This window comes from Dasypus novemcinctus, chromosome 4, assembly GCF_030445035.2.
Source record: "Dasypus novemcinctus isolate mDasNov1 chromosome 4, mDasNov1.1.hap2, whole genome shotgun sequence".
NCBI classification, from domain to species: Eukaryota; Metazoa; Chordata; class Mammalia; order Cingulata; family Dasypodidae; genus Dasypus; species Dasypus novemcinctus.
This window is the reverse complement of record NC_080676.1, coordinates 52,265,086-52,409,264: the sequence shown is the minus strand read 5'-3', so window position 1 is coordinate 52,409,264 and position 144,179 is coordinate 52,265,086.

The window sequence follows — 144,179 nt, the reverse complement described above, 5'->3', positions numbered from 1 at the left end:
CTCTGTGTCTCTGTTCAGTTTTATTTTTAATCTATTTTCTCTCTCTTTTTCAGATTGGGTAATTTCTATTCATTGACCTTCAGTTTCACTGAATCTTTCCTCTATCATCTCCATTCTACCATTAAGTTCAACTAGTGAACTTTTAATTTCAAATACTGTATTCCTTGCTTCTAAAATTTCCATCTAGTTGATTTTTTAAAAATATTCTATTTTATTGGAGCTACTTCTAATTTTTTCATTCATTACAAGTGTACTTTCCTTTGCCTCACTTAGCATATTCATATTAGTTACTTTAAAGTCATTGTTTGATAATTTCCACTTCTGGTCATCTCAGGGTTGGGCTTTGCTGATTGTCTCCTTGGAAAAGGCTCATATTTCTTGATTCTTTGTATGTAACAATTTTAGGTTGCATACTGAACACTGCAAATGTGCTGGTAGACTCTAGATTCTTCTATATTCTTCAGAACAATGTTGATATTTTGCTTTTTCAGTCAATTAATTTGGTCAAATTCAAATCACAGATTTTGGCTCATCTATGGTGGATGGCATCTCAAATCTCAGTTCAGTTATTTATATTTAGATGATCAATTGGAAGTCTTTCCCTAGTGCCAGGATCAGGCAGAGATGAGGGCAGAGTTTACACACACAATTTGAGGATCCCCTTCTCTGGTTCTCTTCTTCCCAGGATTTCCTCCCACTTGCCAGCATCCTTGGTTGTTGGCTCCATTCCATGATTCTCCACAAAAGAAAGATGGTAAACTTTCTACCAGAATATCAAAATTTCAGCCACTCCTCATTTAACAAGACTATAAAAACAAGAAAAAGCATTCTGTGAGACTAGCTTTTTTTCTAATGGCAAATTCCAGAATTTGCCTACCTTGTTTTGTCTCCAGACTGCTCAAGATGATTTCTTTGTTATTTTGTCCAGAGTTTATAGTTGTTATCTGCAGATGGACTATTTGGAGCTGTTTAAAGCTTATGCTGCCATAACAGGAGCTGACCCATTTTTTTTCCCCCTATAGAATGATGAAACATCACTGTGATATGGAAGGGTCTGTGTGTGTTTGTGTTTTAACAAACTGATAGAAATCATCAATCCCTATTATTTGTTCCCTCTAAATAAGAAAGTATTCATGTTAGAGAGCTGTTCATTTATTCTGACAAATGCCATATTTTTCAACCCTTGCCTGGATCTCCTTCTTTTGGAATTGTGTAGTTAGCCTATGATAGATTTTTAATTTACAAGTTTTAATATTTATCTAAGTATTAAGTGTCATCTACTTCAAGAGGACACTTGGTATTTTTTGTATTAGCAAAAATTATTGGGGATTTAATCAAATGAACATGATGATCTAACTTTTTTATATCATGTACTGGAGGCCAAAATGCTGTAAGTATATAAAGCAATGAAAAAAGAATAAATTTGGGGAAGGTAAGAAAGAAGTGAAAATAGTTTTGTACAATGACAACATCGAGTCAGCAGAGTCAGCAGACTATCCTGATGCAGCAGTCTCCATGGTGATAATCTGTGGCGCTCTGGGGAAGAAACAGCTTCATGTTGTATAGTTAGATCTTATAGAATATTTATCGTTTTAGTAACACTTTGTTAGATTATTCAAATTGATACACTTCAAATTTGATTTAGACATCAGGATGGTCAAAAATTAGTTTGTATCTTTTCCAATTTCAGCTTTCTACCAGCTTTCAACATGTGTGAGTTTCAAGCAGATATTTATTACCATGTTTAGGAACCCTTTGACCTTAGGGTGAAAAGATATTATTCATTTAGCTTAAATCTGCAGGACTGTCATGAAACCACAAGAGAAGTTACTTATAGAGCTTAACAGAGATAAGAAAATAATCACTCATTACTCTGCCATCTAGCAGCTGTGACCTCAGTAGTGACTGTGTGTGTGTGTTTAAATTTGCTAAAGGAATGGAACAGTAAATCACCAACAATAACAGGGAGATCAATACTCTCCCTCACCTCTTTTGTGAGATCTGGAGCATGGCCTGGATCTGTCAGACTGAATTAAAGGGCTCAGGGTCTCAGAGACGATGCCAACAAATAGACCTGCCACGCTCTCTGTTAACGAAATTCCCAGATCCCTGCCACAGCCATTGTTATCTCCATAAAAGGGAGACATTTAGGGCCTGCCACCTTTTAAACGAAAGGTGGTCTGGTCATTTACAGCACAGATAACTTGCATTTCTACCCAATAAGCGTACACTAATTCAGTGATAACATTGAACAAACTCTGGGGAAAGGAGGACTCGTTGTGTTTTCCCATGACATAGGAAATGACATTTGATCAAAAAACAGATAAAGGAGGTTACGGTGAGACCAAGGAACACAGCCCACGGCATGCTTGAAAGTTTCCATCATGTGCATAATCCTTCCTTTGGCAAAGGCTAATACCTGAGGCTTTCTGGGTTCTTTTGTCTTTGCACAACAACAGCATCATGTCACGCATCTGGACAATTGTGCAGTGGGCTATCACCGGGAGGTGTTCCATCCCAGCACCAGCTGGTGATGATTTTATGGCTACCAGCATGAGGATTGATAGCTTCCATAAATTCACAACCAGCTCGGGTACCCACAGATGCCATTCTTATTCTTATCTTGAAACTTTACTAAATTTTAGCCTGAGAAATATCCTGCAGCAGTGAATTCTGAAAGCTGATTATGCACCACATAAAAAAGTTCTTTTTATCCATTTTCAAGCTGCTGGTTTTGAATTCCATCCAGTTTCTGCTCGTTCTCAAATTAAGGTGAACGGGAGTATGGTATGTAATTAGGCCAAGCTATACTACTCATTACCTTATTCACCTTAATCTTATTATCTCTGCAGACATGCTAGGTCAATTTTAGCAATATTTGAACAGAAGAAGTGGTTAATTTTAAATGAACTGAATACAACTAATAATACATTTAATTGAGGGGCAAATTCTTAATTGAAAGAAACTGTCATAGAAACTTTATTCTGTTATTAGCACTGGCAGGAGGGAAGCAGGCATTTTATAGGCACAGGGCTGGTGGGGGGTGGGGTGTCTCTGTATTTGTGAAAAGCTGTGTAGACATGGGAAAATACCCAAAGATCCTCCAGTCACTTAACTTTACTTGTAGGTAAACATGATTATAAATTTTTAGGTGTGTCATTGCGAGTAGCCCATAGGATGAGCCCATAGCAGACATCTGTAACAGATCAAATGTATGCTGTCAGCAAGTTCTAATATTTGGTGTTCTTAGAATGAAATATTAGCAAGGAAATAAATGGAAATGTTTTAGAGAACTGTAGTCTGACAGTATAACGAATGCCTATATATTTCCATAATAGAAATAGAATAGACTATGTGTTGTTCTTCTGAATATGAAAGCAATATTTTATACATAATAAGCATTGGATTTACTACATGTATTAAATACATCTAATCTAAGGTTTAATATAATTCTTCTTTTGCCTATAATACCATTTTCCATCACATGCCTGTGAATAAGCTACACTGCAAATTATCTGTGGCTTCCCAGTGTCCTAGTTTCTGCACTGGCTTGTTTCTCTATCAAGCAAGCTTCAGGGTTCCTGTAAACAGATCCTCTCTTTCTTTCTCATTCTCTTTCTCTCTCTCTCAACATTCTTTTCTGGTGTCTGTGACATAAGAGACTACAGAAATCCATGCCCCATCATTGCCCTTTGATTTTCAGGTTTGCTGATTTATCTGTTTTCTTCTATGAAATCTAACTGGTCAAATACTGGGACAGACTTCTCTCCTAGCACAGAGCCCAAATGAAGCTTCTTGTCTGGGAAACTCACCCATTAAGTCCCCTAGACCTCAGTAATGTCATCTTTTTCTTTCCTGGTTCCTGACTGTCTACTTATATATCTGACTACCTATCTTATTTTGCTCTTCAGTACCTCTGTTTGTCTGATTTCTCTCTGCTAATATACCTCTGGTCAGTGCCTGCCAGTTTTTCTGATTTCCCAAATCACAAGAGTCTTGACTCTTAGGTTGTTTCTTGGGAATGCCTAGACTTTTGACTCCCTATCTAGTCTCTGACCCACTTACTTTCCATCCATGCTGCATTACTTCAGTTGCAACCCATAGTCTTGTTTTTTCCAGGAATTATCTTTCCTTTTTCTATCTTTCGTCTTCTTTTAATGATAAAATATAGGTGCTCCTTGTGAAATATTTGGGAATTATTCATAAATGAAGAGACTCAGAACAAAAAAAAGCAAAATAATAATTCCACAAGCCAGAGACAATATTGATATTTTGACATTTTCTTTCCAAGTTTTTATGCTTTTAAGGTAATTCAAACGATGTTAAGAAGGGTTTTTTTTTTTAAATTACTATTTGCCCTTTACTTTAAAAAAAAAAAGAGGTAATGGGGATTGAACCCAGGTCCCCATACATGGGAAGCAGGTGCAACAACTGAAAGTTATTTTTTAATTCAAACATTATACCATCATAAAAACATTATACCATCATAAAAACTTTGTCACAATTTTAATGGCTGTATTGTTTCATTTTATAAATCTTCTACAGGTCACTCAATTAGCCCTATACTTATAGCATTCATGTTGTTTCTAAAAATTTTGTGTAAGTAAAATTGCAATGAATAACTTTGCATGCAAATATTTTTGGTATTTCAGACATTTTTCTTAGGCTTAATTACTCTAATTGAAATTATTGTGTCAAGAATATAAATGCTTTAAAGGTTTTTCAAACATATGAATACATAAATAGAACAGAATTAACACTGGAGCACTACTCCCACTAGATAGGTGAATGTGCTTGTATGTTTGGGGAAGGGGAGGATTGTAGATGGAGGTCATGCGGTTTTTCAGAGAAGGCCATAATACGCGGGAAACAAAGTTTATGCAAGTTCACCTCAAGACTTGATCCTGTGATAACTTATGCACCATTTTCTACTCTGTTCTTACAACTGTTTTCTGTATTCTGTACAGAATCTACAGTTATTTACATGAGCCTGGTCTGATAAGATCTGCTGAGTCATTACCTAAAGAGGAACCTAGGCTATGTTTTCTGATAAAACAAAAAACCCCAAAACAAATTTGTGCATGTCTGATTCTCCTTCATTTGTAAGTGAGGTGTAAGGTGGGTATTCTACAGGTAGAAAACCACCAATCTTGGGAGGTAATAACTGCTTTGAGGAGCCAGATTTATGAATCATCAAGGAAGAACACTCCTAGAGCGGTTGGGCATTTCCACTTATAGTGGAAACCAACTGCTGGAGAGGGACTTCTCATCCTTGCCCATGGTTCTCCCAGGGACATTCAGAATGTGTCAAGAGGTTGCCGTTAGAATTTAAAAATAAGTTCAGGCCCCTTGTGTATGCATATGGGTGGATTATGTGGTGTCATGGGGGCGGGGGGAGGATGGCGAGAGTGACACATTGAAGAACTATGTCAAAATCGTCAGGACTATTTGTTAAAAAGGGAGATTTTTAGCCACCCCTAGCTTGGTGAATAATAAACTCTGCAGATGGCTGCATTCATATGCCAGGTAATGCTTACACTCATTAATGTTTGTGAACTACTGTTCTGCATCAGTGGTTCTGATGCCTGGTTGTGCATTAGAATCACATGGGAAAGTTTTAAATCTTATGGATTCCAGACCCATCCTCTGAGATTTTCTTTTAATTGGTCTTGGTTTGGGACCCAGGCATTGGTATTTTTTAAAACTGACTGAGTGATTCTAATGTGTTGTCCGGGTTGCAATCCATTGCTCTAAGTGAATAAGCAGATTGCTTTCTAGAGGGCCATTATAGTGACTTCTTCCAGGACTTGGAGGACAGTGAAAGGAAAGATAACACTAACTAATAACTCTTCCAAGATGTCTGGGCAGAAAATACGTCCTTACATATGACACTAACTTCCATATGCTCTTCTGAGATATCTAGGGAGATAAGAAAATGCTATGAAGTCATTCAAGAATGACATTTCTGATTTGTAAATCCTAAGACAAGATTGAATATGTTTCTTTATTACAGGAGTTTGCAGAGCTCAAGTTGTAAATATCCTAGAGAAGTGGCATGCCACATTTCTCAAAACTCATTTAATTTATGTAACCTTTTTTATTCATGTAGTATCTACTAATGTCTTGCAATAACAAATCTGGAAAGCATTTGTTCTAGGAGATGTTCATATTGAGCAAATACACTGATTAATCAGAACTTGAACATTAATATTTGTGATACAATTAATCATTTTTAATATCTTTCTTTTCTTTGCATACTGATATGAAATATGAGGTTGCTGGATTATAGAAATGCAAATGTTTTACTTACATTGCAATCTTAGCATCAGAATCCCTTCCCCTACATTGGGTTGATGCAATGAGTGTAAATGTCACCTGCATGTACAAAAGAGTGTTTTGGCTCAATGGATAGATCATCTGCCTACCACATAGGAGGTCCAGGGTTCAAACCCAGGGACTCCTGACCCGTGTGATGAGCTGGCCCACGCGCAGTGCTGATGCATGCAAGGAGTGCCCTGCCACGCAGGGGTGTCCCCCACATAGAGGAGCCCCATGCACAAGGAGTGCGCCCCATAAGGAGAGTCACCCAGCACGAAAAAAGTGCAGTTTCTGCCCAGGAGTGGTGCCGCACACACAGAGAGCTGATGCAGCAAGATGATGCAACAAAAAGAGACACAAATTCTCGGTGCCACTGACAAGAATATAAGCAGACACAGAAGAACACACGGTGAATGGACAAAGAGAGCAGACAACAGGGGGTGGGAGCGGGGAAGGGGAGAGAAATAAAATAAAATAAAATCTTTTTAAAAAACCAAAAAACTAAATCTCAGAGCCTATATAAGAACTATTACACAGATGCCCCTCTCAACTCAATGAGAGAAGGGGAAAACTTTAATGGAAAAATAAATCCTTTCTGGGAAGAGATGGGAAAGGTCCTTAGGTGGTTACAACCCTTTGGAATGTAAGCATATGGTTCAGGGAAATAATTCTTTATGTTTCTTCAGATATTTCTATTTAAGGATTGCAATTCAGTCATCTACACTTAGAAAGTCCTGACCAGGCAAAAACATGAAAATAGTCACTTTTTGTAAATAACATCATTTACTATCAACTTGGAACACCCTTAATCATTCCAAATATGTTTCTCATTCAACAGTATTTTCTAGTATCAATCCTAGTAAAGTTCTCCCTCTGTGAAATGGCCATGCAGAATAACTCCAGGACATGCAGACAGGCTTGCAAAGCACCTTTTGGCATGAAAATACATAAGGAACAATAGATTGTCAACTGCCATGCAAATTATGTTTCCGTTGAGCTACACTTATACCCAGCCCTTTTCAAAGACTGCCTTTCAACATAGGAAATGGAATTGCCACAATTGTCTTTATGAAATCATCTACAATATTGACTACTTATTAAATTAAGAAAACCCACCCTTTAACCTTGTCTCTTACTGATTAAGTCCAGTGCAGTTTTCCTTGGTACCTCCCTCATGGCTTTTCAAACAAGGCTTTTCACTACATGTAGCACAATAACACCATCCACTCCCTGGACATGAAAAGGAATCCCAATTATACATCAGAATTATCTTATAATCATGTCACTTCTGTGGACCCTATCTTCAATTGTCTTGGTGAATAGAAGTGGAATTATATAATATATGTGAAAAATAGACAACCACTTCAATTTCCTCAAAACATTGGAAGCTTTCTGAGATTCTGTCATTAGATATTTTCACATTCTACTCAATCTAGATATGGATAACTACATACTCATAAATCTGAACTACTCAGGCTCTCTAGAATCTAATTTCTTGAGCAGATAGGAGAAAAATAGTTATGCTAATAATCCATTGATATTCCTGAAAAATGGTAAGTTGCAGTTGTCTTAGTTTCCTAGTGCTGCCATAACAAAGCCACCAACTGTATGACAATAGAAATTTATTTTCTCACAGCTCCAAAGGCTAGAAATCCAAAATCAAGGTGCCATAAGGGCCGTACTCCTTCTGAGGTCTCTAGGGAGGAATCTATTTCATGCCAATTTCCTGACTTCTGGCAGTGGCCAGCAATTCTTGGCATTCCTTGGCTGTGGCATAATTCTCTGATGTCACATGGCAGTCTTTCTGTGTCTGTCTGATTCTATTCTCCCCTTCTTATAAAGACAGGAGTCATATGGGATTAAGGACCCACCATACTCTGGTGTAACCTCATTTTAACTTAACTAGTTCCTTTTACAATGACTGTATTTCCAAATAAGATACCACTCACATATATCAGCACTTAGGACCTCAATGTATAGTTTGGGAGACACAATTCATAAGAATAATGATAACTTACCAATTGCCCTAATAGCATCATGATTTTTTTTTCCTTAAAGTTTTTCAGTTCTCAAGAAGATTTCATATGACATGATGCACAGTGTGAGCTTTGGACCTAAGCTACATGACTTCAAATTTTAGTTCTACCATTCTCTAGCAATGCAACATTAATAAGTATATTATTTTATCTCTTTGTCCCTAAGTTTCCTCATTAGTAAATGATGATATTATCACTTATGTTAAAGGATTGTTGTAAGAAAGAAATGAATTAAAATATATAAAGGGCTTAAAACAAAGTTAGTACTCAATAAATATTAACCATTATAAAATAGATACTGTAAGTCTAGATCATTAATTTCATTTATGATTTTACCTTTATTTGATCTGGTATCTGCAGAACTTCTTCTATAGTGTAAGATGGCATAAAACAGGGGCATAGTTTAGGGGTTTGAAATATAAATGGAAACTTGGAAAATTGGGTATCGGGCTCAATTCATTGTGTGAGAGTTAGGTAAGAGAGGGGGTAGTAAATGAATGCACGTCAGACTAGCCAAGCAGCAAGTCAGCAATAGATTTTTCTGGGAAAAGAAATGAACAGCATTTAAACAATTTTAGTTATACATCTCAAGTCAGGGCAAAGAGTTAAGCTGGCATGAGAAAGGAATCAGATACGTCAGAGGATATTAAACAAGGGAAAGTGCTGATAAATGTTGATAATGAAGAGTACTGCTGCTTCTTTTGGCTCTTATTGTCCAAATAGCACAGTTGACACTTTTTCCCCTAAATTTTCTCACAGGCATTTCAAGGATCTGGAATCTCTTCTAAGAGAATTTGGTACAGAGATCCTTTCTAATCTTATCTCCTGTAAGAAGGAAAGAATTTCCATGCCTGATCTATTTGTTCCCACTTTACTAAGTACCAATGCACTGTGATCATGAAGGCAAGCTCCACACCTGCTCTGTAGCCAATAGTTTCCCTTTACTTAATTAAAAAAAAATGTTTTTAACTGTTATGAGTTCATTCTGGAATAATTCTCAATTTTATTTTATGAGTTTGTTTATTTCTGTTTTGATATCTAGTTTGCCTTTGATCTGGCACAATTTAGGGTCCTTCTTCTCAATGATTAAGAACTCCTGTGTTTTAAAGATTTTTTTCTCTATGATGGCTTTATTTATTTTTATTAATAAGCCATGTGGGGCTGATTTATTTTTGTATTTACGTTTATTTATGGATGCCATTTCTTTCGAAATGGTGTTTTCAATTCTTGTGCCACATATATTCTGAGCATCCAATACAAATGTCTGGAAATAATCTCCAAGTTTTCTGTGTATTCTTCACTTTCTACATTACATCCTTTTAAGTAATGGAGCACACCAATTTTAAACTATTGTTCAGTTGAATAATTTAATCAGTTCAGTTTTCTCAAGTAAGAAGCTCACTATACACATAATGAAATTTATTGGCTTTGAAAAAGTGTTTAAAATGCACTAGATAATCTATTTAGTAGCTACTGTAAGCTATCTTTAGGCTTTGTATGTAAATAGCTAATGATATAAATTAGAGTTTAGAAAGTACTTAAAAATTGTATTCTGGGCTGTGGTAAGAAGAGTGTTCATTAACTTGATTTAGTTCTGATAAGGGGTGATCCATACCTGCTATACAAATGGCCAAAGGCATGGCCAGATTCTTCAGATCACTGTGACCCAGAAAACCCAGAGAGCTATGCATTGATGAAAGGACTGCAGCTGCTACCTTAAAGATAAAGTTGAGAAAGGCTCTCATCTCTGATGTAGACCACAGACACATGCTGTGCATATTTCCACAGACCAGCCACCATTCCAGCTGGTTTCTAAGTGGTGTTAAATTTAAATTGCATACTGATTAGCAACAGTATGTGTAGGAATACATGCTCTGTGTGTGAGCGCACGTGTGAGTGTGCTTGTGGGCATGTGTGAGACTCAGGGGAAAAAGGGATGGAAGAAATTACAGTACAGCTGGCCAAAGAAGTTGTATTTTCCATGACTGCTCTCATTTGAGGGATGGGATTTTACAACCACACCCACTAATGGATCTGGCCGGGCAATTTGTCGGATGCAGTTTTTCCATATCAGTTTAAACTTTGTATCTCAAAACATTTGTGCTTGCATCCTCTGGCTCTAAATAAACCTCCTATTTTCATACCTCCACCACAGCAGTTGGCCAACTGATACTTCAGAATAGCATTAGATGGCCAAATAAGTAGCACCATCTGCTGCAATTTAGAGGAATCCTCAGCAGTGCTGTGACAGCTGTCTGGTTCTGAGTCTTGAACACCAGAATTCATTTGTCAGAGAGGGGACACATATCCAGTGTCAGAATGGTCATTTTCTATAAAAGGATTGGATTTTCTAGCACTGAAATGCTCTATTTAAATGGAAGTCAGACTTCTAGAAACGATTGTCTATGCTTCAAAATACAGTCCCAAATATAAATATTGACAAAATAGTCCTTTTGAGGAATTGGATTTAAGTTCCAAACTTTCAAGTCATGCTTCGATGTATGAAAAGTCATCACACCCTTCCAAAGTGCCTACTTACATTTATTTAATATACAGTCCTTAATAAGCTTGATTATCTGGTTTGTGAGCATAGAGTATCATAGAAGCTGCAGGCTAGAATTAGGTATGGTAGGGTTAAAGGTGATTCAAACTCAAAGTTAGAAGTAACTAGAGAATGTGGTGAATTATTAGGTAGAAAATATTAAAAAGCGGGGCATGATTTTATACATAATACAATGACACATTCATTTATCAAATTTCCATTTACTAAAACCCAGGCACTTTAAATCTGGGATTAAATAGACAGTAAGACAAGACCCTTGTACTTAAGGAGTTTAAAGTTTAATCAGAAGGAATATTTCATTTATAAAATAAGTTAGATTATATAAACACCATTAGAGGAAAAGGCAATTTACACAAGAACTTGGACCAGGCCATGATAACTTCAAACAGGTCAGGAAGGATTCATTGATGTGGCATTTTAAATTGACCTTGAAACAGAATGTGTAGGATTAGAACTTACAGATATAGCTATCATGGAATTCTGTGTAAATAGATGTCAGTTTCCTCCACCCAGCCTTGGTCACAGTCAACCACTAATCTGTTGTCACTATAGATTAGATTCCTGTTTTGATTTTTTGTAATTTATATATGTATTCTAGAAACCGATATATGTGACCTATATGTTAGAGTGAAAGCCCAGAGAATTTTGGGTGGAGGCTGTGTCTGTCCTGTCCTTTGCTAGACTCCTAACACAATGACTGATACATGGTAGGGTTTCAGTATTTTTGGAATGAATGAGTGAATGCCTGTAGCTTTGGGTGTATGATGGGTGTTAGAGTTTTGCAATAATTAACAAGTGTAGCTCAGTTCCCCCTGATATGCACTGGGAAAGGCAAACCTCCTCCCTCACAAGCCTGTGTGTCTGAGGGCACAGCACTTCCCCAAGGTTGAACAAAGAAACCGCGTAGAGACAGGAGTAAAAGGAAATGGAGACCTTCACCACCTGCATATAAAAGGGAGATAAAAAAAAAAAAAAACTTTACTCCCTATAGATCAAAGGAACACTGCTCCTCTAGCATTCCAAGAAAATGTAACTCCCTAAACCACTACCCTGTAACTATACAAAGGAAAATTTTCACTTCTAGGCTTCCTATTGGCCCCTGAACCTCACTCGAACCCTCGACCCCCTCCCACTGACTATCATTTCCACATCTATGTAGTGTATAAATTCAAATGCCCCCTTTCCAGAAGTGGGCTGAACTTTCTCTTCAGACCCTGCCATGCTGGTGGGGGAGCTGAAGTCAGTTCTTCAGACCCCCTCTGTTGGGAAAGCTTCCCAATAAACTTTCTTCCTGCAGTCTCCATGTCCCAGCAAGCACCATTTTTCTCCAACAATGGGGACGTATGGGAGGTAAGGACATACCATGAAGAGCCTCTATCAGGCTAAGGAATCTTGACTTTAAAAACTAATGCTGCAATATTAAAGATTTTCTTTTAAAAGAAGTACTCAATAGTTGTGGAAGGTCTATAATGTGGAAGGTACTGCACTGTGTACTTTATGTTATTTAATACTAATAACAATCCCTTATGCTATAGGTAAAGAAATAGACTCTGTGGAGTTAAATCACACAAAAAACATCCCAGAGCTAGAAAGTGGTGAAGCGAGGATTCAAACAGAGGTCTGTTTGTGTCCAAATCAGCTGACCACTGCATATCATCAGAGTTCTAGCAAAAATTAATGGCTTGAAGGTTGGAAAAAGTGATCAGAATACAGACAATGATACAGGCCAATGAGAATAACGGTGTGAACTGCACTGTGGCAGTTAATATAATGAGACTGACTCTAGAGTTAAAAAGAATCAGAGAAGTTAGGAACATAAGGAGAGACAGGAGTCAAAGACCAATAGGAATAATTTTTGTTTCTGGTTATGATGAAGAAGCTGAAGGCAGACCAATGCTCCTTCTGAAAATAACCAGAAATGCTAATTTTAAAAAAATCTGTTTGAGATATCTGAGAGCTGTTAAAGCTGTCAGGACTTTAGGGGACAAAGTACAAAAAGAAGTACAAAGAAGTGAACCTAACACACTGTATCGTTTTCCCTCCATGGCATTTACTAACATTTAAGTTGCCCAGGTCATGAGATGAAGAGGATGAAAAAAAAAAAATATATATATATATATATATATAGCTAAAAGGCTTAATGGAGCTTTTGAGAGACTTTTGGAAAAAATAAGAATTAAAAAAATCGATTTTAGGGACCTTTAAAATACATGAGCTCTCAGTATAGACCCTTTAATAGGTAAATTGTATGAGCTGGGGAAACCAGAGGCACATCAGTCTTATGAAGATTGCAACCTACTACCTGAATGGGTCAAAATGATCTATCCCCATTTTAGTGACTTCATGGTAGGATGAAGACTCTCTGGATGAAGATAATGTCATGCATAATCCCTGCAATGTTTCATACAAAATGTCTGGCATTAGATCAATAGCTAAAATATATATAAAGCTACAAAGAGACAAAAGAAAAAGTTTTGACAAATGTACGTGTCTATGCAATCACTACCACAAGAAAGATACAGAATATTTCCTTTCTCCCAAATTTTTCTTCATGTCTCTTTATAGTCATTTCTGTCCACCCAGCCTTGATCACAGCTGAAGACTCATCTGCTGTCACTATAGATTAGATTCCTGTTTTGATGTTTTGTAATTTTATATACTTATAATAGAAACAGATATATGTGACTTGTATGTTAGAGTAAAGAGAAACAGACTTTGAAATAACTGTAATTAATAGGTTCAAGAAAATATTTGACAGGATAAAGAATTTTACCAGAGGCCAAGCATTTATTTTTAAAAAAAACAAAAGGAAAATTCTAGAAATGAAAACTAAACAGCAAAATTAAGAGCCCAATGAAGAAAGGATTAACAAATAGGAAAATAGGCCTATAGAAAAATCCATGATGAAATGATAGATAAAAAGAATGGAAAATACAAAAAAGAACTTTCAAATAAGAAATAAAGTAAAAAGGTTCATTGTTTCTTGTAGCCTTAAGGTATCAGTACTGTATGATCATTAATTTATTCCACTATATCATTTCTTTAGAAGACTTTCACTGCTAAGTGAATGCTCAGAGGTATGCAGGAAAGAGTAGTTCCGGTATTCTTCTCCAGCATAAAATAAAATTGAGCCAGATGTTGAAGGTAGAGCTAGGAGTAGAGCACAAATGCACCTTTTAGGAAAATGAGACCATTAATCAAATGCTTATATTTCTTTAAAAGATCAAAGGAATGATTTTATGTGTACTTTTATTTAATCAGATTAATAAAATTGTATTTTGCATTCAATAAAATGCACCCATTTTTTAAGAGTAGATGTGTTTGTTTCCCAGATACAATCTCAAATACCTCAAAATGGGTCAACTTAAACAATAGCAATTTACTGACCCATGGCTTTCAGGTTAGGACAAGTTCAAAATCAAAGAGTCCAGAAAATGATGCTTTCTCGCTTCAGACTTGAAGACTGTGGTATTCTGGGGCTGGCTGCTGGATATCCTATGGTGGCATCATCTTCTTCTGGTTCCATTGACTTGCACAAGGCTTTCCCTGTGGCTTTTCCTCTCTGTATGTCTGAATTGCATTCTGTTTATTAGGACTCCTGTAATCGAGATTAAAGCCCAACCTGATTTAGTTGGTTGTACCTTAACTAAAAATGACACCTTTAAAAGGTCCTATTAACAATGGTTCACCCTCATAGGAGTGGATTAAGATTCAGAACATGAAGACTTACAGGAAAGGTGGCAGAGTAGGGAGGTCCAGGATTCAATTCTTCCACCAAAACAACTACTGGAGAAACAGAAATGCTCTGAAATAATTATTTTGAAACTTCAGAGACCAGAGGAACACTGTACAGCATCCAGGGAAGAGTGGGAGGAAGAGGCTGATGAATTACAGTGTAGAATGGTAAATTGCTGTATCCTCACAGTGGCTACTGGGGTCCATTCCCCACTATTGAGTAGGGTGGTGTGGGGTCCAGTTCTTGGCTAGCAGCTAGTGACAAAAAGGGACATAAAAATCCTTTTCCTCAAGAAGATGGTATGCGTGGTTGATTACTGAATATGGTTTTTGATTAGTTAATTCAAATCACTGGGTCCTGGCTCTGAGGAGAGCTATTGTTTCAACCCACCCAGGAAAAAGGCAGTGGCAGCCTCCGTTTCAACCCCGCCCTGGACAAAGATGGTGTGGCAGCCATTGCTTGAACCCTCCCCAGGCAGCGGCAGAGACTGTGGAAGTACAAAGACAATAGGGCTTCCTCAGGGCTGCAGGGGAAAGCATTTTATGTGAACCCCAGAAAACTATGCTCTTAAATTGAATGCTTTGTGAACTTTTGAATAGGTTAGACCAGTTATGGGCCATTTGATTAGATTGCTCCAGCAGGGCATGGCACAGTGTGGGTCTTAATCCTCTCACCGGTGTACTTTATAAACAAAGCAATGAAGCCACAGACAAGGGAAATGTCACAGTGATAGAGAAGCCTCAAGAAAACAATGGACCAGAAGAGAGAAAAGCCACAGACAGAGCAGCCTGAAGCAGAGCTAGCAATGAGACCCAGAGGAGAGGGGAGATACAACAGAAAAGCAGACACTGCCATGTGCCTAATCACCTACAACTGAACTGGTGGAGAAAATGAGTCTGGAGGAGAAGGCAGAGACTGGCAGAGTTGCCATCATACCTTGCCACATGGCAGGGCTCCAAGGTTGTCAGAAGATGAACTTCACAGAGAAAAGCATAGCCTAATGATGCCTTGATCTGGACACTTCCACAACCTCAAAACAGTAGGATTTTAAACTAGTAAATTCTCATTGTTAAAGCCAGCCCATTTATGGTATATTACTTCCAACAGCCTTTAGCAAACGAAAACAGACACCATCAAGCATGCCAATATTCATGCTATGAGAATCCCAGGAGAAGAAAGACAGAAAGAAGCAGAAGGAATAGACAAAGAAATAATTCCAGAGAACTCCCCAAACTTAGCAAAAGACATGAATTTGCACATCCCAGAAACTCAGAGAACACCAAACAGGATAAACATGAAGAAAAATATACGGCACCATATATTGATTACACTGTCAAATACAAAAGACAAGTAGAGCTTTTTGAAAACCACTAGAGAAAAGCAATGCATTACATACAGGGAATCGCAGTAAGATTCAGTGCAGATTTCTCATCAAAGACTATGGAAGAAAGAAGACAGTGTATTTAAATACTTAAAGTGCTGAAGGAAAAAAAACTGCCAGTCAAAAATGTTATATCTGGCAGGACTTTCAAAAATGGGGGAGAAACTAAGACACTTGCAGATAAACAAAAGCTGAGGGACTACATCACTACTACACTGTCCTACAAGCAATACTAAATGTAGTTCTTCAGACTGAAATGAAAGGATACTAGACAATGGTCCAAAGTAAAGAAATAAAGACCTGCAGTAATGGTAATCCATTGGGTAATTATAAATGCCAGTATTACTGTACTACACTGTTTGGTATGTAACTCCACTTCTTACTTCCTACAGGTGCTAAAATGTAAATGCATAAGTAGTAATGATAAATCTAGGTTTTTGGACATACAATGTACAAAACCATATGTAGTAACAAGTACAAATAAATGGTGAGAGAACAGAAAGGTATAGGGTAATTATATGAGTGTACTATTGAAGTTCAATTGATACCAAACCAAATATTATTGTTATATATTTAGGTTGTTAAATTTTAACCAAGAGGCAAGCACAAGGAAAACAGATGAAAAAATATATCCAGATAGAGATAAGAAAACACTCAATGTGATACAACACAAGAAAGCAAATAAGTATAAAAGTAGGATTTAATGGAAGTGAGGGACAAAAAGGTATAAGACAGTTACAAGGGACAAAGATGGTCATTACATACTAATAAATAGGACAATTCAACAGAGAGATGTAATGATTAGAAATATATAATATCCCAAAATATATGAAAGAAATACTGACATATTTGACAGGCTCTACATTAATAGAAGAAGACTATTACATCACTCTCAATAATGGATAGAACATCTAGTTAGAAGATCAATAAGAAAGTGCAAGACTTAGGGTTCACTGTGTGTATAGTGTAGCTTCGTGGACTTAAAGAAATTATTCTGTTTCCATATACACAATCTAAAATTTCTCCTTTTAATCATATTCCAATATATAGTCACTGATATTAACTACATTAGCAATGTTGTGATACCATCACCACCATCCATTAGCAAAATCTTTCCATCATTTCAAATAGGAATTCTGTACAATTTAAGCATCAACTCCCCATTCTCTACTCCCAACCCAGCCCCTGATTACCTATAATCTAGATTTTGATTCTATGTGTTTGCTTATACTAATAGTTTCATATCAGTATAAGCAAATATTATCATATAATAGTTGCTACTTTGTGTCTAGCTTATTTCACTCAATATGATGTCTTTAAGGTTCATCCATGTTGTCACATGTTGTCAGCTGACTAATATTCTAGTGTATACCACATTTATTTATCCATTCATCCTTTGATGGACATTTGGGTTGCTTCCATCTTTTGGCGATTGTGAATAATGCTGCTATGAACATCAGTGTGTGGATATCTTTTTGAGTCTTTGCTTTTAAATCTTTTGAGTATATACCTAGCAGAGGGATTGCTGGGTTATATAATAATACTATATTTAGTTTTCTGAGGAACTGCTAAACTATCTCCCACAGCAACTGCACTGTTTACATTCCTACCAGCAGTGAATATTTGTATTTCTCTGCATCTTCTCCAACACTTGAAATTTTGTTTCTTTGATAGTAGCCATCCTTGTAGGTGTGAAATGGTATATCATTGTGGTTTTGATTTACATTTCCCTAATAGCTAGTTATGTTGAGCATCTTTTCATGTGCTTTTTAGTCACTTGTATATCCTCTTTGGAGAAATGTCTATTCAAGTCTTTTGCCCATTTTTTAACTGGGTTGCACATCTTTTTATTGTTGAACTGTAGGATTTCTTTCTATATTCTGGATATTAAAACCCTTACTGGTTATGTCATTTCCAGATATTTTCTACCACTGAGTAGGTTGTCTTTTCAGTTTTGCGGTAACGTCCTTTGATGTACAAATATTTTTAATTTTGGTAAAGTCCCTTTTAACTTTTTTTCTTTTATTGCTTGTGCTTCAGGTGTAATGTCTAAGAAACCATTGTTAACGCAGGATATTGAAGGTGCTTTCCTACCCTTTCTTTTTAAGAGTTGTATCATCATAGCTCTTATAATTACATCTTTGATCCATTTTAGTTGAGTTTTGTATATGGTGTGAGATAGGGGTCCTCCTTCATTCATTTGCATATGATTATCCAGTTCTCCCAGAACCGTTTGTTGAAGAGACTATTCTTTCCCAATTGAATTAACTTAGCAGCCTTGTCAAAAATCAATTGGTCATAGATATGAGGGCCTATTTCTGAATTCTCAATTTGATTCCATTGGTCTATATATTTATCTTTGCACCAGTATTATGTTGTTTTGACCACTACCTGAAATATATATATCTGAATGTGATTAAAAGGGACAATTATAGATTGTACATATGGTAACAGATTAAAAAATTTTAAAACTTCATTAAACTACACAACACAAACATTGAACTCTAAGTTAAAGCATGGACTACAGTTGCTATAATAGTTCAATTGTAAAAATGTGCTATCATCAATTGTAACAAATGTTCCACACCAACGTTAGTTTGTTAATAATAAGGTGGTATATGGGACTCCTGTATTTCATGCATGATTGTTTTGTCCATTTTTTCTCCCTGGGTGACTGACTCTTCAACCACAAATGGCCCTATTGATTCTGCAATATGAATGCATACTTTAAGTGTCACAATGCCTGGAGGCTATGTGAGTCTTCACAAATAAGTGAACGTTAAAAACTAAAAGTGTTGTTTTCTTTACCACTTGGACTTTTCACCTCTGAATTCAGGGGAATTAAGTGAGACTATATTTAAATTTGACATGAAATAAATCTTACCATACAGATGCTTAAGGTGTGAGACATAATTGAAATGTCTAATGGTGGAAGCCCAAATCACCCTAAATCTAGAACTATAAGGAGAAAAGAAAATGTCATTTGTGATAAGATTTCAAGGCATTTGAGCTCCAATTTTAATTTTCTTCAAAAGGCAATTGGTAGTTGTCATTATACCATTTACTAGTATTAATTTACTCTCTGATGAATTACTTGGTTGAAAAGTAAAGATTATTTACTCTGTAGTAGAAAAAACTGCTGTGGCCAGGAAAGTGTTATAGATTATGAGCCCACTCCCCATAATGAGTTCTTTCTATCTTCTGTCCAAATTGGGCCCCTTGGCGGTCACTGTGCCCTGCAAAACCTTGAAGAATAAAAGTTTCAGTCTGATGAATCCACTGATACACTGAATACTGAGGCATACTAGGGTCCTCTTGATCCCTCCAAAGGTTCAGATGAAAATTATAGCTGGCCTAGAACATTCTGGCAAAAAGTTTTCTCAGGAGGACTATTTCATGCTTGAAATTATTTCTTGGTGTGAGGAAAAATTTAAAGTAGAGAAGTTGGTGATTCTGAGAACGTTTTGGGGGAAAAAAGGTTTTCCTTGCTGTTCTGGAGCTCAACTATTTTTCTTCAAGCTGGAAACTTGTCAGTCTACCCCACAGTGGCACAGCCTCTAAACCTCTACCCAAACCCAGAGATTAGTTTCTGATTTTCTGGAGGTTCTCAAACTGTCATGGAAATTGGTTTTAGTAAAAGACGTAAAGTTCAAGAGTGTTGGCATTTGCCAAAATTGGAAAGAAAATGTAAAAATGGGCTTGATGTTCCTGGACTTGTGCTTTAAGAAATCTAGATGTGCTTTAACAAGTACTAATGTAAGAAATGTTAAAATCATGTACCTACTATGCTCTCTTTTCCTAGTAAATAAAGTTAATCATTTATTTAGCATTTGCTATATAAAGGGATATAAAATACTGTGCATATTTTCCTCATTAAGTCTTCATAGCAATCTCAGAAGGTAGATACTATTATTATCTGCATTTTACAGGCAGACCCACTGAGGATAAAGTATTAAATAACTCATCTCAGAGAAAAAGCTAAAATGTGGTAAAACAAACAAGTAGAAGACTCATGATATGGATCTAAGGTCCATGATCTTTGTTGTTACACTACTCTCTAGCATCTCAACCTCTCAGTCTCCATCCTTTGCAACTTTGGCTACCTCCTCAGGATGTCCCTGCCTAAAAACTCCATTCTGTCCTGACAGTCTGCCCTAAGATGAAAATATATCATCAAACTTAGTGAGTTTGGGAATTAAGAATTTCTTCTAGGTTTGGAAGTCAATGCTCCAGTCACATCTGCTATATACCTTGTTTGATTTCCCTTGGTTCCCCTTTAGGATCCTTTTGTTATGAACCAGTTTTGGAATCCAGTACTGCAGGCAAAAGGTACCCATATTTTCCCAAGACACAAAATTCCTATGACTCTCATTCATTGTTGACCTGCTCCAGAGTTCTGCCTGAGTTTTTCCTTCTTATTTCATCTATTGTTCTAGCTAGCCCTTGTTTCAAAGACTGAAATCCCATTCTTCTCCCTTGGCTGTTCACAAAGCTCTGTTTGGCTTTTGCATTTCTACTTTCTATGATTTGAACTTGTCCTGATATTGTTGTCTTTTGAGCTGGGCATCTTCCACAGATTGTTTAAGGATGATCATCACCTGGATTCCTGTTGCTAAGTTGGACTGTATCCCTGCTGCTATTAGATGAACACTTATTAAGCACTTTCTAAGTTCAAGCTCTGGATTGGGGCCTCAAATATGTAAGGAGGTATATTCTCTATCATTATGGTGTTCACAATCCAGTGACTCTACTCTCTGTTAAGACTGATTCTACCTTTACCTTTTGCCAATTTGCCTTATATACTGCAATTTTCCTACAGAAAAACCTTCTTCCAGACTAACCTTGGGAGAAAGAGTCTGCTTAATTTGTCATATTCCCATTTTCTGGCCCAGATTTACTAAAGACATACTTGTCAAATACCTGAGTCAGCCTAAGCTATGCCACCATTCCTCTGCTCTTCCTCTTCTTCTACACCATTCCTGAGACATGATCTAAACCCGTCCTTTCCAACTGTGTACCTCCACCCTCTGAGATACATGTCTTGTGATGTGGACTTTCTCAGTCTATCAACAATTAGAAAACAAGCAATTTTAAGTGTTCCCTGGAAATAGAAAGCTATAGAGAAAAAGTGACTTCTAGAACAGAGGTTGTCAAACTCTGTCCCAAAAGCCAAAGCCAGCCCACCACCTATGTGTATATAAATAAAGCTTTATTGTAACACAGCCATACCTATTCAGTTATGTGTAGTCTATGATTGCTTTTGTGCAATGATGGCATGAAAAGTTGAGTAGTTGTGATAGAGAACGTATAGCCCACAAAGCTTAAATAATTTAATATTTGAATCTACAGAAAAGTTTACTCAAACCTATTCTAAAACATTCTTAAACTCCATAGGGAATACATTAAAAAATAATACATGGTTATCTTAAGTGTCCTAATGGTTATAAGAGTATGTTTAAGATGGGTGTGCAATGAGAAGGATATATTCTTATAATCTTTGTTTCTTTGGCCACACATCTATAGCCTGAGTAATAATTAAGAAGGCATTTAACTTTAGCTCTCATAAATATTTCTCTAGAGCCTGGCAATATCAGTTACCTTTGACCCTGATTTTTCTCATCTTTTTTCCAAAGTTTGTTTCCAATAGTTCTTTCATAACTTTTTATGAAACAGTACAAGGAATTTGAAGCCATAGCATCTTGGTCAATGGGATCTTGCCATGTTGCCTAATAATATCTATGCAGTACTTGCCTCAGTTTTTGGCCAACCTTCTTCAGCTCATATTCTAGCACTGATCTGGTTCCAAATGGAAGAATCCTTTCTTCTAAGCTTAGTAGTTTTAAAATTTGATCTTGGATGATTTGTTTTCTATGTATAAACAGTTTTGCAGTTCCTTGAAAAGGTGAGTTCACTTTATTAGGCTCAGTGCCCTCAGCTAAAGAATTTATACCAACTTTCTCCAGGGATTAAACTAACTTTAATACTACTACTACTGCTAATAGCTGTAAATTCTTAGTATATGTTATAAGCATAATAATGTGCATTTTAATAATAAACTATAATTGTTTTGCATGCTTATTACATGTCAGAAATGACTCCAATTTTGTACATAGATTAACTCATTTAATGCTCACATGCTCACAACATTTCAGTCAGTCTAGGACCAGAACCCATGCTTTTAATCACTATGCAAACGGAGGGTTTTTTGTTTGTTTGTTTGCTTGTTTTTTGTTGTTGTCTTCTTCAGAAAGAGTAGAACATAAGAAAGTGGCATTACTAGTTAAATGCCTTGAAGGGGATTCCCTAAAAAAATTAGGAAATATATATACTTTGTAGTAAGTACACAATAATGCTTGTTGCTGGATGCATCAAAAAACTAAAAAATATTATCAAGTACCTACTATATGACAGGCATTGCTGTCGCTTGTTGAAGGAATGTTTTAATTACTTACCCATCTATATAAGGAAACAATTAAAACAAATTTTACTAGCATGCAGGCTTAACCTATGGAAGTCAAGTGCAAGAACTACAAGAAGCAAGCAGTTAGGGACCAAGGCACCCATCAATCTCTCTTGATCTCAGTCTCTCAGTCTCCCTCTCTTGCTCCTCCTGCCCCATCCACTCCACATGCTAATCTACCAAACGTTCCCTCCTGGGCATCTCTCTGAGCATCTGCCTCATTTCCTCTTCCTCTCTCTAGACAGCCTCCCTCTGTTTTGGCATGAACATGGAAGGCAGCACACTATGATACTAACTAGAATTTTTGGGTCCAAATTGCAGATATCCAGGAGAGGAAATCAGTGCATCATCTTGAACCAGACGGGGTCCTCTTCCTAGCCCAATCCTGCCTGACAGCAGGATCAGGCTGTTCACATGGTTTGCTAAGGGAGCAGAATCCCTAAGACTGGGGGGGGGGGGGGGTGTTGAACAGGGCATAAAAATTGCTTAAGTTTGCTGTGTGCAAAACATGTGGACTTCTTTTTCTCTCTCTGAGTGCCTAGAAGCTATGGTAGGGCTCCTTATCATCAGAGTTCTAACACTAATAACTTCCTTTGAAGATTACCGGAAACTCCGTAACAAGCGATAAAATATACATTAATTGTAACAAAGGTAATTTGTGCTTCTGGACTCATTCTTTGTATGGTACAACTCCCCAGTATCTCTCTGTATCCCTACTTGCTCGTGATGCCAATGAAATGTGTGGTGTTTGCAACAAATTCCAGACTTCCTGTTATGACCTGTAGTTTCACCTGTTGCTGACTTCATCCTTCTCTCCAAATTTTCAGTGACTGTACAGTCTACAAATATTAGGCAGAGGGTGTAGAAGGATGAATGTGATCATTTTGAATGGTATTCTGAAAACCTGCAGAGATCTTGAGAGTGGACCACACAAATGAACTGGTTGGCACTGATTGCCACTTCACTAGTAGAAGGCCAGCCTCTGATTTCCTGTCCCCGTGACTCTCCACAGATCAGTTGCTGGATATGAAAAATCATGTAGGTGTTACTGAAGAGAGAGCATTTATTGGAAGATGCTTAAACAACCAATTGAGTCACTAGATTCTTTAGCAATATAATGTCTTTTTTTTTAAAGTTCCTCTTATATGAGTGACTGATAGTTGATTATTCTTTTTATCAGCAAATCCATAATTTTGTCATCTTTCATCTCCTCAGTTCTCTGACTGTTTTTTAGTCTTCCCTTTTTTAAAAATTTTCTTGACAGTTTTGAGGACCATTGGCTGGATATTTTGAAGAATACTCCTTAATTTGGATTTTTCTGATCTTTTCATCATGATTCAACTGGAATTATGAATTTTGGGTAAGAGTTACACAGAGGTGAAATGTCCTCATCACATCATATCCTGGGTACATGATATCAACATGACTTAACATAGAATATATTAATCTTCATCACCTGAACCAGGAAATGTTTGCCATGTCTCTCCTCTCTAAAGTTACTCCCCATTCACCCTCTCTTTTTGTACTCTGTGCTTTGGAAGCAAGTCATTTATGTGACAGAGTGGAAGTGAAGGGAGGAGTTAAGATCCACTTCCTGGAAGAGGGAGGAGCTACACAAATTATTTGTAATTATTTTTGTAAGGATGACTTGTCACCTTCCACACTCAATTATGCAGTCATTTATTGAGATAGAGAGCATGGGCATTTTGCTTCTACTCTGATTTATAATCCAGAACAATGTGATATATTTTGTTCAAATTGTTCCAGCTTTGGCCCATTAGGAGCTCTTTCAGGTTGTAGCATTAGCATTTTTTAAAAAGTCACCAGGTGATTCTCATGTGCAATCAGGGATCAAGAACCCTGATGCATATGTAGTAGACCTGTGTTTTTCAGAGTGTGACATCTCCTCAACCCCAGGCAAGCAGCATCAGCATCACCTGGGAATTTGTTAGCAATGCAGAATGTTGGGGCCCATCCATACTTACTGAATCCGTACTTAGGGGTGGGCCCCAGCAATCTGTGTGTGTGTGTGTGTGTGTATGTGTGTGTGTTTTAAGACTTATTTTTATTTATTTATTCCCCCCCACTCCCTCATTGTTTGCACTTGCTGTGTTTGTTTTTCTTACTTTTTCCTTTAGGAGGCACCGGGAATCGAACCTGGGATCTCTGACCTGGGAGGGAGGAGTCTAATTGCTTGAGCCACCTCCACTCCCTGCTTTGTTGTGTCTTTCATTGTGTTTTTCTTCATGTCTCCTGTGGAGTCATTTTGTTGTGTCATCTTGTGTCAGCTCGCTGCACCTGCCCATTGTACCAGCTTGCTGTCTTGCTCATCCTATTTAGGAGGCACCAGAAACCTCCACTCCCTGCTTTGTTGAATCTCTCATTATGTTTTTCTTCTTGTGTCTCTTGTTGCATCAGCTCTCTGTGCCTGCCTGTCATGGCAGCTTGCTCTCTTTTTTAGGAGGCAGTGGGAACCGAACCAGGGCCTCCCATGTGGTAGGCAGGAGTCCAGTCCCTTGAGCCACATCCACTTCCCACAATCTGTGTTTTAACAAGCCCATCAGGTGAATCAGATGTGCTCTAAAGTTGGAGAGCCATGGAAATAATATCAGGGATACCTTCTAGTCTTTAATACTACACTTAGAAGGTTTCCATGAGCATTACACTGTGAAATGCACATGTAGTTTAAGATCAGCGTCACATTTTAGCTTTGGGGTAGTAAGTCTAGCACTTTAGAAGTGGCCTAATTTCTGCCAGGCAATATGAATGCAATTTAGAGAACCTGCTCAGATATAGGGCTGGTTTTTAGTCATGAACAACTGTGAACAGCGTGCTTTATCAAACATTTCCCCCCAAGTATGCCTCTTTTTTGTGATATCATAAATATTGATGTACTACTAATTATTAAAATGTGCAAAATTACTGTGAAGAAAGGGGTTTCATCTAACCCAGAACTTTTCTTATTATTCTCAAAGCAGAGTCATTAACTTTCTCTAACTTATGCTTCAGGTGTTGAAAAGCTAATTCACAGCTCCCCAGCTGCCTGCTTGTGGGGACAGCTTTCTTCTGCTACAGGCAGTAATTGCTGCACTGCTCACCTAAATTGCCCCAGAGAAGAAAGCATAGCTTTGCTTCTTTATCCTATGGCTCTAAAGCAATGCTGGTAGTTGCTTTGCATAGAAAGGAACTTTTCCTACCACTGCTTTCTCTCTAATCTATGTGTTTCCTTACCATTAGGACATGGGGAACAAGATTATGAAGAAATGCATGAATGTACATTTTGTTGACATGGGTCACACACACTAATGGACTCTGTCAGTTCTTCAGATAGCTGTAGAAATCCAGGATAGTTTTGGTTCCTCTCTGGGGTTTACAATTCCTCCTTATTTTTGCTCTGCTTTTTGGCAGTGCCTTCACAAAGCCATCCTCATCCATAGCAGGGATTGTGAAGTTAGTGGTGCCTCATCCTTGAAGATGTTGGTAGCCATGGCAGTGAGGGATTAGTTCGCTCTATTGTATTTCTTGGTCTGGGTTATTTGTAAATTCATTAACTGGTCTCTCTCCTAGTTCAAGCCATTAGGTATATCCTCATGAGATCTATCTCCCACTTTGCACTCACATGTTCTTTCTGAAATGCAGATGTTGTGCCTTTCCCATGATTAGAAACTTTCAATGGCTCCCCACTGTTGACAAGATAAAAGTCTAAATGTCTTCATCTATATGCCATATTTTGGAATCTGATCATTAAATACTTGTCCTACTTCATCTTTTTCCACTCCACCTGGACAACTCAGTTTTAGATCAGCTCTCCCTTGCTTCATGACTCTGTGCCTTTGTAATTGCTGTTCGCTCTGCATGGGAAGATCTTTTCTCCCCTCTTCATCAGGGCTAATCTTTTATTTCCCTTCTGTGCTCAGCTGAAGAATCACCATCTCTGAAAAATTTCTGGCTCTAGTAATTGGAGTAGGTTCCTTATAGCAAAAGGGCTTTTCTATTAGGGGACTTACATTATGTTACCTGTGTCTATTCTTCTATCTATCCCTCTTACTGCACTTTGAACAGGTGGTCCATATTTCATTTGGTTATAACTTCAATGCCTGGCATTCAGAGGAATGAAAGAGTGGATGCAATGAAGAGCACAGGTGGGCCTTTACCATGCAGAAGGTGTGACACCTTTTCTTCAGAAACTGAAGTTGGGGAGGTATGGCTATAGATTGATTTCTATTTGGGAATTGGGGAGGAAACTTGGTTTGGGCCTAAGGTGGTTACTGATGTGTTTGGGCTATTTGATGAGAATGAGTATTGAACAGGAACTTGAATAGCATGAAAGTTTCAAGCAGGCTCTGAGAGGAATGAGCTAGGCTGCTGACAGAAGATAACTAAAAGGGTTTAAGAGAAGCAGGATATCCCAAAGCAGATTGACAGTGGCAAGTTTGTGGAGCAATAGATGGGTTGAGTGAATTTCTGAGGTAATATTCAGTTGACCTGTGTGACAGATTCTGGGATGAATGCAGGATAGGGGTTTGTGGAGTTTTTATGGTGGAATGACAAAGGACTGAGAGAGTTGAGGAGGCTGATAAGAGAATAGTTGAAATCATGGCCTAAGGAGTTTAGCCTGGAGAAGGAATGGCAGAAGGAGTGGCCAACAGGGGGCTGATACTTTGTGAGAAAAGCATGGGGTCAGTACTCATTTTTGGATTTTACTGTAGCTAAGTAAAAGGAACTCTCCTTGTTAATAAGATTCCCCAATATGGGCACTGTCTTGTCCATGTCAGTGTCAGAGATCAACTTTGAATATTGTCAAAATGTTCAAGGCAATGTAAGAATACAAACAGTTTATTCTACAGGTGAGAGTGTGCAATTAAATTTAATCAATTAAAATTAATTCTCACTAAGAAAATTGATAATATCCTTAAAATCTAATTGTTCTTTTAGCTATCCAGCTGTCTTCTGGAACACAGAGACAAGAATATGATAAAGCTTTCCCTTGTCCAGAATTACCTTCTTTGGTTTCAAATAGTCTCAGTTTTCTCATCTATTGTGCTAATTGCCATTATAGACAATGCTAAGTTGCTTGCCCAACACACTGTGCAGCAAAAGATTAAAAGGTAATTAGATAAAAAAATGTCACAGGAAAAACACCAAGATGAAACAGCTCTGTTAGGCCTATCCCCAGAGGAACACTGGGATTAAGTGAGCCACAAATAGTACATGACGACCTCACCAAATGCTGCACTACTGGTCCTGATGGAGACGGTTATATAATAAGAAGGAGAAGCTGCTTTGTTTGTGATGAAAGGGCAAAAAAAGACTGTTCACACTGTCCCATCTCTATTACCAGATTTAATCTGTGTTGTTTTGATCTTCATAAAAAAGGTTGATTTTAAAGTGGCAATGAGGGCCTTTTTAGGATATTTATAGGCTCAATGCATTCTTACTTTGAACGATGCAATCCCACTATCACATTTTGGGTCTGAGGCTTAAAATGTGATATTCTCCATTATAATAAATAAATTAAAATGTGTCCAGGTCCTTGATGAAGTCTAATTTGCACATTCATTCCTGTAAGAATTGTCACAGTTGTTTAGTTGGCATACTATATTTTATCACTATTTAATTAAAATATTTATTTTTTTCAGTTTTGCAGTGTTCCTTTATTATTTTGCAGCTAGTAATATTTTTTTCAGGTCTCAAACATTTTTTTGGCCCTTAGAAAAGTTTACAGATCATAGTTACTGTGCTATGTGATACCAAAGGATAAAGTGGTTATGGCTATAGGGTGAGCAGCTGGATTCAAGAAAATATTGCAAGCTGAAGTAAAAAGCCCTGAGGACGGGCTCAGGTTCAAGCTTTCTATCTACCTGTGTGACCCAGGTCACCCTTTACCTCACTCTCATTATCATTCCCAGTACCACCATCAATGCTGTTTTTCCTGCAAAACAGATAATCAAGCAATTATAATAAAGTGATAACAGTTATGAAAGACTTGTAACAGGTTGCTATGGGAGCAAAGAGGAGCGGCAGACATCAGAAAGTCTTTTTTTCCCTCTGTATAAAATATAGGTAATATTCATGTTGCCTTTTTCGCAAGTTTATATGGGAGATCAAGTAAGATTGTGTTAGCTCAGAAAACTTTCTTTCATATTCTGTGGTACAGTGAGAGTAACTGGCTTTAAATTCCCATTTGTTCATCTGTATGATCTGGGACAATTACTTAGCCTAGCTGGACCTCAGTTTCTGGATCCCTTTAGACGTGGCCCCCCACATTAATAGAACTCGCCAACTTTACAGTCGTATGACAGTAGATTCAGAAAGAGTCTGTCCTGGTAGGGTGAGAGTTAACAGAGATGTAGTAGCCACAATCCAAGGTCCAGAAGATTCATTCCGGAGCTACCACACTACATTACAACCTCTCTATGCCTTGTTCACCATCCATCATCCTTCTCACTTCCAATTTTCTTCTACCAGATACGAACCAACATATTATTCATAGATTCATGATTTATAATTTCCTTTCCTGACTTAGTATTGCATGGCCTAATAATCTGTAATTTGATTTTTCTGAATTGGTCTTTAGAATCTCTGCCTACATCTTCCTGCATTGTCCCAGTTGGCCTGGATAGAAATCCTAGATGAGATCATAGAGGTGAAAGTGCTTTGAATATTGTACAGCCCTATGTAAATGTTAGTTATTTGGATAAAAAGTAACTCATATTCAAAATAGAAAAAGAATAATATGCACCATGCACACCATATAGAGATATGATGGAAAAGACACTGCAACTGGCTAACCATGTCATATAACCAACTGGTGCCTGAGCTTCCAGAGCTACAAAATGAGGGGAAGAGGTGAGGGATATCAAGGTTCCTTCATCTCCACTATCTCATGAACTCTGCTTAAGCTGAATTTTGGGAAGGATAGTTTCTATGAGTGCCCACAGAATCTGTTTTAAATGTTATCCTCCTTTCATCTAAAATTAGCTTTTAAGATATTTGAGAAAAGATTAAGAACCAGAACTTTGAAGTTATAAAACTCAGGGCCTGATTCCCAGCTTTTCTACTTACAGTTCTTGGACGTGTCTCTCATAATGGTGGAGTCTTTGTCTCCTTGCCTTGAATCTGAGCTCTGTGACCAATAGAATTCTGTACAAGTGACAGTGCGGCAATTTCCAGGTCAAGGCCTTAAGAAACTGGCAGCCTCCATATCTTGTCTCTTGGGATTCTCACTCTTGGAAACCAGTCCCCATGACTTGAGAAAGCAAAGCATCCACATGAGAAGTCACGTGTAGGTGCTCCAGTCAAGAGCGCCGCCTGAGGGCCTGAGCAGGCATCACCACCAGGCATGTGCATGTACAAGCCTTCAGAGGATTCCAGCCTCCTGAGCCTGTGAGTCACCATGGCTGATACAGTCAAGCAAAGATGAATTGTCTCTGCCAATCACTGTCCAAATGGCAGATGTGTGAGCAACCTAACTACTTGTGCTTTAAGCCACTCTTTGGGGTTGTTTCACAGCAATATATAAATGGAATAGTAAGTTACTCTAATTCTTTAAGTTTCAATTTCCTACTCTTTAACCTGGGGAAATGATACCTTTCTTATTGTTTAGTTTTGAAGATTAATTGAAATAATATATTTGAAGTACAGAAGATCTAACATCTTGTAAAAATCGCAATCAGTACTTGCCAATAATTTTATTCTTGCTATTTTTATTATTGTTGTCATGACATATTGTGGATTTTTAAAAGCCTTATGATCTTTCATGTGTAAAGTAGCCTCAAGAAAAGAAAAGTGGACATGGTAACAATGAATAGGAGAAATTCGATGCCAGCTAACCCACTCATTCTACCCTTCTCTCCTTTTATTCTACGGTTTTAGTATAATCAGTGGAGGCACTGAAGTCCACAGTATCCGTAGAGAGATGAGTTTTTGCTTGTCAGTCTCACTCCTCAGCAAGTCTTGGTCTAGACCACAGGGAACTGAAAGTGCATAGGCAGCTCATGGCTTAGATTAAGTGACCTTCATGAAGAACTCCTAGTGGAATGGTCAGGCTTCCTGGCGTGATATGCTCCTCAAAGACATATGGTTCTATGTTTTGTGACTATATGAGCCAAAGCCCTGACAGGAGACAGAATTCACATCAGATGTTTCAATTGTTGCGAGTTAAGGAGAGTTTACTTACTGAGGTGTGGGAGTGATTAACAGAGTGAACTTGGAATGGTGAGGCATCCGGAAGCAAGTAACAATGGGGAGCCATACTTATGGCTCATCAAAGCAACACATGAGTGAACTGTTTGCCAGTAGAGTCCAGTGAGAGCTGAAACTGAGTGGGCAAAGCCACTAGTAGAAGTTGTCATCAGGACAGCACTCAGCTACTACCAGGAGCATGAGAATGCAGCCTCCTGGCTTCTGAGCTCCTGTCAGTGCCACTTATTGCCCAAGCCCAAATGGAAGTCAGTGGGTAGAGAGGCCTGAGTGTTGCACATGACAGAGGTCAACACAGAGCAGCACAGAGCAGACAGTGGATGCATTAGGAGAAGCAAGCAGTAAAGAGACAGCGCCTTCACTCCTCTTGCCTCTGAAGACAGAGTGTTTCCTGACAATACTACCTTTTTCAATGGTATGAATAAAACTGGATGAGAGCAGGCTGCCCAATATCTTCACAGGATCCCCTTCTCCTGATTTTCTTTCTCATAATCCCCAGTGGTGAAGACAGGACCTGACGGATGGGGCAGGGAGAGGTAAAATAGACTCAGGAAGCGTATCTCATAGGCAGAGGGATGGCAATCAATAACCAGTTGGAAACATTCTTTCTTTCAGCCTTGATGTCTCTGCTCTGGAAGGCCAACAGTCCCAGGGAGAAATAGGCAAATTAAAGATCAATAAAGTAAAGATGATAAGGAGCAATGTAAGGTCAGACCCCCTTGCAATGATTATAAACTAGGAAGACAGGAAAGGCAGGAAAGGCAGCTGACACTTCAGAACTTGTTAGTCCTTGTCAAGAATGCCCCCCTCCCCCATTTGCTACTTTCAATAGATCTCAGGTAAGTATGCATATCTAAGAGCACTGGGGGCTGGGCCTACACTGGAACGACTAAGAAGAATCCAAAAGAGACAGCTTTTTTGTTGTTGTTCATACTTTCATGAAGGGGAAATGCCACTAGCTGTTTCTCTTTCTGATAATCCTTTCCTTTGTGACTATGTAAGGAGAAGTTGAAAATTATTCTCAAAATAATTCTTTGCTAAAGAGAATAGCTTAACTTTCTGATTTTATTTCAGTTTATTAGGCATTTTATTTTTAAAAATTTAGTGTTTCATTTAAAATCCTGACAAAATTATCTTTTAATTCAGAATGGGGGGTGCTGTGGTAAGCTGTAGTTACTACAGTGTATTACTTAAGTGGTCAGGTGAATTTTTTACAGTGTGTTACTTAAGTGTTGGTTGTAGCCAAAAGGTTTACTTGCTGCTTAATTCTAGAATAGTAATAATTGTATTAATAATAGCAGATAACATTTATTGTCAATCAGCACTTTGGATAGGTTTATTTGTTTAATGATCATCCCATCCCATTTAATAGATGAGGAAACTGAAGTACAGGGACTTTGCAAAGGCACACAACTAGAAAGTAGGTCATCGGTCTGGCTCGAGAGAGAGCACTTAACTAGTACATAGAGTTATAGAATTCGAATATCTCTGAGCTGTGCAGTTTCATATGCTCCCTGTTTTTTAAAAAATGCATCTACTTTAGGAACTAAAATAATAGATCATAGAGGAGATTATTTCAAAATTGAATAGACAGCCCATGGAGCAATATTGCCACTTCATGTAAACGTGTAAATTGTTCTCCTGTGGCAAATGAGTAACTGAATAGACACTTTTATAAACCTACTGCCAGGATTGGGTATGTTCTCAGGCATTGGAGTCAAGGAAAAGGCCCTCACGGCAGAAGGGGCTCATGATGGCATAGCTTAAGACTCTGAACCTGTACCCCAGTAAGCACTCTGTAACTGGAAGAGAACATCATACAGTGGGACTTTTCCATAGTTTTTAAGAATGGAGACAAAAAGCAGCAATTACCAGTTTGAACTTTGAAAGAAAATCTGAACCTTTACAACTTCCTTTTATGTGACTCCTCCCCCGCCGCCACCACCACCATTTTTCAATAGGAAAACCATTCAAACAGAACATCAGGGTTGAGGAACAAGCTGTTGAGAACTGAGCCCATTCCAATCCTAGCCAGGAGGGAGGATGAACTATAAGGGAATTTCCCAAATTACATTATATAGAATTATTTTTCCCACAATAGTATGTCTACCCCTTTTTCCTTATGACCAGCATTCACTTCCCTATACACGCTGCACTAGGATCATTCACCATTCATTATTATTTTATCTGCATATACCACAGAACTTGTTGCTGTCATAAAAGTAAAGTAACTGGCTTTTAAAATTTCTGCACGGCGGAGCTCTTCTATATCAGTGCCATTAAATTAAATTTCTGCTCTGGATAATGCATAAAAATGGCTTTTGATTTTTTTAGGGGTGATTCATTTTGTTTGAACTCCAAAAGCAATTCCTCAGAAATGGAAAGAGGCCATTTAAAAATGAGCTGCAAGACTCTCATTTAAAAATCATTTTTGAAACTGAGGGGATCTTTGCTACCAGCACCAAATGATGGAAGAGAAATTTGAGAATTCTGAACAGAGTTCTCATAGGTATCACCTTTAAAAAAGGAAGTTTAAAAATGTTAAGTAGACCTGTAAAAAGCAATTTGTAGGAAGTTGAGTAACAAGAATAAAATCTTAATTTTATGTGAAAAATTATATCTTTTCTTATTTGAAGAGAGGAGTTTCTAGGTACCTCTACATCTCACTTAATAAGTGTCAGCATTCCACAGCAAAGTTTTTAAAAAAAGAAAAAAAATGTTAATATAAGTCATTGTGGCAGTTTGAGATAATTTTATTAATCCCCAAAAACAGAAAGATTATGTTTGTAAATTAATCTATTCCTCTGGGTGTGATACCATTCGATTGCATTAAATCCAGCTGAGCTGTCTTTGATCAGATTACCTGTTAGCTTGAACTAGGTTTTTTTTTTTTACTTTCACTTTTTTAAAAGAACAAATCAATTTTATTAGTACATATTAATGAAGCATACAATTTATCCAAAATGTACAATCAATGGTATTTGGTACAATCACATAATTGTACATTCAATCACTTCAGTCATTATTAAAGCATTTTCAGTATTTCATTAATAATAATAAACAGACCAATAAATAAACAAGAAAATTCTTTACCTCTCAATCTCTCTGTTTCCCCTTCTGTACATACTTCTATTTTTGACTCTTCTTGCACAAATGTTTATTTATTTTTTAAGCAGTTTTATTGAGATGTATTTGACCACATCAGTAAGGCTGACTCAGGTTGAATCTCCCTCCCCTTTGTGGGGCTGATATAAATGGACACTCACATGGACAGATAGACTGGGATAGATACACAGAAAGAACTGTCTCTGTCATTTTTTCCTGTAACAGAAAAGAGAAAGCTCAAACAGCTAAAGTCCTGGGAAGAGATGAACCATTTTCCTGATAGTTTACAGCTGAGATTGGAAAGAGCATCCCCCACCCCCACCCTCCCAGACTATTGTAGGAGACCTGGAAAGAAATAGCCCTATGCCAGCAGAGAGAGGACTTCATTTAAGTGCAATGCCTCAAGAGGTTGGGCTCACGGGCCCTCAAGAGAAGAGGAAGCACAAGGAAGACAGAGACCAGACTTTGTGAAGAAGCGACCATCTTGCTTCAATATGTGGCATCTGACTTTGGTGGGAAAGCAACCTTGCGTTGAACATTTTAGAGCCTTGTAACTGTAAGCTTTTACCCCAAATAAATGCCCTATATGAAAGTCAATAGATTCTGGTACAATACATTAGCACCCTTTTGGCAGACTAATAGAGTCATGGTCCCTATTTCTTTGAGCAGTACATGAATTGAATCTTTTTATTAGACTTTAAGGTCTTGGAGATATTCTTATGACAATACAATGTTAAATGCCATGAGCACCATACAAATTATGCATTTTAAAAAAATCTGTTCTATTTTTCTTCCAGAAAATTTAGAAAATGTTCCTCTAGGAAATGTCTTGGTCCATTACGGAGGACTTCAAATTCCAGGCTTTTTATTGAGGATTCTTACTCTTCACTGCCATCTTCTAGCACCACCCCATGCACATTTTTCAGCTTCTGCCACCCTCATGGAATGACTCTTGAAATTCTTGAAATTATCCCATAAAACCCTCATCAATTTACTTCATCTCATTAAAATGTAAATCTCTCTGCAAGGACTGAAAGTAGATTTTGCAAAATTTTAAAAGCTATTTTTTTCAGCTGCAGAATTCACAAAGTTCAAAATAAATCTTATCAAGAATTGTCACTGTTTTAGGCAGATAGATGATAGCAGATCAGACGATGTCGAGGGTGGTGAGGGGTGTGGGGTATCCAGCTTTCTGCCTCCTCATTCAGTTCCAATGAAAGTTCTGATGGCCCCTGTGAAATCCTAGAGTCAGCGAAGTATCCAGTCTGCGGAGATTATGGTAAAATGAATTCAAACCCCTTCCTGGTTTTGGTGGAAACCTTTATTCTTTCCCATCATTCTGTAAATGATAGCTTCTGCTTTTTCTTAATCACTTTACTTTCAAAAGTCTAATTCCCCTGAATTAATTCAGTTTATGATCACCTCACTTTCATTCACCAGCTGTCTCTGTTCTCCCTGTTATGACCTAAGCGAGCAACTCAGACACAACTCTTTCATTTCCATACACATAGACAAAACAAAAAACTTCTTGGAGTGAGTGATTTTATAACACAATAATGTGAACAGCCTTAACAGGAATACTAGATATCTCAATTTCTAAATATTATCTCTCTTATTTCTACCAGCTTGGACCCTGGTATTTCTCCAGCCCATTGGTTCCCTCTTCTTCTGCCTTCTCAATTTCTCCTACAACTCACAACAAGATTTCTCCTTCCTACCTATTGCATGCCTCACCTTTCTCTCTCAAACACTAAACTAAAAATGACCCTTTCCCAAAAAGAAATCTGGTGCAACTCATAAAATAATATCCTTTTCTGGGGAAGCAGACTTGGCCCAATGGATAGGGTGTCCACCTATCACGTGGGAGGTCCGCTGTTCAAACCCCGGGCCTCCTTGACCCGTGTGGAGCTGGCCCATGTGCTGTGCTGATGTGTGCAAGGAGTGCCCTGCCACACAGGGGTGTCCCCTGCATAGGGGGCCCCCACCCGCAAGGAGTGCACCCCGTAAGGAGAGCCGCCCAGCACGAAAGAAAGTGCAGCCTGCCCAAGCATGGCACCACACACACGCAGAGCTGACACAACAAGATGATGCAACAGAAAGAAACACAGATTCCCGGTGCCCCTGATAAGGATAGAAGCTGTCACAGAAGCACACACAGCGAACAGACACAGAGAGCAGATGGAGGTGGGGGGGTGGGGGGGAGAGAAATAAATAAAAAATAAAATAAAATAATATCCTTTTCAATTTAGGAGTTTTTTTTCTATTTTAGTACAAATGAAGTTTCAGAAAACAAATTTTAAGTTTTTTTTTTGAAAAATGGAAAAGCACTTAGAAGAATGGAGTGTCTGAAATGTAGAGGGAAGACACAAAGGGGGGAAGGGCAATGAAAGGGAGTACAGTGGCAAATGGAAGCAACCAACCCATTTCTACCCCTTATTTCCTTGTAACAGTTCTCCATTTTCTAGGACTCTCTTACCTCAAGTTCTTGCTTCCAAGCTTTTTTTAACCAGAATTGTGGTATTATATATTTTATTTTGTTACTGTCTCTAGATTTCTAAATGTTCCCTTTCAGAATTACCTTTTTCACCCCCTTTCTACCAGCTGATAATATTTTCTCTTTTCAGCTTCTTGCATTAATGACTCAGGATCATAACCTCCTGTGAATCATGTCTTATTAAATCTCTTTTTCAGTAACTGAGATTAGAATAAAGAGAAGTTAATAAGTTGCATGGAGTCACAGAATGAGTCATTAGAATCAAGAACAGAATTCAGACACTGAAGCCACAAGTCCTGCTTCTCAACAGACCTGCAAAAGAGCTGAATCACACTGTCCTCTTCTGTGTCATGCTCCCTGCTCAGGCAGGATTCATTGTTTTGGATGCTTTCTCTACTTACCGATCCATCCATTAACCTATCTACATATATTTTAAAGGAAGTTTAAAACATTCCTAGAGGCTTATGTCTTACATGAAGATTAAATGCCTATAACTAAAAAGGAGTTAAAATAGCCCTATCCCAGATAGTAAAGCACTATATCATTCTTGCCTGCAAGTTGCACACATTCACTCATTTAATTTAACCCTAATATTGTGTTTTTTTACTTCAGATGATTTGAGTTAAAGAGTTTTTTCCTGAGAGAAGTGTTGGAAAAAAGAATTGGAACACTGGTCATGGGAATCTTTGGTACTTGAGAATAAGTGGGGAAGAAAGAACTCCTAAATTAGAAAATAAACATACTTAAGGTTCCAAAACCAAGGTTTGCCAAATTCAAAAGTTTACTTGAGGGCATATTTAACTCTGAACCACTATTTTCATTTGTTATATTCCCATAATTATATTATGCATATTACTATATAATATCATATATTATGTATTAATAACCTCCTAACTACTCCGGAAGCAAATGAAATGACTGGCTTTTTTTTTTTTTTTTTTTTTTTTTTTTTTTAATTTTTTAATTTTTTATTGACTTTGTAATAATATTACATTAAAAATATATATGTGAGGTCCCATTCAACCCCACCCCCCCACCCCCCCTCTCCCCCCCCCCCAACAACACTCGTTCCCATCATCATGACACATCCATTGGATTTGGTAAGTACATCTTTGGGCACCTCTGCACCTCATATACATTGGTTCACATCATGGCCCATACTCTCCTCTATTCCATTATGTAGGCCCTGTGAGGATTTACAATGTCCGGTGATTACCTCTGAAGCACCATCCAGGGCAGCTCCATGTCCCGAAGACGCCTCCACCTCTCATCTCTTCCTGCCTTTCCCCATACCCTTTGTCCATTATGTCCACTTTTCCCAATCCAATGCCACCTCTTCTATGTGGACACTGGATTGGTTGTGTCCATTGCACCTTTATGTCAAGAGGAGGCTCAGATTCCACCTGGATGCTGGATGCAATCCTCCCATTTTCAGTTGTAATCACTCTAGGCTCCATGGTGTGGTGGTTGTCCTTCTTCACCTCCATCTTAGCTGAGTGTGGTAAGTCCAATAAATCAGATTGTAGGTGCTGGAGTCTGTTGAGGCTCAGGATCTGGCTATCACATTGTCAGTCCAGAGATTCAAATCCCCTAAATATATCTTAAACCCCAACATTAACTGCACCTCCAGCACATTAGCATGAAAGTCTTATGAAGGGAGATCCCATCTGAGTCCAGATTCATCACACATAAACACCATTTCCAAAGAGGGGCCATCTGCCCTGGTAGTTAACCCCATCGGCCATGACCATAACTCCCATGGGTCTCTTTAGCCCTCAAAGGAACCAATATCTGGGGGTTGTATCTGCTTTATCTGTCTCTCTGACTCTGCTCAGTTGTGCATGAGGGCAAACCTTCTGCCAGCCTCCAGACTCTTTTTTAGAAACTCGTAGCCATATAAACTCATTTCTCCTTTCCATTTCCCCCTTACTTTAGGTCAAACAGCATTTTAAAGTCATGGTATTTTATGTAGACATGGATATTCTGCTGATCCGCATTGAACCTTCCGTATAAGGTCATTTTCCAGTTGCATCATCAGTTGGTAGTTGATAGTGGTCCCTCGTTGCCAGGGAGGCTCATCCCCGGGTGTCATGTCCCACGCTGGGGGGAAGGCATTGCATTTACATGCTGAGTTTGGCTTCGAGACTGGCCACATTTGAGTAACATGAAGGCTGACAGAAGGAAATTCCCAGGCACAAAGTTGCTCTAGGCCTTGTTATTATTTTGGGTTTATCAGCTCACAAGCATAGTCATTAGTATCAGGGGCTCACTGTTGAACCCTCACTCCCTCCCGGTCCCCACCACTGTACCTGGGAGACTGTCGCTGCTCCCCTAGGGACCACGACAGAGCACCACTGGCCAGGAACCCAGTACCCCCCCTACTGTGGTTTTTAATTGTTGCCACTATGAGTATATCCAAACATTGCCATGCACCCTGGACATATGTTCTGTACCGCTCCCTGTCAGTCATATATCACCTGTCATTGGTATCCCATACCAGTATCCCTCCATTGCCATTGTTGAAACACTCTGTGATCCAGAACTCCCCGAAATTTGAAGCCCAATATAATGTCATGGTCCCTTACTAGGGAATGGCATATAGCGATGAGTTTAAAGGATAGATAAAGAACTTGGATAAAGTTAGATAAAGAACTTAGATAAAGAATGTTGACTTGAAAAAATTCCACATCCTATTTTTTTCTTTTTTTTTCTTTTTTTTTTTTTCCCCCCCCCCTAATTGTTCAGCTTTTCTTCACAGGAGTCCTAGACCACAGCAATGTATATATATAATATACAGCACTCCCACACATCCACCAGAAAACCTTTTCCCTTCCACAGTGATACTCTTACGCCCTATTCATATCATATTTACTTAAAGTGATGTACAGAGTCTGAGACATTAGCTTTCTAACAAGGTGACATCTGTGTTTACATTATGGTGCATACTTTAGGATACACAGTTCTTTACATTTTTAGTTATCCTATGTTTTACATTATGGTTTACATTATCAGTCTGTCATCTCCTATATGTTATGGTGTAATATTACATGTTTTATATCCATCCTTGTGTACTCTCAAGAAACTCCTCTCTTACCCCCCATTTACTTTGGTTCCACACATTTAACGTCCATTTTCCCTTCCACCTTGGTGCCCTCAGTGATAGCCAACCTCCGTTTCCTGAGGAGCCACTTCCAGAGATAGATGGAATAGTGTTCAGGGCCTAACTTGCTCAACTGCCCCAATGCCCTGGGAGCCACCCTTTCTCTCGAGGGATACAGTTCCCTCTATTGGATGGCATTAGTCCTCCCCAGGATGTGGGTCCACCCCCACTCTCACTACTTGGGTTTCTACCCCATGGTGTCACCCACTCTGGCAGAATGAGCATTTAGACATTCCCCAGGAGCCCGTCCTGCATCAGACCCTCCCCTCCGAGCATTCTAAACAGGTAACCCTCTTTATTATATTTTGATATGATTTTCTCGGCATTTTACTCTCCACCAACACCTGACCCTCTCCTGGTTCGTATGCTACCCCTCCCTCCCCCCACTTTTGGGCAACGTTACCCACCCGTCCCTCCCCAGCCACCCTCAAACCCGCAAAGCCCCAAGCAAAGGCAACCCCTTGCCCCCCTTTTATCTCTTCTTTGTGTTCATACTTACCACCATCTCGTCTTAAATTCCACCCCTGCAGACATCGGCTCATATCCTTCCTCCACCCTCCGATTTCCTGCAAGCCTATCGTTCAGTCTCTTGCTATCTAGGGCAGCTTGTTTATTTCATATCATTGAGGTCATGTAGTATTTGTCCTTCAATGTCTGGGTTGCTTCACTCAACATAAGGTTCTCAAGATTCATCCATGTTATCACATGTGTTTGTAGTGTGTTTGTTCTTACAGCCGAGTAGTATTCCATTGTGTGTATATACCACATTTTATTGATCCACTCGTCTGTTGATGGGCATTTGGGTTGATTCCAACTTTTGGCAATAGTGAACAATGCTGCTATGAACATTGGTGTACATATATTGGTTTGTGTTCTTGTTTTCAGTTCTGCTGGGTATATTCCCAGCAGTGGTATTGCTGGGTCATATGGCAAATCTATGGCTAGTTTTTTGAGAAACCGCCATACTGTTCTCCAGAATGGTTGGATCCTTCTGCATTCCCACCAGCAGTGGATGAGTGTTCCCCTTCCTTCACATCCTCTCCAGCACTTGTATTCTTCTGTTTTTTTCATAGCTGCCAATCTTATGGGTGTAAGATGGTATCTCATTGTGGTTTTGATTTGCATTTCCCTGATAGCTAGAGATTTGGAACATTTTTTCATGTGCTTTCTTGCCATTTGTATTTCTTCTTCGGAGAAGTGTCTGTTTAAGTCTTTTTCCCATTTTTTAAATGGATTGTTTATCTTTTTATTTTCAAGATGTAGGAGTTCTTTATATATGCAAGTTATAAGTTTCTTATCAGATATATGATTGCCAAATATTTTCTCCCACTGTGTGGGCTCCCTTTTTACTTTCTTGACAAACTCCTTTGAGGTGCAGAAGGCTTTAATTTTGAGGAAGTCCCATTTATCTATTAGTTCTTTTGCTGCTCGTGCTTTTGGTGAGATATTCATAAATTCATTTCCTATTACAAGGTCCTGTAGATGTTTCCCTACACTGCTTTCCAAGGTTTTTATGGTCTTGGCTCTTATATTTAGGTCTTTGATCCATCTTGAGTTGATCTTTGTATAAGGTGTGAGATGGTAATCCTCTTTCATTCTTCTACATATGGCTATCCAGTTCTCCAGACACCATTTGTTGAATAGGCCACTCTCTCCCAGTTGAGAGGGTTTGGTGGCTTTATCGAATATTATGTGGTTGTATATGTGAGGTTCTATATCAGAGCTTTCAATTCGATTCCATTGGTCTATATGTCTCTCCTTATGCCAATACCATGCTGTTTTCACCACCGTAGCTTTATAGTATGTTTTGAAGTCAGGTAGTGTGATTCCTCCAATTTCGTTTTTCTTTTTCAGTATGTCTTTGGCTATTCGGGGTCTCTTTCCTTTCCAAATAAATTTCATAGTTAGTTTTTCTAGTTCCTTAAAGAAGGCTGCATTGATTTTTATTGGGATTGCATTGAATGTGTAGATCAATTTTGGTAGGATAGACATCTTAATAATGTTCAGTCTTCCTATCCATGAACAAGGAATAGTCTTCCATTTATTTAGGTCTTCTTTGATTTCCTTGAACAATCTTGTATAGTTCTCAGTGTATAAGTTCTTTACCTCTTTAGTTAAATTTATTCCTAAGTATTTGATTTTTTTATTTACTATTGTGAATGGTATTTGTTTCTTGATTTCCTCCTGATCTTGCTCATTATTGGTGTACAGAAATGCTACTGATTTTTGCGCATTGATCTTATAACCTGCGACTTTACTAAACTCATTTATGAGTTCTAGAATCTTCGTTGTAGATCTCTCAGGGTTTTCTATGTATAGGATCATGTCATCTGCAAATAATGAAATTTTGACTTCTTCCTTTCCAATTTGAATGCCTTTTATTTCTGGTTCTTGCCTCAGTGCTCGAGCAAGTACTTCTAAGACAATGTTAAATAGGAGCGGCGACAGTGGGCATCCTTGTCTTGTTCCTGAGTTTAGAGGGAAGGAGTCTAGGATTTCTCCATTGTAAACAATATTGGCTTTAGGTTTTTCATATATACTCTTTATCATGTTCAAAAAATTTCCTTGTATTCCAATCATTTGGAGTGTTTTTATCAAGAAAGGGTGCTGTATTTTGTCAAATGCTTTTTCTGCATCAATAGATATAATCATGTGATTTTTTTCCTTCAATCTGTTTATATGGTGTATTACGTTGATTGATTTTCTTATGTTGAACCATCCTTGCATACCTGGGATGAATCCCACTTGGTCGTGGTGTATAATTCGTTTAATGTGTTGTTGAATACGATTAGCAAGTATTTTGTTAAGTATTTTTGCGTCTAGGTTCATTAGAGAAATTGGTCTGTAATTTTCCTTTCTTGTGATGTCTTTGTTTGGCTTTGGTACTAGGGTAATGTTGGCATCATAGAAGGAGTTGGGTAATGTTGTTTCTGTTTCGATGGTTTGGAATAGTTTCAGCAGGATTGGTGTCAGTTCTTTCCGGAATGTTTTATAGAATTCACCTGTGAAGCCATCTGGCCCTGGGCTCTTCTTAGTTGGGAGATTTTTAATAACTGATTCTATCTCTCTGCTTGTGATTGGTTTGTTAAGATCATCAATTTCTTCTTTTGTCAATATGGGCTGTTTATGTGTTTCTAGGAATTTGTCCATTTCCTCTAGATTGTCATTTTTGTTGGAATATAGTTTTTCAAAATATCCTCTTATGATAGTCTTTATTTCTGTGGGGTCAGTGGTGATATCGCCTTTCTCATTTCTTATTTTGTGTATTTGCATCTTCTCTCTTTTTTTCTTTGTTAGTGTTGCTAAAGGTTTGTCAATTTTGTTAATCTTCTCAAAAAACCAGCTCTTGGTCTTGTTTATCTGTTCAAGTGCTTTCTTATTTTCTATTTCATTTAGTTCTGCTCTTATCTTTGTTATTTCCTTCCTTCTTCTTCCTGTTGGGTTACTTTGTTGTTGTTTTTCTAATTCCTTCAAATGTGCAGTTAGTTCTTCAATTTTTGCTCTTTCTTCTTTTTTGATATATGAATTTATGGCTATAAACTTCCCTCTCAGTACTGCTTTTGCTGCATCCCATAAATTTTGGTATGTTGTGTTATCATTATCATTTGTTTCAAGGTAGTCATTGATTTCTTTTGAGATTTCCTCTTTGACCCACTGTTTTTCTAAGAGTGTGTTGTTTAATTTCCAAATCGTGGTGTGAAATCTGGGCTTCTTTCCCTTGCAAATCTCCAGCTTGACTCCACTGTGGTCAGAGATAATGTTTTGTATGATTTCAATCTTTCTGAATTCGTTCAGCCTTTCTTTGTGGCCTAGCATATGATCTATCTTGGAGAATGATCCATGTGCGCTTGAGAAAAATGTATATCCTGCTGTGTTTGGGTGTAGCGATCTATATATGTCTATTAGATCGAGCTCCTCTATTATACTATTCAGATGTTTTGTTTCTTTGGTGATTCTCTTTTGAGATGTTCTGTCCAGAGTTGATAGTGGTGTATTAAAATCCCCCACTATAATTGTAGATGTATCTATTCTTTCACTTAGTTTTTCCAGCGTTTGCCTGACGTATTTAGAGGCACCCTTGTTAGGGGCATAGATATTTATGATTGTTCGATCTTCTTGACAGATTTTCCCTTTCACTAAAATGTAGTATCCTTCTTTGTCTCTCACAATTGTTTCACATTTAAAGTCTATTTTGTCTGATATTAATATAGCTACTCCTGCCTTTTTTTGGTTATTGTTAGCTTGTATGATTGTTTTCCAGCCTTTCACTTTCAATCTCCATGCGTCTCTGGGTCTAAGATGTGTCTCTTGTAGACAGCATATGGATGGGTCATATTTCCTTATCCAGTGTCCCAGTCTGAATCTTTTGATAGGTGAGTTTAATCCATTGACATTCAGTGTTATTACTATCAAGGATTTATTTGTGTTAGCCATATTTTGATTGGGTTTGTGTTTGTCATATTTTGTTTGTATATTTTTTTTTTGTCTTTTTTGTTGTTGTTGTTGGTCTTATACTCTCCTCCAACTTTGCCTTTCCTGTTTTTTCCTTTCTTCCTGCAGAACTCCCTTTAGAATTTCTTGAAGGGGAGGTTTCTTGTTGGTATACTCTTTCAGTTTCTGTTTGTCTGCGAATATTTTGAACTCTCCATCATGTTTGAATGCTAGTTTAGCTGGATAGAGTATTCTTGGTTGGAAATTTTTTTCCTTTAGTACCTTGACTATATCATACCACTGTCTTCTTGCCTCCATGGTTTCAGAAGAGAAATCAGCACTTAATCTAATTGAGCTTCCCTTGTATGTGATGGTTTTCTTTTCTCTTGCTGCTTTTAGGATTTTCTCTTTGTCTTGAGCATTGGATAATTTGACAAGTATATGTCTTGGGGTGGGCCTGTTGGGGTTTATGACTTGTGGAGTGCGCTGTGCTTCTTGGATATGTACATCTGTCTCTTTCAGTAGATTTGGGAAGTTTTCAGCCATTATTTCCTGCAACACTCTTTCTGACCCCTTTCCCTTCTCTTCACCTTCTGGAATGCCTATAATACGTATGTTTGAGCGTTTTGCATTGTCATTCAGGTCCCTAAATCCTAATTGGATTTTTTCTATCTTCTTATTGACCCCTTCTACTATCTGTTTGATTTCTGATGTACTGTCTTCCACATCACTAATTCTCTGCTCTGTCTCTTCTAGTCTGCTGATATTTGCTGCAAGTGTATTTTTGATTTCTTGAACTGTGGTGTTCATTCCCATCATATCTGTTATGTTTTTGCGTATGTCTGCAATTTCCCCTCCAAGTGATGTCTTCATGTTGTTAACCTCTTTCATTACTGCATCAAATTTGTCGGTGATAAATGTTCTGAGATCTTTCATTGCTTGTGCCAAGTTTTGCTCCCCTTCGTGATTATTGGTTTGTTGATTGGATTCAGCCATGTTTTCCTGATTATTGGTTTGGTTCGTAGATTTTTGTTGCTTTCTGGTCATCTCTTTATTTTGACGAATTTAATCAGTTCCTTAGCTTCTTTGTCTGCTCTTGGAGGTTAATTAGTTGTTATTTTTGCACAGGTGTTATATCTTCTCTTTGTCACTTTTTTCTTCTTATTCTAGTTACTTGTTGTTGGTTAAGTTCACTTTAGAGGAAAGTATTAGTGTTGGGGAAAGGCAATTGTGTAAGCAAGGGAAAAGTGTAAAGTTGTATTGGTGATGTATGTTAATAAAGCAGGAATATGAGATCTGGAAGGATGGAGGTTAGATTCATGTAGATTGTATAGAGTTATAGCTGTAGGTAGAGTACCTTTTATGAAGTTGATGACTGAATTTGGGAGGAATATGGTATGAACTACACAGCTATTGTTTTCATGAGAGAGGGAAAAAGAAAAGAAAAGTAATAGTTTCAAGAGTGGATAATAGACAGAAAACAGAACAAAGGTATTAGAAATTAAGAGTTAGACACTTTGTGGATCAAAGAACGGGAGGTGGGGGGTGGAATATAGGAGAGACAGTAGATGATAGTGGATATCAAGATGCAGGGGAAGGGGGATAGTGTAGGTAGCCTAAATCAGTTCACACAGAAATGAGGCAGTGGAGGATGGGAAAACCCAGCAAATGTGAGGTGTTCCCTGTAGCACCTATTGTATACTTGAATTAAAGTAAAAATAAGTGGAAGATGAGGGACAAGAGGGAAAGAGAATACCGAAAAAAAAAAAAAAAACAAAACTAATTATAATAAAGAAAAAAGAAAGGCAAGAAGAAAGGAAGAAAGAAAAAGAGGATGGGCAAACGGTGGGGAACGGATAGGGAGAAGAGAGATACAGGTACACACGTGTCACAATTGCAACACTATCTAAAACAACAACTTCCCCCCGCTTTGCCCTAAAACCCCCCCCGTCTGTCTGCCCAAATGGGTGTGCAAGCACCTCCCTTCCCACAAACCCCCAATAGGCCGCCCAGGGCCCACGAACTCCCCGGTACTGCAGATGCTCAAAAAAAAAAAAAAAAAAAAATTAAGTAAAATTAAAAAAAAAAAAAAACAAAAAACAAAAAACAAAAAACAAAACAAAACCAGAAACCCCTCCGCAGGCCCGGCTCCGCCCGCCGCGGAGGCTTGGACCGGCTCCTCACGCCGCCTTGGCCTGGCCTGGCTCCACCCAGCTCCGCTCGCTACAGCGGCCCAGCCGGCTCCGGCGTCCACCTCCCGCCACAGCGGCCTGGACCGGCCCTGCCCGGCTCTGTACCCGCCGCGGCCTGACCCGGGCCCGCCCGGCTCCAAACGCTACGGCGGCCCGCAGCCGGGGCCTGCACCGGCCCCGCCCGGCTCCAAGCGCTACCGCGGCCCGCAGCCGGGGCCTGCACCGGCCCCGCCCGGCTCCAAGCGCTACCGCGGCCCGCAGCCGGGGCCTGCACCGGCCCCGCCCGGCTCCAAGCGCTACCGCGGCCCGCAGCCGGGGCCTGCACCGGCCCCGCCCGGCTCCAAGCGCTACCGCGGCCGGCAGCCGGGGCCTGCACCGGCCCCGCCCGGCTCCAAGCGCTACCGCGGCCGGCAGCCGGGGCCTGCACCGGCCCCGCCCGGCTCCAAGCGCTACCGCGGCCCGCAGCCGGGGCCTGCACCGGCCCCGCCCGGCTCCAAGCGCTACCGCGGCCCGCAGCCGGGGCCTGCACCGGCCCCGCCCGGCTCCAAGCGCTACCGCGGCCCGCAGCCGGGGCCTGCACCGGCCCCGCCCGGCTCCAAGCGCTACCGCGGCCGGCAGCCGGGGCCTGCACCGGCCCCGCCCGGCTCCAAGCGCTACCGCGGCCCGCAGCCGGGGCCTGCACCGGCCCCGCCCGGCTCCAAACGCTACCGCGGCCCGGCTCGGCCTGGCTCGGCCCCGCCCGGCCCCGCTCCGGCGTCCGCCGCTGCGGCCCGGCCTGGCTCAGCCCCACCGAGCGGGGCTAGATGCCTCGTCTCCGCCTACCCAAGAAGGGAATCCTCTACAGGTAGCTGGGATCTCCGTGTATATTTCACAGATGAATCCTCTCTGTTACCTTCCCTCCAAATCGATGTCCAGACACCTCCGGACCAGCAAAAATCCCGAAACAATCCGGTCCCAAAGAGTCTCCAACGCCGCCCAGCCGATTCCCTGCAGAAGACTCTAACAGGGATGTTCACTCAGCCGCCATCTTGCCCCGGAAAAAAACATGACTGGCTTTTTGAAAGTGCTACTGGAGAAAGTTCAGGAAAGAGGCAAGAGATAAATGCATACAGTTAACAAAATGACGTGAAATAGGACATCTACTAAAAATGGTAATGTTATGGTAAAAATAGTAGCCTAGAAGTCAGAGGGTCTCATTTTTCTCATGAGCATCAATACATAGTGGCTAAGGACACCAGGTCAGGCAAATACTTCCCATACAGCTCAAAGTAACTACTGGATGGAAAAGAATCATGAACCCCCTGAATGAAAATGGCATTGCACATTTTCAAATATTAACTTGTGCTCGTAAAGGGTATCTCGTAATTTAGGCCAGCTGGACCTCTTACACAGGTCCTTACCAGGTTGGGTTACCAAATAAAACACAGAACTTCCAGTTAAATTTGAATTTCAGATAAACAATGATTAATTCATTTGCATAAGTATTTTCTAAATTATTCATTGTTTATCTGAAATTCAGATTTAACTGGGCATCCTGTATTTCTCTTTGCTAAATCTGGCAACCCAATCACTAGGGAAAATCTATTTGTTTGACAGTTAACTCTCAGCACTGAAGCGCAGAAACCTGGGCATTCTTGCCACAGGCAGTAAGGCATTCCCTGGGAAAGTCTTAACTCAGATCAGCTAATGAAAGAACAGATCCCACTTGCTTAGAACTTTGGAGGATGATAGAGACTGGAGAAGAGTTCTATAAACACTGAATCAAAGAAAAAGAAAGATAAGATATTTCCTACCTAAGCAGGCAGGAAACACGTCCTGGATGCACTGTATTATACCCCCTCAACCTCCCTCAGTCCCGCTCAGCTTGGGAATCATGCAGAGGCAGTGGCCCAGGTCCTTCTCACCATGGACACAGACTATAGAGCCACTCAAAACAGTAAGATAAAACCCCATACGTATCTAAGCACAGGGACACAAGGCCGCAGAGACGCAGGGTGGAAGAAAAGACACTAAGTCTTGCTGCATGCAAAAGGGTTCTAGGAGGTGGGGGGAGAGATGCAGGGAAGAGACCTTGGCAGAACTGTGGGCAAGAGGTGCACTTATTAAATCCAGTTTCTGTTGTCTGGACCATCTCAATGCAAAATAGACTTTTCTGGAGCGACCCATCTTTTCTGAATTGATCCCAACTGGCTCCCAAGACCAGGATTCCTGAACAAGGGAGTAACCAGAGGCAGAAAAGCTTCATTGGAGGGAGGAGGGGCAAGTTGGTGTTGGAGTAAGTGCACCCACATCATCTCTCCTACGTAAAACAGCTGAGTGGGGGCAAAATCCTGCCAGAGGGAGCTGTTTTGGGAATCCACAAAGCAGGAGGCTTCTGGCATCAATCTGGAGAGAGCACGACCAAAAGAGTCGCTCAAGATAAAACTGTGAGTTCTTTGGTACTTGAGGCTGGAGTTGTGGCAAGGCTGGGCCCTCCTTCAGGGCAGGAAGCTTCAATGTTCTCTCTCCCACTGGTCAGTCAGTTGGAAGAGACAAACTCTGAGAGTGGGAGGATTCTGGTGAGGGGTAGGGAGGGATTCCCTGAGTGTAGGTTCTATTGTCTGGACCCCCTTTGTTGAGCTGTGAGGAGCATACCAGCTGGCTTAAGGAGAAACCAGGATGAGGGGAAAAGTGAATCTGGTGAGGCAGCCTGATTTACCTAACCTCCCTGGGATAAAGAAAATTGGTTTAGGAGAGGGTGGAGTCAGGAAATTAACTAGTCCTGTGCAACACACCTAAGGGAGGGTGACAGTAGGAAGTGCTCAATAAGCTTCCAAGAGCATATTTAGGGTTCCTGGCAAGATGGGGTTTGTCTCTCTCAAAGAGACTGAGAGACATTTTTTTCTGTGGTGAGTTAAGTCACTAGGGTCCCATTTGAATTTCAAAAGGGAACTCACACAGGTTATTGCTTTTTGCTGCCCTGGGAGAGAAAGCAGTTAGGAAAAAATGGGGGGGGTGGGGGGGGGCAAGGACAGATTCCTAATTAGCAGTTTATCCAATCACAAAGAGTCAATCCTGCCTCAGTATTGAAGAGCTAATCAACCCAGCAGGAAGGTTTGGTTCAGTGGAGGAGTTTCAGTATTGAATATACAAGGTCTCTAGTTTGATTCCTGGTTCCTCTTAGAGTAGTGACCCACTGGGATATTAAACATTTAGCTGATAGTTTAGGACAGGAAAACATAGACATTATCCTTATATTAGCTTCCCTTGGGTCTCTTATTTTTCCAAAAAAAAGGTTAATTTTTAAATATAATTTAACTTAGTTTATGCACTAAAACCCACTTCAAAATCTGCAGTGAGAAAGCCCACACAACTGGGAGAGAATGGCCTCTTCAACAAATAGTGCTCAGAGAACTTGATATCCATATGCAAAAGAATGAGAGAGGAATATCATCTCACACCTTTTATATAAAAATCAACTCAAGATGCATCAAAGACCTAAATATAAGAGTCGAGACCATAAAGACCTTGGAAGACACTGTAGGGAAGCATCTACAGGACCTTGTAAAAGAAAATGGCTTCTTGAACTTCACACCCCAAAGCACAAGCAGTAAAAGAGAAAATAAGATATATGGGACCTCTTCCAAATTAAACCTTTTGCACCTCAAAGGAGTTTATCAAGAAAGTGAAAAGACAGCCTATCCAATGGGAGAAAATATTAATAACTATATATCTGATAGGAGCCCAATATCCAGCATATGTAAAGAAATCCTAAATCTTGAAAATAAAAAGACAAACAACCCATTTAAAAATTGGGCAAGAGATTTGAACAAATGCTTCTCCAAAGAAGAAATACAAATGGCGAAAAAGCACATGAAAAGATGCCCAACATCATTAGTTATTAGGGAAATGCAAATCAAATCTACAATGAGACACCATTTTGCACTCATTAGACTGGTGGCTATTAAAAAAACCAGAGGACTACAAGTGTGAAGGAATGGGAATCCTCATCCACTGCTGTTGGGAATATAGAAGGATCCAGCCATTGTGGAGGAGAGTTTGGCAGTGCCTTAAAAAACTAGCTATAGATTTGCCATATGACCCAGTAATTCCACTGCTGGGTATATGACCAGAAGAACTGAAAGCAAGGACACAATCCGATATATGCACACAAATGCTCATAGCAATATTATTCACTATTGCCAAAAGTTGGAATCAACCCAAATGCCCATTAACAGATGAATGGATAAACAAAATGTGGTATATACATACAATGGAATACTACTCAGCTGTTACAAGGAATACAGTACTAACATATGTGATAACATGGATGAATCTTGAGGACCTTATGTTGAGTGAAGCAAGCCAGGCATTGAAGGACAAATACTACATGACCTATCTGATATGAATTAAGCAAATCGAGCTGTCTCAGAGAGCTAGAGTTTGAAAGAAAGGGTTACGGGAAATAGGGGTTTTAAGGAAGGTTGTGAGTCAATGGCTACATGGATGAAATCTGTGATAAAGTGGAGGTAAGTAGTTTTGCAGTGAAGGGATAAGATGGGGGTATAGGGATACTATTGGGTTAGACTTTGCAGTCTTTATGGAGGCTACAGTTGGGAGGATGGGTCAGATGGTCTATGGAATTGGGGAGAGGGTTGGGAGGGAGCAGGTGAACATGGAAGATTGTCAGGTATGTGGTTGAAACTCTAATGTTGAGAAAACTCTTTAGAAAATACAGTAAGTAATGGTTATGATTTTAAGGTGTTTGATGGGTGGTATCAGGCGCAGGGTGCACTTGGGGCAGCCTTCTGGGGAGTGTGTGAGTGTTCATCTTGTCATAGTGTGTTATATCAGTAGGTGGAGACCCATACAATGAGCAGGAAGGTGTTGTACCCTATACAGAGGAGAGGGTTCTCTCAAGAGCATGGGTGGCTCTCAGTGGGAGAGGACAGACTAGTGTGTCAAACTCTCCTCATTGTTGCAGGTATCTATGGATCTTGTCCTTAAGGCAGTGAAGTTTGGTTGTCATTGTGGGCTCTGGGTGGGTGGTGGGGGGAGAGGAATAGAGTTGATAGAGGAGGGGGTAACTGCTAGGCAATGGAGGTGATCTGCATGATTGTGTGGTGATTGATGCAAGCCATATTAAATTTCACCATAAACCTGTAGAGATGTATGGTCTAAAATATAAACCATAATGTAAACTTTAATGTAACCAAAAATTTATGAAAGTGTACAGTCTAAAATGTAAACCATAATTTAAACCATAACGTAACCATGGTTGGTAGCTATGTTTCAATATTTGTACATTAGTTGTAGCAAATGTGACACACACATGTAAAAATATCATTACTGGGGAGGGGGGAGGTAGGGTAGGATGATGGGTATGTGGAAGCCCCCTGTATTCTATATGTGACTTTACTGTGACCTAAAACTTTTTTGAAGACATAAAAAAGAAAAAAGATGTAAGACATCAAGGAGGAAATGGAAGAGATTGCCTTGCCACTGTACATACAGGGCAACACCTATCATAGTGAAGAAAGGCAAAATGTCCAAAAAAATTTTTAAGATAGTTTTCATTTTTTAATACTCCAATTTATTTTCTACTTTATTTTAGTTTTTCTAAATTATCATGTATTTTATTTCTAGTCTTTAAACCTATCATTGCTATTTCATTTTCCTATTCATTGAATTTGGCAATATATTAGGCTTCACTTTTGAAGAAGTTTTGGATCACAGAGGGGTTCAACTATAGCAGGGGAGGGCATTGGTGTGGGGTGTCATTGATGGGGATGCAGGGGAAGGAGTTTGCCTGGGCATGCATATAGGGTACATAGATGTGTTTGGATGTTCATTGGGTATTGACATGACCCGACAACTGAGGGACAACTGAGGGAGTTCAGAGTTCCCATCCTGGGGAGCTCTGTTGCATTCACGAATGGGACAGCAACAACCCCCCCAAGTGCAAGGGCAAAGACCAGTGAAGAAGGATGGTCCAATGATAGGCCCTTGTTACTGATGACTATGCTTATGAGCCTGTGTGCTTAAAATTTCAACTTGACCTAGAGCTGCAGAGTGCCTAAGAGTTACCTCCTGAGAGCCTCCATACTACTCAAATGTGACCACTCTCTAAGCCAAACTTAGCAAACCTAGGTTAAGACTTTACTCCCAGGAATAAGCTTCCCTGGCACCATGGGATTACAACCAAGCACCGGTTGGTGATGCAACTAGAAAAAGGTCTTGAAAAAAAGGGAGAAAAGGTAAAGACAAATGATTTTATATGGCTAAGAGATTTCAAAATGAGACTGGAGGTCATCAGAGGGGTTGAGCTTATTGACTTCTCAGCAGGAACTCAGAGATAGCCAAAGTAGATACAACCCAGGTAGTGATGCTCCTGAGGGATACAGAGACACCAAGATTCTATGGTTATGTCAGATAGCCATGGAGTTCAGTGCCTTGCCAGTGGGCTGTACTTTGTAATTTGTGCCCCTGAGTATTATGGAGTTGGACTCAGATGTGACTTCTCTACACATGCCTCTTCTGTCACTTTTACTGAACCTGTGGTTGTTGCTGGGGATGGTGCATGCCCAGGAGACTTGAATCTCTGGACTGTTCATGTGCCAGCTGAGCCCTGAGCCTCAGCAGAGTTGCAACACCACCTACTCTCTAGTTCACTGGACTTATCCAGGTCAACTAACAAGAAGATGAGGATGGTCACCCACCGTACCAAGAAACCAAGAGCGTCTACAACTGCAAACAGAAGAATCCCATCCATCAGCCATGTGGGATATAAGCTTCCTCTCAATTTAGAGGTAGAGTGGCCATCGCCATCCCAGGATCCTCAGGATGGAAGAATAAAATATTGATTAGAGTGGACTTATTGGTACTCTGGTATAGAATTATTGTGACTCCACCAATGGAAGAATCAAACACAGGCTATTCTAAAGATCTAGAGTAAGTTGGGCCAAGCGTCAAAGAAGAGCCTTAACAAAAAGCCAATTAACAATTAAACCCTAGATGTGAAAAAAATTCATTGCATTTGATGATTACATTTTAGAGCACTGCTACACAGCATGGATTATAGTTCATGTTGCAATTAACACTCTCTCCCAGTCCATTCAGTGGATTATGGCAGGATATATAATGTCCTGCATCTGTCCCTGCAATGTCATTCCGGACAACCCCAAGTCCCAAAAATGCCCTCATATCACACCTCTTTTTTCCTTTCCCTGCCTTCAGCAACTCCTGTGACCACTGTTTCCACATCAATGATATAATTTCTTCAGAATTAACTCATCAAGATAATCAGATGCCCAGAATTAGGAAAATTTATAATCCATATTAAGAAACAAGAATATATGGCTCTGTCAAGGGAACAAATTAAAAATTCAGAGGAAGCACATAATTTGAAACAACTAATCAAGAAGTTCAAACAAATCTCCTAAATCAATTCATGGAGATGGGGAAAAATATAAATAAAAAGCTAAAGGATATTAAGAAGACAATGTAATAAATTTCAAAAAATTATAATTTAAAAGTACAAAAACAAGCATGGCAGAAATTATGGGGATGAAAGGCACAATAACAGAGATTGACAATACGCTAGAGGCATACAACAGCATATTTGAAGAGGCAGAAGGAAGAATCAGTGAACTAGAATAAAAGACAATCAAAATCATATAGGCAGAACAGATAGAGGAAAGAATAGAAAAAATTGAAAAGTATCTCAGGGATTTGAGAACAGCCCAAAGCATACAAACATATGCATAATAAGTATGCCAGAAGGAGAAGAGAAGGGAAAAAGGGAAGAACAAGTTGTTTAGGAAATAATGGCCCCAGATTTTCAACTCTTATGAAAGGCAAAATATATGTCGAAGAAGCACAATATACCCCAAACAGAATAAAACTTAATAGATCTACTCTGAGACATGTGCTAATCAAATGCCAAATGCCAAAGATAAAGAGAGAATTCTGGAAGCAGTAAAAGAAAAGCAATTCATAACATACAAGGCATCTTCAATAAGGCTAAGTACTGATTTCCCATCAGAAACCATGGAGGTGAGAAGACAGTGGTATGATATATTTTAGGCACCAAAATAGAAACATTGCCAGCCCAAAATTCTTTATGCAGAGAAATTATCCCACAAAAATGAGGGAGAGTTTAAAATATTCACAGATAAACAGAAATTGACAGGGTTTATCAACAAAAGACCCCTTGGCCAAGTATTATGAAAGGGAGTTCTGCAGTTTGAAAGGAAAAGACAGCAGGGAGTGGTGGTGGAGTAGTGTGAAAAAATGAAGATCTTCAGTAAGGGTAACCGAAAGGGTAAATGCAAAACCCAATAGTACTGTATCCTCAATATACAACTCTACTTTTTAATTCCTTTAAGAGTCAGAATACAATGGAACAAGAAAAAGGCATTCCTGATTATGGACATGCAAAATATAAAGTGATAAAGTGGGATAAAACAACATAAGGAGGGGAAATAGAGGGATATAGGAACAGAGAATGTATATGCTATTGAAGCTAAGTTGGTATCTTTTCAAATTAGCAGGTTATAGAAGTAGGCTCTATAATATAAATCCCAGTGTAGCCACAAAGAAAGTATTTTAAAAATATACAGAAACAGAAATGAGAAAGGGACCAGTCAGATACAAGACAAAAGATCAACTATACAGAAAAGGAGGTTGCAATAAAGAAAAGTGAGACATGGAAGCTGATGTGGCTAAACTGGTAGAATGTCCACCTACAATATAGGAGGTCCATGGTTCAAATCCAGGACCTCCTGGCCCATGTGGTGAACTGGCCCATGTGCAGTGCTGCCACACACAAGGAGTGCCATGCCACACAGGGATGCCCCTACATAGGGGTGCCCCACATGCAAAGAGTGCCCTCCACAAGAAGAGCTGCCCATGCAAAAAGCACAGCCAGCCCGGGAGTGGTACCGCACACATGGAGAGCTGATGCAGCAAGATGACACTACAAAGAGAGACACAGATTCCCCATGCTGTCTGATGAGAATACAAACGGACACAGAAGAATACACAGCAAATGGACACAGAGAGCAGACAATGGGGGTGGGGAGTGGGACGGGGAGAGAAATACATAAAATAAATCATTATGAGAAAAAAAAAAGTGAGACAGTAAAAGACGACATATAAAAACCAAAGGACAAAATAGCTGATGTAAGAATTGCCATTACGGTAATAACAAGGAATGTTAATGGATTAAATTTCCCAGTCAAAAGAAACAGGTTGACACAATGGATAAAAAAGCATGATTCAAAATATGTTGTTTACAAGCTACTCACCTTAGACCCAGAAATGAAAATAGGTTAAAAGTGAAAGGATGGAAAAAGATATTCCGTTCATGCAAGTAGTAACCAAAAAAGACTTTAAGACAAAAGCTGTTATAAGATACAACAGATCCTATATCTTAATAAAAGAGGCAATCCACAAAGCAGAAATAGCAATCATAAAAATTTATGCACCTAACAGGGTGCCTCAAAATACATGAGGCAAACACTGGCAAAACTGAAGGAAGAAATAGGCATCTTGACAATAATAATTAGATAGTTCAATACACCACTTTCATCAATAGATAGAATATCTAAACAGACAATCAATTAAAAAAACAGAACTTGGAAAATATGATAAATTAACTATACCTATCTGACATATCAAAACACTGCATCCCAAAACAGCAAGTGCACATGGATCCCTCTCCAGGATAGACCACATAATGGATCACAAAACAAGTCTCAATAAATTTTAAAAGATTGAAATTATGCTATAGCAGTTTGATATAGTTTTGAATTCCAAGAATTAATATCGTTTTATGTTTGTAAACTGGTCTGAACCTGGACATGATTAAGTTATGATTAGGGCTTTGATTGAGCCATATCAGTAGAGTGTAGCATACCAATGGGCGGGGACGCAATGATAAAAGGCATGGCAAAGGACACAGTTAGAGCTTTTTTAATGTTTGGGTTTTGATGTTGGAGTTTGATGTTGAGGTCTTCACTGAAGCCCCAGGAGGTAAGCATGCAGAGGAAAGAGAAACAAGCCCTGGGAAGAGAGGAGCCCTGAGCCTGGAAAGGAGCAAGCTCTGGGAAGAGAGGAGCCCTGAGCCCAGAGAGAAGCAAGACCTGGGAAGAGAGGAAACCAGGAAGCCTGAACCTTGGCAGATGTCAGCAGCCATCTTATTCCAACACGTGGAAATAGACTTTGGTGAGTGAAGTAACCTATGATTTATGGCCTGGTATCTGTAAGTTCCTACCCCAAATAAATACCCTTTATAAAAGCCAGCAGAATTCTGATATTTTGTATCAGCACCCCTTTGTCTGACCAATACATATGCAAAGCACCTTCTCTGACCACAATGGAATTAAGCTGGAAATCAATAACCGACAGAGAACTGGAAAAATCCACAAATACATGGAAGTTAAATAACAAACTTTTAAACAATCAGTGGATGAAAGAAAATTGCAAGGGACATTAGTAAATACCTTGAGATGAAAGAAAACAAGAATATAACATATCAAAACTTATGGGATACTGTGAAGGCAGTATTAAGAGAATAATTTATACCCCTAAATCCTTACACTAAAAAAAGAGCTAAATGCAAAGACAAAACTGCATACCTGGAGGATCTAGAAATAGAAAAGCAAAGTAATCCCAAAGCAAATAGAAAAAAATAAATTTTAGAGTGAAAATTAATGAAATAGAGAATAAAATACAATAGAGAGCATTAACAAAATCAAAAGTTGGTTCTTTGAAAAGATAAATAAATTGAACAAACCCTTCACTAGACTGATAAAGAAAAAAGAGAGAAAATGCCAAGAAAATCAGAAATGAGAGGGGGGACATTATTATTGATCCCACAAAAATAAAAAGGATCATAAGAGGATAATATGAACAACTGTATGACAAAAAACTAGACAATGTAGATGAAATGGACAAATTCCTAGGAACACAGAGCCAACCTACACTGAATCTAGAAGAAAGAGAAGTACTCAACAGATCAATTACAAGTAAGGAGATTGAATCAGTCATCAAAAACTTCCCAACAAAGAAACGTCCTGGACCATTCCAAGAAGTAGTAATATCAATCCTGATCAAACTCTTCAAAAAACTTGAAGAGGAGGGAACTCATTCTTTGAGACCAATATCACCCTAATACTAAAGCCAGATAAAGACACTACCAAAAAAGAAAATTATAGAGCAATTACTCATATAACTAAAGATGCAATACTCCTCAACAAAATACTTGCAAATCGAATCCCACTTTAAAAGAATACACCATGATCAAATGGGTTTATCCCAGGTATGCAAGGATTGTTCAACATAAGGAAATCAATTAGTATAACACACCAAATTAAAACAAAGGGGAAAAAATCACATGATCATCTCAATTGATGCAGAAAATACATTTGACAAAATACAGCATCCTTTTCTTAAATACACTCCAAAATAAAGGAATAGAAGAAGTCTCCTTCAACATCATAAAGGGCATTTATGAAAACCCACAGCTAGCATCATATTCAGTGGTGAAAGACTCTAAAATCAGTAACAAGACATGGATGCCCATTGTCACCACTACTATTCAACATCGTACTGGAAGTTCTAGCCAAAGAAGTTAGGCAAGAAAAAGATATAAAAGGAAATCAATTGGAAAGGAAGAATTAAAACTTTCATTATTTGAAGATAGCATTATTCTATATATAGAAAGTCCCCAAAAATCTGCAACAAAACTATTAGATCTAATAAATGAATTCAGCAAAGTGGTAGGGTACAAGATTAATGCACAAAAATCAGTAATGTTTCTATACATTAGCAATGAACACTCTGAGGAGGAAATCAAGAAAAAAAATTCCATTTACTATAGCAAATGAAACAATCAAATATCTAGGAATAAATTTAACCACGGATAAAAGGGATTTATACATAGAAAACAACAAAACCTTGCTAACAGAAATCTAAGAGTACCTAAATAAATGGAAGAGCATTCCTTGTATCATTAAGATGCCAATTCTACCCAAAATGATTACAGATTCAACACAATTCCAATCAAAATTCCAACAGCCTACTTTGCAGAAATGGAAAAGCCAATATTTAAATTAATTTGAAAGAGTGAGGAACTCCAAATAGCTGAAAACATCTTGAAAGTAAGAATAAAGTTGGAGAACTCACACATCTTAATTTTAAAGCTTATTACAAAGCTATAGTGGTCAAAACAGAATAGTGCTGGCACAAGGATACATCTATTGACAAATGAAATCAAATTGAGAGTTTGAAATAGACCCTCACATCTACAGCCAATTGGTTTTAAATAAGGCTGTCAAGATCACTGAATTGGGAAAGCATATTCTTTTCAATAAATGGTGCTGGGAGAACTGGTTATCCAAATATTAATTATGAAAGAGGACCCCAACCTAATACCATGTACAAAAATTAACTCAAAATAGACCACAGATCTAAACAGAAGAAACAGGACTATAAAACTCCTAGAAGAAAACGTAGGGAAGCATTTTCAGTATCTTGTAATAGGCAATGGTTTCTTAGACTTTGCACCCTAAGCACAAGCAACAAAAGAAAACATAGATAAATAAAACCTCATCAGATTCAAAACTTTTGTGGATCAAAAAACTTTAACACAAAAGCGAAAAGGCAACTGTGGCAGTTTGAGATGATTTTATGAATGCCAGAAAGAGAAAGATTATGTTTGTAAACTAGTCTATTCCTCTGGGTGTGATATCCTTTGATTGCATTAAATTCAGTTAAGGACACTTTGATTAGATTACCTGTTAAAATTGATTTAGGGCTTTTGATTCAACTATGTCGTGGGCATGACTCAGGTTGAGTTCCCACCACCTTGCTGGGTCCTATACATATGGACATTCAGACAGACACAGAGAGAGGTGTCATTTTTGATCCTTCCATATGACAGAAAGAAGAAGGCTCAAACGGCCAAGGCCCTGGGAAGAGATGAGCCATTTGACCAATAGCTTACAGCTGACTTTGGGAAGAGACTGAAACAGCTGAGACTGGAATAGGAAGCCCTAAGACACAAGCCCTATGCCAGCCTGCAGCTGAAATTGGGATGAAAGCTGAGCAGCTGTGAGTGAGATAGGACACCCGGAGAGGAAGGAGAAATCTGGGTAGAGATTGGCAGCCACCTTGTGAGTGACATAGGACACCCGGAGGGGAAGGAGAAATCTGGGCAGAGATTGGCAGCCATCTTGCTTCAACACATGGCAACATGCCAGGATAGCTGACTTTAGTAAGAAAACTTCTCTGATGTTGTCTCAAGTTGGACTTTTCACAACCTGGGAACTGTAAGCTTTTATCCCAAGGAAATACCGTTTGTAAAAACCATCAGATGTCTAGTACTTTACATTGACTATTCTTTGACATACTAAGACAGAAACCTACTCAATGGGAGAAAATATTTGAAAACTACATATCTGATAAGGGTTTAATATCCAGAATATATAAAATATCCTACTACTCAACAATAAAAAGACACACAACCCAATTTAAAAATAGACAAACATCTTGAATAGACATTTGTACAAAAAGGATATACAAATGACTAAAAAAAAAAAACATGAAAAGATGCTCAATGTCACTAGCTGTTAGGGAAATGCCAAATCACAACCACAATAAAAAAAAAACCCACAATGAGATAGCATTCACACCTCTTACAATGACTACTATTTTAAAAAAACAACAGAAAATTACATGTGTTGGGGAGAATGTGGAGAAATAGGAACACTCATTCATTGCTGTTGGGAATGTAAAATGGTGTAGCTGCTGTGGAAAACAGTTTGACAGTTCCTCAGAAAGCTCAGTATACCATTACCATATGACCTGGCAATCCCTCCATTAGGTATATACCCAAAAGAATTGAAAGTGGGGATTTGAGTAGATATTGGCACACTTGTGTTCATTGCAGCATTATTCAAAATTTCCAAAAGATGGAAGCAACCCAAGTGTCCACCAAGCAATGAGTAGATAAACAAAATTTGGTATATATATATATACAATGCATTCTTAGTCATAAAAAGGAATGAAGTCCTAATACATGCAAAAACATGGATGAACCTTGAAGACACTATTCTGAATGAAAATAATCCTGACACGAAATGAAAATCTTGTATGATCTCACTGATATGAAATGATTTGAACAGGCAAATATGTAGAGTTAGAGTCTAGAAGACTGGTTACCAGAGGGTAGGTTGTGGTAGCAAATGGGAGTTAATGCTTAATTTGTACAGAATTTCTATTTAGGTTGATTGTAAAGTTTTGTGTATAGATGGTGGTGATGGTAGCACATTATTGTTAGTGTAATTAACAGTACTGAATTATATATGTGAATATGTTTAAAAGAGAAAATTTTAGGTCCTGTATATGATATCAGAATAAAAATTAGAAGATATGCATAGTACTATATCACACAGTGTACTCTATTGTAAATAGTGGATTATAGTTAATAGTACAAGTATAAAAATGTTCTTCCATGAAATCTAACAAAAGTACTGCGCTATTAATAGATGTCAATATAGGATGGTTATGGCAGTTTGAAATTATTTTATGAATCCCTAAAAGAGAAAGATTATGTTTATAAACTAATCTATTCTGGGTGTGGTACCCTTTAATTGCATTACACTGAGATGCATTTGATTAGATTGCTTGATCAGATTGCTTTAGGGCTCTTGATTTCACTACCTCAAGAAGGCATGGCTCAGGCTGAGTCCCCACCCTCTTGCTGGCTCTAATATAAATGGACTCACAGGGACAGACAGAGGAAAAGAAAGCTAGCATATTTGATTCTGCATCTGCAATCTAAAAGAGAGGATTGCTTAAGCAAAACGCCCCAAGAGGCTGGGCCCATGGAGCAGCTCCACAGGAGATGGTGAGCCCAGAGGGGAAGGCTGAAACCTCAGCAGAGATTGGTGGCATTCTTGCTTTACCACATGGCAACAAACCAGGATCAACAGTAGCTGATTTTGGTGAGAAAGCATCTCTGAAGATGCCTTGGTTTGGACATTTCACAGCCTTAGAGCTGTAAGCTTTTAACACAAATAAATCCCCTTTATAAAAGCCCACACATTTTCTGGTACTTTGCATTGCAGCCTTTTGTCAAAATAAAACAGTCGTATACGGGGAAAATACCCCTAATGTATAAACTATGGACTGTAGTTAATAGTACAATTTTAATATTCCTTCATCAAGTGTAACAAAGGTATCACACTACTGAAAATTGTCAACTACAGGGGTATATGGGAACACTGTAATTTTTACATGATTTTTTTCTGTAAGCTACAACTTCTCTAATTAAAGCAAAATTAAATTTAAAAAAAGTAGAAACACACTGTCAAGAGAACCAAGTATCCTTACCCAGGCTATCAGTACATTTTTCCTGGAGGGCAGTTAAATATGAAGCCATTTTAAGCACAAGATGATTTCTTAATGACCAAGTTCTCCCCTATTATAAAAATGTGAAGTCATTCTTCAATTTGTCTCAATTTGTCTCTACATAGATCTCTGCTATGATCTGCTGAAACCTTTCACATTACTCTTACTTTGCATAAATATTATTTACTCTTCATGGTGGTAAACTTTCTGTAGTTGCATATGCTGAAAACAGATGCCAGTTATAGAAATAAATAAAACACCAAAGCAGAAGGATGACTTTTAGAAATTCAAAGAGAATAGAAGGAAATAATAGGAATGTTTTGAAAATTTAAGACCGACTCACAGGAAGTAAATACAATGACCTTGAGATAGACTATATAGACCCAAAAAATAATAAGCAGCTGGACAGAAACCCTCAACAAATAGACTGCATCAGAGCCCCTACAACACCAGTCTTAAACTCAGGAAACAGATACAGGCATAAGCATGATGATAAAAATGAATTTTTTTTGGAAGTCCTGCCAAGACAAATTTCTGAGTCAAAGTGAAATCAATAGTGGCCTCCTGAACCCCAAAATCTTCAAGGAAGGAAGGAAGAAGCAATGTGTATATTAAGCATCCTGCCTATAGGGGAAATTATTTTTCGTTTTATTTTGTATTTTTTTTCCCATATATTCCTGACAAGCAATTGTACTGAATGGACAAATTGAACCAACAAGTAAATCCATGTCATTAAAACCTCTGAGTGCACCTCGGGGGCTAGTTTCAAACATCTTTGGATGGTTCCTGAAAATTGACCATCCACATAGTAGGCATCAGAACTTAAAAATTGAGACTAAGCACTTTTAATCAAAATAAATTCTTTATCATTGAATGCTATTTGGATAACTTTTGGAAATATAGGCAAATAATGTAATATTGTAATCATGTAAGATTATTTTTCTTTCACATTTTTTTGTTCCCCCTTAATTTTTTGTCTCTAAAGAAAAAAATGATTCTCAATTGTTGTCAAATCATTGTACAAATTCACAAAATTCTCAATCTGAAGAATGTTAGGGGAAGCAGACTTGGCCCAATGGATAGAGCATCCACCTACCACACAGGAGGTCCACGGTTCAAACCCAGGGCCTCCTTGACCCGTGTGGAGCTGGCCCATGAGCAGTGCTGATGCGTACAAGGAGTGCCGTGCCACGCAGGGGTATCCCCTGTATAGGGGAGCCCCATGTGAAAGGAGTGCACCCTGTAAGAAGAGCCGCCCAGCATGAAAGAAAGTGCAGCCTGCCCAAGAATGGCCCTGCACACAGGGAGAGCTGAAATCAACAAGATGACTCAACAAAAAAAAAGAAACACAAATTCCCGGTCTGCTAATAAGGATAGAAGTGGTCACGGAAGAACACACAGTGAATGGACACAGAGAGCAGACAACTGGGGGTGGGGGTGGGGGGGAAGGGGAGAGAAATTTTAAAAAAAGAATGAGAAATATGAACTATTTAGAAGAAAATTTTAATTAAGGAAAAAACTAATTGCATTTTTTTTTTATTCTCGAGAGTACTAAAATGTATTCTCAGTGCACTGGAGAGATGTACATTGGCTATATATGTGGGAAACAAAGGCATGTTATTTCCATGGAAGCAAGTTACTTTTGGACCACTGGGTCATACTGTCCCTAGAGATATACGTGCAGGTGGCTAATCTCTCTGGGAAACATAACATTCCTGCAGAACCCAGACTTGATAACTCAAGTAACCTGGTCAACAAGATTAATGAGTATATTTGTTTCAATAATATAATAGAACATTATGAGCTTTGGTAACTATCTTATTCACTGTGCACTGTGTTATTTAGAATGAGGTAATGGGAATAGTTAGCTAGAATAGTTGCTGGTGCTCACTATTGCTTGGGGTATATAAAGAAGCCTCTGAGATTAATAAACTTGTCTGATGAACTTGAGAAATCAATGCTCTCAGAACCCCTGATCCCAATCTCTCTTTGTCTTTCATTCCCGATACCCTTCGGGTCTGTGACTCCGACATATATATAGGCTACAACTTTCCTCCTAAGGTTTGGACAATTCAGAACATCAATAATAGGCATTGTTCAATGTTACTACTCAGTAGTTCATGAGAGTAGTCTCGAGAGGAGTAATAATAATAATGATAATAATAATATTTGATACTTATTGTATGCATGTTATGTAATAGGTACTGTGTTAATTGTTTTACCTATTTCAAATCATTATTTCTTAAAAATTGCATATATCTTGAAAGGTGCTTCTTATTATTCCCATTAAAATGTGATTCCCATATCAACAGGTTCAGCATCACCTGGGAACTTGTTAGAAATACGGAATATTTATACCCAAACCAGATCTACTGGACCAGAAACTCTGGGGTGGGGCCCAGCAATCTGTGTTTGAACAAGACCTACAAGTAATTCTACTGCACACTAAATTTTGAGGAATGCTGATATAGAACAAAATTTCCTGGATTAAAATCTTAGCTCTGTCCTTTTTAGCTGTGTAATCTTGGACAAGTCACTTAATAATTTTCAGATGAGTGTCTAAATTGTTTCAATAGTCAAATTTTCATCCTCTTTGATTCTTCATTTAATTTTTCCTATCACCTTTAAAGTTGATTGTCACATATGACTTTAAATGTATAGATGTTACTTATGTTTCCCTATTTGCAATAGTGTTTGCCTTTCTGACATTGAAATGCATATTGAACCAGTTACTTCCATGTCTACCAAGCCAGAAAATGTCCTGCATCAAAGTGAAATCCCCAGTTAGCAGACAGAAATTTTCCTCTGGACAAGTGTGGGCAACCTATTAGAGCTGGGGAGCCAAATTTCCATTTATTTGTTAAATTAAATAAAAGGAGTAGAAAGGACATCTGGAATGGTGAGCTAAGGGCCTCCAAAAATCCACTGCTCCATTACAGCAATGAGAACACTGGAAAATATTGTCAAAATTAACTTTTTCTTCAGAACTCTGGAAATTAACCAAAGGCCTGCAACAAACCAAGGAACATTTATTCAAGGAAAAAAAAGCTAAATCTTGATAAGAACAGCAAGATTTGTGGCATCCTATTATAACTTGTCCTGTTCTCATCTCTTTTCCAGCTCTGTGGTAGACTTAAAAAACAGCAACCTCAGAACCATAATCTCTGTGAAAACCAGCAGCTTAGCAATCACTGGATGAGGTAAAATGGTTTTTGAGCATCTATCAAAAACAGCCAATAGCAATTATTTAACCTCACAACTACCTAAGGAGGTAATACTCTATGGGAAAATGAAGAGGCCAGACAAAGACTTAAAAGGAAAATATGGGGAACAAGAATGTCCATAGGATTCTTTTTAAAGTTCCTTCATATTCTTTAGCATCTAGAAGGCCACATTTTTCCATCTCACATTTTGTTCCTAGTATTCTAAGCTTTGTTTTTGCCAACACTTTCTTGGATTGGGCAGACACCTTTGCTGCTGATTTTAGTTTGCTAAAAGCTGCTGGGAGTAATATATCAGAAATGGGTTGATTTTTGTAATGGCAATCCTGGACTCCTGTCACATGGCAAGACACAAAGTGAGCTCTCTGGTCTGGGTCTCTGCCTTCTCCAGGCTTACTTTCTCCCTGAGCTGAGCTGTGAGTGATCAGGCAGATGGCTTCACTCTCCCCTTTTCTCCAGGTCTCATTTCTTTCAGCCTCTTAGGACTTCTTTTCATGCCTCTGTGCTCCATTGATTCCAGCCTCTAGCTCCAGGACCTCCCTCTCAACCTTCTCTAGGTTTCGCTGTTACTGCCACTCTCCTCTGTGTGTCTCTGCATGTTCCTCCCATTTCAAAGGACTCCAGCAAGAAGACCAAGAATCACTCTGGGTCATGTGTTACTGAAGTAATCTGTATAAAGCTCCCAAATGAATCCAATCCAATCAAAAAGTCCCTCTCCTGGAGGAATGGGTTAGCTTTAGAAATGTGATCTTCTGGGATCCACCCAACTCCAAACTGTCACACTGCTGTATATAACCATTCAAATTGCTGGATATGCAGAAAACTACTCACCATAGCTGCAGATGGAATGTCTTAGACACTGCACCCTGTGACCCTTCCAGATTGGGCTGCTTTGGCACCCTGAAACCTGGAAGCATCATCAATGACTCTGGCTTAATAGAGGTTGTTGGCACCTTCCTCTCACACTAGTTTCCCTTCTTGGAACTGAACCTGAATAGATACTATAACCAAAAAAAAAAAGAGAGAATGAAAGATTACTAGAACCTCTGTCAGACATTCTATTGGTTATTTGGTTTGGGATGGTATGGGGCGGCCATTTAATGAACAAGGAAAACTAAGCCTTCCTGCACCCCCATGCATAAAAATATTCAACAGTATCAATAGTCCTAGGACTATTGTAATATTGTCTTTATCCAAACAGCCCAAGATTATTGGGGCTACTAGAAAAATCTGAAAATGAGAAGAGTGTACCTGGTCTCCACTGGTTGGCAATGGTTATATGGTTATCACCTCTGGCCTTACCTACCCTATAATTAGACTGGCCAATGGAAATGGGAAGTAGCCAATTTATGTGGCACATTCACACCACACTCCAGCATGTTCCCTACAACCTGCCTGTAGTTAAACATTGATTATGCCTAGTTAGATCTATACCATGGTGGTTCTAACTTCTTGCAATTTTTAGTGCCAAGAAGGTGTCATTATAGTAGAAAATCAAGTGCAAACCCTTGCTAGCCACCTAGCCAGAGCCCTCAAAGGCAGTGGACAAGCTATCTAACTCCTATCAGGTGAAATCCAACAAATTCACAAAGTTATATACAAAATCACATGGTATTAGATAGTTTAACCACTGCACAGGGAGGTAACTATGCCCTTATTAAAACAGAATATTGTGTATGTATTCCAGATCAGACAAAAATAAATCACTCAGTGACATGTCAGGCAAGTAAAAGCTATTAATTCTTTAATCCATGATCCCTTCCTTGAAAGGCTAAGACCCTTTCTCCTGGCTTGGTGTACTAATCTGACTATGTGGTGCAGATGCAAAGCACCAATGTCTTTTATAAAGAGTATTTATTTGGATAAAGGCTTACAGTCTCAAGGCCATGGAAAGTCCAACTCAAGGTACTATAAGAGTCTTTTCTCACCAAAGCCAGATGCCACATATTGAAGCAAGATGGAGGGTGATCTCCGCTGGGTTTCTGCCTTTCCTTCTGGGCTTCCTCTTCCTCTGAGGCTTCATGGGCCCAGCTTCTGCAGATTGACATAGGGCTTATTTCTCAGGGCTCCCTATATCAGTCTTGGCTCTCTTCCCAAGGTCAGCTGTAAGCTATCAGGCAAATGGTCCATGTCTCTCTGGGGCTTTAGCTGTTTGAACCTTCTTCCTGTCACATTAAACGATCAAAAATGACAAAGTTTTCTCCTTTGGTGTCTTCCTGAGTGAGTGCCCATTTATATCAGGCCCACCAAGAGGGCAATGGCTCAACCTGAGTCACACCTTACTGATGTGGTTCAATCAAAGCCATAATCTTAACAGGTAATCTAATCAAAGACACTTCAGCTGAATTTAATACAATCAAAGTGTATCAAATTCAGAGTAATAGATTAGTTTACAAACATTTTCTTTTTTGGGGCTCATAAAATAATTTCAAACTACCACATTTGGTAATATGCATTTGTAGGAATTTTGGCTACATTAAGTATCATTTTATGTAGTTTTTGAACCCTACATTACTGCTGTGACAGCTAATGCAATGCATCTCTATAAAACTGACTTGAGGATACTCATGGAAAAACGGTGGATGAGATTGTGCGGGTCATCAAGGTTTGCAGAGGTGGAGTGTAGGGTAAATAGTCTTGCTGGAACAAACCTAGCCTTCCTTGCTTGTTACTTATTTCTCCTCCCTTCTCATGGGAATGGTGGACTACCTAACCCATCATCAATCTGTAGGAACAGGGAGTATTCAAGGCTCTGAGTGTGACTGGTAAACAAGATTAATAATGCTGGTTGAAGCTCAGTCTTGTGACCAATGAGACAAGGATTTTTGTGCACAGACTTTGAGGTTGGACTTGAGAAAGAATCAATATACCTTTCTCCAGATACCTTCCAAGTCTTAGGTTTACCTTCCCTCTGGGTAGGTGACTTCTTTGTTTTTGGCCCCATATATACTACTATTAAACCTTCCTGTTAGTGGAGATCTGCATGGGTCCAATTGCTGCCTTGGACCAAGTCTCCATTAGCAACCTTCCTGCAACAAATAATTGTATGAACACCATTTCTCCTGGAAGCAGTCCTCGAGTTTCTCAGCAGGAGTGCCAGCAATCTAGGGCCAGGCACAATGACTTTGTGGCTAGAGTGCAGCAATAAGGGACCCAGAATAGCCAAAACAATCCTGAAAAAAAGAAAAAAGAAAAATTTGGAGGATTTGCATTTCCTGATTTCAAAACTTGTCACAAAGCTATTGCAATAAAGGCAATGTGGTAGTTGTATAAGGATAGACATATAGATAAATGGAATAGAATTAAATCTGGAAATAAATCCTTATATTTACAGACAATTGAACTTGACAAGGCAATTAAATGCATTATGAATAGTGCTTTCAACAAATATTGTGAGACCACTGAATATCTATACGCAAAATAATTGAATTGGACTGATTCACACCATATAGAAAAATTAATACAATTGTATCATAGGCACAAATGTATGAGGTAAACTATAAAACTCTTAAAAAACACATAGGGTAAATCCTTGGGATCTTGTGTTAGACAATATTTTCTTAGATATAACACCCAAAGCAAAAACAAAAAAGAAGAAAATCATATTGGACTTCATCAAATTAAAAACTTAATGTTACAAAGGACACTATCAATAAATTGAAAAGATATCTCACAGAAAGGGAAAAAATGCTTCTAAATCATATATATGATAATGGTCTAGTATTTTTAATATGAACTATTACAACTTAACATTAAGAAGGCAACACAGTTCAAAAATGGGCAAAGGACTACAAGTGTTTTTTTCCCCCAAAGAAGACATGCAAATTGTTAACAAGAGCATGAAAATAAGTTCAATATCATTAGGTGTTAGGGAAATGCAGATCAAAACTACAAGTAGATACCACTTCTCATACACTAGGATGCCAAAATAAAAATTATAGACAGTAAGTGTCAGCAGGATGTGGAGAAATGAGAACCCTCATTCATTGCTGATGAGATTGTAAAATGGCGCGGTCACTTTGTAAAACAGATTTTCTGTTTTTCATAATGAAACACATGGAGTTATAATATGAATCAGCAACGGAACTCGTAGGTGCAGACTCAAAAGAAATGAAAACACACAAAAAATTGTCAATGAATATTCATAGCAGCAATTCATAATAACCAAAATGTAGAAACAAACCAAATGACCATTAACTAATGAATGAACAAAATATAGTATATCTATAAAATGGAACATAATTTGCCAATAAAGATGAAGTACTGATATAAGCTACAGAATTAGTGAACCTTGAAAGCATTATACTAAGCAGAAGTCAGTCACAAAAACCATATTTCATATGCTTTCATTTATATGAAATTCCCAGAGTAGACAAGCCATAGAGATGGAAGGTAGATTAGTATTTGCCAAGGAATGAAAGAGAAGGAGGAAGTGGCATTGAATGCTGTTAGATGTGGGATTTCTTTGTGTTTTTATATCTGATAGGGTAAATTTTCCCAATTTTTCTTTAAGAGTGTTTTAGATTTTTTTTTATCTGTGTGTGTATGCATGCTCAGGTGCATCTTAGCCAGTCAGGCTAAAAAAAAGTCCAGGATTTATTTGCAATTGCAATGAATCCATGGATACATTTGAGTAAAATTTACATCTTTACACAAATCTTCCAATTCATGAACATGGTATACCTCTCCATTTAGTTAGGTCTTTTTAAATGCCACCCAAAATTTTATAATTTTCTTCATAGAGTTTTTGAACATCTTTGGTTAGATACTTTCCTAAGCACTTCACTTTTTTATAGTATTCTAAGTGGTATCTTTTCTTTTTGTTTTCATTTCTAACCCTTGTGCCTTATACAGAACAATTTAACATGTTATTTGTGTGTGCAACAACTTTCCCAAATTTCCTATTGATTCTAATAGGAAATATCTATCATCTATCTTTCTTTCTATATGTCTAATCTAATGCTATCTAGCCTATTTTCTATTGGTATTGTGTGTATTATCATCTGCAAATAATTACAATTTTGTTTATTTTCCCAAATTTATAGCTTATATTTATTTTACTTGCTTTATTACACTGGTTAAGTGTCCAAAAAATGATAAATAACATTGATCATACTAGATATCCTTGTATTTTTCCTAATATCAAAAAAGAAAGATATGAAGATTTCTCTAAGTACAGTGTTGTTGTAGGTTTTTAGATACTTTATATCAAATTAAAGAAGTATTTTCTAAGCATGCTAAATTATTTTTAAATTATGAATGTATATTTTATCAGAGCTTTTTGTGCATTTAATAATATGATCATATAATTCTGTAATCTTTTTGTATAGCCAATAACATTGACTGATATTCTAACATTACATTTAACTTGTGGTCTGGAGATAAACAAAACTTGATGTTTTTGTATTATCCCTTCTACAAGTTACTGAATTTGATTTGCCAAATTTTGTTCAGGATTTTAACATCTTTGTAAGTGAGTGATTGATTGTAATGTAGCTTTCTTTTCTATAACATCTTAGCCTGCATGTAGCACCCTGAACTTGTCTAAAGTATCTCCCATGCCACATGCTCTTCTAGAACAGGAGCTCTTAACCATTGTCGTTCCACAGACCCCTTTGCCAGTCAGATGAAAACCTCTGACCCCTTCTCAGAATGTAGCAGCCAAAAGTCTTATGACACTCAACTAGCATCAGGTCTAACAACTACTGTAATCTTGAAACATGTATAAGCATAAGCAATTTTTTGATATATGGAACAACTGTAATGTAATATGAAATGAATACTACTGTAATTTATTGTATACATTCATAAGTGAAGGAAATACTAGATTTCAGTTAGAAGTCAGAGAAAATAAAGATAATAAGTTGATTTTTTTCAATTTTCAACCCCCCTGAAATCTTAACCCCTGTTTAAGAACCCCTGATTTAGGCAATACTTTATCTTCAAATGCCTGGGTCCTAGCTCCATGACTCCTTCCTCCAGGTCTCTTCCTGTTCTTGCAGTTACTATATTGGTGGTATTTCAGTCTGCTTTTTTTTTGGCTTTCTCAGCTCTCAAATACCTGTTTAGTTAAGAGCTTTCTATTGATTACCTGGCATGGTTTCTAATTTCCTGACCAACCATGCTTGGTACACCATATTACTTTAATCCTTTGGAATTTGTTGAAAACACTTTATGGCTCAAATTAGGGCTTATTTTATACAAATTTTGTATATTTTTGAATTCCATATCTTCAATTTTATTAATTATGCTATGAAAATCTCCTTGTCTTTACTAATATTTTTGATTCCTTGCCCTATTAATTACAGAGAGAATTTTTTGTAACCATCCCTTGCTGTTTGTGCATTTGCTTATATTCTCTTACAGTCTTAGTAATTTCTGTGGCCATGTTATTAGGAACATACAAATTTTAAAATCTTTATGACTTTCAAGTTGTGCTAAAAATTTTAAAATAAAAAAAAGGAATGCTCTTTCTTACATAATGCTTATTTTTGCCTAACCTCTATTTTCCATCTGATACTAGATAAATAATATAGATTTATAGGGCCTATTTAACATTATTTTTATGATAGCATATTCTGAATAGTTTTATGTATCTTCTTTATTTCAAAATTATGCTGTTATGTATAGTTGAAACTTCTTTCATTTTTATTGTTATTTACTATTCGGCTGCATAATTATATTACAACTTAGTAATGCAGTCTGTGATGAGAGTGCTTGACAATTTTTTACTATTTCTAACAAAACTTCTATGAACATTCTTGAACATGTATTTTGGTTCAATGTGCAGGAGTTTTTCCAGGGTATGTACTTCAGGTATAATAGTATCAAAATATTTGTACATCTTCAATTTTACTACACAATGCTAAACCCCCATGTACCAATTTATACTCCTACCAGAATTTTAAGGCATTTCTTGTTTCACATCCTTGCTGACAATTTGTATGGTCCTTTACTGTCCACCATATACAAGCCTACTGAATACACTCTCATAATTTTTATCTGCCAAATCCCTGAAATCTTCCATGGAGACTTTAGCATCCATGTTATTTTTTCTATATATTATTATTTCTGAGGTCCTTGGCCTTCTCATAGTTAGTACCTTCCTCTCTATCATGGGTCATACATTTACTGGCCATACCTTGAATATCATCACTGCTCACAACTTCTCCACCTCAAATCTCTGAATACTCAAAAGTCTTTTTTCATCATGGCTTCTGGAATTTGGGGGAATTTGGGGAAGGGGGTGTGATAATTAATCATATCCTGTTTTCAAGTTCTGAGCCAGCTGAGAAATATATGAAGGCATCAGACTGAAGAAGCTTTGTTACTATTGGTGCTAGAATTAGAGAATGTATCTTGGACTACTTGCTTAGACACAATAAGATTCCTATTTCTTTTCCTCATGAATTAAAACTCATCCATCAAGAAACGAAGGCTTTCCATATTGAGAAAAGAATTCCTGCTTTCTAATAACAGATTGTCCCAAAGGAGAAAGCCTAGAAGGGACTGAGCCACAAAGGCTTCTTTCCTGATCTCACCTTAAGCAAATTGCTGCCCCATTCTTTATGAGAGGAATGGGAAGTGTTTCTCCCATAATTTCCCCTCTCTGAAATGTTTTCTCCCTTCCCAGGAAACATGAGAGATAAATGTGCCTTTTAATAATAAGGTTTTTTTGTTTTTATCTTTCACTTCCTCACTTGGTTGCTTTACAGAACCCGATCTTCATCTGCAGGTAATCAGAATCCTTTGCCCATTCCATTTCCCCCCAAGTCATCCTCCCCCTCCCCCCCCCTCTCCCCAAGTCACCTGTCTTTGCTGGCCTCACTTTGTATTCCAACCTATGCTGTACCTCATGGCTATTCAGTTTAATGATCATCTGATATAACCCAAGATTTTTTGTTCCTTACTTCTTTTCCTATGTTGCAGATCTCTACCTCTGTGCCACCCTTGATCTTTGCCTTTTCCCATTCCCCACTATATTGGGTTTCTAAACAATTTTTAAGAAAGTAAGAAATTTACTGACTATAAATTCAGGATATCTGATTTTATGTGTTCTCATCATTATTTAACAAGAATTTAGCTTGTACAATTACTATTTGCAACATATAATTTGTTTTAAAACTTTGTCTACATGTTCTACTTTCCATCTTACCACTATCACTCCTTGCAGATAACCTCTCCCTCACCCAAATAACTACAGCACTGTAGCTATTTTTCTTTTTTCTCATTTGTCTTGTATCATAGTAATTTTTATTCCCACCTTTTCTTTTCTACTAGATTATAATTCCCTTTTTTACACAAATATTTTTATCTACTATTTTGTGCTCCCTATTGCTTAATAGGGTACCTGGCCCATATAATTAAAAATTTTTTTTTTTTAATGAAAGACAGAATGAAAAGACAGTCCCTGAACTCTGGGGTTTTATGAACAATATTGAGAAGTAGTTGGCTGTAATGCAGACTCTGTACCCATGATGTATATTTGAAGCAGAACTCAAAATAGCCTTTCACCACCTGTTACTTCATTTGCAGTTTTCCACATTTTGCAAACAGTATATGGCCAGTTTAACATAAATATTGGTTTCTCTGCTCAGTATTGCCCTACTTTCAATTCTTATCCCTTCAGCACATGAATGGTAGTAAACTATATAAAAAAGGCGAGATTGGCTTAATTTCTATAAAGTGTGAAGCGGTTATATTCTGTTTATAGTTCTGTTGTGAAAAAAATAAATTCAATATTAATTTATATCCTTTGCATTGCTGGGGATATATATGAAGGTAGCAGATAGATGATCCTGGTTATCTTCTAGGAAACTTGAATGATAGATACAATTCACATATACTTAGGAAAGCATATTTTCTTCTTATCAAGAGGAAGCAATGATTCTACTAAACCAAATGAGGCATCGATTTAGGTCAATAAGAGATTATCACTAAAAATAGAAAATAAATGTGAGTCAAATCAGCTTACTTAGAGTTGTTTCTTTTTTGTGAATCTATAAAAATATCCAAATCTTGACTGAATTTTAAAGTTGTTATGTAGCTATTTTCCAGCATTTATAGAAATTTTCTTTGATCACTGTCTCCTTAATCTATTATGCTTCCATTATTTAGTATAAAGTGAATTGAGTTGCCAATCATTTTTGAATGATTATCTTACCTGTGCTGTAGTTGAATCGCTTAGTGTAATATATTTCACCCTTCCTGTGCCTTTCACTTCTCTAAAAAAAGGCATGAGCAATTTAAAAACACTCCTCTCAATGTATCTTCATTTGAAAAATAATGCTCAGAAAGTTAGAAGACTTGAAAAGTTCAATTGTATTATATAATGTGACAGATCCTACCCTTATGGCAATAAGGCCTATTTAAATGCAAGACAGAATATTTATAATTGAAAGAAATAAAAATCTTATTACTGAGGATTAGTCTAGAGTTTCAGATAAATGACAAATCTTCTCACACCCTTCCTAAAGGCTTAACACTTACATTATTGCAACGTTTGACAAATTGGGATCAACAAGATGGACCTGTAGTTACTTTTGGAGAGCTATTTACTCTGGGTTGTTAAATCTGACAGTTGATGGAGGGCAATACAGAGGCTCAGCTGTTCAGTGAAAAAAAGAATTACCATTCAAAAGGGGGAGTTCTCAGTGCACACAAATACTATTCTTATATTTAAATTCATATAAAATACAGCCCTAATTGCATATCTACCCCATAGTAGTAGCTCATAAACAGAATTATTGATGATTCACCCATTGAGAAGCTTCCTAAATATGTATTTAACCAAATCAGCATTTAAGAAAAGATTTATTCCCAAATATAAAATTCAAATCAAATGTCATAGAAAAAGATTTCATGAGAAACATTCTAAAGAGGTCATTTTAATTATGCCTTCTAATTTTCATGGCAGAGGAAACATGGAATTTCTCTGTATCTTTCCTTCTCTGTTTTCTCTGGATTTTATTCAACCAAAATGAATTTCATATTTTCTGTCTTGAGAAACTCAGGTACTATGTTCTACTTTTAACTTAAACAGGTGAATTCTCAGCTACTTTCTCCCCATTGTACCTAAGCAAGAAAGACGGAAAACGAAATGTGGGAAGGGAATCCAGAGAAGAGTGGAGAGTGGGAAACCACTGAGAGAATTCAGGGGTCTCAGTTTGGTTTCCATTACCCAGCAATGCTGGGAGGAACCTGGATGGACAATGTGAGAAGGGTGCATGCCTGCAAACTCTTTCCTTATATGCTAAGATTCTCAACAGTATTTGTACTGGGTCAGAGAATAAACAAGTAATCTGTAAAACTGCATCAAAGAAAAGTAGTTAGAGGTCAGATGGGAGAAATGATTTCAAATGTGACACAAGAATGAGCTCCAGATATTGTCTTATTTATTTATTTATTTTCAAAGATACATAGATCACACAAAATGTTAAATTAAAAAATGTAAGAGGTTCCCAAATACCTTACTCCCACACCCCCCACTCCTCCCACATCAACAACTTCTTTCATTAGTGTGTTACACTCATTACATTTGATGAGTATGTTTTGGAGCACTGCTACACAGCGTGAATTACAATTTATGTTGTAGTTTACATTCTCTGCAAGTCCATTCAGTGGATTATGGCAGGATATATAATGTACTGCATCTGTCCCTGCAATATCATTCCGGACAACCCCAAGTCCCAAAAATGCCCCCATATCACCTCTTTTTTCCTCTCCCTGCCTTCAGCAACTCCTGTGGCCACTGTTTCCACATCAATGATATAATTTCTTCCATTTGCTAGAGTTCTATAATTCTATAGTAGAGTACCAGTAAGTCCACTCTAATCAATATTTTATTCCCCCATCCTGAGGATCCTGGGATGGCGATGGCCACTCTACCTCTAAATTGAGAGGGGACTTATATCCCACATGACTGATGGATGGGATTCTCCTGCTTGCAGTTATAGACTCTCTCAGTTCCTTAGTGAGGTGGTTGACCATCCTCACCTCCATGTTAACTAACCTGGGTAAGTCCAATGAACTGGAGAGTAGGTGTTGCAACTTGCTGAGGCTCAGAGCCCACTTGGTACATGTACTGACCAGAGATTCAAGATTCCTGAACATACACCAAACCCAGTGCCAACCATAGGTTCAACAAAAGTTACAGAAGAAGTATGTGTACAGAAATCACATCTGAGTCCAACTCCATCACACTCAGGAGCACAAATTTCAAAGTAGGACCCACTGGGAAGGCATTGAAATCCATAGACATCTGACATGACCATAGGACCTGGGTGTCTCCAAAGCCTCAAGAGCACTAATACCTGGGGTTATATCTACTTTGGCTGTCTCTGAGTTCCTGCTGAGATGTGAATAAGCTTGAGACCTCTGCTGATCTCCTGACTAATTTTGAAATCTCTTAGCCACATAAACTCATTTGTCTTTACCATTTCCCCTTTTATTTCAAGTTGCATCACCAGCTGGTGCTTGGTAGTAATCCCTTGGCATCACTGAGGCTCATCCCTGGGAGTCATGTCCCATGCTGGGGAGGTGGGGGGGTGGGAGGGGAAGTAATGCATTTATATGCTGAGTTTGGCTTTGAGAGTGGTCACATTTGAGCAACATGGAGGCTCTCAGGAGGTAACTCTTAGGCACTCTGCAGCTCTAGGCCTAGTTGAAATTTCAAGCACACAGGCTCATAAACATTGTCATCAGTATCAAGGGCCCATCATTGGACCATCCTTCTTCATTGACCTTTGCCGTTGCACTTGGGGGATTGTTGCTGTCCCATTGGTGAATGCAACAGAACTCCCCAGAATGGGAACTCAGCACTCCCTCAGTTGTCGGGTATAACTCTACCCACCATGTCAATATCCAATGAATATCCGAACACATCTATGTACCCTATATGCATGCCCAGGCAAACTCCTTCCCTTGCATCCCCATCAATGACATCCTACTCCAAAGCTCCTTCCCTGTCATAGTTGAACCCCTCTATGATCCAAAACATTTTTCAAAAATGAAGCCTAATATATTGCCAAATTCAATGAATAGGAAAATGAAGTAGTAATGATAGGAATAAAGATTAGAAATAAAATACATAATAATTTTAAAAGGCTAAAATAAAGTAAAAAATAAATTGGGGTATTAAAAAATTGAAATATATTATAAAACTTTTTTTTTCTGTTTTGCTTTTCATTACTGTAATAGGTGTTGCCCTGTATGTGCAATGGCAAGGCAATCGCCTCCATTTCTTCCTTGGTGTTTACATTCTTCTTTTTTGTCTTCAAATAACATTAGGTCACAGTAAAGTCACATCTAGAATATAGGGGACTTCCATATTCCCAATATCAAATCCTTTTCCCCCTTCCCCAACAATTATTTTTTTACATGTGGATGTTATATTTGCTACAACTGATGTACAAATATTGAAACATAGCCACTAACCATGGTTCCATTATGGTTTACATTTTAGACTGCACACATTTATAAATTTTTGGTAACATTATGGCTTACATGATGGTTTATATTTTACATTTTGCAATTTTGTACATTTTTGGTGAAATTTAATGCCTGTATCCATCATTGCACGACCATGCAGAACAGTTCCATTGCTCCCCAGTTCACCCTGCTTCTAACAATTCCTCTCTCCCCCTCCCCTTGGGGCCCACAGTGACAACCGAGATTCACTGCTTGAAGGTCAAGATTCACAGATACTTGCAACAGTGCTGAGGGCTTGACACACTGGTCTGTCCTCCCTCACTGGGGAGTCACCCATGCTCTTGAGAGACACCTTCCCTTCAGGCCTCCCCAGGATGGGGTTATAACACCTTCCCACTCATTGTATGGGTCTTCACCCACTGATATAACACACTAGGAGAAGATGAGCACTCAAAGCTCCCTAGAAGACTGTCCCAGGTGTGCCCAGTGCCATATGTCCCCTGTCAAACACCTCAAACTAGTAACTCTTCCTTACTATATTTTCTAAAGACTTTTCTCAACATTATCGATTCAATGACATACCTGACAATCTCCCATGTTGACCTGCTCCCTCCCAATCCTCCCCCCAATTCCTTGGACCATCTGACCCATCATCCCAATCCTAGCCCCCCTGAAGTCTGCAAAGACCAACCCAATAGTATCCCTATGCCCCATTTTATCCCTTCACTGCACAATTACTTACCTCCACTTTATCATAGATTTTGCCCATGAGGGCATTGGCTCATAACCTTCCTCTCCACCTGCCCATTTCCTGTAAGCCTATTGTAGCAGTTTGATATGGCTATGAATTCCAAAAATAGATATTGGATTACTTTTGTAATCTGGTCTGTACCTGGGCATGATTGACTTATGATTGGGGCTTTGATTGGGCCATGTCATTAGGGCATGGCAAAGGACAGAGTAGGGGGCTTTTGATGTTGGAATTTTATGCTAAACCTGGAGCCCCAGGGAAAGAGACAGAGCCATTTGCCTGATAGTCTACAGCTGACCTTGTGGAGAAAACAGAGGAGCTGAGCCCAGAGGAATCCAGGAAGCCTGAGCCCTTACAGATGTTGGCAGCCATCTTGTTCCAACATGTGAAAATAGACTTTGGTGAGGAAAGTAACTTATGCTTTAAGGCCTGGTATCTTTAAGCTCCTACCCCAAATAAATACCCTTTATAAAAACCAACCAATTTCTGGTATTTTGCATCATCACCCCTTTGACTGACTAGTATACCTATCTTCCAGTCTCTAACTCTCTATGACAACCTGATCTGATTAATTCATATCTGAGAAGTCATGTAGTATTTGTCCTTCAATGCCTGGCTTACTTCACTCTGCATAAGGTCCTCAAGATTCATCTATATTATCCCATGTGTTAGTACTGTACTCCTTGTTACAGCTAAGTAGTATTCCATTGTATATATACACCACATTTTGTTTATCCATTCATCTGTTGATGGGCATTTGGGTTGATTCCAATTTTTGGCAATAGTGAATAATGCTGCTTGAACATTCATGTGCATATATTGGTTTGTGTCCTTGTTTTTAGTTCTTCTGGGTATATACCAATCAGTGGAATTGACTGGCCATATGGCAAATCTCTTGCTAGTTTTTTAAGGAACCACAAAACTGTCCTCCACAATGGCTGGATCCTTGTACATTCCAACCAGCATTGGACAAGGGTTCCCATTCCTCCACACCCTCTCCAACACTTGTAGTCTTCTGTTTTTTAATTGCCAACAGTCTAATGGGTGTAAGATGGTATCTCATTGTAGATTTAATTTGCATTTCCCTGAGAGCTAGTGATGTTGAGCATCTTTTCATGTGCTTTTTAGCCATTTGTATTTCTTCTTTGGAGAAACAATTATTCAAATCTCTTGCCCATTTTTTAAATGGATGTTTGCCTTTATAAGTTTCACAATATAGGATTTCTTTATATAGGCCAGATATTAGGCTCCTATTAGCACTTTCTTCTTTTCAGATATATAAAAATTTGGCTATTAATTTCCCTCTCAGTACAGCTTTTGTTGCATCCCATAGTTTTGATACGTTGTGTTGTCAATTTCATTAGCTTCAAGGTAATTACTGATTTCTGTTGAAATTTTCTCCTTGACCCACTCTTTATTTAACAGTATGTTGCTTAACTTTCATATCTTTGTGTCTAATCTGGTTCTCTGGCCCTTGTAGATTTCCAGCTTCATTCCATTGTGGTCAGAGAAATTATTTTGTATGATTTCAATTTTTCTGAATTCATTGAGACTTTCTCTGTTGTCTAACATGTGGTCTATCTTGTGTGCTTAAGAAGATTGTTTATCCTTCTGCATTTGGGTGTAGTGTTCTGTATATGTCTATTAGGTCCAGATCCTCTAATACATTATTCAATATCTTTGCTTCTTTATTGATTCTCTGTTGAGATGTTCTGACTAATGGTGATAATGGTATATTAAAGTCTCCCACTATAATTGTAGAGGCATCTATTCCTCCAATTAGTTTTTCTACTGTCTGCCTCATGTATTTCAAGGTGCCCTGATCAGGTGCATACATGTTTATGATTGTTCTTTCTTTTTGAAGGATTACCCCTTTTACTAATATATAGTGTCTATCTTTGTGTATTATAATAGTTTTTTTTCTTTTTTTTTTAAACATTACATTAAAAAAATATGAGGTCCCCATATACCCCTAATCCCCCTCACCCCACTCCTCCCACATCAACAACCTCTTTCATCATTGTGAGACATTCATTGCATTTGGTGAATACATTTTGGAGCACTGCCACACCACATGGATAATGTTTAACATTGTAGTTTACACTCTCCCCCAGTCCACCCAGTGGGGCATGGCAGGACATGCAATGTCCAGCATCTGTCCCTACAGTATCACCCAGGACAACTCCAAGTCCTGAAAATGCCCCCACATCATATCTCTTCTTCCTTCTCCCTACCCTCAGCAGCTACCATGGCCACTTTCTCCACATCAGTGCTACAATTTCATCCATTACTAATCACAATAGTTACAGTAGTATAGCTACTTCTGCCCTCTTTTGGTTATTGTTTGCTTGTAAGATTGTTTTCCAGCCATTTAGTTTCAACTTCCTTGAGTCCCTGGGTCTAAGTAGGGCTTCTTGTAGATAGCATATAGATGGGTCACATTTCCTTATCCATTCTGCCAATCTGTGTCTCTTGACTGGTGAGTTTAATCCATTAACATTCAGTGTTATTACTCTCAAGGATTTACATTAACCATATTTTCTTTGGATTTGTTTATGTCATATGTAGTTTTTATTTCTCTTTTTGTCTTTTTAGTTGTTCTTACACTCTCCTACAACTCTGTCTCTCTCTTTTTTTTTTTTTTCTTTAAACCTGCAGAACTCCCTTTAGTATTTCTTGAAGGGCAAGTTTCTTATTGTCATCCTCTATCAGTTTCTGTTTATCTGTAAATATTTTGAACTTGCCATCATTTTTGAATGCTAGTGTCGCTGGATAGAATATACTTGGCTGGAAATGTTTTCTTTTAATATTTTAACTATGTCATACCCCTGCCTTCTTGCCTCCATGTTTTCTGATGAGAAATCAGCACTTAATCTTATTGAGCTTCCCTTGTATGTGATGGTTCTCTTTTCTCCTGCAGCCTTCAGTGTTTGCTCTTTGTCTTGAGCTTTGGAAAATTTGACAAGTATATGTCTTGGAGTAAGCCTGTTGGGATTTATACTGTTTAGGGTGTGCTGTGTTTTTGGGACATGTACATCCATCTCCCTCAATAGGTTTGGGAAGTTTTCAGCCATTATTTCCTCCAGCACCTCTTCTGTCCCCTTTCCCTTCCCTTCTCCTTCTGCAATGCCTATAATGCATATGTTTGTGCATTTTGCATTGTCATACAGATCTCTAAGTCCCTACTGGGTATTTTCTATCTTTTTATCTATCACTTCTATTATCTGTTTGATTTCAGATGTACTGTCTTCCACATCACTAATGCTTTCCTATGCCTATTCAAATCCGCTGTTATTTGCTAAGCGTGTATTTTTGATTACTTGGATTGTGTCATTCATTGCCATCATATCCATTATTTTTTGCAAATATTTACAATTTCTTCAGTATGCTAAGTGTTTTCTTAATATCCTTAATTTCTTCCTTCACTTTGTTAAGTTGGTCCATGATATTTGTTTGGACAGCTTTGATTAGTTGCTCAATATTCTGCTCTCTTCCTGGTTTTTGTTTGTTCATTAGATGGGGCCATGTCTTCCTGATTATTGGTTTTGTTTGTTTGTTGTTGTTGTTGTTGTTGTTGCTCTGGTCATCATTTTATATCTTGATGGGTTTGTTCAGTTGAGTAGCTTCTCCATATAGTCTCGAGTTTCATTTGGTTGCGGTTTGTGTGTGTGTTAAGTTTTCTCTTTGACACTTTGTTTTTCTTATTCTATTTCTTTGTTGTTGTCTATGTTCCCTTGAAGGAACAATTTTAGGGCCAGGGAAAGCAAAAGAGGTAAGAAAAGAAAAATTATGATAGTAATATTGATAGTAAAAATTAGCAGAAGAACCATATAAGACTTAGGGAAATGAATATTAAACTCATGTAAGCAATGTAGAGTTATAGGAATAAAAAAGTGGAGTATCTACAATAAAATGGGAAACCAAATATGAGAAAGAATATAGTATGAATTAAAAGCCAGCATGATCAGGAAAGAGGGAAAGAGATAAGAAAGGACAAAAACAATGAGTTAATAAATGTTAGAAAATGGAAAAGAAGTGTTAGAAATAAAAAGCTAGAAAAATTGGGGGATAAAAAAGAGAGGTGAAATGGAAGAGCAGCATCAGAAGTGGAAGACAGAAAGATGTAGGAAGGAAAAGACATAGCATTGGTAGCCAAAATCAGTACACACACAAAAAAGAGGAAATCAAGGAAGAGGAAACAGAAAACAAGAAACAAGCCAGCAGCACCTAATTTAAAAAGGGAGGGGAGAGGGAATAAAGAAGAAGGAAAAAAGGAAAGAGAAAAAGATAAACCTGCAAGCAAGGAGTCTACCAAACATTAAGAAAAACCAGACTTCCCTCTTAAGCCGCTGTGGTGCTTGTCAGGCTGCCGGTATTTATCAATAAATTACCCTGCTGCTTTCTTGCTGCAGATTTTGAAGTGAGTTTTAGTGAGTAAACTAAGTTAAATTATGTAACAAAATAACCTTTTAGTTCTAGGAAAAATAAGAAACCCAAAGGGAGCTAATACAAGGATAATGTCTATGTTTTCCCTGCCCTAATGTATCCACTAGATGTTTAATATCCCAGTAGGTCACTGCTCTAAGTGGGGCTGGGAATTGAACTAGAGATCTTCCACATTCAAGACTGAAACTCTTCCCCTGAGCTAAACTTTCTTGCTGGGTTGATTTGCTCTTCAAAAAGAGTCCCTTTCTCTGGGGCAGGATTGACTCTTTGCAATTGGATGAACTGCTGATTAGGAATCTGTCTTGCCCCCCCCACCCCCGTTTTTCTCCTAACTGCTTTCTCTCCCAGAGCAGCAGGAAGCCTGTGTGAGAGTTCCCTTTTGAAATTCAAATGGGACTCTGGTGACTTAACTCACCACAGAAAAAAATGACTCTCAGTCTCTTTGAGAGAGAGTACCCACTCCTTGCTGGGAATCTTAAATATGTTCTTGGAAGCTTATTAAGCACTTCCTACTGTCCCCCTCCCTTAGGTGAGTTGCACAGGACTAGTTAATTGCCTGACTCCACCTTCTCCCTGACCAATTTTCTCTGTCCTGGGGGGTTTCTCCTCAAACCAGCTGGTATGCTCCTCAAAGCTCAAAAAAAAAGGGGTTCAGACAATTGAACCCCCACTCAGGGAACACCTCTCCATCCTTCACCAGAACCCTCCCACTCTCTGAGTTTATCCAGCTGTGTGACCAGAAGGTTTAGGGAACCTCGAATTCCTGCCCTGAGGAAGGGGTTTAGCCATCCCACAGCTCTAGCCTCAAGCTTCGGAAACAAACTATTTTTCCTTGAGCAATCAATCTTTTTGTCATGCTCTCTCCAGATTGATATCCTGAAGCATCCTGCTTTGTAGTTTCCCAAAACAGCTCGCTCAGGCAGGATTTTGTCTCCACTCAACTGTGTTTTGTAGGAGAGGTGATATGGGTGTACCTAATCCAATGCCATCTTGCCCCACCTCCCCAGATATTGTCTTTTAGTCTCAATGAACTTCTGTCAATTTCTTAAGATGAAGGGTTGCATTGAATAGTGACTTAAATAAAAGGACTGTAGTATATATGTGCAGTGATTTAGTAAATGTAGAGTGTGAAGAAACAAAAATATTTTGTGGAATATAGTCTTTGGAGTTATAAGAACTTGAGTTCAAATCATGGTTCTGTCTTTTAGCAGGTGTATAACATTGGAAAATTTATGTTACCTCCCTGCACCCCAGTTTACTTCTTGAGGAAAGACCGTTACCAGGAACTTGCAATGTTGAAGAAGAAATGGAATATTATACATATTTTTAAATACTCAGAATTCCTATTCTGAGTATCTGCTAAGTTGACATCATAGTAGTAGGGAAGCAGTAGTGGTAAAAACTCCACAGTACCATGTTATCAGGAGGAATATTACCTACTTTTATTATTAGTTTATTTGTTCATAGAGTGGTCAATTCTACACGGTGAGGTTGAGAGGTTAGGCAAGGGTTTATAGTGGAAGCAAGAATTTGAGTTGAGTCTTAGAAAATTCAAAGGTATTTATTCCCTGGATAGAGAGGGAAATATATTCTGGATGGACCTCGTAGGATGTCAGTGTTTGGTACAGGAGCATATCTGGAGTCATGGGTGATATTATAAGGGCAACAAAAGCCATGGGAAAGGAATTCAGGCAAAGCACGTAAGGAGTAGCCTGGAAGAAGCAGAAGATATACCATTTATAAGCCACAATTGTCATGCCTCATATAAGAAGCTAAGAAATTGGAATCTAATGTTCCAGGCATTTTACTAATAGATTTCAAACTCCAATTAGCCGTATGACATTAGAAAACATTTAATCACTATAAGCCTCTGCTTTTCTGTGTATAAAATTAAGCTAAAATACCTATCCCACTGAGTGATTGTGATAATTAATTAGATGCTATATGTAAAGGATTTAGCAAAGAGTAAGTGTTCGAAATGATTGCAAATACACTGTTCTAACTTGAATACATGCTGTGACTTAAATGACTGGCAGGCAAGAAGGCAGGAGTGAATCTTAAATATGCAGGTTTAGGTGGAGGAGAATATCTTTATAAGCTGCCTGTGAGGCCTCTGAGGCATGGGAGAAGGGAGAGGGTGTTGAATTGAAGTTATAATGTTCAAATCAAGGTTGGCTACGTACTTTGCAAGGTTTGGTGTGAAATGAAAATGTGGGCCCCTTGTTCAAAAAGCAGAGAAAAAAGTGTCGTTAAAGATACTAAAGTACAGAGCTTTTACCTTTTAAATCTTGTGTTACTTAGATAACATAACATTCCATTGTCCTGTGAGACTTGTTACAAAGCACAAGTTCAAAGATAAGATTATTAAAAATTTCAATATGATGACAGAGCATTAAACCAAGTATGAGCCCTTCTAAGAGCAGGGCCTTGTGCAGCTGTGCAGACGGTATGCCCTGAAGCCATCCATGACACATCCATGGCAAAAGGATGCAAGTCTGTGAGAAGGCACACATTAATACAAATCCAAATTTGGTGAAGGAGAAGAAGAAGGTGCTATGAGAGAAGATATGTTAGGGTTGCCATCCTACCCATAGGTTAGGTCTCATTGTTCTAACACTGCATATGTTGAGCTAGGCTTCTGCAAGGTCATCACAGCACTGATCTTCAGATAGGCCCAGGTCTTTTCCAAAACAGAGGTGTTTCTATGTCCTGATTCTGGTAGGAACACCAGGTCTCACAAATTTCCTTTGGATTTCCCCCTCCACTCCCTTGTATAAACCAAGCTTTATTAATGCATTCTTTTATCATTAAAAATCTTCAAAACTTTTAATAGGATCCCTAGGGTAAGATATGGTTATTATTCTAGTTCACTAGGCTGCCAAAAGCAGATACCAAAAAATGGGCTTGATATTAAAAGTGGGAATTTATTAGATTACAAGCTACAGTTTTAAGAATGAGAAAAGGGCCCTATCAAGGCATCATCAAGACTATATTATTACCTGAAAGACTGGCTGCTGGCAATCCTGGACTCCTCTGTCACATTATAGGACACATAGCATAGCCATGTCTTTTCCTTCTTTTCTGGGTTTCGTTGCTTTCAGCTTTTTGCTTCTGTGGCTTTATTTTTTCCTCTGAATTTCATTCTCTTATAAAGGACTTCAGGACTCCAGTATAAGACTAAAGGACTAAAGGACTCCAGTGCGAGGATTAAGACCCACCCTGAATGAGGTGGGTTACATCTTAACGTAAGATCCTACTCAGCAAAAGTTCCTGCTGACAATGGCTCCACACCCATAGGAATGGGTTAACTTTAAGAACATACTATTCTGGGGTACATACAGCTTCAAACCACCACAAGACGCAAATTACATGCAAATGGTGATCCTAGTTTACTCCTTGAAACCATTGGAAACACAAAAACCTTTTTTTATTTTACTAACTCAAACAATTTTAGCAGAAGTAGAGAAGTTTTAATATACCCTTGAATTATTAGCTAATGCCTTACCAACTCAGCACATTTTCACAGATACATGTAGCAAAAATGCCCTTAGATTTTTGTTAACTTAATCCTTAATTTAAAATGGCACTTTCTGGTAGGTTTGAAAAAACTGGTTTAAATGGAACTGTACAGTAATTTCATTGCTGTGTATGTAAATGATCCATCAATGTTTACTAGGGAAAAATGTTGCCTTTGAAATGTCACATGCAAAAAAGAATTGCTATATAACACTATCATTAGCATTTGAAATATACCACTCTCCAAAAAATTGCATCTGAAAAAGGGACTGAGTCAGGTTTTCTGTGGAAAGCATAACCAAATTATTCCATATTCAAATGACTCTTAGAGCCTAATAAAAAGTAGATTTTCACCCTGATGTCAGATATTGAGAGATACTGTAAGCAATTGCGGCTGTGTCAGGAAAGTAAAAAACCTAGACATAATTGATAATGCTTGTTGCCTACCACATATCCATCACTCCTTCTCCCTCTAAAGAAACTCAGTTTTTTCAAGCATCAATGAATCCAACAAAATAACACCTACCTTTACCCCTTACAGTCGGGTTGCAGATTGAAACATGTTTCCCATAAAGACATGTTCGTATCCTAATCCCAGGTCCTGTGGATGTGAAACTACTGTAAATAGGTCCTTTGAAGATGTTAGCATTATTTAAGGTGTGGACTCATTTGTGAATTGGAACTTTGAAGATCCCATTTAGAAAAGACCGGAAGCCTGAAAATGAGGCAGATTGCCATGTGATGGATGCAGTGATGCAGGTCAAGGAATCCCAAAGATTGCCAACGAGATACTTTCCGAATGCTACAGATTTTAGGAGAAAGCATAGCCTGTTGGGACCTTGATTTCGGACTTCTAGCCTCCAAAACCATTAGGCAAAAAGTTTCTGTTGTTTAAGCCAATCTATTCTATGTTATTTGTCATAGCAGCATGATAAAGACAGGTGGCAAGTAGAGCATGAGCTTGTTCTTGTTACTTGAGAAAATCAATGCCTATTTATCTGACTTTATTGTTATATGAGAAAAATAACACCATTTTAGTTAAGTCACAATGGTTGGGTTCTTTGACATGTATTAAAAACAATAATCCCAACTGATTCAGAATTTACATGCAGCTGAATATATTCCTTTTACACTACAGACACCAAATGTACTGCAGATTTGTTTACAAATTTAATGGTGTATTAAGAATGTTTCATTATCTATTAAAATAAATTTAAGCCTTAAACCTTAATTTAGTCCGACTTGTCAGCTCTACTTTGACAGAAATAAAAACATTTACCAAGAGGAGTATAAATCCCAATTTCTAGTTCTTAAAATAAACCAGAAATTTCAATATGTATGTCTGGCAGTTTGAATTTGGTGAATCCCAAAAAGAAAAAGAACATGTTTGTGAGCTAATCCATTCCTGTGGGTGTGAGACACTATCAACTGAACTATGTAAGTGAAGTGTGACTCAGGTTGAGTCTCTGCCTTTTTGCTGGGTCTGATAAACATGGAGACGCAGAGAGAGAGAAACAGACAGGAAAATGAAGTTGCCATATTTGATACTGCCACATGAGAGAAAAAACTGTCAGCTGGGCTTCTAAAGACAGTAGATTCTGGAAGGGAAGGCAGCGACCTCAGCAGAGATCAGCTTTACCATGTGGCAGCTGACTTAGGTGAGAGAACATCTCTGTTGGTACTTTGGTTTGGATATTTCGCAGCATTGGAACTGTAAGCTTTTATCTGACATAAATCCCCTTTATAAAAGTCAATTCATTGCTGGTACTTTGCATTGGCAGCCCTTTAGCAAACTAAAACAGCCTGTTAATGGGAACTCCAAATCATAGTGGCCTAGCCCCATACATGAATTAGGCAGATTGAACTGAGTTTTAATTTAGCACTGAAATCACATGTGGACATTGTCTGTTCTATTTTTAATAAACTTATTTATTAAGATATGATGTATGTGTGCAAATCCTAAAGGTGCAGCTTGATGAATATTTTCAAAGTAAATACACCTGAAAAACCATCACCCTGATCAAGAAAGACAACACTAGCCACACCACAGAAGTCCATTTTCTATCTCTTACAATGGCTTCATCTCCCCTTCCTCCCAAAGGTAGCCATTTTCCAGATTTCTAGAGCTATGAGTTAGTTTTATCTGGTTTTGAACAGTTTATAAATATAATCATTACTGTGTATTCTCTGTATGTTCAACATTATGTTTGTGAAATGCATCCATGTAATTATATATAGCAGTTTTTCCATTTTCATTTCTGTATAGTATTCCATTGTTTGAGTAGTTGATAATTATTTATCCATTCTAATATTGATACATATTTGGGCTGCTTCCTATTTGGGGAAATAACAATTAGTGCATCAGTGCATTTCTGTTTATATGTATTGTGTATAAATGTACACATTTTTTGTGTGTGGGGATATACCCAATAGTGGAACTGCAGGGTGATAATGTATCTGTAGATTCAGCTTTAGTAGATTGAGCTGGACAGTTTTCTGAAGTAGTTGTACCAATTTACTATCTCCACAGGGTGGATGACAATCCCACTTCTGCCACATCCATCTTCACTAACACCTCTCTTCTTTTTTTCTCATTTCTCTGATATTGAGCATCTTGATAGGCTTACTGATTATTTGGATATCCTTGTTCATCAAGTGAATATTCAAGACTTTTGCTCATATTGTGATTTGGCTTTTTCTTAATGATTTTATGGATATTAAATATTCTGGGCATGGGCCTTTTGTTATTTAAATACATTTAAATGCTCTGCAAATAACTCTGTGGCTTGCTTATTGTCTAACTGCTCTTTTAATTTTTAAAAACCTTGATTTTAATGTATTTCCATGGTTAGAACTTTTTGTGTTCTGTTTAATAAGCTCTGCCTACCCCAGAGTTATTATTTTTATGTTATTCTTCTGTGATATAAATTGGAAACAATATTTTACCATTCATATTTAGATTAACAATTTTTGTGATGTTTCCTTTTGAATTCAGTGTGAGATATGAGTAATTTCTTAATATGGATGTTCAATGGACCCAATGTTACTTATTGTTAAAAAAAATTACACAAAAATTATAACCCTTGATTTTGCAGTATCACTTTTACTCATAAAACAAGCATTGGCATATGTGTGAACATTCTTTTTAATTTTTCTCCTTGTGGTAATACCATATTATTCTTCAGTACTTGTTTTTTTTGTTTTTTGTTTTAATTTTAATATCTTGCTATGTAAATTCTACATAATTCTTCTTTCAAATTCCCTTAACTATTCTAAGTTGTTTGCATTCTCATATAAATTTCAGAATAACCTTGCCAATTTCCACCAAAAATCCTGTTTGGATTTTTATTGGAATTGCCTCAAATCTTTTCATCAGTTTGTGGAGAACTGGGAACATGTCAGATTTCTAATCCAAGAACATATTTCCCTCTATTTCCTTAGGTTTTCTTTAATGTCTCTTATTAGTATTTTAAAGTTTTTGGTATAGAGGGCTTACATATATTTTGTTAAATATATTCTTAGGTACTTGATTTACTTGATTTTTTAAAATATTGTTACCTAAACAATACATTTTGGAATTTCATTTCTGTTTTTTGGGTAGCGGCTTTTGGAAATACAAAGTATTTCTGCATATTGATTTTTATACCCAGCAAACTTTCTAAATTTGCTTATTAATTTTTAATTGTTTATAGATTCTTTTTTTGTCCTATGTACAAAATCATATCATCTATTAATGTCATCTGTAAATCAGTTTCATTTCTTCCTTTCTAATACTTATAATTTTTGTTTCTTTTTTGTCTAATTGAACTAGTTACAAATTCTAGTACAAAGTAGAATAAAAGTGATGATATGGATATCTAAGGAATACTGTCACTATTCCACTATTAACTACGAAGTTTATTACAAACTTTATTTTGCTAATAGGCTTAATTTGATTAAAGAAATTTATTTACATTCCTTCTTTCCTAAGAAATTTTATCTTGAATGTGTACTAATGTAGTTTGTAATGAGAAATGAGTTTGAACAAATGGTTTTCTTTATAATTCAGGAAAAGCATCATTTTATTTTATCCTCAAAACAATCTAATGAGCAAACAAAGTCAAATTTATTACTATTTTACAGAAGAAAATTGATCCAGAAAGGTTAAACTATTTACCCAGAGGGCAGAGGGAGCTATAATAGTTAATCAGAACACACAACCCTTAATATTATAACCTATTGTTTAGGGAACTGTATACTATTCAGATTTTATTTCCACTTTCAAGTTCTTTGTGTAACACCAAATATCAAGGAATTGTGTTTTTGTTTGTTTGATTTGGTTATTTCCTGTAACTGCCATCACTCTATCCTTTGCTGTGATATGGTAGACTTAAACACATAAGCCCAGAAGGGAGGTTAAGTGTTCTGGAGTCTAGACTTGACTGTCAGTCATTACAAGACACCACTGTCTCTGCTCTGGGTTTATAGTTGCTGTGGGTAAAAAGGGGATTTACATATCTCCCAGGTACTTTCCATACCTATAATTTCATTAGGATAATGACCCAAAGCCTCTAATACTTTTTGGTGCTATGGGCTTTACTGTTAGGTAACATGTTCAGCATATGAATAAGAATGACCTACCAGCCTCAGAACTATGTAAATAAATCATCAGACCACTGCAGAGTTCTCCCTAGTCTACAGGATATTTTTTGCAGGAATGTTCAATAAATAGTTGCTGATATATGCTTGAGTACATGAATGTTTTTGAAATCCTGATGCTTCTTTCTCTTTCACAGTGGGAAGAATCAGATGGACTCTTGAAATTGCTTTTACAGTTTTATGACTTGTTTGGAATTCTTCCTTCCACTCTCAAAGAAAAATGGATATATTCAAGTTCACCCAAGATGAACTCTTATAAAGTTTTCCACTCAAATGATTGAGTGATTTTTAGCAGTATCATGCACAAGAAGTAAACTTTGCCCAGATATTTGCATTTATCTTCCTTGGAGTGTACAAAAGGGTTAAGGCATTGAGAAAATATAAAAGAGTTGGATTTCTTGGTCACGAATAATTCATGCAGCATATAAAAAAAGCTGATGTAGCAAAACACAGTAGACAGAACAGCTGTTGTGAAGCCAAGATAGGAATAGTTCATATAATTTTATTTAATTTTGCACAAGGCAGAGAAAAACCGATTTGTGATAAAGCCAATCTGAGTTAATGGTGAATATCAGATATTTTTTAAAGGTGTAATTTTATTTCTATAGGCTTATACATTGACTGTAATAACAAGGAAACAGTAGTACATAATCATAGTAAATGAAGCTTCTAAAAACTATAATGTCAAAACAAAAGAGGGCTTTGAAAAATTTTAACGTACGTGGAAACTAAAATCAGTGTATGCTTCTGATAGAATAGAGTCGAAGACCCAAAAGATAAAGATCATGGAAGACTAACACAAAGACATTAACTGGGAATCACTAGCAAGGAGTTCTGGTTCTGACTGAGCCACAAACTTAGGAAATTCATATACCTTTTGTGTACCTCAATTTCTTTTTCTAAAAAAAAAGTAAAGGAATTGCACTAGATCAATAGTTTTAAAACTGAGGTCTATAAATTCCTTGAAGATCCTGGAATTATAAAAAGACTGAATTGATCCATGTAATAAGCATTGTGCGGATACTAAATACTGTGCATATAGCTATGAACTACAACGTAACAAAAATACATCTTTACTATTGTAATGAATAAAATAGGTAACAGTTCCTTACTAATTAGATAACAAGAGGAAGTTAATATTTTTGTGTCTTAGTTTCCTCATCTCTAAAATGAGGATATATTTCTTCACAGACTTATGACTATTAAATAGCATAATAAATGGAAAGGTCTTCTTGGAAGAGCACTTTGCATATAAACAACATTGAATAATGGTTAGCTATTGCAATTTTAAGTTTTATGAACAGAATTCCTTAAAAGCATTGATGGGTTAATTGTAGCTTGCTATCATTTTGTCTTTTTTCAGTGAATGAGTATTAAAGATACAATGATCATGAGGACTCATATAGTATACTTTGAACTTGAAAAAGTCATTGCTTTCATTAACTACTGCTACAAAACAAACGAACACAAGGCCTAAAACAGCCTCCTTATATTGCTCATGATTTTTTTGGTCAGGTCTTCAAGAAGGACTTAACTGGGTGGTCTGACTAGTATACGTGGCGTCAGCAAAAGCAGTTGAGGTCAGAGTCCCCATCCAAATCGGGGAAGGGACTACACAAGGATTTGAATTCCAAGAGGCATAGTTTTTTGGGGTCAGGGGCACTTTTGGAAATGAACCGTTGTCATTATCCTCATGAAGGTTGAGAATAACTGGTGAGATAATCTTTATACCTCCTTTCAGCTCTTCGATTCCGTGAGTCTAATTGGTACTGGCCTAAAGGGCAGCAGAATGCTGTTATTAGTACCACTGTCTCCACCACGCAGGCATTCTCAATGCTATTTTTGTTGGCACATTTTTTATTTCTTCCCCAGGATATGAAAGCAGCATGCTCTGCCCACTTCACACACATTTGCCACTTACAAGCCTATAAGTGTTATTTCACCACTTATTTCCCTCTGTGTATTAGAGTGTGAGCTCTCTTCTTATTTAAAATTTAAATGTTGCCCTGGATTGCTCCTCCAATATGTCAAATTTTGAAGATGAAAGTCAACGAAGATTTTTTTCTTTTTGAGTTTGTGGCAACAGACACATCAGAAATAGATTATGTAAGTAGATGAAAGTAATTTCTGAGGGCTATGCTGAGTTGCTCATCACCTAAAAGTACTTTTAGGGTTCAAGTGGTTTCTGTCAAAGAGGGTTAACCAGTTTTAAAGTACAATTTACTCTGTATAGAAAGAAAAGGTGGTCTTTCAGCATTTCATAACTCCAGACCCTGTTCTCTCAGCTACAGGCTATACAGAGGTTAGGATCAATTATTCTCATGAATGGCTTTTCAAATGTGAAAATTCAAATTCCAACTTTTTGGACTAGGAGGAATTTTCAGATTTTGCTCCAGGGTTGACCAAGGTCTTCTACAATCCTCTACATTCTCAATTTGCTGTACAAGTTCTTGTTCGCAATTGAATGGTTGCTTCTCCTTTTGCTTAAGGCTTGTCATTTGATGATGCTAGTTCATACATGCCAGACATTACCTTACTTGAGTCTTATCTATTGGTAATTATCTCATTCATTCTGGGCTAGATGACTTTTATGTTGGCTGGAGCTGGTGGACTACAGATCAGCTTACCTCACTAAGTATGCTCATCATGGCCCAGTCCTATAACTGGATATTTATCACAACATTCAGACTGTGACATTTGAAGATTATATGTAATACAGCTGGCTGAGCAGATTTCCTGATTTATTGTTTGCTTAAGTTTATATAGATCAAACAAAATAAATAAACTCTTAAAAAAAGAGCTTCTTATTTTTTCTGGAAATTCTGAATAATTCCAGACAATGCATTTTTCCTGAAATTCAATGTCTGTGATAACTTTAAGTATATTATCTGTATTGCCAAGGGAAGATAAAACTTTAAAATGTACATCAAATACACATTTTTGGGACTTATTTGCACTATTTAAGTTTTAATTTTAGGACCGAATTACTGTGATAGAATTAAATCATAAAATGGATCCTGTGTTTGCCTAATTACTTGGTAAAATGAAGCATTTCTATTTTTCTCTAAAACTTTTAAGAGTAGACGGTGACAATGTGTGGATCTATTTTAAAACCATCAGACCTCTTGGTAGTTAGCTTCCCTTTCATGTAATAGAGAGGTTGAATGAGTCATGTGAAGCAATCTATGAGATTAATATAGACAAAGATGTCATATCCTCACGAGTGCAGCTGTGAATGGCATATCTATGTTGCCATCTGTAAACTTAATGGACAAAATGTCCCAGTGACTGCCTCAGGGTTTAAAGTAACTCAGTTATCAGCAGCCAGATTTCCTGTTGCCTAATATCCAAATTCAATTCTATGGGGAACTTCAGTCTGCCTTTTGAAGTAGGTAGAAAAATCTGTTAACCACATTCATGCTCTTTCATAAACACATTGAGATAGACTGTTAGCTAATACTGAGTAAATGCAAATACCATTTACTTTGAAGGCATACTGTATTTTATATGGATTGATTTTCATTCTCATTACATGTATATCTTACCTCAGTAGTGAACTTATAGAATGCATCTTGATACAGCAACTATTATTTCTTTGTGTTAAATAGTATCTGAAAATAAAGCAAGCATACTGTAAATATGTAGCCTGTATAATTTAAAATCTATTTATGTAAATATTTTTCATAGTGAACTTTATATTCCTCCTTCCACATTCAAAAACATACAGCATTTTTTCAGGGATAAGTTTCACCTTTCATGTTTTTTGCCAAATGAAAATCTTAATTTTTATGTTGCTTCTGGCAGAATTCTCTCCATTTAGAAAATAGAATTTCACTTCCTGTTTTAATAGTCTTTATTTATAGAATGGTGTTTGAGTTACACAGAAATTAAGCAGATAGTACAGAGTTCCCATATAACCTTATATCCCACACACAGCTTCCCCTTATTAGCATTTTGCATTAAAGTATGGCACATTTGTTACAATTAAATCAATAATATTGATACATAAATATTAACTAAAGTGTATAGTGTACATTGAGATTCAGTCTTCGTGTTGTACAATTCTATGGGTTTTGACAAATGCCTAATAGCATGTATCCAGCATTACTATTGTCATACAGATTGGTTTCACCGCCCTAAAACCCCCCTCTGCTTCATTTATTCATCCCTCACTTCCTACCCATTCCCTTGAGCCCTTAGCAACCAAAGATCTTTTCACTGTCTCTATAGTTTTGCCTTTCCCAGAATGTCATATGTGTAGTTGTAATTTTTATACAATATGTATTCTTTTAAAACTGGCTTTTTCCACCAGTGATTGCATTTAATTTTCCTCTAGGTTTTTTTATTCATGTGATAATTCATTTCTTCTTTTTAGTGATGCATTGTGTGATGCAATACAGGTTGTATTATTCACCTATTGAATAGTATTTGGTTCTTTCCTCCTTGGGGCAAATACGAATAAAGATATTATAAACATTCACATGCAGTCTTTTGTGAGTGCTTGTCTTCAATTCATTTGAATAAATACCTGGACATATGATTGCTGGATCATAATGGTGAGAATATAGTTAGTTTTGTAGGAAACTACTGTGTCTTGCAGACCACATCATTTTGCATTCTCATCAGTAATGAATGAGAGTCTCTGTTGTACCACATACTTCCCAGTATTTGATATTGTTAGTGTTTTTGGATTTTAGTCTTTCTAATTGGAGTGTAGTGGCATCTCATTGTTTTAATTTGCAATTCCCTAAGGACATACGATGCTGAGCATCTTTTCATATGCCATGCTTGTATCTTCTTTGGTGAGGTATCTGTTCAGATCTTTTGCTCATTTTTAAATTGGGATGTTTACTTACTGTTAGATTTTAAGAATCATTTGCATATTTTGGTTATAAGTCTTTCATCAGATGTATGTTGCAAATATTTTCTCCCAGTCTTCACTTGTCTTTTATTCTCCTAACAGAGTCTTTGCTAAAAAAGTTTTTAATTTTAATTTTGATAAAGTCCAACTTCTTCAATGGATTGTGCTGTTGATGTTGCATCTAAAAACTCATCACAAAAACAGAAGTCACCTGGATCTTCCCCTATGTTATCTTCTAGAAGTTCTAGAGTTCTGCATTTTACATTTAAGTCTATGATCCATTTTGAGTGTTTTTGGGTTTTTTTGGTCTTTTTTTGTTTTTGAAAGGTATGTTTTAATTTGTGAAAGGGCTGCCAATGCAAAGTAACAGAAATGGGTTAGCTTTTATAAAGAGGATTTATTTGGCGTAAAATCTTACAGTTCTAAGGATATGAATAGTTCAAATCAAGGCACCGTAAGAGGTACTTTCTCACCAAATTCAGCCACTGTTGATCTTATTGGCTGGGCACGTGGCAAAGCAAGAAGGCCGCCAATTTCTGCCAAGGTCTTGGCCTTCTTGCAGCTGCTGGCAAACTTTCCATAGGGCTTTTCTCTTGCCAGGCCTTCTCTATCAGTCTCAGCTATTCTACTTTATTCCTGAGGTTTGAGCTTAGCTGAGGGCAATCAGGTATATAGCGGGGCTCATCTACTCTTGAGCAGTTCCATGGGCCCAGACTCTTGGGGGTTTTCATGGCTGCCTTAGATTTTGTAATATAAATTTACAAGTAATTTAGCTTCTATTTCAAAGAACACTGCATTATTTCATGGGTAATGCCATTACCTTATAACAGATTTCCCAATTCCTCCTTTCTAATCCTTATTCATGCCATTTGTGTGTATGCTATAATTGCCCAATACATTGTTATTATTACTTTGAACAAACTGTTATCTAGTAGATCAATGAAGAATAATAAAAAATATATATATTTTTTACCTTCATTTATTCCTTCTCTGGTAACTTTCCTTTTTTTTTTTTTTAAGATATAGACCCACATTTCTGGCCTATATAATTTTCTTTCTCCTTGTCAAATGTCTACGTTAACATTTCTTCCAAATGACCTCAGTGTTGTTTTTCTGATAAGTTTTCTTCTTCACTTTTTTTTCCCTAACCTAGATAGGCAAACTGATTTACCTTCACTGAGTTAGCATTCTGGTTGCCAAGATAAAAGCTCTGTTAGGCTACTGTCCTGACTCTGCTATTTGACCTTCAGTGTAACCTCAGTTAAGTAACTTTCATTTATTCAATAAATATATTTAAAAAATTAATTTGCTGTAACAAGCACTATTCTCATTGCTTTGGTAGTTCATCTCTAAACTGGAGATAATTTTAAAAATCTCCCAGGGTTGTTGTAAGATGACTTAATGAGTACTTGATAAAATAACTGTAACAATAAAAATTTTGAATATTAACATTTCCTGGATTTGGTATCCTGAGCACAAACTTCTCTATCATCCTTCAGGAAATGGAGAATGCTTTAGAGCTCCCTTCTTATTTTATTCTTTGAATGGGTGTGAAATGTTGGCCTCCTCAGGGAGTCTTCACTGGTCACTGCAGTAGCATTGCCAGGTTTAGCAAATAAAAGCAGATGACACAGTTAAACTTGAACTTCAGGCAAACAATATTTTTTAGCATAAGTGTATCCCATGTAAACTGTGTCCCACAAAAGTATTATTCTTCTTCACTCTTGAATGATAATTTCATTGGAGTCAGAATTCTGAGTTGGTTTTTTTGTTTGTTTGTTTCAGCACTAAGTATTTCACTCTGCCCTCCTCTTGCTTATGTGGTTTTTGAAAAGAAGTACAATATAATAGTGTTCCTTGACAGGCATGGCTGTCTTTTTTGCCTCTGGCCTCTTTCTCTGTCTTTAGTTTTCTGCAACTTGAATATAATATGCCTTGGTGTCGATTTTTTGGTGTTTATTCCAATTGATATTTACTAAGATGCTTGATCTTTGGTTTGTTGCCCGTCAATAATTTTAGATAATCCTCTGCCATTTTTACTTCAAATATTTCTTCTGTTTTTTCCTTTCTTTCTTCTCCTTTTGGCATTTCCATTATATCTATTTCCCACCTTTTATAATTATTTTACAGTCCTTAGATACCCCCCCCCCCCCTTTTTTTTAACATTCTTTTTTCTCTTTGCATTTCAATTTGGGAAGTTTCTATTTACATATAACAGACTCAATAATTCCTTCCTCAGCTGTGCTGTGTTTATTCTATTGCTGAGCCCATCAAAGACATTCTTCATTTCTTTACAGTTTTTGATTTCTAGTGTTTCCTTTTTCAGTCTTTCTTAAAGTTACCATCTCACTGCTTATATTGCACATCTGTTCTTGTGTGTTGTCTACTATCTCCATTATGTCCCATAAGATATTTTCTCTACCTGATAATCTCAAAAACTGTGTCATATCTGAATCAAGTTCTCATGCTTACTTTGTTTCATTAGGTTGTATATTTTCTTGTCTTTTAGCCTGTCTTGCGATTGTTTGTTGAGAGCCAGACATGATGCATTGGGTATTAAGAACTAAAGTAATTAGGCTTTTAGTGTGAGATTTTATATTAATGTAGCTAAGAGCTAGGCTATATGTAATATTTGTTGTAGCTGTAGGTGCCAGGAGCTTTTAGTTTTCTCTAGTGTCCTTGTTTTTTTCTGTCCTTTGTTGAGTTTGTGCTTACCTAAAAACTCTTTCTTAAATAGTTGTGTCTTGGAGCTCTCATTTTAATCTGCTTTTATTAAATTGAATCCCTGTTGAGGAGTGGTAAGATATTGAGGAGGGAAAGTATTACATAATCTTATAATTAAATCTCAGTTTTTAGTGGGTTTGAGTCCCCAGGGTGTGACTTTCAGAGCATTTCTTAGTATTTATTTTTCCTCCCCTTATATGAGACAAGAAGTCTAAAGGGCTTGGAGTTGACTGCCCCAAGTCAGACAAAGCTCTGAAAAAGTAGCTTCCCTGGAGGGCAGACCTTTGTTATGGAGAATGCTCTGAGCATATTCCAAATGGTTATTTTTCCCCTCTTCTGCCATAAACATAAGGGATTTTTCTCAGAATTTATCAGTGATAATGAAGAGGGGCTAGGGTGGTCTTTGGCTGGGTTTATTTGCTCGGTGCAGCAGAATAGATAGACATGCAAAACTAGGCTATGAAGGAAAAGATGATTTATTCACCTGTGGGAGACTGGAGATGTACAGTCTCAAATCAGCTTTCCCATTAAGGGTTATTCTTACAGATTATATACCAGCTGAAACCAAGAAAATTAATTATCTGGGTGACATTCCTAAGGAAGTTCTGGAAAAATTAGTTTTTGCTTTGATCTTAAAATACACGTGGTACCTGGGTCTGATAATCTTGGGATGATAAGAATGGGGGAGGGGGAGCCTAATGGATGTGAATGTACAGGTAACAATATATTTGAAGATATACATGAGGGATGTGAGTAAAGATGAGGAAGCACATAGTTACACATTTTTGGCGGAGCTAAATCTGGTTAATGTTAAATCTGTAGCTCTGTGTGTCTCCTGTAGGGTTAGCAAGAGTTAGATTGAATTCTTCTAACATTATAAGGTATACTACAATGCCTTAATATCTAAGCTATACTGAGCTTTTCTAGTACCACAATAATTTGGTGGAGTTCCTTGTGGTAAAATCCATGAAAGGGTTGAAGTGTCTCTAAGACTAGGTCCCCAGGAGTTTTTAACTCTCATGCTGGTCCATACTCGGCCTCCAGCAATTCATCAAAATTCCCATTTAAGTTTTCCTGCTAGTTACTAGTTTCACTGCTTTCTACTTCAAGTTAGCTGATCTTGACTGTGATTCTCTTGTATTTGCTTGTCTTCAGATTTCAGGGTGACAGTTTGCCTTGTGATCTCAATTATCTGAGGAATCTAATAAAAATCATTGATTTTTTCAGTTTTTTCAGACTTTTTCTTATTTTAAGTCTCACTTTCCAAGTATCTCAAGAAAAAAAAAGCAACCAGCAATATACTTATGATTGCAAATATTTAAGAAGCAGAAAAATATAAATTATAAGAATACTGAAGATTTCTTAAAGCAAACTAGTTTTCAATTTTCTAATTTCTCCCTTTTCTATTACTAAATATGCATTAATAATGGAAATGTTTGCAACACAATTCCATTTTATATTATTTAGTGTTAGATTGATTTACACATTGCTTTGAGGTGAAATTGACAATATACTAGATCTGAATATATGAGACACATATGTAAATTTTCCACATGGTATATTATATGAATAGAAAGAATGTATAGAGACATTCTGACAGTTTCCTAAAATGGAAAAAGTAACTCACCTCCTGGTTATTGGAAAAATCCTATTTTTCTGAACATTAGCTCATCATAATTCCTAGAACAATAGCCCAACCAACTGTAACTTTGTGATTGTACTCATACCAATTAGGTCAAGGAAGAGACAAGATTTGTGCACTGTACTTGCTAAAAGCAGCCTGGGGTGGCTATACTTCCTATAATGATGAGTGAAGTCCTTTGTATTGCACTAACACTTTTAAAAGTAACAAAATAAGCTCTGGTAAAAAGCAAATAAATAAACTTTGGAGAATGACTGAACACTTGGAAGTTGGAGGGGTATCAAAACCTTGAAGAAAGTGAATTGTACCAGGTGAGATTTGCATTTGAATGGCTTTCACTTGGGGGGAATGTTCCAGTCACTCTTGCAAGTTACCCTGGAGCTCAAGCAGAAAGCCACAGTAATGACAAATTGAGGGATTAATTAACAATAGTTCAGGGTTGTAAAGGGGATGTTTTGATGGGTGGTAGTGTTTAAAAGGACTTTGTGAATCTCAGAAAAGAGGGGTCCACAGGAGAGCGGGTCCCAAATCCACATTTAAGTTCCACCTAGGTCCTTCCTGATCCCTCACTATCCTTTAGAGGGGAGTATTGAAGGAGGCCAGCAGTGGACAGCAACTGAAAATCTGAGGAAACTGAGCAGAGATAATCCCCTGCTGCTCATTGCAAGGGAGGCAAGGGAGACAGAGTCTGGCCAATTTAACTGCCTGCTAGAACAGAAACTTAACAGCTCAGAAGAAAATGAGATAATCCAGAGTCACTACAATATGTCATTTATAATGACCATTATACAATTAAAAATGCTAGATCTATGAAGAACCAGAAATATGTAATGCAAAATCAACAAGAAAAGGAGTCGATAGAAACCACCCTGAGATCACCCAGATGAAATTTCTCTCCTTATCCCTAGCCATATTTTTGTGTTAAAATCAACTTTGTCTGATATTAATATAGCTACAAATTTTGGGAGGTATTTGCAAGATATGTTTTTCCATCATTGGAAAATTTATCTGTTATATTTCAATTGTGTCTTCTGTAATATTGCTGTAGCAGAGAAAAGTTGGGTGATTGTGGTATTGAAGACCAGTATGTGAAAATCTGAAAAGGAAGATTTATTAATAGCTGGCCAATCTCGGTGGACTTCTGTCCTAGTAAAAACTGAGCCCCAAATAGGACTTTTGGGTTCCTTTTATACAGAGGATGTAGGAGTGGGGAGTCAAAAAGTGCTTTTTTGCAAAAGGATTTTCTTTGTTAGTTTCTTAGCATTTTAAGTGTTTGTATGAGTATCAGATAGGTCTTGAATTAACACATAACCCCCACATTCCAGGTAAGTTTGAATTAACACATTTAGTCTGCATCCTCCCTGAATATCCAAAGCCTATAGACCCTATATCACTTAATTGGCTTTCTGGGAACTAAGCATACTTGGATATAGAATAGGTTTGAATTCATGCACAGGCCATATTACTTCCCCCCTTTGATGCATGCTTAAGGTTGTTAAGCTTTGGCATCACTATTGTCAGAATCTCTCTGGACTGACTGGTATGTATATAGAGCCATGAGATGGGTAGCTGTCTGTGTCTTTATTATGCCATTTATTAAGGTGTGTATCCTGCTTATAATGAAAGGGAAGAAAGAGGCAAGGAAGTATGGTATATCCTCCTTTGAGGAAAGCAATTATTCCCACCAGAAGCTTGAAATTGTCTGCTAGTGACTGCCAGTTTTCCAAAGGGATTACTTAAATTCCAATCATTCCAGGTCTGAACTGGAACATGAGCAATTTTTACCATTTTATTTGTAATTTCACCAATAACCTTTCCAGTGCTATCTAGTTCAAGGCAGCAATTAGAGAGGTTGAATTTTCCTCAAACTCCCCCTTCAGCTGCCAGGAGATAGTCTAGGGTGAGATGGTTTTGATAGATAGCATTTCTGAATTTAGTTTGCTGTTGGGCTAGTAAGTTTAGAGCATGGGCTGTTTCAATAGTCACTATTTCTACAATGGCTTGTAAACAGATGATTTGGTTTAGCATATAGATAAGGGTTCGATAACCCCACATGCCATCCTCTGCCCAAATTGCTGGCCCATAGTACTGGATTATGTGCTCAGAGGGCCATTCTTCACCTTCCCATGTAATGACAGCCCTTTTTTCTCTTATGTTTTGATATACTGGTTGGCTTAGCTCTTTCCCTTCTGCTAAGGGAATAAGGAAGAAAGAGGGTTTTGTTGTACTGAGCATACAAGTACCACACCAGTTTTGGGGAAGTTCTCAGAATGCAACTTTTCCACAAATCCAGTACAGACTGTCTGGGACAGTGTAAAGGGGCCCTTTGCAGTGGAGATTCACACTGTGATTAATTTGGGGAAAGTATGATTTATGAGAATGAGGTCAGAAGCATTCCAGGTTCCCCAAAAGGTTCTGTTGTATTGGTGGTATTATTTTGGAATGTTCCCCTTGTACATGTTAGGTTTCCAACAGATATAGAGGAGTTTAGGCAGGCCCTTGAAGCACAATATTTTCCTATGACAGAAATTTGCAAGGGCCACATACTATCTCGGGGAATGGCTAGGAGGCCATTTTGTTATATGGTTGGCTGTAATTGTACTCTCTAGTTTCCCAGGGCCATTGAGCTCCCATATTAGTACCTCCACATACATAGCACGAGGAGACATTTAAGGCCACCCCTACTACTTTAGCTGGGTTTATAAAGAGTTTTTTTTTGCTGCTTGCAGAATGGAAAAGGGTTTTTCCATTTCTTCATAGAAGGAGTGGAACACAGAGTGGGCTTTACTTGTGAGTGGGTATTCCTGATACCCAACCCAGATTTAGGATCCTGGATCTACTCCTCTACCATCAATGCAGAGGCCTACTTGGACTCCCTGAGTCTGCCAGGATTCAGGGATAAGGATGGTAAGGTTTAAGGGATTACACTGACCATGTGGACAGTTAGTTGGGGCCATTCTTTGGTGAGGACGGCTGTTTGTTTAGTTGTATCTGTGTTCCAGGAGGCCCAGGTGGCCCAGGTCCAGTAGGGGCAGTAGTATGCACCTGTGTATTTGCACCAGAAGCCCCCTCCTCGGGCTGCACTTTTCATTTCTGGAGCTCACATGCACTTACTGTTGTGCGTATATTCCAGCTCCCAGCTGAGCCCTCCATATTTGGTGTTCCATGGTATCCCAGAGTCTATAATCTGACATGCATCAAATAAGAGGGACACTCGTTGGTTCCGGCTAGTGACTGGGGTGGAGTTAAGTAGCTCCCCGTCTTGATTAAATGCTCTTATTTCCCATTTACAGGAGACTGTTGGGGGCTTGGGGTCATAACAGGTTATTTGGCCAGATATGTTGCAAACCATATAGGAGATTCCCTGAAACTGGTGGGTGGTTATATGGCCCTTGCAAGTGTAATCGCTTGATATATTAATGTAGTATTAACATGGGCCCCCATTTGCACTTCTTGGATACATGGCTTATACTCTGTGGTGCCGACCTGGGACCAGGAGAGGGTCAGGGCTAGGAGTAGGGAAAATAACCAAAGGGGCATTGTAACTGGGATTAAACCAGATTCCTATTCTTCAGCTATTCATAGACCAAACAGCTTCCGGGGCTTGACTGAAGCAGAGATCAGTGTTCTGTCCTTGTCCTTTGGCCTTGCATGGACCAGTCAGCTTCTGGGGTGTGACTGGATCAGGGCTCGACGTTTTATTCTTTCACAAGATGAGTTTCATTCAGTTGTGGGTATCTGGAATACAGACCCAGGACTCTGGGGCAGCTTGCTTGACCTGACTATGGTGTATCCATGGGGTGATTTCAGCTACTTTAACTGCACTGGGGGTTAATAAAATGGCAAGATAAGGTCCTTGCCATTGAGGGGTTAGTGGAGCTGATTTCCAGGCCTTGACCCAGACTGCATCTCCTGGCTTGTACGGGTATAAGGAGCTGTTTAAGGTAATGGGGACCCTTTCTTGGACCCAGTAATGCAGGTTTTGTAGGGTTTTTCCTAAGCTGATCTTTTGCTGAGCTATTGATAAGTTTCTTCTCTCTCTAAGAACCCCTTCTGTATTTTCGATTAAGGGGAGGGTCTCCCAAAGTGGATTTCATAAGGAGTTAGGCTTAGCTTTCGGCTTGGGCTGGCCCGAATTTGGAGGAGAGCACTTGGAAGTATGTGCACCCATGTTAGCCCAGTTTCTTGGCAAATCTTGGCAATATGTCTTTATTGTACTTTTCACTCACTCTACTTTTCCTGAGCTTTGAGGACAGTAAGCAGTGTGCAGTTTCCATCGGATGCACAGTGCTTCGGCAATCTTTTGAGTGATTTTGGAGATGAAGTGGGGTCCGTTGTCTGAGCCAATTGAGAAGGGTAGCCCATATCGAGGAATGATTTCCCTGAGGAGAATTTTGGCCACTTCTTCAGCCTTTTCGGTCTGAGTGGGGAAGGCTTCCACCCAGCAATAAAAGGAGCAAACAAGGACTAGGAGATATTTATAGCTTCCGGATGGTGGCATTTCAGTGAAATCAACTACTAGATCTTCAAGAGGCATATTGCTAATTCTTTGGACTCCTGGAGCTCCATGGGTCCCTGGCTAGGGTTACTTTTGCACATGTCTTGCACCCCTGGCATATAGCATGGGTGATAGTCGCTAGATTGAAATGTAGAAGAATCTTTCTAATACTTCTTTAAGATGGGTTTTTCCTAAGTATGTGTTTTTGTGGTAGTCTTGAACTATAGTTGTGGCTAATATTTGTGGCACGACTATTCTGTGATCGGGCAATGTCCACCACTTGTTTGCTCCTTGTGTCCCACTCTCAGAGAGTATCCACTCCCTCTCAACTTGAGTATATTGCGGTTCCCGGTGATTCAGAGGCTGCAGGATGAGAGCAGGCAGTGTATACTGGGGTTTCTGATAAGTAAGAGGTTGAGGAATGAGGGCAGCAGCCAGGTTTTCAGATAGGGATCCTTCCCATGCCACTCTTTTTACTTCAGTGTCTGCCGTCCGATTTCCCTGGGCGATGGGGCTATGGCTTGTCTGGTGTCCCTTGCAGGGCATCACGGCCACTTTGATAGGCTCCCAAACTGCTTCTAGTAGTGCCAGAATCTGTGCGTCATACTTAATGCTCTTTCCTCCTGAGTTTATAAGTCTTTTTTGTTTGTATAAGGCTCCATATGTGCAGGGTAAGGAAGGCATATTTGGAGTCTGTGTAGATGTTAACCTTGGCCCCAGCCACAAGTTGTAGGGCTCGGGTAAGGGCAATGAGTTCGACTTTTTGTGCTGATGTGTTATCTGGGAGGTGCTGGGCCTCCATCATGGTTTCAGAGGTTACTATAGCATATCCCACTCACTGGTCACTACACTGTCCTGAACAAAGCTACTCCCATCTGTGAAGAACTCCATGTTGGGATTTGGTAGTGGTTGGTCTTGGAGGTCTGGCAGGCTGGATATACTTCTTGCAATGTTTTCAGGCAGTTTTGGGTTGTAACCACTGGCTTTATGGGTAGCAGGGCACTGGGATTCAGGGTTTTTTGCAAGTTCCAGTTGGATGGATGGATTTTCACATAATAGTTTTGATATTTATCCAGGAGGCTGTTAGTAAGCCAGTGTGTTCCTTTGGTTTCTAAGATTGTGATTACTGCATGCAGAACCTGAAGAATTATAGGCTGCCCAAGAGTTAATTTTATGGCTTCTAGTGCTAATGTTGCTGCAGCTGCTACAGCTTGCAGGCATGAAGGCCATCCCTGGGCTGCAGTGCCCGGTTGTTTGGATGGATAGGCTACAGGTCTTTGCCAGGAACCCAGGTACTGAGTGCGTACTCCTACTGCGATGCCTTGGTGATTATGGATGTAGAGGTAAAATGGTTTACTGAGACCTGGAAGGCCAAGGCTTGATGCTTCCATTGGAACTTGCTTGACAGTGGTGAAAGCATTTTTCTGTGGGCTTTCCCAGAGAAGGGGATCATGATCTCCCCCCTTTGTGGCTTCATATAAAAGGTATGTGAGGACCCCAACATTGGGAATCCAAACGCAGCAGAATCCAGCTGGTCCGAGGCATTCTCACAATTTTTGGTGAGTGCTGGGTTCAGGGAGGCTACAGATCGCTTCCATTCTTTCAGGTCCTAATTCACGGAGCCGCTGTGCTATTTTATAACCTAGATATTTGACCTGAGGTAGGCAGATTTGGGCTTTCCTTTTGGAAACCCAATAGCTCTTTTGTTGCAGATATTTTAAGAAGGTATGGGTTCCACTAACACAGTCTTGGTAGGTGGGACTTCCAAGGATGAGGTCATCGACATGTTAGAGGAGAAAACAATTATGGTTTCCTGGTTTAAAGGATTTGAGATCACTGGCCAGGGCTTCTCCAAAAATAGTGGGCACATTTTTGAATCCCTGAGGGAGCCATGTCTAGGTTAGCTGTTGCTTTTTGCTGGAGCTCGGATTATCCTATGTAAAGGTGAAAATTGGTTGGCTCCAGGGTGCTACCCAAATGCAGAAGAAGGCATCTTTAAGATCCAGGCATGAAAAGTAGACTGCTGATGAGGGTATTAAGCTGAGGAGAGTGTAAGGGTTGGGGACTGCCTCGTGTAGGGTTACTACTGCTGAGTTGACTGTTTGCAAGTCCTGGACCAGGTGGTAATCCCCATCAGCCTTTTTAACTGGGAAGAGTGGGGTATTCCAGGTAGGCTGGCACAGCTTTGGTATGCCTTCATTCAGCAATCTCTGAATATGTAACCGGACATTTTCTTGCACTTTACTTGGAATTGGATATTGCTTTATGCTCACTGGGCCGGCTGTAGGCTTTATTTCAACAATAATTGGAGGGATGTCATGTGCCATCCCCGTTGGGGTGCCCTCTGCCCATACTTCAGATATATCGTCGAAGGGGAGCTATGTGGCTGTAGATTGACTAGTTTCACTGAGGCAGAATAGTCTCCATTCTTCTTGCAGAAGAAGGGTTAACACTATTTTCAGAGGATTTGGTGGTCCCAGTGTTATTATGGATTGCCCTGTGACATCAAAGGTAATTTGAGCCTGTAGTTTAGACAGCAGGTCCCAACACAGGAGGGGGACTGGGCATTCTGGGAGTGACTTGTTACCCCCAATGTTACAGATCCTGGCTTGAAGGAAGGGCCGCTGAGTGCTTTTACTAGTTGCCCCTACAATAGTGGTTTGTCTTTTGAATAATGGCCCCAACTGGCCTGGTCATTACAGAGTGTTGAGCTCCAGTGTCAAGCATTATATGTATGGTGTGGCTCCCAATTTGGACTCCAACCATAGGCTCCATAGGAGCCTTGTCTGTCCTAATAATCTCCATCAGAGTCCTCTATTCCCACAAGTCTGGTGAGCTAATTTGCAGGTTTTCTTTCTGAATTTTTGTGAACCCAGGGTTTAGTTTGCAATGCTTCACTTGCTCTCTTAGCTAATGCTTTGGCTGCTTTCTTGGGGGCAATAGGGTCGAGTGTCCTGTTGAGACACTCCTGCTTTCAGTGCCCTTCCTCTTTGCAGTACATGCCCTGATTTCTCCCTAGGGGTAGACCCTCCTTCCTTGGGGCAGGGGCATCCCAGTTTACTTTCCTTGACACAGGATTGCTTCTTTTGACTATTGCTGCTGCAAGAAGGTCTGCTTTCTTTTTCATTTTCTGGTTTTCTTCTCACCTGGTTTCTACATTGTGGTTGACATAAACTTTGGTGGCTACCTCCATGAGCTGGGAAATATTCATACCAGTGAACCCATCTAACTTTTGTAGCTTTCTTTGTATATCACCCTGTGATTGGGCAATGAATACTGTATTGACCATTGTTTGGATTTTGGGAGCATCTTGGTTAAAGGGCGTGTATACACAAAATGCCTTGCACAGTCTCTCATAGAATTGAGCCAGACTTTCATCAAGAGTCTGTAGGACTTAGGTGGTCTTTGCCAGGTTTACTGCTTTTCGGCTCCCAGCTCTGAACCCTTCAACCAAGGTTCAGTGGAAAGTTTCTACTTGGTTGAGCCCAATTCTGTCATTGGGATCCCATTGGGTGTCCTCACCTGGGAACTATGTGTGGGCATATTGGTCACTGTCTAGGGTTCCCTGAGGTGGGTGCTCTTTGAGCCAGGTTAGAGCCTTTTGTATGACTTGTATTCTCTCCTTGATGTTGAATAATGTCTTGAGGAGTTGTTTACAGTCAGCCCAGATGGGTTTGTGGGTCTATATGATAGACTGGAAGAGGTCCATCATGGCCTGAGGCTTCTCTGAGTATGGTGGGGTGTGACTTTTCCAGTTAAAGAGGTTGGTGGCAGTGAAGGGTTGGTATCCAAATGTTTGGTTTCCTCCTTGAATCTGGCCATCTGCCTCATAATAAATTGGAGCCTGGGCTTCATGGAGAAGTAGCTATAGGGAGGCCCTTCTCCCTGCTCTACCTGTCTCTGAGGCTCCCTGTGGTCTGAGTTGTCATCTTTCAGGGACTCCTTCCTGACTGCTGGTTGCACTATGGTTGCCAGGGGCCAAGACTGACAGAGATAGTGGTTATGGAGGTGGAGAGGCTGCATTGATTGGAGAAAGTGACTATGGCAGCGTTTGTGGCAGCAGCTATGAAAATAGCTGCAGGGGCAGAGAGGACACGTTGCCCAGGGAGGATGGTGGCAGAGACAGCTGTGGAAGAGCGCTGCTCAGGAAAATTGGCTCATCCCCACTCCTCAACACTGGCACAGTAAGAGCAATCACATAAGGCAGCAGGAGTTCATTTTCGTCTAGAATGGGTGGGTCAGCACTAGCTTTGGGGCTCACTTCTTCTGGACCCTTTGCATGGTGCTTGCTTGGCCTGGTTCCTGGGACAGCACCTCTGGGCTTTTGAATCAGGGAAATCCTGGCTTCTTTAGTTGTACATTTCCTTAACCAGGGTGGACTTTGACTGATAGTGTCCTGCCAGGCATCGATGTAGGGGAACTGGTCAGAGTGCCCTGGTTTTCTGGTTACTACGTCGTGGACTTTATGGATGATCCAGGGTTCAAAGGTGCCCTCCTGGGGCCAGCCCATGTGTAGAGTCAGCTATTCAAATTTACAAAGCATCCTAAGCTTTCCTGGCTGGAACTTTATGCCATATACATCTCCATAGAATGCTCGGGGAAAGTTTTTCAGCATACAACCTAATGGGGTCCTACTTTGTGTGTTGCCTATCGACACCCTCTTAGCCTTAGCAGGCTGGTTTAAGCCCCTGACTTGGAAGAGGGCCCCTTTGCTGGGAGGCCCTCTAGACCACCTTTAACCAGATGAGGTCACTATGGAACTGCAGATCAAGATTCCACTCTCACCCCACAGATGTGTGTCTCTGCATCTCACTCAGTTTTCGGAACCACATGCATGCAACCACCCTCCTTCCTTTTCTTTCTCAGACCTAGAAAAGACACCTTCCTCTCTTCTTCTCAGGAGTACTGGGGTTTTCTTCAAGAGTTGATCATGCTCCCCTCCTTGTTTTTCAGAATTAGGCTTTTCCTGCACTATGCCCCCCAGGGGGTCTTACCCATCTGGAGTGTGGAGCTCCTTGCTTTGTTCTCAGGGCCTCTTTCAAACACTCCAGTGCCTCCAGTTTCTCTGAGAGGGCTCTGGCAGAGTCCACAACCTCTTTCTGGACTAAAGGGAGTCTTGGGCACCCGGGGTTGGAGTTCACCCAGGCCATCCTGGCCTTCTCAGAGGCATCCAAGAGGGGCGATCAACTGTTGCTGCCTCTGGCCTTCTCAGCAAATCCTGGACAAGCCCTCAGAGATGTTGGAGCAGAGAGAAGTCAGCTGATTGCAGTATTGAAGGCCAGGACATGAGAATCTGAGAAGGAAGATTTATTAATCACTGGCCAGGCTTGGTGGACTTCTGTCCTAATAAAAACTGAACCCTGAATAGGATTTTTGGGTTCCTTTTATGTAGAGGATGTAGGAGTGGGGTGTCAAACAGTGCTTTTTTGCAAAAGGAATTTCTTCGTTAGTTTCTTAGAGTTTTAAGTGTTTGTCTGAGTATCAGATAGGTATTGAATTAACATATATCCCTCACATTCCAGGTAAGCTTCAATTAATGCATTTAGTCTGCATCCTCCCTGAATATACCTATATATGCCTATAGAACATATATCACTTAATTGGCTTTCAGGGAACTAGGTATACTTGGATATAGAATAAGTTTGAATTCATGCACAGGCCATATTAGCATCAGACAGGTGTGTTTTGTTTTTATTTTGCTGATAAATTTTGCTTTTTAATTGGAATTTTATTCTATCACATCTAATATATTTACTTATATTTTTGAGTTTATCTAAATTCTTATTTTCTATTCTTCTAATATTTCTTAGCTTATTAATCTTGCTTGCCTTTTGAATCAACAAGGGATGTTTTTATTATTCCATTTTTTCTCTTCTACAAGTGCCTTAGGTTTTCTTTTATTATTCCCTTAGAATATTACAATATTCATCCTCAATTTATCAGGGTCTACTTTTAAGTTGGTAAATTGACTACTCCCCAAAATATCCAAGAACTGTACCACAGTTTAATTCCGTACTTTCTTCCATTTTCTTAGCTATTTTTGCCATCTAGTTTGCTTTTACATATTTTTAAATAGTCACTTTTTTTTTACTGTTGAAAATTTTAAACAGTTCATGTAAATATATATTTACCCACTTATTCATCCAGTTTTGGAGCTCTTCATTCCTTCTTCCAGTTTCATGTTTTCATCTGAAGTCATTTTTTCTTTTTCCCAAAGAACTCCCTTTAGTATTTATTGTAGTGCAGATCATTGGCAACAAATTCTATATGAAAATGTCTTTAATTTATCTTAATGTTGGAAGACACTTTGGGATGTGGACAAAATTCTAGGTTGGAATTGGCAGTTTTTTATGTTTTGTTTAGTCATCAGTTTTTCAGCATTTGAAAGATATTGCATTATGCTTTGATAGTCCTTGTTGAAGAAAACAGTTTTCCATTTTATTGCTGCTCCTCTAAAGTACTACCTTCTCTCTCTCTTTGCGTATTTTGTTTTACTTAGTTTGAATATGATAGCCTCAGTTTGGCTTTCTTTTTTGCATTTATCCTGATTTGGTTTCATAGTATTTAATTAGTTTGATTGAATATTTATTTTAATGTCTTTTTTTAGGTTTGAAAATTAAATATTCTTGGCTGGTATTTCTTTAATACTCCATTTTCTCTTTCTTTCTCTCTCTTTTTTTTTTTTCCTATCTGGTTGCCTCGCCATCTTTTTGGTGTGCCTCTCCCATGCCACAAGAGTGCTTACACTTCTCTGCTGCACTCAGGTCTGGGACAACTTTTTTCTTTTTTTTTCCAGGAGGTCCCAGGGATCAAACCCAGGACCTCTATATGGTAATCAGGAGCTCAATTGCTTGAACCACAGTCACTTCCCTCTTCTCTCTTTCTAAGATTATTACATTTATGTTAAACCTTTTCTTCATGTTCCACATGACTCAGGTTCTTTTTTTATACTTTTCTAGCCCTTTTGTCTTGATTTGCTTCAATCTTGATATTTTTTAATGTTTAATATCATCCAGTTTATTAATTCTGTTTTGCAGTGAATAATTTGCTATTTAATCCATCTACTGAAACTTTAATCTCAAAATTCAGCCTTTGAAGTTTCTTTTCTCTCTTCTATAGATTCCATGTTTTGTGAAATTCTCCATGTGATCTTATTTTTTTTTCAACAATTAATCATAATTATTTTAAATCCTGGTCTGATGACTCCAAGAAATGAATCACCTATCTATTTTGTTAAATAATTGCCTACATTTTTTGTTCGTTTGATATTGTACTTAGCATGCCTCATCATAATTCTTTTAAGCTTATGGATATTGTAGATAAAAAACTGTAGAGACTCTGAATGATATTATCTTTCTCAAATTGGGTTGAGTTCTCTTCTGCCAGGCAGACAAAAATTTGGTGGATAACCTTGATCTTGTTGAGGGCTGATTTTAAGCTTTCTTAGGGGTAGTCTATTTTGGCTTTGACAATACTCCTAGCATCTAGCACTTATTCTTAAGGCATGGTTCTTATTTCTAGAGCATAACTATCTGGTGTGAAAACCCAGAGTATTTACCAAGGCTTTCTACTCTGGTAGTGCTTGGATTCCAACATCTGTATCCCCAGCACCATGAAGGTATTGCGATTGGCTCAGTGCTTTAGCTTTCCAAATGCTGCATCACCCTTATTTCATTTGGAGACTCACACTGAAACTTTGGAATCAGCCCATAACTTGAGGGTAAGTGATATAAAGAATGTGTGGCTCACTTCTCTGAGGTTGGCTGTTCTCTGAGCTATCGTCCCACAGGAAGACCTGAAACTCTGACCCGCTTTTCATTTGCCCAAAAACTGCTGCTTTCTGATTGTGCCATATTCCTCTGTGCTACTATTTAAAGTAAAAGCAAGAATGAATGCCCATAATCTTTGTTTCTTAGTCCAATACAATGGACTCTATCATAACTACAACTGGATGTCCACCGTCTTATATTAAAATGATAATATTTGCAAAACACCAGTGACAGTATTTTTTGTAACTCTCTAAATTTATGAAGAAAAAATTTAGATATCACTTAATATGTAAGAGATGACCTAGTTTGGGGGGTTCTTTTAGGGCATTCATGAGCAAGCATATTTGAAGACCACTGGTTTGAAAAGTTAATTGTGTCCCTAGGGGCCCCACATTATCTATCTCAGGAATTCCCTTTGATAGAACTGCTCATGCAGAAGGAAATTTGCCAAGAGGGGCAAAGTGTAAATCCAGAGAAGTTCTGCAATAGCAAAAGCAGTCTTATGTGGAAGGAGCCAAGGCTGATGGTCCAGAGTCATTTAATAGGGTTGAGTGTTTCATTCCATGAATGTCAGAACAATGATAGAAAACAGAGCAGAGAGTTGGATGGAAGAGTAAACACTGGGGCACAAAGACTGGAGAGTGACAGGCAGCAGTTCTTATCAAATCTACAATAACCCTATCCGATCACTTTATCGGATATGAATCTGAAAACAGCATTATCTGGAATCCCTCAATAGGGGAGCTGAACGGGGGTATTTGGTTTATGTATATTCATTTTGCTACAGTTTTTTGGTAATGTTTGGAGAAATGAAATTTGGAGAACGGATTGGATATTCTTCTAAGTTCATTGTGTCCTTGGAACATCAAGATTTGTGCTATTAACATAACACATGGCAAATAGGGTGACACCCAGGATATGCTAATCACACTATTATTTTTGGGTCCCATTCTGCTCTGTATGCTATTCATGTAAATCCCTATCTCTCAAAGCTCTCTAAGTATAAGAACTATATTTAGTTTACTTTTATAACTCTCAGTAGTGTCTGGTGCAAAACAACTATTAACTGTAAATTAATAATAGAATCTTGATATACTATTTATTGCTGTTTGCACCACCCCCATCTCTGGTCCATTCTCTGAATTTCTGTCCTCTGCTCTGTGCCTCATGAAGGCTAACCCTCTCCCTGCTCAGACTTATCATCCAAACTGCCTGACTTTTAGCTTCCAGTCTGGCTAATGGGAGGCACCTGAAAATTAGAGTGCAGAGAGACTGGAGTATTTCTTCCCCCTCTGCTTCCCTTCTTCAGTGTTAAAGTTCTCCCATTACTTCTATGAGACAGTCCTTCCCAACCTCCAGCTCTACTGGGTTCTACTTAATTTCCTACTCTTGCCTGTTCAAGCCTAGGTGTGGTTTCCCTTTCTTGCCATGCATGGGTGCCTCATTTACCTCATTGATTTCCTTGACCCTTCCAAGGCCTCTATAAATTCTCACTAACTTATCTTCAAAATGCCAACTGAGTGTGCCTTTTCCTCTCTGCCAAGTACTGGCTGAGCATTTAGGAATGAAAAGACTCAGTGTTACTTGGTGGCAAGTTATCTTACTTTCCATACATTCATTTTGAAATATTGCTGCTTTTGAATAGTGTCATTCTGTTCATTTTCAACCATCTGTAGGCAAAATATTTGCTCATAATCTGACCGTGGCATGATATAATTAATTCTAGGATATTAGGCTTTTGGGAGCATACTCTAATTAGTCACTCCAGGTGCTATCTGTGCCAATAAACCAGTGGGGAACTGGTTTGTAGTTGCCTGAGTACCCTATTTCATCTTTTTCTGAATATCTTCAGTGCTGGTAAAAGTCTTACTTTTATTTGATTTTGTGACCAAATCTGGCAACTGAAACAGACGATAAAACAAAATGATAAGGACTTTCACTCATCCCAACTCCACCACCAAAATATAAAAAGTATGATTTATAAACCAACAGAGAAAGAAATTTTAAAAAGTTCCAGAAGTGGTTTTGAAAAAATAATAGCATTTTGGAAGATGTATATGATTCTGAGCATGAACTTTTCAAATATCACTCTTATTTGGATACATACATTTTATCATGTTTGTCAAAAGCACTGTCTCCTTAAGTAAGAATCTCATTTTGTAGTTGATCATTGATTGTTTCAGAGTACGTATGTTGCTAAAATAGATGATATGAAAATTTTACTGTGACCTTAAAGTCACAAATAATGTATAATAAGAAACTTAATAAATATTTCCAAAGAAGAAATGTTAAATTATTGAACATTTGTGTGTCAGAGAAACTGTGGCTCAATATTATACAAGTCAGTCCAGAAATGATTATTCTTATCCTCTTAGGGTATTGCATTTTCCTTTTTCTGTCTGAAGGATCAATAATTCCCTTTTTTAAATCTTGTATTTCTTCCCTGGAGTTTGTCAGGGATGGAATAATTTCTCAGGAGGGAGATTAGTGAGAAAAGTATGTATATTTCTCTCTATCAGATATATATCTGATGTCTCTTTAGGTACTTAACCGTTTTTTCAGGCATAAATTTATATCAAAAATCTTTGTTATTTCCCTTAAAATTCTTAGAATAAAAACATAATCTTGCATTATTTGTATAAAAACCATAAGAACACTCTTGGTTCTTATAGCAGAATAAATAATCGTTAAACAGCATAAATATCTTACCAATCTAAGTATTTGGACCAACTAGAATAATGGTTTTCAAATTTATCTTGTCAAATAAGGGGACTTTTCCTTCCCATATCCTTTCCCACATCTTCCTGCAGGCCCATAAAAAGGAACTCCAGACTCCCTTGGAATTACTAAAGGAAAAACCATCTATTCTTCTTGTTATCTCCCTCTGGCTTCTTCACATGGAAGGGAAAATTTTTATCTATGGGTGATATGATGGGAATATGACATCCATTTATTCATTTTTCTTTTTGATAACGTACAACAGACTACATCACAGAATTTTCTAGAAATTTAAAAAATCTTAAAAAAAAATCATCTAGTTCCATTCTCAACTTTGGAATTGTGCCTGAGAGGTTCCTTCATTTGTCTAGAGTCATACATAGATAAAATACTTATTTACACCTTTTTATTTCCTTCTAAAACAAATGGTCTATGTCTTTGTTCTATAAATACAACTGGAGAGAACAGAGAGCACTTTGTGGGCTGCCTTCTCTTTCAAGGTGTCCATAACTGTCATTAACACTAATGGAAGATAACCATGAAAATCAAGCAGAGCATAATTTCTTTTGATTTTTTAAGATTTCTGTGGGAGGTTTGTCGCTAAGAATATTTAATTCTTTCTTTCACTTGTGGAAAATGATTTTTTTCCCTGACATTTCACTGATCACAAGGCAGCTGGTCTCATCTAAAAACAACAACAAAAAACTCAACTGGCAGGATGACTGGGGGGAAATGCTAGTCTATGTTTGAGAGGGCTGCAGACTGTCATCATTTTTAAAGGCATGCAAAAGCTAAAGTGATGGACGTCAGTGACTGTAATGATTTTTTTTCAGTGATTGCCATCAAAAGATGGCGCTGTACATATTTTAATGTGAATACCACTCAACTCAAATGGCTGCTTTAGAAAAAAGATAAAATTCTGACATTACTTAGATGAGCTGAAAATACTTATGTGATCCACTTGTTAAAATAAAACCCACCAGTGTTGAAAAAATAGAAATAATCAATGCGTGGCTTTAAAAATTCAGTCTCACACATTTAGGAAAAGATTCTACTGCAGTCCTAAGGCAACTGCCTCATAGGTTCTGAGAAATAAAGAGGAAATAGGAACTATTATCCTGCTTTAGTAGATAGAAGTGCCAATTACAAATGGCCCAGCATAATGGGGACATAAGAGTTGACTGGAGAAAAATACTCTTAACTTGTAAAAATATCTGAATGAAAATTGAAAAAATCAGTTTAATCAATTACATATTTTAGATATTTCATGGCTAACAAACTGGACCTAATATTCTGTAAAGCACATCACCTGTTAGGAAATTCATTAAATTTACTAAAGCAATCTAGTGCAATAGCCTCAATTTTCAACCAAAAACTAAAAGGTAACTAGTATCTGCCTCTTCTAATGGTCCAGAAAAAGTATTAAGCTATCTCCAGGTTTCTAGCCTGTTAGAACCACTGATGGACAACAGAGCACTATATAATAACCTGTGCCCTGAAAGCACACAGGTGCTGGTTCTCTGCCCAGTAATGGCAAAAGTTTTTTAAATCCATGGGATGTTCCCTCATTCCCTTTCACATCCTTTGGCAGGCAGGCCACCTTTCTGTCTTCTTTTTGCTTAGTCTTTCTGGCATTTCTCTGCATCCTGAAATACACTGGTAAAAAACCTGGAAAACTCTGTTCCAAATTTCTTAATTAGAAATTTCATGATTCTGTGCCTGGCATCCTTATTATCTGTGCTCTGTACATCAGGCACCCCTTTCCCCATAAATCAGGTCCAGGATTTCTCTCCACCTTTTTCTTTTTAATATATTCACTAAGTATGTTGGAGTCCCTAGTATTTGTGAAGAACTTTTCTAGGCATTGTAAATTCTGACTGAAGTGATTAAGACCTACTAATTCCTTGTTATCATGGAAAATGCATTCTACATGAAGAGATAATAAACAGGTAAAAATAAATAGGTAATGCCAATATAATAATAAGTGCTATAAAAATAAAAGAGGGTAATTTGATACCTAGTGATCTGAGGGAAAACATTTCATAGGATGGTTTAGGGATGTCTCTTAGTTATGGAGGGAAAAAAATGACATGGAAACAGAGGTTAATCTGTGGGAAAAGTCTCACCAATCTCTGTCTGGATAGGTAAAATTGATTCCCACCAATACTCAGATAAAATATAAGTACCTCCTCTCAGAAATATGTTTGATAATGCAGAATATACAAATCTCAATACACCAAGAAATTACTTTTACTTTCTTGTCAGGAATTATGGACAGAATTGCTTTATATTTGAGGCACACATCTGTACTTCTACCATAAATAGGGAGGACATCTGTGTGTGAAGTCTTTGTGTTATGCATCCTAATTATTAACAATAAAACCATTATTTGATCAATTGAGTCCAAGGAAAGATAAGTTTATCTTTATATTCTCTCTATAGAAACATATGACAAAAGCATTGTCCTATGAAGGGGTGATCAAAGAGTATACAATCAGAAAATGTAGATAAAAGAATTATAGCAGCTTGTCAAGCTGTTAATTACAAAATTAATTTTTTAAAAATTTTACGGTATTTAAGGGATTTTCCAGCCTTTAAAAATTATAATTGTTGTGATTTTTTTTCTCACTCTAAATAAATATTCAATTTTGAACTGATTTTGTTTTTGTAACTCCATATATATATTTTTAAATAGCCCCTCCCATCGAATTGTTAAACTTTAGCTTTCACAAAACCTAGATGTACCCCTGCTTCTGTTTGAAGCCCAAGATAACGCTAATGAAATTCATGGATAATATCTCTTTCCACAAACATTTGTATCTTTTGATATCCATATGTCTGAAGCCATACAACTTTGATTGTTCTATAGGCCAAGAGACAATCCTTTCAATTTCCATCTTACCAATGACTTATTAGAGCCCTTAAAACTTTTAGTCTACTTCTTACTTGTAGACTTTCCTTAGCTTTCATATGAATCTCACATTTCATATTTGTTATAATTTTGACTCAGAAAATACCATCAATATATAAACATTATTTTAAAATCCTTATTAATTACAGTGGGCTACATTTAACATTGACTGGATGATAGTTGTTTTTTTTTTTTCCTGTTAGAAAGATTATGTAAAAACAATCTCAGTTTAAGTTAGCCAAAGACTTATTCCCTATTTAGTATCTCACAAAAAGCACACAAAAATTTTTGTCTTTCAAGTTCTATCCCTAAAAGTGTGGTGAAAGTCTGTAGAGAACATGTCCATAAAATGGTAGGTTTTCTACTCCATATGGGCTTTTGAAGCAAAGCCTCTTCTCAAAGAAGATCTTAAAGGCAATACCGAAATGTAAAAGCTAAGCCAGATACTATTCTGCCTTATAATTTATCACGTAAATTGACAAATTAGGATAGTCAAATCCTTATTACTGGCAGTGCTGAAAAGAACATAATATAATTTTCAGATCCCTTGATACAGTTCTGGAAAATTCCTATAGATATTTTAACAATTAGACCCAGAGAATATTAACCTTAAAACACCCAAGTGTTAGTTCATTTCTTGGGTGCTACTGGAGATGTAAACAAAATATTGTTTTCAAATAATTTACCATGTTTTTTTGAGAGGTAAAACATGTATACTGGAAACAATAAGGATATTTGTGAATAGGTACTACTTGTTTGGTGTGCTGTACACTTACATAATAAAGAAGTGAAAATTTTCCAGTAGCTAGGGGCAGAAAAGCTAAGTTCTTAAAGGATGTGAGTATTAACACTGGACCTAAGAAGAAACATTAGGAAAAGTCTGTCCACAGAAAGCAATGTCAGAGAACAAATGAATTTGTAAAAATGAATAAATTTCATCAATTTGAAACTACTGAACTTACTATCTAGGTAGTGATTGTGAAAAGGAAAGGCCAAGCAGAAAAAAATGCAGGGAAATGTTCAAGATAAATCAATTATGCCTCTCCATACTTTAATCCAGTTTCAAGTCATGTCTTCTCAATGGTGTGCTAGTAAATATTTAACAACCAGTTCTCTGAGGAAAAAAAAAAAATTCTGATTTGTATTGTTTGCCAATTCCCTGGCTATAAATACCACTATGCGACTAATGTCAAGTTGCTAGCTGACGTCACTGAATGCAGATTTGGGAACTGATATGCAGCACCAGCGGTTGTCGTATTTAGCATTTCCATCACACAAATAAAACAAATGTTAATAACCTCAAAAGCATAGATAAGAGTAAATGAAAAATAATCAGGAAGGGATGAGTTTATCATTTTTCTTTTTATATAGTATATAGCTAAGTTTTTAATAATGTTATGTTTAACAATTTCTGTGCAAAATTTCTGAAAATTTGGTAATTGGCTCTCGTGGGTCTGTATAAGCCATTTCCAGCACACTACTGCTTTAGGACACATTGGTTTTCCCCTAAATGCAGTGCAAAGCCATTAGGAGGCTTTAAGAAAGGGAGAGAATGTATTTTATTTTGCTTTTTGAAAGCGCATTCATGTAGCTGCATGGAGAACAGGTTGAAAGAGGATGGGAGAAGAAATGCAGGGCCAGTTAGATCATTATTGGTGCCAGCACATTATTGGTTCCCTGATGCAATCTGGGCTTCAAAGTGTAGAAAGCCATTTTCTTCTTTTTTCAGTCAAAGCACATTTAGACACTTGCAAGAAAACCATAAGAAAACACAAAACCAAAATGGAAAAGCAAAAAAGCATGGAAAATAAGTGAAGTTACAGAGCAGAGATTCTATCTCCTACTGTTGTAGTTTCCTGGCAGCTAAATCAAACACCATGCCATGGGTTTGCTTAAACAATGAGGATTTATTGGCTCATGGTTTTGAGGCTAGGAAAAGTCCAAAATCAAGGCATCACCAAGGTCCTGCTTGCCCCCAGAAGACAGTGGCGTTCTGGGTCTGGCTGCCCAAAATTCTTGGTCCTTCGTTTTTCTGTTATGTGGCAATGCACATGGCAGCCTCTCCGGCTGCTCCTTTCTCTTCCGGGTTCTGTTGACTTCCAGCTTCTGACTGCTCCATATGGCTCTGTCTCTTTCTCTCTCTGTCCTTCTCTATAAGGCCTTCGGCTGTAGGATTAAGACCCATCCTGATTCAGCTGGGTCACACCTTAACTGAAGTTATCTCATCAAAATGTCTTATTTACAAGGGGTTATACCCACAGTAGTGGATTAAGTTTAAGAACATGTTTTTGGTTGTTGTATGTAACTCTAAGCCACCACCCATACCTTAGAACCAACCTTTAGTCATAGATTAACTCAGCTGCTCAGATTGGTTTCCTAGAAACACAGCCCGAATCCTTCTTTTTTACCTTGATTCTTTCTTTAGATTGCCAGAAGCACTTCCTGCTTCTGTATCTATTGTCCTGAAGTAACCTCTTTGCTTGGATCCTATAGCTGCTCATTGGTTTCCCAGACTTTAGGACATTGCACAGGGTCCTCCCAAACTTACTGTTCTTCTCTTTCCCAGGGAGGCTATTCTCTCCTCATTAGAATTTTTATGGGTGCTTTGTAGTTGACACAACACATGCACACACTTTATCCCAGTACACCTCATATAAACCCTTTGTGGGGCAGTAGGTACTTATGTTCACTAGGGATACTTTCTAATATTTGTGGGAATTCCAAAATTGAGAATCCCAAATAACTTAACACTTCAGCCATACAATGCAATTAAGTACAACAATTTTTAAAGGAACTCTACTGATAGAGAGTAAGTGTTGCAAATAAACTTACTAAATATGTTCAATCCTTAATATATAATTTTTTTGAAGATATATTTTTATTTATTTCTCTCCCCTTTCCTCCCTCCCCCCCACCCCAGTTGTCTGTTCCCTGTGTCCATTTGCTGCGTGTTCTTCTTTTCGTCTGCTTCTGTTGTTGTCAGTGGCACAGGAATCTGTGTTTCTTTTTGTTGCGTCATCTTGCTGTGCCAGCTCTCCGTGTGTGCGGCGCCATTCCTGGACAGGCTGCACTTTCTTTCGTGCTGGGTGGCTCTCCTTACAGGGTGCACTCCTTGTGCGTGGAGCTCCCTTACGCAGGGGGGCACCCTTGCGTGGCATGGCACTCCTTGCATGCATCAGCATTGCGCATGGGCCAGCTCCACACAGGTCAAGGGGGCCCGGGGTTTGCACCGTGGACCTCCCATGTGGTAGACGGATGCCCTATCCACTGTGCCAAGTTTGCTTCCCTATAATATATAATTTAGATCAGAGAACCTCAGACTGGAGTTTGGAGACTTCCCAAGGAATGTATGACCATATGGGGAAAATTCCCAAAGGATATGTGGATACTTGGAAAATTTTAAGAAAACAAATTCCTGAACCTAAATTCCTGTATGTGGATTTATATATGAGAACTTATCTTAGAAGAACAGGTCTTCTATCTTCTTTTTTCATAATCACTCTTCTTCCACTTCATAAAAGAAAAGCATACTTCTCACTTATTAATGTTAACATGACACATTATCCTGGGGTAGGAAAATCTCTGAATGTCAAATACTAGGATAATTTGAAATGGTGTTGCAGTTGTCAAGAAAGTGAATGATCTAAATTATTGGATAATGAATCCTTTTAGAAGTCCAGTACTTTTCAATTGCAGTCTTTCGAAAGAATTGAAGGAGATGCTGATTGAGTTGTTGGCTTATATATCAATAAAATAATTCTCAATGATAAAACACTAGGGCACATTACTTGGAAAGTGTTCAAAGAGTGTATCATTAGTGTAATAAAACTCCTTCTGTTTCCATCTATACTTTTATGTGGACAATATGTTTTAGTACTTACATTTATAAAAACAAAAAGAGGAATAGAATCAATGCTGAATCTTGGCTCAATCTAGTGGCAAGTAATATTCATCCATAGATACAAGCTTCATGTGTTTTAAGAGATACATTTCCAATATTTTTTCTTTTTTGCTGATGAGAATTCATCAAAATCTGTAATTCTTTTGATGTTTTTATGTTAAACATATAAATTTTAATGACGATTGTGTTAGAATGAATTATACACCCCAACAACAGACATGCTCTTAATCTTAATCCATGTTTCTGTGGGTGTGAACTCATTTGAATTTAAATAGGACCCTTTGAAGATGTATTATCACTTAAGGTATGGACTCATTTTGAATAGGATCATCTAAGATCCTATTTAGTTGTAACTCAGGGGAATCAGGTGGTCCTTAATCCACATTACTGGACTGTTTTATAAACAGAAGAAATTAGGACACAGTCAGAGAAAGCCACAGAAGATCAAGGGCATCGTCATGCTGATGCAAGCCAGCAAACCCTAAAGACTGAAGCAAGCCAGCACCAGAGTACCACAGACTGTGGGGAGAAGCATGGCCTCATCAGTGCCTTGATTTGGCACTTTCAGTTTTTGAAACCGTAGGACAATAAATGCTGATTGTTTAAGCCAGCCCATTGTGTGGTATTTGTCATAGCCGGCCTAGCAAATAAGACAGTGATAATTCAACTCAAAATATATTTTTAAGCAGTTAGAAACAAGTAGTCCCAGAAATTTTACAAAATATAAGTATATTTAAATGCATATATCTTTTTTTTGCATTGAAATATGACAGGTGATCTATAACAGACTTTCAGACACACATCTTATTAAGATAAAATTCTGTGGGGTTAAATCAAATGGAAATAGGAGAGGACACATTGATTTCACTTTTTCTTTAAAAGAGCTCACTCCTGTATTTTTTAATGGATAATGACAGTTATCAAGTCAGTATGATGTATGGATTTTATGGAACAGATTTAAGAATGATATAAACACTTTATTTAAAATCACCAATGTTTATAGCATGCTAGAAACTCCATCACTTACAAGAAATTACACTTATGAGAGAAAATTTTCTGTCAACTTATAAATGTGTTAGGGGGCACATAATGCTTTTAGGTTGTACATCAGAAAAAACTGGTGAAATCTTCTGCACTTCACTATAAGATATCATTAGATTGAATATCTTCACGTATTTTTCTTTATCTCTTTCTCACCAGGACTGGTAACTGGCTTTTCCCCCCAAATTACACATTTCATTTTTAATTGCTTCAAGAGAGTTACTGGGTACACAGGGTCAACCAGAAAACAACAAACCCTGTGGCTACTTGCATGCTGAGCAGTTAACAAGGCTCATACCCCAGCTAACTGGCTCATTTCTGCACAACAGCCCCTTGGTACATGGGCCTCAATTTCATGCCTCAGTAAATTACATATCACCACATGTCATGGTCCTTCATGGCCACTTGCACAGAGTGGAACCATGAACATTAAATGTGTAAATACTATGGATCTACTGAAAGTCCCCATTTACAGATGAAGAAACTGATATTCAGAAAGGCTAAGTAACTTGCCAAATTTATATTGCTGGCAAAAGGCAGTTCAGGGTCTCAAATCTATAACTCGTGACTTACATTCATACATACGTATATATGTGTATATACATGTGTGCATGTGTACACATATATATGTATGTGTGTGTCAGGTAAAAGGTCAGGGTTTTATTAGACTAGTAAAACACTATGCCTCAACGTGCCCTCCCTTTAGAGTCTGTAAGCATGGTACATAGAGAAGGAATCCTTTGAGATAGACTTTTCTATACCCCAGGAAAAGAGAGATGGAGAACTGGAACAAGGTGCTATGTATTCTCTACCAATCCAAGTACTTTTTTCTTTCTTTTAAAACCAGGGTGTAGAGTTGTATGGGAAATCTACACATCTGTATGATTGTTTTGCAAGGTCACAATCTCTGTAACAAAAATACATTAAAAAAAATAGTATAGGTTGTGGGAAAAATACACCAAATGTAAGATAAGGAATATAGTTGGTAGTAATATTTTGACAATGATCTAACACAGTTTGTAACAAATGTTTCACACCAATGCAAAGAGTTGGTGGAGGGGTGATGTATGAGACCTCTGTGTGATGTTATGTATGTTTATGTTATAAGTTCGCAATCTTTACTATACACTTATTGCTTATGTGTGTTCATGTATGAATGAAATACTTCAATTTTTAAAAAGTGAAAAAAAATCCTATGGATAGAAAGAAAGTGTATAGGCAGAGGAGGAGGATGTAATTTTTTCATATGGGACTTTGCATGACATCAGGGCACAGAAAAGGTGATTAGGTCTCCCCGAAGCCTAGATATGAACCAGAGGAGAAGAAGGTCGTCTTTCCCATCTCTGCACAGAGCACCCAGCACTGCTCTGCCCCCGAGGAGGCCTGCTACTGTGGGAGCCTGAAGAGAGGCATGTTTACCTGAATAATAGTCATTCAAGTGATAGGCAGAAGCAGCAGTGCCTCCATTAAAGTTATCCTCAGAGAAGTTCTTAAGTCCTAAGATATGGATAATGGGCCCAGAGCAAAAGAGGAGCACACAGCATATTAACATATTTTAACACCTTAACTGGTTCAGCACAACATGTAAGGCTCCATAAGGTTTACAGAAAATTTTCAAGAGTCTAGGGTTTTACCTGAACAGGTAGGTTTAATGGCCAAGAAAACTGAATTCTCAGTGCTGTTGTGACTACATTTGTATATAAAGTCTAGTCAGACCTGGGTATTTTCAGACTGTACACATATACACACACACACACACACATATACACACATTGTCATAGACATATCCATTCCAATGAATATATATTATATGAAAATACCTTTTGATAAATCAGGAAATGTTTCTAATATTCTTCCCAGGCTTCTCAGCCATATGTTCATTCATTCAACAATATTGAACACCTATTTTAAGCCCTGGGGATAAAATAATGAACAGGACACTCAAAGTCCATGCTATTATGAAGCTAATATTCTAGTAGGAGTGATGGACAATAAACAAGTAAAAAAAATGGTACAATTTATGATAGGAGTAATATTATAAAGGGTGAGGTTTCTTTACTTGGACATAAGAAAGTTCTCTATGGAAATTATTTAAGTAGAGAAATGAACCCATCATTTGAAAATCTAAGGCAGTGGTTCTCAACCTTGTCTGCAAATTAGCATTACTTGGGGGGGGGGGAGGAGGGATGCAGTTAAACATACTGTTGCATAGGCCCCATTCCAAACCACTGAAATCAGAATATACAGTGATGGGGTTTGATCATTTGTGTTACTAGTTCCCCAGGTGATTCTAATGTACAGTCATAGTGGTCATAGTGGGGAGACATCTCAAACCTTTTCAATGTAAAACACAAAGTTAGACTCTCTATTTTTTAATCTCAGGGTCATGTTGATCATCCCACCTCTGGCAAATGGGTGAGTTGTTCTCAACACTTGAATCAGAGAGAATTGATTTATTAATCTAATGGAGACTGGAGAAGATGAACCAACTTGACCCTGAAAAGAAAGAAATGAGAATAACACTGTGCCACTGAGTGGGTCACCAAAAAATAAAAATAAGATAAAATAAAATAAAGGCATTATGCACATTAACGGATGTTATGTATATATATATATTTATGTATAGTATGTGTACACATCTCTAAGAATCTGTGTTTTTTTAATTCATAATTGCTGAAATGCCAAGACATGCCTTCCCAGCTAACAGATACTAAAAAGAAATGTCGATGCTCGACATATTCTTTTAGCTTCTTAATTTTTCCATCTCAGCAAATGTCCTTTCCCTGCAGTGCTATTCCGATGAGCCCCATCGGTTGTAAAGAGAAAAGTAGAGAACTACTTATCCTTAAGATAAAATATTTAGACATGTAAGTCCAAGAATTTTGAAAATACATAAACTATAATTTATGTTTTTTAAATCACTTAAGAATGAAATATCTTGCTAATCTACAAATGACAAGGCAGATATCCAGTTTCTTATGTTTTCTTACTTTATTTTATTGTAGTATTTGCAAAATATTGTAATATACAAATGACAAGGCAGATATACAGTTTCTTATGTTTTCTTACTTTATTTTATTGTAGTATTTGCAAAATATTGTAAGCAAGAAGGATTTTGCTCCCTCTGGAATAAAAATGGAACATTTATGAGGTCCAGTCATTCCAGTGAATTTCATGCAACCTGTGGGAAGAGTTGGTAGAATGGCCATGTTGTTGGAAGGCATCATTGTGTTTTCTTGCGGGAAGAAGAGAAATATTTTTCTCTCCCCATATTCAAGTGACCCTGAGCTTCCTATGCTGCATGAAGCTGCACAATTCCTCCTAGAGAGTGCATTGCCTTGTTTATGGTTTAAAGGTACTGGAGAGGATATCCAGGAGCCACCAGCCAGGGCTTTGAGCTTCTAGTCCCAGAACAATGCTCAAGGTATCCTTGTCACCCTTCTCAACTTTTCTAGAGGCAAACCTGCCCCCTGATGTGTAGAGCATGATCTATGTAGGGAGATATTATCTGGGTGTGAGTCTTGGCTCTGCTACCTGCCAGCAAACTGACCTTAGATGGACAAGTCACTGACTTCTCTTACACTCTTGGTCCTCTCCGCTGCACAACATGATTAACAATACTTGCCCTAGACGGCTTGTTGTGACAATTAGAAATATATACCTCACTCTAAGCCTCACACATAATATATAGCTAATTTTCCTTTATAAGTGATCACAGTATGCTTTGTCATTTAACATATATATTGATACTAATTACAGAAATCAAATGTTTATGAACACAAACTACAATGGCTTGCTACTTTAAAACTATGTTAATGAGTTCAGTCTCTCAGTAAACTCATGGTATTGAAAGATCTTTACTGTCCAACATTAACCTATCTTACTAAAACAGTGTTTCTAGATACATATACCACTTTCTATTCTGGCACTTCTACAAACTACTAATCTACTATTTATGACTTTTGTTCGCATGTGCCAGTGAATTTTTGTCTCTATGCCTTTGATCATACTGTTTCTCCCTTTTGGGGCTCTTCCACATAATCATCAAATGTATCAAAATTAAAGTCCAAAGCATATTCCTACTCAGTGAAGCTGTTCTTGATTCCTATAGTCAGAGTTAATGTACCTGATTCCCATCCCTCTTTTATAGAACCACTATATTATATTATGGTCATTTGTGTAATTCTGTCTTGCAAGTAATATTGTAAATTTCCTTGAGGTTTTACATAGGTCGACTTTGCATCAACAGTTTTGGTGGATCTCATTGACATAAAATGTCTTATTTATCAATGGTATTTAATAAAGATTTACATATAAATCAGATTTTTCACTCACTGCTAGTTTGTCTCTCTTCACTCTTTCATTAGCACAAGAACAGTGATGTCTGCTCAACCCTTTTAGCAAGATCCTTTCAATTTGGTTATTCAGGTCAAACTTTGGGTCCTAAACTCAACTCTTTGCAATTTAATTACATGTAACTCAGTACTGCCATAACAAACCATGATAAACTAGGTAGCTCAAAACAACAGACATTTATTGCCTACCAGTTCCAGAGACTAGGAGTCCAAAAGCCAAGTATTGGCGGGTCCTGCTCCCCCTGCAGTTTAGAGGGAAGGCTCTGTCCCATGCCTGGCTCCTGGCTTTAGGTGGCTCAGGCATTCGTTGGCCCCCATCTTCAAATGGATTTCTTCTTTCTTGTCTCTTCTCTTTTTATAACACCGGTCTTTTTGGAATAAGGGCTCATCCTTCTGCAGTATGACCTCATCTTAACTAATTCCACCTACAATAGCCCTATTTCCAAATGAAGTCATGCTGAGGTACAGGGAGGTTAGGATTTCAACACATCTTTTCAGGGGAAACATTCAGAGCCTCACAGAATTTTCTTTTTATAGAGTCTGTTCAACTCCCTATTATTAATTGGTCTAAAATGTCCTCCTTTAAAGTCTTGAACCTAATGTCTCTAAAATCCTGTTTCTATATTTCTCCCCATCCTGCAGGAGCAGCCTAGAGCTCAGGCTCCAAGTCTAGTACCTTTATCAAAAAACATTAACGTAGTTTCAAATAAACTGCATTCAAGTTACCCCTATTAAGCCAAATACAGTTTATATTTACAAACTGTAGGAAAGGCAAATTTTATCATAATGTTGTCCCCTTTATAAATTTTTTATCATTCCTAGGAAGCCAGTGTTGAAAGAAGGAAAAGGACTTTTATGATTAAGACTGTCTCATCTTTCTTTTGGATCAAGAAACATCCACAGGCAACATCTTGGTAATGTGATACAGAGAACACAACCATGAATTTTAAGGAGTTACACTTACCAATGGAACTCAGCGTTGTGTTGCCTGAATCAACTTTTGCAGCTGACAATTCCATTTGTGCCCTTTTCAGGAACACCTATTCAAGATATTTACAGCTCAGATATGCAGGTTGGTTCTGGTATTATATGCTCTATATATTCTTTTCAATCTTTTCTCTCCCATGTAAAAGTGTAAAAATAGATTTTTATTGAGGTTTCAGGGCATCTTTGGTGCCACAGTAGCTCAAAAAGAGCTTTTTATTTTTTAAAATAAAATTGTAAATGTCCTTAGACTGTCATGTATAGGAGACTAAGCTCTTACACTATTTAAAATTTTTATGTGATCATAAATCTGTTCCATAGTCAAGTTACTGTTTTACAATACATTGTAACCATTTTCTTTCTTACTTCTTCCTTTTTCCAAAGGGATACATGCCCTTTTTACTAGTTTTATTTTGTTGGAAATTTCATGATATTTTATATTTGGAAAATAATCTTTCCTTCATTTCATTCATTAATGACATTTGTATGGATTAAGAAAATCACATACTTGTGAATGAGCAGCCATTAGAATTTGAACTGGAATTCAAGAACACAATTTACAATTGGCTTGGAAAGGGCAGTACTGCCAGGTACTCTTGTTTTCTGAGGTGTCCAGTCTATGAGTTATCTTCCTAGGTAGTACATGAGTTCAGCAACCCATCAGTCCTAATTTCTCCAAGCTTTACTTTTAGTTTAGTGAATTTTTTCATGAGTTCGTATACATCTGGATTTTATAGCACCCCCTTCCACTCTAGTAAGCAAGTTCTAATCTGCCTTGATAGGAAAATATTTTTAAGGTGAGAACTCTAAAAGGAGATTTAGAAAGCTTGATTGATTTTCTATGCCTCAGAACTGAAATATGAAAACACTTTTCATGTGCCTAGAGCATTTTTATTCTAAGCATTTTTAGGTGCCTAAAGTCATTGTCATCGTAAATCCGTTCAGCCTCCCTGGTGGGGAGTGACCAGTAATAAATACCTGTTTTCTGACTGAGGATGCCCATGGGCTGGAATTAGGTAACTTGCTCAAGATGATAGGATATATTTTCAAAGGATGTGAGTATGTATCTGTATCTAAACTGGAAGATAGGGACAATTAAACTTGTTGAATTTTAAGCTCCAGATGCCTAACTCTCCTACAAAAAGATTTTACCAGATACACATATTTACCCTTTGAGTCTGTAATGGATAGGTGTCTTTTTAAAAAATGTTGTCTCCCAAAAGCCTATTGATTGATTCTTGGTGGGCACAAGGCCCATATCCTGGTGGAGAAACCAAAGGAAATAGATATTCCATCCCTGCAATTTTGGTTGCAAGAAAATGGGCACATGACTTAAAGTCAGTCAGAGGGTTCCTTCCATTTGGAATTTAGAAACTTGAAGTAGAGCTGCAAAGATTTAGGATGCTTTAGAGATTATCCATGGTGCTGAGGGCAGAGAACAGAAACTGGAGGAGGCAGTAAGGGCCCACAGCAGTGCTGTCAGAGCCCCATGGTTCCCGGGCATTACTTTGATGAGCTTCTCCACTGGTTACCTCCAGTGATTCCTAGCTATTTAAAGAGCCCTCCTAGTTCAACTAGGAGCACAACTATGCTGTGCACTTCTCAGAATCCTTCCGATGCATTCTTCTTTCATGTAAATTGAGTTGGTTTTGGCTGTATAAAGCCCAGAACCCTGATTGGATCTTCTTCCTGAATAGTCATGGTAGCCTGGCCACAGTGATTGCATGTATGTTTTATATGAAAACTGTTTTTTTCAGGATCCAATTATAAGGGCTCCAAAATATAGTTTAAAGTATTCCAGAAGTGGAATAGATTATATTTTCATTCCAGGTCAATGGAGACATGAGTGAAGTTATAAGAAACACTTTGGGTAATGTGGTGTTAAAGGAACCCTGGGCTTAGAGCCAGGGAATCTTTCTCCACTGGTGGTGTCTGATGAAATAATTTATACCTCTAAACAATTGTCCCTTTATCTGTACAAGAAAGATATTACCAGCTGCAGATCTCATTTCAGGGCTGTTAGGAACAACAGAAAATAAATATGAGATAACCAAACTAAAGGTAAGATTAAAGTAGATTTAGTGGTATCATATTGCCATCACCCTGCTCACTGCACCAAACGCCCTGTCAGGAAGAGAACCTGTTCCCACCTCCAGGGGAGGAGTCTCACCGCATGGAGGGTAGCAAGCACATAAAACAGTGCCTGCCACTGGCAGCAGGAATCCTAAGGTCCTGACCTTCTCCGTGGTTTGCAGGTGTCCAAGTGGCCAACAAAAGCATGGAATGGATGGAACAACGTTTACTCACATAGAGAAGACATAAAGCAAGGTCAGCTTCCTTAGTGGGTGTCAGTCCTCTGTGGCCAGCAGGTTTCTACTGAGAATCTATTGCATTCTTCTCTTGTGTCATTGTGAAAGGTTCTACTCCCTCCTTGCTAGGAACTGATATTTTAGTCAGGCTGTCTCCAGTGAATGTTTATATAGGCTCAGGGCAAAAGGGGAAGGAATTTGCCATTCTTGGCTAAGTGGTGAGTTTTACATCAAGGCAAGCCTGGGCAGGCAGTCAGCCCATAATCATCATCCATCCTCCGTGCCAGGCTAATACATTTAGTCCCAGCACAGGGTAAACTTGTGGGCCATGGGGAAATGGCAGCCTGCGCTCAGACCATCCCATACAACAGTTGTATTTGTATTCTGCCAGAAGTGAGTATCAGGCACCTGATCTCATTCTGATTTTCTAATGACTTTCCAGAGTAATTTATAAAAGATCTCCTTTACTAAGGTTATAAGCTTGGCATGGTGGCGAGAGGGCATTTGGTATAGTCAGATGGGCCTGGGATTGCATCTTGATTCATTATCTCTACCTGTGTCATCTGTGGCAAGTTACTCAAACTTTCTAAGCAAAAGCATTCTATATAAGAGAAAAGTATAATATAGAAATACTAATATTAATTTCAGGAATGCTGTAAGGATATATATATATTTTAATAAAAATGTATAACCTATGCATTTTAAATAATTATGGGTACTAGCTCTGCCACTTGTTAGCTATATAACATGAATAAGTTTATTAATCACTAGGAAACTCAGTTTTCCTGTATGTAAAATGGAAATAATAATACTTTATTTTGCAGAGTTTTTAAGAGGATTACATTGTCTGATATTAGTAAGCTCTCAATAACTATTAACTACTATTATTATTGGTATGCAAAGCACCTTCCACAGCATCTATTATTTAGTAGATACTGAATAAAAGATTATGTTCCTTGTTCATCTTTGCTTTCTCACAGCTACATAAACACAATATCCAGTAAGAATTTATTCCTTGAGATCAAAGTGTTAGAGTATATTTACCCCCAATTTATCTCATCGCCTAACTATTTCATAAGACAGGGAGTTGTTGTGCTTTTTAAATTCCTACCACTGGCCAAGCATTTTATTTCCTATCAACCAAACCTAATTTTAAATTTCAGGGAATACCATCGGAGCCAGATAATTGCAAGTTGCAGCAGCTTGTCCCACAACAGTGGAAGTACTCCTTCTTTCCCTATGCAACATACCTTATCATACATTAGTTTAGCATTGATGTTTTCATTTAGACATTATATCTTTTTTCATTTGGACAGGGAAAACTGTTCCTAGACTTTCTACTCCTTTCTGTCACAGTGTCTGTCTCAAAATCCCCAAGGAGTAGTGCTAGTAAGGGGTAACACTAAATCAAGCCACAATCAAGATAATGCCCTGAACCCATTGTAGCCAAATCATAACTTTACGCCAGTGAAGGAAAGAGTCCTGGTATGCTTTATTGAGGAAAAATACTAAACACTGCCAGCCTGGGTTAAGAGAAAGACCAGATGGAAAGTTTTCCATGTGCCAATCTAGCAAAACCATTTAACACCTCAGTAGAGAAATGAAGAAATGGAGCAAAATGTAGAAGAAATTGTTTCCGTAATTGTGTGTGTGTTAAAGGCATACTACAATAAAGAGGTAATAATCGAAATATTTAACAGCAGGTCTGGTGAGGAAATCAACCAATGAGAAATGGGCATAGATATTACCAGAATGGACAAAAGCCATTGACAAGGAATTTGCCTAAAGTGAAAGTTTGCCAGTTGAAGATTGCCCTTGCTAAGGTGACACACCTGTGGGAGGAGGGAAGGAGAGTTCTCAAGGGACATAATTACATGTTTTAGTTAAAAAAAAAAAAAAGTGGTTACTAAATTGTCTTCTGAAAAATGATAGTTCTGAAAAATTGCACAACTCTTATTTTGCTGAGGGGATCGTGCAAACTTGGGTCCTAAGCTAAATTGTTGTAATGTAAGCATGTTTCACTGGGCTGTGGTTAGAGGAGTACACATAAAATCAATAAAGTATATAGTTCTTGACCATCAGCAATTTTATACCCAAGTTTGGTATTAAGTACACCCATAGAAAGTATGGTTAAAAACAAAACTAATACAAAAAAGGAAAAGATGAAAAGCGGTAAAGTAAATTTATGTACATAAATAATGACAAACCAATTGTCAGACTCTGAGTTTTCATATAAATAATGGGGTTGTCATTTACTTTACTATTTACTTAAAATGGCTTGTGCCCATCCCACCTGAGTTGGAAACCCATGTGATATGGGATTTTTTGCCTCCCTTCTACCTTCACCCAGTCACTCCCAGAAAATCTCTTCTGGTCTCCTTCTCCACTGAATTTGCAGTCTCATTTAAGACCCAACTCTGTGGCTAGTTTCCTCTCCACCCCTTTTCCAGACATTATTACTTTATTTAACTTTTGACACTATGATAGTTGAAAAGCAGCCTCTTGTTTCTAATTTGAATTTATTTTAATATTTGCAGTTATTTTTCCACATTATTATCTAATTGTGTTTCTTTTGTAAAATGTTTGTGGTCTTCGCCTATTTTTAAAGAATATTTTGTTCTTGGTTATTATCATACATATTAAGCTCCCAACAAATTAAATAATTAAATTACTTTGCCTGCAATTTGCCTTTTAGTTTTGTTTATGGTATTTATGAAATATAGAAGGTTTAATTTTTCAGAGTATATATGTATTAATTTTGTTCTTTATGTTACCCCTTTGCTTTGAAACTCTTTGTCCCTCCAAAATTCATATAAATTGTTAACTATTTTTGTTTCCAAAATAAAAATATAGATCCTCATTATAAAAGAAAGAATAAAATAAGGAAGTTACAAGAAAGAAAATTAAAATTATGCAAAATTTCTGCTTTCAGAGATATGTGTGGTAAATATGTATGCATATTAACTCTTAAAATAAAATGCAAATCATAACTACTATATGATTTTGTATTTTTCTATGCTTAATGATTTTTAGGCATTTTCTTTCAGCGTAATTATTCTGAAACCTTTAGAATAAGGATTTATTTTTATAGAACACATGTTATTCCAATGCGATTCACTGTACTCCCCAGTTGTTTCTCAGTGTTATTATAAACCTTCCTTAAATAAAGTTATTGCTGCTACCCAATGTTTAGCTGCTACATATAGTTGTCCATGTGAGACTCACTCTATCAGTAATCAACACATGTAATTTGAAGCATTAGCCCTTGAGATTTATTTTTTGGTGATAGTGCATGCATCCTTTGTTATTTAAATTCAATCAGTTCTTGAAAATGTGTTAGATAACACATTTTGGAATGGTGAAAGTTTATATTTTATATTTTAAATGAAATAAATAAAAATGAATTCCAAAAACTCTCCAAAAATCCCAAAATAATTTTCTGAAATGTTCTAAAATACCCTGAAGTACTACACCACATATTTAAATAATTTTCCAAGAATTTCTGCATAATGTAATTCATATAAAACACCAATTATCTAATTATTAAGCATTTAAAGAACTCAGTAGAGTGTTTGTGTGTGTAATAGAACTGTACAGTATTAGTTTCAAATTACATTTCCCCTCTACAGTGCAACAAATATGACTATAATATAAACACAGTAAAATAATATATTAAATATGCAAAACAGATGCAAATAAAACTTAGCAAAAAAAATATTGAGGAAATCTTTAGCTATCATTTGAAGGGTTACCTGAATGAGTTTAGTGACAAGAGAAATGAGATAGAAATGTAGTCAGGTAATCACTATTCCAGTCAGTATTTGGCAAAGGAGAGTGTCAGTGAGGTTGGGGAAGGAGTTCCAAATTGAAAAACCAGTGAACTTTTTTTTTTTTTTTGCAATAGAAAATCAGTAATTCCATGCTCAAATCTATCCTCTGAGGCTATAGATGAAGCCATGGGTCAAAAATTATTCAAATGGGGAACTTCTGCTTCTTGTCGTGTGCAGGTTTTAATCTCCCACATTAAAAGCTAGAAATCAAACAAAATATATGAAACAGCAGATTTCAGACCTTGGAAAATAGACAGCAAAGAATTGGGACTCCTCAGAGAAGAAAAGCAAATAAGGTGATTCTTATGATTGCACTGGTTTTCTGGCTGCCCTCAGTTTCAAGGACAAAGCAGAGAAAGGGGTAAAGCAAAAGGGCCTAGTGAACTTGATGAGTTGATGAGACAGATGTCAGAGTGTAAGGAGATCAAGAAAGCTCAATTTGTGGGAAGGAGTATACCAATGAGGGAACTTCACAGAGAAAAGCGTCAGAAATCTAAGTACTGACCTGTGTTGGTTGGACTGGAAACTGTCTTCTATAGAGAAAAAATATTGGAAGACCAATTGACCAAGCCATTATTGGAGCTCATACAAGGTTGGGAAAATTTGAGTTCCCACTGACCAAAGTAGGATGACCTCATAATGTACAGAGTATCCAGTAGAGTCCTCAGAATGGATGGTCCTATTTTGAGAGCTAAATTATCCCTAAACTAAAGATTCCTCTAGAACTACAACATTAAGCCTCATAAGCAAGCCTCTAAAAGTTCTGATACTATACTACTTAAATGAAAACAGACCAAATATAATGCTAATGGTATTTAAAGAAATACAATTAATTCATTATCCAGAACTGTAAAATTCACAGTGCCAGGCAACAAATAAAAATTTGCCAGTCATGCAAAGAAGCAGAAAACTTTGACCTCATAGTTGAAAGCAAAACCAATCAAATAGAAACAGCCTGAAAAATAAAATGATAAAATAAGCAGATAATAATATTAAAAACAGCTTTGATAAACATGCTCCTTATGTCTAAAAAACATAAAGATTTACCAGGAGAGACATAAAACATGATTCAGTAAATCTGAAAGGATTAGAAGCATACAAAGTATCTTTTCTAACCAAGTGGAATTAAATTAGAAGGTAATAACATGAAAACTTCTTGAAAATCCCCAAATACTTGGCAATTACACTTATATATAATCTATGGGTCAAAGAAGAAATCACAAGAGTATTTAGGAAATATTTTGAAGTGAATGAAAATTAAAGCATATATCAAATTAAAATTCGAGCTTAGAGAAAAGTTTATTTCATTAAATGTTTGTTAGAAAATAAAGCTTTCAATTGAATATCTAAGCCTCTACCTAAAGAAACTAGAAAAATAAGAGCATTTAAACTCAAAATAAGTAGTTGAAAGAAAATAATCAAGATAATAACAGTAATGAAAGAGGCAACATCACTATAGATCCTACAGATTTTAAAAAGATAAAAAGAATAATATAAATGACTTTGTGGTATTAAATTGGACAACTTACATGAAATGGAGAAATTTCTTGAATGCACCAACTACCAAAATGCACTTGGTAAGAAATAAATCACCCGAATGACCCTATATTATTTAAAGAAATTGATCTGTAATAAAAAGTACCTCTAAGAGAGAGAGCTCCAGGCCCAAATGGCTTCACAGGAGATGTCTATCCAACATTTAAGAAAAACAAAAACAAATACATTTCGTGAACTCTTTGAGAAAATTAAAGAGCAGGGATAGTTCCCAACATGTTCCATGAGACCAGCATTATCCTGACCCTCAAATCATAAAAAAGGAAATATGTCTCAAAATTAATAATTCTCCCTAAATCTATTTATAGTTTTAACAAAATCCCAGTCAAAATGTTCCCAGGTTTTTATGTAGAAATTAAAAGTTGTCTAAAATGGATATTGGAATACATACAATGGGGAATAATTAAAACAATTTTTAAAAACAGCAAACTTTGAGGAAGTATATCACCTGATTAGAAGACTTATTACAAAACTACAATACATCAAGACACTATGTACTGGTAACATATGAGCCATGAACAGAATATAGTGTTAAAGAAGTAGATTCACATATATACAGTCAATTGATTTTCATTGTAGATGAGAAAGCAATTATGTGAGTAAAAGAGCAACATATTTTCCTGGAAAAAAAAAATCTATATACCAAATAAATGAACTTTGATCCTCACTTCATACTAATACAAAAATTAACTTTAAATGGATCATAGCTGTAAATGGAAAGTATAAAATATAATACTGCATAAAAGAACATTAGGAAATCTTTATTAATTTGTGTTATACAAAGGTTTATTTGTGCACACAAAGAATGAGTCATAAATGGATAAATTGGATTTCATCAAAACTATATCTTTTGCTCTTAATTGAGAAAAGGAAAGAAAAATTACAGATTGAGACAAAATATTTTCAAAATAATTATCTGACAAAAGAATTATATCCAAAACATATACATGCTCAAAACTCAATAATAATAAGAAAAACTACTCAACAGAAAAATGAGCAAAATGTTTGAATATACACTATAACAAAGAAGAAATATAAATTATAAATATGTACATGAAAATATATTCAATATCAGCCAATTGGGAATTGCAAATTAAGACCACAATGAGAGACTATTCTAACCACTATAAAGGTTCAGATTATAAAGGGTGAAGCTTTAGCAAGCACTGGCAAGAACGTGGAAGTACTGGACGTTTCATACATTGCTAGTGAGAATACGAAATGATAAAACTGCTTTGGAAAACAGCTTTGCAGTTTTTAATATAGTTAAACATACAGTCACCATATTACACAAGAAAAATGAAATCTTATACTAAAATGTTCATAGCAACTTTATTCACCATGTTTTCTAACAACAACCCAGATACCCATCAGTTGGTGACTGGATAAACAAATTGTGGCACATCCATTTGATATGATAGTACTCAGTGACATAAAGCAACAAACTACTGATATAAAAAACTGGATGAATTTTAAAAGCGTTTTACCTAAGGGAAAGGACCCAGACACATAAGACTAACACTGTATTATTCCCTTTATGTAAACTTAATGAAAGGCTAACTTTCAGTGAGGAAAGAATAACTCTTACAGAAGCAGATCAGTAGTTACTTGGGGCTGGGGTTGAAGAGAGGGGATTGACTCTGAAGTGGATCATGAGATTTTCATAGGGGTGATAAGCATATTCATATAACGACTGTGGTTGTGTTTATATGATTTTATACATTTGTCAAAACTCATTGAATAATACACTTAAACATGGTCCATTTTATTGTATGTAATTTATTCCTTAATAAACCTGATTCATATAACTTAACAGACGCTAAAAAATGGATTCTACCAACACTAAAGTGCAACCTGCATTCTCTCCCATGGAATAGCGTATCTTAAAATTTTCCCAAGGTATGTGCATGAGGATTTGTTATAGTCAGCTTTCCCTTCAAATAACTACTTATTGTAAAAGTGGTTGCAAGCCATAATAGTAAATATTTGATAGTGAAAATTCTGACAGCCAGGAACACCTGTATTTGGAAGTTAAATTAGTTTCCCAGGGCTGCCATAACATGTCACCACAATTTGATGGCTTAAAACAAGAGACATTTATCTCCTCACAGTTTGGAGGCCAGAAATCCAAAATGAAGGGTAAATTTTTCTGGAGGCTCTGAAGAAGAATCTCTTCCCTGCCTGTCTCTTAGCTTCTGGTAGACACAGGCAATCCTTGCCCTTCCTTGGCTAGTAACTGCCTAAATCCCCTCTGCCATCATATGACCTTCTCTTCTCTGGTTCTCTAATCTCCCTGTCCTTTCTCTCATAAGTATGCCAATTATTGGATTTAGGAGCCACCCTAAATTCAGGATGGCCTCATCTTGAGAGTCATGACTTAATTATCTGCAATACTATTTCCAAGTATGGTAGCATTCTTACATTCTGAATGGATATATCTTTTGGGGGTATGCCATTTAGCCCACTATGGAGGAGCTTTTTATTTTCTCTGTTGATGACATCTATAGAGCACATTTGCTACAGATTGGACTATTATAGATAGTTGTGTTTCAGCTGCTGTTCAAGTGAACAGGCTATTTGTGGTGTTCTCTCCCCATCTAAGCACTTCACATGTACCCATCTGCCCTATGCTGTGAGACAAACCATGCAAAATTTTCATCAGTATATCTTTCTGTAAGATTTCTGTTTCAAACATCAGTAGATAACTGGGTACTGGTTGACTTTTAAGGAAATAATGTTAATTTTAAAAAGATGGTAATGGTATTGTGTTTATGTTCTTAAAAGAATCAGATTCTCTTAGGGTTATATACTGTCCATTTACAGATGAAATGATCCCATTTGTGGATTTGCTTCAAAATAATTTGGGGGGTGACAATTGGGGATTGGTTATACATTGATCATTTTTTAAGCTTGGGAAGCATTGTATTATTTTCTCTACTTTTATATATGACGCTTGAAATTTTTCATAATAAAAACATTTCATTTACTTTTTGAAATTTGAAAAACCTGTCCCTTGTCAGTCTACATGTCAGGTGCTCTGTAGAATCAGATTGCATCATTTAGTATTTAAGGGGTCCCTGAAGTAAATTCATGCAGGCTAGCAGTCTGCAGACTGGGCAGACACAAAGACTTTCCAAAGAGCACAAATATCTGTAAGTGAATTCATTTTCAGATCCTTCAACTGCTCCTGTGGGGAAGGTGCTTCATGCCTTTTCTCCATTTCCATCTAGCCATTTTTACTTGCTTTCTTCCTTATTTCAAATGAAAGACATACCTCTTACACATGCAAAATTGTATTATGATGCAGTTTTCTGAGTTGTAAAAATATTCCAGGCATCCATGAAGGGGAGAGTCTGAAATATTGATGTCTGCAAAACCTATTTGAATCAAAAAGCTATGTATCTCTATTAACTTTTAGTACTATCACTGTCCTGTCTTATACCTATTTCCATTATGGACAAAATACAGCGTTCAAGGTGAGTAATATGGGCCTGTGTTGGAATGGTATGAAATCAGATATAATAGAGAACAATGGTAAGAGTACTATCAATTTTCTTTAATTTTCTCTTGTTTCTTTTTCTAATTTTTCTCAAGAAATGCATCTTACCTAAACGAGAGTCCCTTGACATTATTTTCAAATAGTAGTTTGAAAGCATGTATTTTGCTATTCATTTTACAAAACTACCAGACTCTAAACATCTCATTTCTAATGAGAAATTTAAAGTACTAGTAAATAGGTACATAAACTTAATATTTTCACATAGCAATCAAACTTAACTTTGGAAATTTCATACGAGTCTCAATGCAAAGGCCAGGAAATTGCACATGATAGAGAAAAGGTTAGTAACACCTGGTGCACTGTTAATAGATGTGACATGCCAAGTTTATGTCTGAAATTAAACCCATTTCCTGTTTAGACTCCCATGTGCTTTGTGGAGTGCACAAACTGGCACAAGACAGGAAATGTTTTGCAAGTTGTGGCAAACACAGCACTGAATAAAAGCTCTGACTTACAGATTGGTGAATCCTGGGAGGTTTCCAGTCATTTCCAGTCAATAATTCATATCTGCTTTTACTGCAAAGAAAAGAGCATTACTGTTGACATTATAGCCTACAAATACTTGCATATAGTTCAACTATTGCTAGTATTTAAAAAATTTAAAACACATTTATTCAAGTTCTTGTAGGCTCTCAGGAAAAGATGCAGAAGAATCTCTACATATGTGGTTGCTGCAGTGAGGACAGCATCTTTACACAAATCTCTGCTTTCATCTCTCATTTCAGAATGTTGTTTAAAACAAACAAAACCACAAGCTTTTGTGGCAAAATATTGAGTACCGATTTGCACAGATCATTGGCTGTTGCCATTAGAACAAAAATATGATTAACTTCAGGATATTCAATTTTCACTTTTTGGAATTGATGTGTGATTTAATGAGATCATCTCATCTCCGGCTATTGTGTTTAGAAGTGAGATGGTTGTTAAAGAGATGCATATTAGTACATTTAATTTAATTTAAAAATGAAGGCAGTTCTTGTGGAAGAAACGATCATGACTGACTTAAGCAATAAAGTTATATAGCAGGCATTTTCCATGAATTGTAGGAACTGAATTTGAAGCCCCAAAGTTTGTGTTTTTTTAGTAACTTTATTGAGATATAATTCACCTATCATAAAATTCAGCCATTTGAAGTGCACAGTCCAGTGATTTTTACTCAGAGTTGAGCAACCATCAAATTTAATTTTAGAACTTTTTCACCATTCTCCAAACTAACCCTGACCCAATAGTAAACATTCCTACTCTAGCCTCACCCCAGCTCCAAGCAACCACTAATCAACTTTTTGTTACTATAGAATTGCCTGTTGTAGGCATTTCATATAAATGGCATCATGTCTATGTGATCTTTTATAACTGGTTTCTTTCACTTGTCAGGTTTTTAAGGTTCATTAATGTACAGCCTGAATTAGTACTTCAGTCTGTTTTGTTTATTTATTTATTTGTATTTTTCTTAGAGAAATTGTAAGTTTACAAAAAATCATTCATAAAATACAGAGATGCCATATATTCCCCCACACAAAGTTTTCCCTATTATTAACATTTTGCATTTGTATAGTTCCATTATTACAATTAATGAAACAATATTATTATAATTATACTAATAAGCATACTACATATTTTATATTAGGTTTCATTGTTTGTACTGTACAGTTTATCTTTTAAAAATTTTTATTCTATTACATATATGCAACCTAAATTTTCCCTTTTTATCCACAATCCAATATATAATTCAGTGGTATTATTACATTCATAATGTTGTGCTACTATTGCCATTATATTTTACCATTATATTATATTGCCATTATAATTTACCAAAACTTTATAATCAACCCAAAAAGAATTTCTGCTGAAATTAAGCATTAACTCCCTGTTTCATACCCCCACTCCAGCCCCTGGTAACCTCTATTCTATTTTCTGACTATATGAATTTACTTATCTAATTAATTTCATATCAGTGAAATCATACAATATTTGTCCTTTCATGTCTCACTTATTGGATTCTACATGATGCCTTTGAGGTTCATCCATGTAGTGGCATGAATCAGAACTTCATCCCTTCTGATGGCTGTATTTATATAACACATTGTTTTTATCCATTCATCTGTTGATGAACATTTTTGTTGCTTCCATCTACTGGTAATTGTGAATAATGCCTCTCTGAACATTGGTGTGTAATGTTCAAATCTCTGCTTTCAATTCATTTGGGTATATATCTACAAATGGGTTTGTTGGACCATATATTAATCATATATTAATCCTATACTTATATTTCTGAGGAATTGCCAAACTCTTTTCCATTATGGCTACACCATTTTACATTCCCACCAATAATGAACCTGTATTCCTATTTCTCCGTCTACTCTCCACACTTGTTATTTTCCATTTTTAAAATTATAGGCATTCTAATTGTTGTGAAATGATATCTCATTGTAGTTTTGATTTGTATTTCCCTAATGCCTAATGATATTGTACATCTTTTCATGTGCTTATTGGCCATTTGTATATATTCTTTGCAGAAATGTCTATTAAAATCTTTTGCCCATTTTATAGCTGGATTGCTTGTGGTTTTGTTGCTGAGTTGTAGAATTTCTTTATATTTTCTAGATATTAAACTCATATTGGATATATGATTTCCAAATATTTTCTTCCAATCTTTAAGTTGTCCTTTTACTTTCAAGATGAAGTCCTTTGATGCACAAAGTTTTTAATTTTAATGAAGTCCCATTTAGATATTTTTTCTATTGCTGGTCATGCTTTTGTTGTAAGGTATAAGAAACCATTATTTAACACAAGATCCCATAGATGCTTCACTGAATTTTCTTCTAGGCATATTGTATCCCAGTAAACATGTAGCCTAGTAATATACTTTTAATCCATTCTTGTGTGTGTGAATCCATTGTGAATAGGAACTTTTCACAAGTTTACTTCAGTTAAAGGTGTGGCACAACGGAATCAGAATGGGTATTAGCCCTATTACTGAAGGCCTCATGAAAAGGCCAGAGAGAGAGAAGCCACCAGGAGCAGCCAGAAGCTGGAAGTCAGCGGAACCTGGAAGAAAAAGAAGATGCCACCATGTGAATTGTCATGTAATGGAAAAGCCTAGGAACCTCGGATATTGTTAGCCGAGTCAGAAGATAGCAGTCCCAGGAGAAAGTAAGCTTTCTCGTCTCTGGCTAGAGCCAATAAATCCCTCTTTTTAAGCCAACCCTTTGTAAGGCATTTGGTTTAGCAACCAAGAAACAAAAACAGTGGGGGTGCTGCTATGACAAATATATAAAAATACAGAAAAGGCACTGGAATTAGGTAATGGGTAGAGGCTGGAAGAATTGCAAGGTACTCAATAGAAAAGGTCTATATTGCTATAAAGAGACTGTTGGTAGAAACATGGACACTAAAGGCACTTCTGGTGAAGTCTTAAAAGGAAATGATGAATGTGTTATTGGAAACTGGAGGAAAGGTGATCCTTATCAGTGGCAGAGAACTTGGAAAACTTGTGTTCTGATATCAGATTGAAAGTGGAACTTGTAAACAATGCATCTGGATATTTAGATGGAGATTTTCAAGCAAAGTATGGAAGGTGCAGGCTGGCTTCTCTTTGTGGCTTACAGTAAAAATGTGAGGGGAAAAGATAAGCTGAGAACTAAATTCTTAAGCATGCAGGGACCAACAATTGATGGTTTTGAAAATTCTCAACCTACCCAGTGTGCTCTGAGACTTGGAAATGCAGTTATCCAGGAAGGATCTGTGGAAAGTTCTATTGTCTAATAATTTAGTCCCACTTGAACTGCAAGCAGATGCGACCAAGTTTTTTTCAAAATTTGTGTAAGTGGAACTGTTGCCACCCTGGACTGAAAGGGACAGATAAGGAATATTTTGAAAGGAAAATGACTTCAAAGGAGGAACCATGGAAGCAAAGGTCTGGACCGAAAAGATCTCCCTGGGCCAAGAGTGGGCCCACCCATGAGTGGAAAGTGTGCGTCCATCCCTGCAATGGGACAGGGCAGGGCATTGCTCCAGAGCTTGGAGGGGTTAGAACTTGTCCCCTGTTTTTCAGGAAAAGTGCCATCGCGCTAATCCCCAGAGAAGATGGGCCTGTGCCTCAGTGTTCATGGAAAGCCTGGCTGCTGTGCCAGCACTTGGAAGGGGTGGGGTTGTCATTTTCTCTGATCCTGAGGACAAAAATTGAATCCATAGATGACTCTCAGACCTTAAAATCTAATGGAGTTTCACTGCTGGGCTGCAGATTTATTTGGGATGCTTTGACCCTGGTTTTCCTTCCAATTTCTCCCCTTTGGTTTAAGAGTGCTTACCTTGGGTGTGTCTCACCACTGTATGTCGGAAGCAAATAACTTCTTTTCTAGGTTTTACATGTACATCAGAAAGAGGAATTTTGCCCCAGAATGGACCACATCTATAACTGATTTTGATAAGAATTTGGATTTAGCATTGTTCTAAAATGATTTTAAGGCCTTTGTGATGTTGTAATAGAATGAATATATTTTGCATGTGAGCCTACCATATCCTTTTGGGGTCCAAAGGGCAGAATGTGGTGGCTTAGAGTTATGTTACTCAGTAAAACATATTCCTAATTTTAATCCGTTCTGTGGGTATGGACCTATTGTAAACAGTACAATTGATGAGGTTACAGCCGATAAGTAAAAATCATAGTGTTTTTATACACTAGTAATGAACAGTATTAAGAGGAAATTAATTTAAATCCCATTTAAAATAGTAAAAGAATATAATAATTGAAATAGATTTAACCAAGGATGTAAAGGAAATGCAAAACTACAAAACATTGATAAAATATATCAAAGGAAATCAAAATAAATTGAAGGACATTCCATTTTCCTGGACTGGAAGACTAAATATCATTAATGTGTCAATTATACCCAAAGCAATTTACAGATTCAAGCAATCCCCAAAAAAAGTTCCAATAGCCATCTTTGTAGAAATAGAAAAGCCAGTCATCAAATTTATACAAAAAGTCATAGCCAAAACCTTTGTGATAAAGAAGAATAAAGTTGGAGGACTCACAATTCCTGATT